Here is a 134525-nt window from a genome sequence, read left to right on the forward strand (position 1 = left end):
AAGCATAGATGATGGTTGGAGAGAGCAGCAAGGTGATTGATGGTTAAATTGGCATCATCACCATTTTAGAGTCAAGGTGGAGAATTGTTGAAAAGTGACTCAAAAATGTGCATCCTGTCTGTCAAAATCGGTGGCCGATTTGTACCACACGGTGGCCGATTTTGACCTGTTTTTTGGAGACTTTTGTTTCTGGAAAAATCGGTGGCCGATTTTGCAACCTCGGTGGCCGATTTCGCGCAGGAGGAGAAAAATAAAACAGCTTGTGGGCCTGTTTTGTTCCAATTTTTGAGGGATGCTTTCCACTATAAATATAAGCCTTGTATCAGATGATTATGAAGTGTAGAAACAAAACACTCTGTGTGTAGAAAAACAAGGTTTAGAAGCCAACATACAAACTAGGGTTTATAGAGAATTTCTCTTGGCAACAAACACTAGGGTTGGGATTGTTTTGATTCACCTTGAACAAAGCACTATTAAGATTGAGTCTCTTGGTCACAGGAAGAGGCTGGGACTTGGGTAGAATTAGGTTTGAAGACTGATTCTTGTAACTCAATACCTCTTTGTAAAGAAACTCATATCATTATAGTGGAACGGAGAGCTGCTCTCTCCCCTAGAGTAGGTCATCATTAGACCGAACTGGGTAAACAGATTCTTGTGTTTTCCTTCTTCCTTTATCTCTTGCTGTTTATTTTTGTTTGAATTATTTGTCACCCGCTTGATTGATTGCTTGGTATTAATTTGCTTCACGCATCAAGTTTTATTGGTGTGGTTTTCACAACGAATTCACAACAGGCTTATAATTTATAATTATGTCGAACCTTTGGATTACATCAAGGTCATGCAAAGTAAAGAGCTTCCCAACAGTTATGAATATGATGAATCTCTTATATTCCCTCTCAAGCCATTGTTAAGAAAATTGAGCCTAATGCAAGAATATGAAAGAAAGTGTACAATTAGAATTAGTACCAGAGACAAATTACAAGTAGTACCAAAGGTAGTACTAACCATACACCAAAAATCCCAGCACAGGAATTTTTTACCACATGAGAAAGCCTCACTAACTCTTGTACAGAAAAGCCAATTATACAACCTACAGAATATTGCAGGTTTAGACTTGACAACAAACATCATTCAAAGGTATTCTAATTTCTCACCAAAGCTGCCTCTTGCTAAGAAGTGCTTCAATATTTCGGTTACGCACCTTTACCACCTAGCGTCACGCAAAAATCACCTGCTTCATAGGCAGTGCCCTCCTACACTCTCTATTCTTCTTCTATTCATGGAGAAGTTAGATGTTAGAATGGTCGTAACACCATCTTTGAGTGGTTGAAGTACCATATTGATATTTAGAGAAGTTAAAAATTAGAATGGTGGTAACACCATATTTGAGTGGTCTCAGCTCCATAGTAGAGTGGTCAAAATACCATAAAAAGTGGTTTTAGTACCATATTAGAGTGTGTTATTTCTCGAACAATTATTTACGGTGCAGTACTTAATTGTACAAGTGAACTGAGTTGTTTTATCCTGGAGGCGCACAGTTGTTAGTCTACCTTGCACAAACTCGGGTAGTGTGCCGTGAAACTTCTTAAAGAAAGCGATTTGATCGTGACTCAACCCGATAGGACGTCAAGCAGACTCAAATTTTGTAACTATTTGTAAATTTCACGTGTTAGTCGTCTATATGCACAAGTTTATACACTGACACGTGTGATTATATATAATTAATTTATTTTCACAATTTATTACCGGTGTTGACCTGTTTGTCATTTCTAGTGTATATGTCACTGTTCATTGGTTATGCCATTGGCCGGTGTCGCTCAAGTCATACAAAACTATATTTGGTCTACATGAATGTCTCACTTAGATTAAAAATCAAATTTACAACTAACAATTTAATGAAGATTGATCACTAACATCTCTGAAATATTCATTTGATAGCTGCGGTCAGTCGTTTATCTCAAAATTATTGGATTGATGATCAAAGTTTCTTATTGATACAGAAAGCTACTTGTAATCGACCAATTTTTTGTTTGTTTTTGAAAAGCTCTAAAGACCAATTGAAGAGCTCCTTCTTTCAAAGGGTTGATAACACTTGTAGTTAACAACGTGCACAAATCTTCAATCTATTATCTTAAATGAGGAGATGCTGATGAGAAGAGTGGTGATCAATATCATATAAATGGAACAAATGCAATATTGTAACTCCAAATTATATCATTCGGGTTGCTTTAGAATTGACACTGTATAGTGTAGCTCATAATAATATCTTAAAGATAAGAGGTACACCTCCTAATCATTATCCTGGAACGTTATGGTTACTTGCATCAAATCATTATATCATAAACTAATTAGGACAGGTTTATTGCTATATTAAAATTGTTAAGAATGGGTGCAGGACACCAAACAACGTTGTATCCAAAATAAGACGAAGTTGCGGTGTACTTCATATACATGAAGTGTCATTCAATCTTTTAAATTAAGCATGGAAAATTGTTCAAAATTTGATTAAAATGGATTGAAATTATAATGAAAAATGAAAAGGCACATGGATAAGAAATCAAACCTCAGATCAGTTGTAGTAGCTTCACTCAAACAAAGCCCATAAGAGAAGAATGAAAACACTAGCGTACACCGTTCTTGAGTTAAGCTATCCCACATCGAATTGTGTAAATAACTGACGGAAAAATTTAGCTATAAATGTAATACTAGTGTGTTACCCAATCTTATCGATTTGTGATTGTTCCCTTCAAATCTTAATCGTATTGGGTATATCACTAGACATTATGCCCGTGAAGTTGGTGGGAGTTATAAGTGAGTTGTAATTAGTTTCTCATCACTTGCAACTTCCACCAGCATTCCTGGCATAATGGAAGGATATACTCCTTCCTTTAAAAAATTAATTTTTTATATTAACTTAATTAAAAATCTAATATTTTTTGGAGCTTATATTGTATCTTTTTTTTTTTTTTGGTAGAAGCTTATATTGTTTATCAAAAAAAATTGATTGAATAGTTACAGTAGATTTGTTTTTTAAGTTATGGGAAATGTTAATCAATGTCTATGAGTATACTTTAAGAAATTTAAATGGTACTTTTTCAAGGATATATGTACATTCAATGCACTAGAAATTGTAGCATTTGACTTTTTTAAGTGATAATTTCTTAATTTATTCTAAATTGAGAATTAAATATGTTTACATTTAAATTAATCAATTTAATTTACTACAAACAAAATTTAAACAAAATATGACAATTACTCCATCCGTTTCAAAATGCATGTCCAAGTCAATCTCTTCACATATGCCAATGCACAATTCTGACCGTTAATATCTTTAATTATCTAAAGTAAAAAATTATAAAAATTTAATATTTTGAAAATATTTGTCGAGACAAATCAAACAACATCTTACATGCTAATATTTGTATTTATACATTAGTAAAAAAGTATAGTCAAAGTAAGTCAAGTGAATAGTGCACAATACAAAAATTGGACATGTATTTTGAAACGGATGGAGTATTAATCTTATTCATCAATCTACTATATTGAAAAATTAAAAATGATGTTTTCGTATTCAATATCTTTAACCCTTTTGTTGATCATCACTATTTCGACACATCTTTAACCCTCATTAAAGTGTATGTACAAAAGTTGCTTGAATGTCGAACACCCATGTCTGTCAAACATTAAGACACGTTTAGTTTTCGAGGTGTTCGTGCTTCAAAGGCGCACAGTTATAAAATGAGAAAACTAACATGTCTAATTGCATGCTTAGACTCGATAGATTTAGACTCAACATATTTGAACTAGTCCATTGGTGTAGATTGTTTTGCCTATGATGAAAATCAAGTGATTCTTTAGTGGTTGCTAGTGATGAAAATTGAAGATGGTGAGGGAGATTTTGTAGTTCAGCAAAATCATCTTCAAAGTGCAGTAGTTGCGAAAACTATTTGAGAAGTTAGATTTTGCAATATGTTTTGTTGATTTTGAGTAGATGTTGAATGGTTCCTTCAAGATCGTTTTAAGAGAGTGAGTGAGTGTTTCCTTCCTTAATTTGGAGTGACTGTAGTGTAGTGTTGGGCTTCAATTTCGAAGAAGCTTTCATGAAGTTTCTTAGAGACATATATTAGTTTAGGTTCAGTATGGAAAGTATGTTTTCAGTAGAATTCTGTGTAATTTTATTAATCTCTACATTTTGATTTCAATAATTCTATCAAAAAAACATGTAGGTTCAAGGATATGCTACATATATGATTTATATTTAAATTTAGTTTCTAGGATTATCCATGAAAAGAGGCAACAACCCTAACTTCGTTGATTTCATACAAAAAGCGGATTGTTATTTATCAACAAATGTTCAATGCAGCTAAAGCTGAAGGGCCAAACCAATATCCACTTGATTCCAGTTGTAATTTGCTTGTATGAGATCTTCTGCAACCATCCAATTGATGCAAAGATACCACGAGATAAAAAAAAAAAAAAAAAACATAACCTGAACTAGGGAAAAGGAGGAGGTGTGTGTAGTTTAGAAGTCCCACATCATAAGTGTGGAAACAACACAAAAGAATTTTTTTTGACAAAAACAAAACGATATTCATTCATTCAAATCGATAGAGTACATCAGATACAAATACTTCATTATGGAATAAGTGGGAAGAAAGTTTAGAGAGAAGTTGAAGTTTCTATCACTAGAAAACTAGGGCCGGCTGCTTGATGAATTGATCAAACAACACAAAAGAATATTTACCTATAAAACTGCAGGGTAGACCGCTCGTTTATACATGAAGTTGGGCAACCCACATTCTAGTAGCAAATCATTAGCTATTGTTATGTTTATGAACTTGAAAATTTTAAGTTATTTAAATTGATGCATTTTTTTAATGCCTTTGATTTTAGTCATTTAAAATTTCCCAAGTTTCATAGGGATAATAATAACTTGGATGGTTGAATTTATAGTTATTTAGCCAAATTTGGTATAATGTATTTTCTTTTCTTTTCTTTTTTTCAATTATTTCATTTTGATAATTTAGCCAAAAGAAAAGTAATATCCTAAAAAATCCCTTTTTGTTTTGATCCAAACTATTAATAAGCCTTCCTATAATACCGTCAATCCTATCACATTTACAACGCTAACCCCTCAAAACCAAAGGGTCTTTGGTGATTGTTTACCCTAAATAATTAGATTACTTTAATTTCTAACTGTAATCTATATATAATCTAAAAAATTAGACCTATTCTCTAAATTCAGCCTATAATTAACCCTTCTTTTTTTGGTATAAAAAACAAAATAAAAATAACCTTTCTGTGTTGAGCATTTTCCACTTAATCCTTTTTTGATTCACATTTACCATTCTAAACAAATAATATTTGGAGAGAAAATTGGGTAGCTAAGCTGAATGGATTTTTCAAATTATAACCAAAAAAGTTAATGGTAATATTGATTTTGACACTCACAGTTGGAACAAAGATCTGATTAATGTGATGATTTTGTATAATTTGAATGCTGAACAAATAACCAACTTACCCATTGATTCTTCAAAATCAATGTAGATATATAGATGCTGCATGAGTGAGTGAGTGTTCATTGATTGATTCCTTTCTTAATTTTGGTGTGAGTTTTGTATAGTGTTGCGCTTTAATTCCGAAGAAGCTTTCATCAAGTTTCATTAAGACATAGTAATTAAATTTTTGATAAAGACATTGTGATTTGTGTTTTGAAGCTTAGTTGATTTGTAAATGAAAAATGTTAGAGATCCCGATAAAAAACATCCCGACTTTTCTCGATGGTGTAAATTAATATGTGGGCACCACTTCCTTTTTTCAAGCACCCATGTATTCCTATAAAAAATACCAATCCAACGGCTGCTAGTTGTTCGGGAAGCTTTCGGGATTAATTGTGTCGGGATGTATAGCACAGCTGTTTGTAAATTTGTGTTTAAAAATTAATTCAAGAGTTAAAATCAATTCTACTCAAACATCAACCAAACATCTCGAGGCAATTCTATACATCCAAAATTTAGAAGTGAACTCAAATATACACTTAATGAAAATTTGTACACTCTTAGGAAAAAAAATGGTAAACTAAAATTTGGAAAATGGCCATTGTTGAAAGGGGACACGTTCAAAATCTATATTTTTTAAAATAAAAAAATTTAAAAATTCTGATATCAAACTTCTGATCTCCCAATAAAACAATTTCTTCTCATTGAATAAAAAAACTTTGTTAATTTTATATGACATAGCTATGCGCTCAACTGAACCTAATTAAGTATTTACTTACCTTTATACTTACTATTTACAGCAACAACTAATCAATTGATGCAAACAAGCTTTGGAACATTCATAATGTAACCTTTGATTTAGCTTTACATATTGATTTCAATAATTCTATCAAAACATGTATGATTTATATTTCAATTCAATATGTAGGTTGATCCACTGAAGGAGCCAACAACCACAACTTCCAATTCCAACAAATTTGATTCAACGCTAAAACTGGATCAACAAATGTTCAACCAATTGATGCAAAGATAACACTAGATAGATTTAATTTTGAATTGATTTAAGTCATGCATTTTTTGAATGCCTCTCATTTTGTAATCGTTTTTGAATTTTCAGGTTTGCTAATCACGAATAATATCATGATGCAAAGTTAACACATGATCATTTCTACTTCCTCATATTTGCTACCAAGAACTTACTTCCAAGCAGTCTTCTTCACATCACTAAAATAGGGGGGTTATTTCTAAAGAGAGGTACCGAACATACTAGAGAGAACATGTGAGACAGTTATGACTTGAAACTTTGGTTTTCTCTTCAAACATGTAGTATACCACAACAAGTCCGACATCGAGTATGTGTTAAAACATGACAGAAGGTTTACCTATAAAATAAGAGTGTATATCACCAATTAAGTCATACTTAGGGACTCCTATCTCATACATTTATGTTTTACAACATGTCATTTTTTGGTTGTTGTTAAATAAATATGATTGTGTTTTAAAATAAATACTTTGTAATCACCTGCATCAACAGCGTGCATAATGACGGTGTATAATTAAACTAGCTTAAACTTTTCAAAATACTATCTTTTTCACTTTTATTGTTGATAAAAATCTTATGGTCCTTCCTTTCGTAAATATAATTTCATTTTTATGGTCCTTTGTTCTTGTTTATGTCACTAAACCATGTTGAACCCTTTATTTTGAACTCCAAACTTTGTGTTTACATTGCATCCAATCATTGATATCATATCATATCATATTAAAGTTGTTAAGTATGTGTGCGGGAAACGAAACAATGTTGTATCTAATCTACACTAATCCAAAACAAGACCTCATCTAAAGTAAAAAATTGATGCAGGATATCAAACAAAACTATATCCACTCTACATGAATCCCAAATAAAGGTCTCACTTACATTACAAGTAAAATTTACATCTAACAAATTAATGAAGAGGAAGTTGAGGTATTGCAACACAGGTTGTGTTACTTAGTCCAATGCCATTTCTGATTTGTTACTTACAAGAGTGTGGCCTCCATCTAATATCTTCTTTGATTTGGTTAACAACAGCGAGCTGAATTGCGTCTCGAAGACATAAAAAGAGGATTGATGTTCAATTTCCTATCAGACAGCTTGTTCTAAATCCAAAATTGAACATGTTCAAAGGTCTAAACAATATCATAATGTGGTGAAAATAACTACATTCAGTCCAAGTTACAATATATCATCACACAACTGAAAAAGGATGACAAACCTTAACTCATGTGCAAAAGCATCAAACATTTAGATTCAGTTTTACCATCCCAAAATAATTCATACGGGCTGCAACAATAGAGTACTTTTACCAAATTGGGATCACCAACAACTAAAGTTAATAAGCCTTAAATTCCACATCCTACATAGACAAAGTTAAGCTTATAATCACGTTTAGAATCCAGTACCAAAGGATAAACAACTTATGCTTAAAATATAACTTTGCCATAGCTAATCTATTAACACGTTCGTTTTGGAATTAATTTAAAGAAATTAGTTCGCTTGCCAGTGCATAATACATTATTATGTTGTTCTACCTTGGCCAAACAAGTAATGTTTGCTAGGAGGGAATGAATGAATGAATGAAGAAGCATAGAAAATTGTAAATTGTTCAAAATTTGATAAAAATAGATTCAAATAGACTCAAACATACACTAAATCAAAATGGTACACTATAACTGGAAAATGGTCATTGTTGAGAGGGGATCTCCCAATAACTTTTTTATTTTGAAAAACTGATTAAATATTTCTGAAATGAAACTTATGATCTCCCAATAAAACTCTTTCTTCTTATTTAATAAAAACTTTAATGTTAATATCCGATGGCTGCAACAACTATAATTTTGTGTGATTTAATTATTCTCTACATATTGATTTCAATAATTCTATCAAAGCATGTAAGAGATCGTTCAAGGATATACTACATGTATGATTTATATTGTAGCTCATAATATCATTGATAAGCCGTAGTTTTTGGTGCTTTAGAATTTAAATTCAATAAAATTTATGTCATTAATCCTTCAAGTAAAGAAAGAGATAATACAGTATGGCAAATTTTGGATAACCGAGAATCGGAACTATTTTCAACCTCTAGATTTTAACTAACATCATTTTGAAGAAGTTGACAGAATACTTCCATTTCATGCAGTCTTTCATCAAGCTTTTGTAGTTTATTTTACAGAAAACTAGATCAGATATATATATTTTACAGATAAAGAATTTATCCTTGTTTGGATGGGAGAAACACAGTGAAACATTTCCAACCACCATCATTTTCGCGTATGAAATTTTAAAGCGAGCAGTTTTTTTTTTTTGTTTTCCTTTCTATGCATACTTCCCCAGGTTTGGAGAATTTCTTAGTTTTTCTGGTAGATGCTTACCTTGCCAAAATGTCAGAACATTAGTCATATCGTTGGCCTAGCTTTTATGTTTTCACTCAATTCAACATATCGCAACAGAAAACAATTCTTAAATTTAAGTTTTGAATAGTACTTTTAGGACAAATTGTTCTGATGAACTACCATACAGAACAAAAGAAGGAGAGTAGCAAAGCAGCTAGCAGCACCTTCTGGAACTGTGTGAATTGTAAAAGGAGACAAAAGTAAAGTAATACATGAACAAGAGATTATAAACTCTACGGAGCAGAATGTAACGGGAACAAAAGAAGTATATGACAACCAGAAGAATTATATACTAAATGTGTAAATATTCTCTTCGTGAAATCAACATTTAGTTCTTTTCTGTGCTATTGATTAAAGGAAATGGAAGGTTATTGGAGTTCATTTAATTGTTGTTTATATCTGGCACGCGCATAAGCCCATTTTTTTGTCTGACTTCGATATGATTTTGGTGTCGAAATTGGATTTGTTATGTATCATATTAAAGGTTTGGCTTAGGGTGTGGACTAACTTGTAATGGTATATGACTATATCAGGTGTGCCTTTTTTGAATATTTAGAAGTGGTATGGCTAAATCAAATGGGAATCAATGTATTTAAATTGAACAGTGTGCTATAAGGGAGTTAATTTGGCCAAAGATCCACAACTTGTTTGTGTGATTTATGTATTTGGTTGTATCAAAGGGACGTGCCATTTAGATAAATTTTCATAACATAATGAAGGGTTCAAAACAAATATTGAAAAACTAAAAGGGAATATACAAACATGTGAAGCCTACTCAATTAAACATCTTACATGGTCACTTTCTAAAAATAATTCACCGAAAAGTTCAAAAATGACATTGATAAACAAAAAGGAAAGAAAAGAAATAGTAGAAGAAACACAATCATAGTGGACATTCAATATCATGTCCTGCTAGTATTTGCATATGGACAAATAATCCTTTAATTAATATTAATTTATCGGGAGATAAATTTTACGGTACTTCATTTAAGCTTCTCTAACAATTACATTGCCAAAATAAAAGTCCCACATCGTGTGTTTGTTCACGGCAAATAGGAAGATATACATATAAAGTCCACAATTTAAGATATTGTACCACCGAAATATAGGAGATTTTCAATAATTTTAGTGATATATCACTAGCCATTGTTCCGCGTTGTTCTTGTTGGAGATTATAAGTTAAGTTGATGCATTTTCAATGCTTTTCATTTCTTGTAATCTCCAATGACTCTCACCGTGCAATAATGACAATATATTAAAATATAACTTAAAATTATTAAAAACAAAAACTTAACTTAAAAATATTAAAACATAATTTAAAATTATTAAAAATAAAACCTTAACTTAAAAATACTCTTCTGCAATCTCTTTTTATAGTATTATTTTACAAAAATTTACAACTATTAAATTGTCTTGTTAACTGTTTATTTAGGAAGTCTTATTAACTCGGTATTACCTGGATCAGCTCAATACTTCATTATGGAATTAATCTGTATCAACATTGTTGCCAGAAAAGACAGTAGTGAACACCATTTTCGCATCGGCGTCGCAATACTTGGTACCTGTCTTCGATGGTGGTGGACCTCATGATTTCAAGGAGGAATTGGGATCAAGGGGATGTTATGATCCAAGCTCACTCAAATCACCATACTTTTCTCGTTTCGATATATTTTATGGCATATGTGGAAGGGACATGATTCCAAAGTTCAATGTTCATAAGGTGTTTGTTGAAATGCCGAGTCCACTCTATAGTTTCATTAAATTACAAGTTATCGCACCATTGGCGACGTATGGTCCCATTAAAGGGAGGACTTTGATTATTCAGAGGTCACATGTTGATGCTTGTAACATTTTCACAAGAGTTCCAATTTTCTTTGGTCACTCTCAATATGGTTTTTATGACATATTGTAAATCTGGTTAACCTTGGTTTTCTTATTGTTGAGACAATGTTAGGTGAGCTTGAACTGCATATTGGGGAACAATTTGGTGGGATGAAATTAATACTATCGATCTTAGGTACCATTGGATTTGCAACACATATTGTCTTCAATTTATGTGATGACTGTTCAACCTCATATTAGTTGAATTTTGTGATAACCCACACTTTAGTGGAGTATCATAAGGCTATTATTGCTTGTCCTGCACATTACACTTCTATTTTCCATAAGAAACTAGTACTATATGCATCTGTTATTGTTGCTTGCTTGTATTGGAAGAAAAATTCTCTTACGTGCCAGAGTTATAAGCAAATTTGTGAATTGATATGTAAGGGGTGCCCACCTGTTAGCCTTTTGCGGGATCAGTGGTTTTGTTGGTTGAGAAGCATTACAAGTCATTCTTGTGGGAGGGCTTTGATTCTTGGAATTGAGATTAACATTACTAGGGGCTCAACAAGTATCTCATTCAATGTTTTTTCTCTAGAGTTTCTTGATTACATCTCAACATACAATTCTTATCAACATTTATCACAAGTGACAAGTAGTAATATAGTTACATGCAATCTCATTCTAGATGTTATATGTACAAAGTAATTACGGGTTAGATTCACAATTATTTAGAGATATAGTGATGATTAATAGACTTAGACTCCTGGCATTGGAAAACATAATTGTTAGTGTTGAGATTAGCACAAGAGCTGGACAATTTATGTTCCACTATGCACAGTTCTACAAGTCCTCTTTGGGTATGGTCATCGATAAGTGCTCAAAAGTAACATATTTCATGTGCTAATTTCGGCATTTTAGTGACTTGTTTTACAAGTTATCTAAGGAAAAGCTACTAATTGTTGTACTTTTACCATTTATGCTTTACATGCCTGATTCTACTCAACTTATGCAGGAAATGACAAGCAAGGACCAAGAAAGAAGCTTCTGAGCCAAGTCCTATGCAGAATTCGACAAGTCCTCTTTGGGTATGGTATCATTATTGAAGTCAAACATGTTGGCTCTAGTATCTTCAATTTTTGCAATTTTGATTCCAAACACTGTGTGCATTTATGCAACTTCGAGGAACACACCTCTTGGAGCAATGTATCTTCACCAAATAGTTTTTGCGGTTGTTACATATATAAGGTTTGTAGAGAAAATTTCTGCTACTTGTTTGCTGCCCGATGTTGCATCCTTACATTTCAAACAATGAGATCTTGGGGGTTGTATTCTTGAGAAAAGGATCGTCTCACAACTGGTTTCATCCTTTATGAGAAGATTAGTTTTCTCGTACAATAGATAAGGTGTTTCTCTTGATGAGGTTTACATTGGAGGATTGAGAGCAGTTACAAACTTTTTTTTCTTCATCATTTAACCTTGAGGACAAAGTGAGTTTGAAGGGGTAGGGAATGATACACTCCCGTTAAGTGAAAGTCCAACAAGACGAGCCAAAATAGTGATAAGGTGTCAGATAGCCCAACACTTGAGAAGAGACAAACCAATTAATGCTTTGATCTTTCTATTATTTTTCAGTTCAACAAATTAAGCAAGTTTGTTATGCTACACTTAGCATTATATAATATGGGAGATTTTATTTCTCTCCCAAATTTTCTACTAGTTCGCTTATTCATATCTTAATGGAACAAATGCAATATTGTAGCTCATAATTATATCACACACCATCTTAAAGATATAAGAGCCCCCTTATTAAGAGGTATTGATGTCTGCATCAGAATTGTTTCAATCTAAGTTAATTAATAGCTAAAAATGAAAGCATGGTAAAAGGTTCAAGAAAGAGAAGAGGACAAATAATACACCAAAATCATTAATGTGCAATAGTCAGGACTTAACTTTGGGCGTAATCAGGCTTCATTTTTTGGTTCATTGATCAGACTTCATTATTGGACACATACGACGCTGATTTTGATTTTGATTTTGATTTTAATTTTTTTTTGGTTTTGATTTTACATACGACGCTGATAGAAAATGAAAGTTGAGAGAATAATTGCTAACACTTTCATTGGCTGAACTAAAGAAACGAATTGGGAAAAGGAACAAAATTAATACTAAAATTGCTAAAACAAAAGCCCCACATCAAATGTTTGGACACCACAGACAGGAAGATATGCCTATAAAACATTGGCCAAAAGTATACTATCTTTTCATTTCATCTGAGCACACAAATTCTGTAATGGAGTTTTTGTAATTTTGTGATATATCACTAGTTATTGTTCGGTTGTGGTTCTTGCAGATCATAAGTGGTGTATTTAATGGCTTTCATTTGTTAGTCACTAATGTGATGTGCAAGGAACATGACCGGAATAATATCAGGATATTAAGACATATATTAAAACTTATTAAATAAATATTTTTTAAGAGAAAATATATACTACTTCATAGCCCCATAGTTCACTTATTGTCCGTGGATATTATTGTGTTGGATTTATCTTTACGGACACAATGTTTGTACGCAATATTGCTTTAGGAACAATATTCCCGTTCTTTTCCTTTAAAAAATTATTTCCGTTTCCTTTTTATTTGTTTAATAAATTTGGTTACTTTTCCTCTAAAAAAATTGTTATTCTGATATTGTTGTTTCTCTTTTTTCTATAATAACTTTAATTATTCACAATCTCATTATGTAGGTTCATACTTTTGCTTTTATTGGTAAGAAATGGTAAAATGGTAAAAATGAATTAAGGATAAAAAATTTCTATATTTTGACCTTATAGAAAAAAATATCATGCGTTCCGTAAGTGTAGCTCAGTTGGTAGCTACCGGGGATAATTTGTGCAGGGGCCGGGGTTTGAACCCCAGATTCCCCACTTCTCCACACATAATGTGTGTGAATCTAGCCACTAGGCTACCTGACAAAAAAAAAAATATCATGCTTCAATGTAATTTTTTTTTCTTTCAAATTTTTTTTTTACATCGAAGCATGATATTTTTTTTTATAAGGTCAAAATATAGAAATTTTTTATTGTTTTCAATATTGTTTCTATTGTTGTGGATTTTTCTTATTTTAATATGATTTAATCGATTTTATAATAGTTTAAATGAAAAATTAAAATAGAAGAAAAACAAAATCCAACTCTAAGGGTGTATCCTCTTTTTTATATATCGTTATTATAGATTATGTCTCATTTGCTAGATAATAATTTGTTCATAAAAATAAAATATAAGGACCTTGTCAAAACAATGTCAGGAAAAAAAAAAGATCCTATAAAAAATATAAATTATAAGGTAGTTGATAACTAAAAAACTAATATAACCATACTTCTTAATTGATTTTTTTTACTCACTTACGGTATTGAAGCTAAATGCAATAGAGGTCATTTGTTCGGGTAGTGCAGATCTCTTTAATTCTGATCAGCAGGGGTCGAGTCGTACAACCTCGCATCGGGTGGGCAAAATCGGCCCTAAAAGGTATAAATGCAATATAGATACATCATTTTCTACGTCACTTAATAAGACAGGTCTTGGTACGTGTCTTAGAAATATAGATGGTAATTTTGTGCTTGCGAATACTACATGATTCTCCATGCTTTGTCTAGAGGTGAATTGATGGAGGCCAAAATTCAACACGGATTATCCGTCATCACAAAATCCGTCACTAAATAATATAGTGATTGAAGTTTAGTTGTTTAGTGACGGATTTCTACCCTCTCTAAAACTGTTTTTTTAGCAGATGGATAATGATCAACGGTAGCTCCTTATTTTGGTATGTTCCTTGGCTAGATAATGATCCCCTTTGTCATGAGCTTGATTATGTAGCTATTTAGGATACCCATTTTAGAATCAAAGATGTCTATCCTGCTCATGGTTGGCAGCATAAAAATGAATTGAACCAGGTCTGGCTGAGCCCTTCTGTCCATCCATACAAATCATACACTTCGTTCCAGCCTCATCAAAGTGATAATATTAAAAGGTTTGATCTGGTTGTAATCGACTCTGTTGCTGATTGTTTTATTTGTAAATAAAATACTGATGGTAACTACACTGAGGTTATAAATGGTTGTTGGATAAAAGAATAACCCTTAATCATCACCAAAGTTCTTGGATGTGGATTTTGAAAATATTCACTGAGACAAATCTTCCACCATTAAGTGATAGTTTTTTTTTTTTTTTAAGAAGCCAAATTAGCCGATTAAAGTTGGCGTCAGAGAGAATCAAACTTGAGAGTCTAAAACTAGCATTATACATTATTTTGCAAGCATTAGGTGCAAGACATTACTAGCATTATACATTATTTTGCTATAGCTTCACTTGAATGATGCCTCTTCTATGTCGCAATCAACAAATAAAGACATTAGCAAGCTAGGAAACACAACTTGAGAGTCTAAAACTCCAATAGTTATGTACATATATATTCGTGCAGAAAAATCAAGGTATAATCATCCATTTTATATCATGCAGTACCTCGTTTAACATATATATGTACAATCATTTCACATCGATTGTATACCTTGATTTTTCTGCAGAAAAATATCTTTACAAGGTATTATAACTGCAGAAAAATCATCCTTGTCAGTCGTGGTATTTGTTCATTCGCATACCGGACATTATCAGTTGCGAGTTCACGGACAAACATTTTAAATCAAAAACCTCAAAGTATAGTGTTTCAGAAATTTGACTCAGTGTCCTTTCATGGCCCAATCTACTCAAACAAGTAAGGTTTTTCTCAGAAATAATCTAGAAGCAAATTCATCCAAGATTAATGCATTAATGTTTACTGAGTTGGGAACAACATGCACCTGCATGATGATTGATGATACAAGGTCTAAAGGAATGAAAATATTCCAGGAAATACATAAAGTGTGATTCATACTTCCAAATACAAGGAGAGAATCAATGGGTGAAGCATATTCTTAAGGGTATCTAATGCCCAACATTAATACATGTAGTTACACTCAATATATAAGAGTCTACTTGTCGGTGTCGTGTTTGGTGTTTGTGTATGATAGGTTGGTTGCATGTAAAATCGCGATTTATAACAAATACCTGCAAAGATGCAAATGAAGGCTTAGGATATAAATAATAAGTGATATAGAGGTCAAAGAATAATTTTAAATTGCAAAGCAATTCTACACATTCAATATTTTTCAGTAAAAGGGTGAATCTAGTATTACATAAATCAACATTGATGAAGCACATTGATTTTTAAGCATCCTAAGATGCTCAAATTCAAACTCACGTGCTTCAATTCCTTTAATCACATCCACTTGAGTTTTCTATTAATTTTATGAAACACAAAGAAAAATACAAACTGTGCATTAAAGAACATTACAGCATATCCCATAACAAATTTCAAAACTTCTCCACCCACAAAAAAATGTACATGATGGCCTTAAGGACTTATGAGAAATATGCACTATACTTTATAGTTGTTCAGAAGTACCACATCGGATGTTTGTAAAATCAGGAACAGAGATTTATCTATAAATTAAGAGTGTATATTACAGCGGTTGTTCCTAAAATTTAACTCTTTTAGTTTGGAAGTGGTTTGCTGTCAAGAGATTTTGGGATTTGTTTTTAGCTTCATTATTGGAAGCATTGGTTTTGGCCTATGGTTTGAATGCATCAACATGGATTTGTTTTCTATGGTTTGAAGACACATCACATGGCTATGCATCTCTATTGGCTTGCTTTTGGTTTTTCTTGTCTCGACTCAGCATTGGAGGGCATCTCTTTTTTATCTTTGGAACCTTGGTTTTGTTGCTTCATGATACCTTTGGTGTGAAGTTTGTTCAACATATGACATCCTTCCATTGTAGACTTTGGCCCTTCCTTGCACTTCCTTTTTGGATATCATCATTGATTTTGGATATCCTTGTATTTCTTGTCTTGTGCTTCTGTTCATGATGGTTAAGACATGTTGATATGCTTCCGTCATGAATGGTTAAGCGTCGTTTTCTTCTTCTTCTTGTGCTTCTGTCTTGATTTATTGAGAACTCTTGATGGTTAAGCGTTGTGCCTTAATTGCCTTTGTCGATATTGACTTCTACCGGATGGTGGTTAAGCGTTACTTTGATGCTTCTTCCTTCAATTGGTTCAACCTTGAGTTGTGGTTACTTTTTGTTGGATAAGCACTTGTTTGATGTTTTTTAGCCGATGTATTTCCGTCATATTTCCTTGTATTTTCTCATTTCAAGTTGGAAGTGTTTTGAACACCTTCCAACTTGATGAGGACTATTAGAGATACTAGTTTGTAGTAGTATATATACTTGTAATAACCCCATTAGTGGGATAACTTTCACTCATTGTAATATTTCATTTTCTTCAATACAAAGAGTTTGTTAAACTTTTCTCTCCTTCATCCAAGGATGCCATGTTTACTAACAATGGGGGTGGGAAACTATGCACATAGTAACATTTGTTATTTAAAAAATTTGTTTGAAATATGTATGCATGACTATTATTAAATTAATTTTTGTGTATAGTTGTATTCAACGTTAACATTTCATGTTGTGTGCAAGTCTGAGTTATATGTCCCACATCGGATAGAAAAGTAAAGGTTGAACACCTAATAAGTAAGAGGACCCATAACCCATTTCCTTAAGGTTTTGGGTAAGATTGTGGCGTCTCTCACGTGTGCGGTTGTTCTAGCCTCGATGTGGACGGTCCTCCAGGTACCACTGAGACAGTCAGTCAGTTTGCGCTGGCGGTACAGTATCGGGGTCCGTTGCGGAGAAACCAACAACGACGATACAAGAAAGCAAGAGCTTCCGCTTGAGGGGGAGCATGATGGACTCACACAATGTTGTGTGTAAGTGTGAGTTGTCGGGGTCCGTTGCGGAGAAACCAACAACAGCGATACAAGCAAGTAGGAGCTTTCGCTTGAGGGGGGCATGGTGTTGTGTGCGAGTGTGAGTTATATGTCCCACATCGGATAGACAAGTAAAGGTTGAATACCTTATAAGTAAGAGGACCCATAACCCATTGCATTAAGGTTTTGGGTAAGAGTGTGGCGTCTATCTCACTTGTGTGGTTGTTCTAACCTCGATGTGGACGGTCCTCCAGGCTCCCATGTGACCCAATAACCTCAATGTGGACGGTCCTCCAGGCTCCCACGTGACCCAACATTTCATATATTTTAAAATAAATTGGTAAAAATAATAAGAGATACATTAAGTGTGGTGGAAAACTTCCAAGAATGTGGACGGTCCTCCAGGCTCCCATGTGACCCAATAACCTCAATGTGGACGGTCCTCCAGGCTCCCACGTGACCCAACATTTCATATATTTTAAAATAAATTGGTAAAAATAATAAGAGATACATTAAGTGTGGTGGAAAACTTCCAAGAATTACTCAAAACCGTCTATTTGATTAAGTTTTTAAAATAGTACTCCCTCATATGCAGGTCCGGCCCTGAGGGGGTGCAAACAGCTCAACAGAGCTGGGCCTTCCTCAGCCGTGGGCCTCAAAAAAAATAATAATACCCACTAGTATTACTGCCCTCCAATTTTTTTTTAATACCCCCAGCCATTTTCTGTCCCCTTGGTTTAGCCTTTTAGGCCTATTAGAATTAGGTCCTCTTGCTTTTGGTGTTAGGTGGGGGATCCTTGTGTATACGGTAGTCATTTTCACCTTTGGGTGTACCGCATATATACGACACCTTATATTTATCTTTTAAAAAATATAAATAGAACATTGCTCTTTTAAAAAAAAAATACGTTTTGATTTTATCACTGGCCTCTTTTTATTCCCAGAGCCGGGCCTCCGAATTCTTTGGGACGGCCCTGCTCATATGCTTAGAATTCATGAGTGGTGGTGAGAAACTTCTAAAAAGGCACATGTAAATAAAAGGAAAAGACGGAGGATAGAAAATGTTGAATTTCAAATGTGAGTGATTAAGTCTTACATCGTAATAGTAAAATGTTGAATTTATAAAGAGAGTTGATTCGTATGCCTACGTTAAATAATTTGACTCATTCCCCTACAAAAAGAAGAAAGGAAAATGAAAGATAAAAATAAATCAAAAAGAAAGGCTCATACAAAAGAAATAGAAAACGTTAGAAAGGTTCATTATACCATGATTTTGAATAGTTCAACCCTTGCCTGTCACTCATTCAAAAATATTGATTGACTTTGCAAGGAATTCGTAATTTTTTTTTTTGATATTGTACATTACTTGTTTCGAATTTCAAGAGAAATGCTCTATTTGGTAAATAAAACTTGTTTCGAATTTCAAGAGAAATGCTCTATTTGGTAAATAAAACAACTAATAATAGTTGGTAAACTAATTTACAATGACTTATAATGTAGTTTAGAATAGTTGACTAAATTTTGGTGTTTGACAAAACCAAAATTAACGGTCGAAGTGGTTTATAAAAATGAAATGAAATAAAGGTCCAAGTCTGTGTTGGTATCAGGCATGGATACAAGTACATCTAATCGGGGGCACTTGACCCCACATGCTCTATTATTTTTACATAAATTTGATAATTAATTTTACTTTTTTACCCTTAAAAATAAGTTTTGCCCCCACAAAATATTACTAAATAATTTTTTTGTGAAGAAATTAACATATGCACCAGTGTGAAAGATAATATTATTGAATAATTGATTGTTGACGTACATATAAAATATATTCGACGATACTCAAAATGATGAAATAAAAATAGTTTAAAAATATAAAGTCAATAGAAAAAATATTTCATAGATATTAAGTTCTTGTCAACCAAAAATAATACAATTTGTCAAAAAAAAAAAAAAACCAAAAATAATACAAGTTCTTGCATCTCATATCTCAACCACATGCTCCAAGAAGCTCTTGTCAACTAATATGAGTGGTGACAGTTTATTAGAGAAAACAAAAAAGAAATGCAAAGTCAGATTTAGAAACCCGAATTTAAAAGAGAGGATTTTTCATCAAACACTGTCGATTATTAAAAAAGCATGTTACAACATCAGAAGAGATAGGAAAAAAAGTCATTAGAAATAAGGTCATGTTAACCAGTGCCCCGAATTTTTAAGAGAGGATTTTTCATCAAACACTGTCGATTATTAAAAAAGCATGTTACAACATCAGAAGAGATAGGAAAAAAAGTCATTAAAATCTATTAAAACCAGAACATCAGGCCTGTAAAGATATTTTTTTTAATAATTTTAACTAGATTTGAATATCCAGTAATTGTGCTGTCGGCCTTAGAAGACAGTTATAAGAGATTTGGCATTAAAGAGACAAATTCACTTATAACTTTCAACTAGGACGACTGAACAATGACCAGCAATATAACAAAGAGTTTGGTTAGTTGTTTGTGAAAAGATTATAGATTTGTTGTTTTATAGTTATATCTTTTCTTATGTTATGTACAAATATACGATGTGGGCCTTTTTGCCAATGATAGTGTTAGTTTTGCTCTCATTCTCGTGTTCCTTTTAGTTTCTTTAAATTATTCCAAAATGAACATGTTAATAGATTAGCTATGTCAAGTTATATTTTAAGAATAAGTTGTTTATCCTTTGGTAATGGATTTAGAACATCATTCGAAGGTTAATTTTCGATGTTGAACCTGCAAACAAACAACATGGTGCTGCGAATATCATATGTGGGAGTATGCATTCACATTATTCTCCTATTATATATATATATATATATATATATATATATATATATATATATATATATATAGGAATAACTCTAATCACCAATCAGGACTTCTTAGTCTTTGGCTAAATTTGAAAGATATGAATATCAATTTTATTTGTTCCCTTGCTTGAACATTCTATTCTTTCTGATGAACTACTATAACATATTTGAAAGAAGTTTCAAATTCCGTTCCGGTTCTGGTTGTTATTACCATACGTGACTCGGACTTCTTGAGCATTTCTCCACCCTGTTAACAGTGTCGGCCCTTTTGTTGGAATCATGTTTTTCTTTTTGAAAGTTAACACCAATGCCAATTACATATTCGAGTATTTATCCAAACAAACATAACATATAGTAAGGCAAGAAATTCACTGAGTTGGTAGTCTAGTCTCTAGAGTTTTCTCTGAAGATTTTTTTTTCCACCCACCTTATAGCACTCTTAAGTCCCACATTGATAAAAACTTAAACATCACACACCAAGTTTAGCTATAAAATAATATCCGTCTACATTGCAATTCAGCATAACTGTTTGGAGCCAAATACTTTGTGTTGTCCACTTGGTATATTGATATTTGGTATAGAGTTGTTGCAAAATAACGATTTTAATTTAATTTAATTAAACTAATCAATTTTGGGATTTCATTATTCCAAGAATCAATACACCATACAATAATAAGAATCTACGAATCCTTTTCAAGTGGTCAATGTTAGCTAGGTTGACAAGCTGGAAGTATCCTTGAAATCCAATTCACATAAATAATTTTTTATTAAAGAAAAAATATTTTTCTGGTGGTTAAAATTGCCAAGTCCTAAGAAAAAACACTTCTCTAGATTCAAAAAATGTAAACCTGAATTTATTGTTACTAATATTAATTGCATTTAGATATTAACATCATTGTTACATTTAGATAACAAACTTGTGGAGTTCTTTGAAATGTTGAAATTCAATTCAGATTGTTGCAAACACATGTTTCAAGTCATACCACCCACTACATTGTGCAATAAATCTGCCCCAGGCCCTCCACAACAAAACGAGAATCAGGTTCTCCTACTCTCCCGATCGAGCAGACTAAGCAACTGACTGATTACACAAGAACCACACACCAATACTAAACTCATTGTTTGCTCCACAGAAGCAAAGTACAACAGATATGCTGACATCAAGTTCTCCCTAAAAACTGAATTTCTTCTCCTAATTCTTCAAATGGCACGCCAATCATCCAAAACCTTCAAAACATTGCATTACCTGACTCCCACTTTAAAAGTGATGATTTTAACCATCCTTGACTAGAATGCCAGCCGGAACCAGATATGAGATATCTCCATCTGACCTCTTCTGAAATTCTGACTCAGCGCCAGATCCCGATAATTTTGATATCATCCAGTTCCAGAAAGCATTTTAACAATTTAACCTAGTCTGAAATAGTATCAGTCGAAACCCTTATATCGTAAAATTTGTTCGCATTCCTAGCTTTCCAAATACACCATAAAGTCAAATCATTCTTATACCCAATTTTGTCTCTTTCTTACCTTGTAAAATCCGAATAGTTGCCTACATGTTCTAATTGAAGAGAACCTATCTAAATTGTTTGCTTTGATACTTATTTATATAGATTATTAATCAATGTACTTGAGACCCATCAAGATTAAGGTCTTATGCGCTTCTGTTGAACACGCAATTAAGGTCAAGTAAAATGACAATTCCATTGTATCAAAGTTTTTCCTTTCGCATTAACACTAACAATAGTATTACAAATTTACATCAAACATATGTAAATTTCCATTGTATCATCTTCATATTCAATCTTCATCATCCTCTTTTTTTTCAAACCCATAAAAATCAAAATCTCAAATCTCCATATTGTATTGGCTCAAATAAAAATCCAGAAAACACCAATATGGAATTTATTTCAACTTACCTATGGAATCACAACTATTTTGAATTGACATAGGTAGCTAAAAATGTTGCATGGAAAGAATAAAATGTTGTTTTAGTGTTTTATTGAGCTCAATTCAAATTTGTTTAATTTATGCTTAAACTCTAGAGTTTTTGAACAATTTTTTGCAGACGTGTTAAGAACATTACTAAAAGTTCCTCTGCAAAAATATTGTCGCAAAATTTGATTTATACGTCCAGATTTTGTTAATTTTATCTTTAACTTTTGCCATTTTAAAAAAAAAATTATATTTAATTCGTTTCATGTTAAAAAATTTTAAATTTTAGTAAATGAACCTTTGATAGTGTTCTAAACTTGTCTTAAAAAAATCGTTCAAAAATTTAAGAGTTTAAGGATAATTAAACAAACTTTGTTGTAACAGGGACTAAAATTAGAAGTAATTATTTTTTTGTAGGGACTAAAAGACCTATTAAAATTAAGTAAGGACAAAACTTAAAAGTTTCCAATTTTATAGGGATCAAAAACATATTTAACCCAAGTAATAAAGTACCCAAAAGATTTTTGGATCAACATCAAAGATAATAGAAGATGAGGGAAAGGAAGAAAAGGCGGCCGAATTATTATTCGCAACATATACTTTCCAGAATGCAAGACTTTTGCAGGTTATGACCATTTGACATGCTTTTTACCCAAAACAAACATAGAGAGCCCATTTTTTTAGAAGATTTATCCTCTTGTTCAAGGATCTCTCCCGTTTGTAAGCTGTCAGTTTTTGAATCTCTCTCGTACCTATATGTATACCCTTATATTTGATGGTTTGAACAATATATAGTGTTGGTCTCCTTATACAAATCAGCGGTTCACTAATTATAGGGTGCACTTGATAACTATGCAGTGTGTGATTCAATAGATATTATACAGAAATCAAAACAGACAACATCATATGAAATTTATGATCAAAAAGAAAAGAAAATAAAGCAAGTAGTAAGTAACAGACAACAACTCCTGATGAAGTCCTCTGATTGAAAACAGATGAAGATTATCAGATTCTGCATACTATCATGTATTGGGGCCGACGTGTAGTGCATTTTATAAGTTGACATTTTCCCATCATTTATTAGTTTTTCTCCGCATCTCTTTTATTTCTCTTTTTTTGTTTGTTAGTTAGTTGTTAGGTTAGTCGATTCTATTTTAAGTTAGTTATTCAGTTTGCGACTGATCTCTATAGTAAAAATAGTTAAGAAGAATTTCTCTGTAATTTTTTGTTTTCAATCAATATATGAGGTATTTCAGTTACAAAGCCTTGTTCTGCACTCATTTGGGAATCCAGATTTTTACCTTTTACACATTTGTTTGAAGCCTTAATATCGGTATTCTTTGATGGAATGTAATGTACGAGAATGGTGGGTATTCCATGTTTCTTCAATCTTATATTATTAACAAAGATGGGTGAGGTTTGGGAGTGGATTAGCAGAGTCTTTGTTTTGTCTGTGGTGTTTTACTCTACTAATATATCAGCTAGTTTATTTGGAAGTTTTAACCTGCAATCAACATTTAGTTCTGTTTTGTGCTAACGATTAAAGGCAATGGAAGGTTAAGGGAGTTCATTTAATTGTTATTTATATCTGGCACGCTCATAAGCCCATTTTTTTGTCTACTTCGATATGCTTTTGGTGTCAAAGCTATGATTCGATTGGTTAAGTGTCATATTAAAGGTTCTGTAATATGCTTTCAAATGCATATTGTATGTCTTGTATTTTGTTTAGAGTTATTAATATATTTGGTCTTTAAAAGGTAGATAGGAATCTTCATAATACACGTTGGACTAAACTCAAAATTTGGAATTAGCGTAGAACCTTGATGTCATTGCAAGGGTATGAGTAACATGGTTTGAAATAAATGTAACTTGGTTATACATTTGCCTAAAATAGTGTGAAATTCAGCTAAAATGGTAAGGTTACCGATGACTCAGTCCACCACAAGTTTGTAATCAAGTTCGACGGTAACTTTCTTGATGCCTAACTCACCCCAGCCACAATAAAGTGTCATACAGTGCCAATGCTTTGGCCTCTTGAAGTGAAACAAATGCCTCTCTCCAAAGTAGCTTTCACAAAGTTGTCATTCTGAATACACTTCCCCAAACCATAACATCATTGTAGGTCGAAAACTGTTGGATCGACATTGTTTTTCATTGCCTAAAATAGTGTGAAATTCAGCTAAAATGGTAAGGTTACCGATCGACAATGTATTTCATCATCTGGTTTGATCTGAACTGCCTACATCCCATCAGAACTGCAGACATATGCCATATCCTACCACATATCACACACTCTTCCAAGCTTTCAAAAAATCCATTGCTATATTAACTGAAAAATAATGATATATCACAAAACGTGCAGGATGCCAAATATATAATTAGCATGACTCCGGAACTAGTCCAAAGATCCACAACTCCTTTGTGTAATTTTTGCCTTTGGTTGTATCAAAGAGACGTGCCAAAACATAATGAAGGGTTCAAAACAATATCGAAAAAATAAAAAAAAAATAGACAAAACATGTAAAACCTACTCACTCAATTAAACTTCATACATGGACACTTTCAGGAAAATTTCACAGAAAAGTTCAAAAATGACTTTCACAAACAAAAGGGACATCGACATTATGTTAATCACGAACAAAAAGGAAAGAAGAGAAATAGTAGATGACACAATCATATTGGGCATTCGAATATGTCCTATTAGTATTTGCATATGGACAAATAATCCATTTACTCATATTAATTTATTGAGAGATAAACTTAACGGTGTTTCATTTAAACTTCTGTAAAACTTACCTTGGCTGAACTGAAGAAAGAAATTGGAAAAGAAAGCAAAAATAATACTAACATTGCCAAAACAAAAGTCCCACATCGAGTGTTTGTACACGACATATAGGAAGATATACATATAAAACAATAGTCCACCAAAAAGATACCTTACCATTTCCCAAATTTTAGTGATATATCACTAGCCATTGTTCGGCTTTGCTGTTTTTGGGGATTATAAGTTAAGTTGATGCATTTTTAATGCTTTTCATTTCATGTAATCTCCAAAAACAGTTAGCATGGAATAATGGCAGTATATTAAAACATTACTTAAAATGATTACAAACAAAACCTTTACTTAAAATAATCTTGTGCCCTCTCTTTTTGTAGTATCATTTTACAAAAATCATAAAATTAACATTAATAAGGGGTATACTTAGAAAGAAAAAAAAAATTTGTAGGTGATTTTATATTGAGAAATGATATTTGTACAACCATTTTATAACAACTTTTGTGACAACTTTTTCTCTCATACTCACATTATATTTTTACTTTCTCTCTCTATTATTTTAATTTTTGTGCCAATATATACCTTTCTTTGTAAAAACATGGTTGTTCATTTGGTTTGTCAAATAAATGGATGTTCAAATAACACTACTCTTTTTATATTTAGATATAAAAACTGTTTTTGTAAATGGTACGAACGAAGTATTACTTTCTCTGTTGTTTGAGTAATAAATTTATCTCAAATGTTTATGATTATTAAATGATCATTTGTTATATCCCTCATTCTTTATTATTAGCTTCTTTGACTAATTTTACACATTAAGGAAAAATGCGTATTATTGTTATTGTTTCAAGTTTTTGTATAAAATTTACAAATGTTACACATATTTGATTTTTTGAGTGATAATTTTGATTTAGAATCCTTACGGAACTCCTTGGGCCACTCGTTAGAAGAACGTTAAGTTAATTATGAATCATACTAAAGTTCTAAATTTCATAGAATGAAGCTTAATGCTCTTAGTTTTCTTGTCACTTGAAACTCCCATGGGTATCAATATTTTTGTATTCAATATCTTTAACCATTTTGTTGATCATCACTACTTTGACACATCTTTAACCCTCATAGAAGTTTGTACAAATGTTTCCTGGACGTCGAACACTGACACGTGTAAGACATTAAGACATGCTAGTGTCTAAGGTGTAGTACTTCAAAGGCACATAGTTATAAAATGAGAAAACTAGCTAACATATGGGATTGGTACTTAACATGCTTAGACTCGGTGGATTTAGACTCAGAATATTTGAACTACTCCATAGGTGTAGATTGTTTTTCGTCTGATGAAAATCAAGTGATTCTTTAGTTGCTGCTGGCGATGAAAAATTGAAGATGGTGAGGACTGTTCTAAGTTGGAGTTGAAAGGAACCATGAAACCCTCCCTCATCATGTTTCATATTTCAGTGCATATTAGTTACACTCTTGGATAATAAACTCATAATGAACATACTGTGAAGAAGAAGCAGCTCAGAACCTTCAAATTTCAAAGGAGTGTAGAAGTATTTAAGTTATAGATCTCAAAGGAGTGTATCTACTTCCCTCTTGCAAATTAAGGATCATGTCCAATGAAAATATTCATGATCTTGGAGAAAAACTCATCTTCATAAGTCATAACCATGCATGAGTTCCACCAAACTCTTTCTTACTAGTCCTACTCTACTCCACCTTATATAACCATCATGAACTCAAGATTTCATTGATCTTAGCCACAACATCAGCCGGCGAATAATAACTCAGCGGCCAAAGCAACGGAGAATACGAATAACCCAAGCTTTTGATAACAAGTACCAACCATAATAATAGTAATATCCTAAAAAAACTAGCCCTTCTGTGTTGAGCATTTTCTACTTAATCCTTTTTTGATTCACATTTACCATTCTAAACACATAAGATTTGGAGAGAAATTTGGGTAGCTAAGCTGAATGGTTTAGTTTTTTCAGATTATAACCAAAAAAGTTAATGGTAACATATTTATTTTGACACTCACAGTTGGAACAAAGATATATGTGATGATTTTGTATAGTTTTAAAGTCGAGCAGATAAGATGCTGCATGTGTGTGTGAGTGTTCGCTGACTGATTCCTTCCTTAATTTTGGAGCGAGTATTGTATAGTGTTGCGCTTTAATTCCGAAGAAGCTTTCATCAATTTTCTTAAAGACAGTGATTTGTGTTTTGATGCTTAGTTGATTAAATAATGTGATTAAACTTTGGTATCGAGGTACTTACTAGAGAGAACATGTGAGACACTTATGCCTATATATAAGTGAAATAAATGTGTGTGAGATAGGCCTTCCTGAAACTTGTTGGATTTGGAATTGGATTAGTACTTCCTTTAGATGTTGGAGCTTCTTTTCCTCTTGTAACCTTCTTTGGTTTGGTTTTTCTCTTCAGGCATGTAGTATAACGCAACAAGTCCCACATCGGATATGTGTTAAAACAGGCATGAAGGTTTACCTATAAATTAAGAGTGTATATCACTTATTAAATCAAAATTGGGGACCCAATTTCATTGTGTTGTTGTCCCTGAGATTTGACTGATTTATAACATTATAACATGTCATTGTTGTAGATGATGTTGGGGATTACAAGTGATTGCATTTTTAAACAAATGTCTTGTATTGTAATCCCTAACTAGGTCTCACAATAATGACTGTATATAATTAAAACTAACTTAAATTTTTTGTATACAATTAAAACAACTTAAAATTTTCAAAATAGTATCTTTTGTACTTTAAGTGTTGATAAAAAATTTATTTTCAAAATGTCCTTCCTATCAGAAATATATATTTTTTAATTCATATTACACTCCTTAGTCTATTAATTCTTGCCATAATTCTGTTAAAAATTTTGTACAAAACTTTTTATAATGTTGTGATCCTATAATGACTGTATATAATGTTTGCAAAAAAATTATTTAAAAGTTTTAGGACACTTAATTAGATTTGAATTTTTTATTTTTTATTTTTACAAATATTTGAATTTGAATTTAAAAGTCACTAGATATACACTGATAAACAATTGAAGAGGGTGAGGGAGATTATTAGTTCAGCAAAATCAGCCTGCCACTGATAAACAATTGAAGAGGGTGAGGGAGACTATTAGTTCAGAAATATCTGATTTGAAACATACCCTAGTGCAGTAGTTGCAAAAATTATTTGAGAAGTTAAAGATTATGATTGAAAAGCTTTTGTCACTCAAATTGGAGCAGTTGTTTGGTTCTTATCAATTGAATGCTTCCATGAAAATATTGAAATGGTGGACTTGGACAAATTTACATGCAATTGCTATAAGAAGTATCATTCTATGCCATTAGCATTAGTTAAAGAAACGGTAGTGTCAGTATCTAACGAGCATTATAACTAATAAGTCTATTGCATAGGACAAATATTCATGCAATTAAAACTAATAATTGAGTAATATTCCTGCTGCCTGTGTATATCAAGTCATAACTACATAATTGAGCTACATATTATGATGTAGCTCATAATATCACACAAACCATCTTAAAGATAAGAGGTATTTATCCTTGCATCAAAATAATTTCATTGTGATTTGGAAGAAGAGCGAATTTGAAGCTCATACATGATTTTATCATTTGGAGAAAGGGGAATAATGTAAGCTTCGGCTTTTCATCTTCATCTGCTTATCTACAATTTTAACAATGGGAGATAGTGCTTAGAATCTATGTCATATATAGAGAAGAAAAAACACCAAACTGACATAGGTTCTATGAAGGAGTATAGTATTCCTGGGAATACGATTTATGATTATGCTAGAACCACTAATACTATGAATGAAAGCTAACAAATCTACTGCAAACTAAATACTTTCTTGAACATACTTTTAATGCCTCATACATTCATCGATCTAGTACATATATAGCACCAAGGTTGTGTGCTCAGGATAGAAGGAATCTAATAAGACTGAGGCTGGTAAAACAGAAACACAAATAACGGAAGGAAAAGGAAGTATTGAATGGGGATTTGGGTGGGATTCCATTAGAGATATCCTTCTAATCAGAAGGATAAATCAGAAGTGAATTAACTTCTGCGGAATTTGGCAGGTGCAGGGCTGTTGTATCTGGGTTACCGTGATATGGTTTCAAATGATACTTCACCTATCCGTCTGTCCGGCTTATAGAGACCATAGAAACACTTGGCAAGCTTCTGAATCGGATGCCAAAATTCAATACGGGCGCAGCAAGACAAAAACAGAAGTAAAAATTCAATTTCAATGATGTTATCCGGTTAATCCTTTTGACTCTCTAATTCATGAAAAAAAGTCATTGTTTAACTATCCATTAACTTTAAAAATCCAAACAAAAATGTCAATAAAATTAAAAAGAATGAAAAATATTTAACCATTCATTATCTATATGGACATAGGCTAAAATTTCGAAAAATGCTTCATATCATGGACCAACCTTTAAGTAAGCCTGACTGGTCGTTTTTGTTCTTTTAAGGTTTATGAGGCCGTAACATGTCTTCAAATTTTATTTGCAGTTTATGCAACATTTTTATTGTATTATAAGCCTTCAGTTTAGATCCTTACTGCGAAAAAGCAATACAATAGTGATTCACATTGCTGAGATATAATATACCTCAGTGAAACGATAACTCGGAAAAATCAAAAGCTCAATCAGCACGAACAGGCATGGGTAAACATGAATCATGTTACCAACAATGGAGAAGCAGATGAAATCTCAGCAAGATCACTGTGAATGCAGAATGAATTAAGAAAATACTACTCGTTTTGCTTTCAAAATAAATATTACTGACATGAATTATAAGCAAAGAGCTCAGATTAAGACCATAAACAAAGTCTGACATGAATCATCACATGCAAGGTGTATGTAAAGGAAAAGTTTCTAGAAGAAAAATGTTGCTCTTCTCTTAAAGCCACACCAAACGAAGCTTGCAGCAGAGATATGTAAATAACATTAGAAGATATATAACAGGTCTTCATCTTCACATTAAAAACATTTTGTATATGTAAATTAAGTTCAAAATTTAAACTCATGCAAACATGCTCATATAATCCTCTCTCTCTCTGAAATTCCATTGAATTATTAGTACATATTTTATCCGTATCCAATTGTCACACACATACATTTAATTAAACTCTACACTTCTACAGCTTCATCTGTCCTCTCCACACTCTAAAATTTATGGATTGGTACACACTTCTACTCTTAGAATTACCGCAAAAGATATGAATTTCTACCAACAAAGGCCTACAACAGAGGACCGAGACACACTTAACTATTTGAACCAAAATTTTCTGATTTATATATGAATATTTTGACAATTCATATGAATTGCTTTAAATTTGCATCGGGGACTCATAGTTGATAGTAGAATATATGAGTATCTAGTTTTTAGTCTGATGGCATTGTTAATCACTTTACGAATTGCCCACACAACTCACTCCATCACCCAAATGGTCAAAGTGTATGAAATAAATGTGTGTGAGAGAGATAATCCTTTCTGCAGCTTGTTGGATTTGGAATTCCTTTAGATATTGAAGCTTCTCTTCTCTTGTAACCTTCACATGAGACTTTGGTTTTTCTCTTCAGACATAACAAGTCCCACATCGAGTATATGTTAAAACAGGCATGAAAGTTTACCTATAAAATAAGAGTGTATATCACTTACTAACTCATAGTTGGGGACCCAATCTCATACGGTTGTTATATAACGGTCATTGTTGGGGTTGTTGTTACGGACTACAAGTGATTGCATTTTGTAAATGCTTGTATTGTTATGCGTGACATCAGCCCCAATAATAATTGTATATAATTAAACCGATTTAAAATTTCAAACCTTCATTGTTGAGAAGAAATTACCCTAGAGGTTCTAATTTTTTTGGCTAAATTAAATATTTGTTCCCTTCTGGACCAAAAAAAAATAAATATTTGTTCCCATAAATTATTTATGAATTTTATTTTGGTTTTTAATCAATAATAGTTTTGTTTTGGTCTCTTATATATGTTTTATTTGATCAATTTAGTCTTATTTTGTAACAAAATTGTAGGTGGTCTCGTAAATTTATTTAATTTTAAACTTTGATCAAGTTGAAAACTAATTTGTATATTTCACTGGTTTGTTCACACACTAACATAATGTTGTGAATGAATTTGATTTGTCTCTTCCTAACGGTTTGTTTACTCATTTTCTTAAGAATTGTATTTGTGAAGGAATTGAAAAATGAAACAAGTGAAGTGAAACAAGCTGAGCTGCGATAAAGTTGGATTATGTGACATTAAGGTTTGGTCAAGTTTCTTAAAGCTTGTGTGGTACTTTAGTTGAAAACATTACTTCTTAAATATAACAATACTTGACAATATCTCTTTTCTTAATGTTTTTTTTTTAAATAAACAAAATAAAAAAATACATGTTACCATGTTTTCAATGTTAGCTACTAAACTACATTGAAATTATTGTGATGCAAGCAATGGTACCTCTTATCTTTGAGTTGATGTCTGTGATATTCTAAAGCAAACCGAATGGTATAATTACGAGCGACCATATTACATTTGTTCCATTTAAATATGAAGCTTAAGCGAAGTATGATAAAATTCATCTCAATTGCATTTGACCATATGCAATTACAAGCATGACATATGATATTATATTGACCACCACTTTAGTCAGCAACACCCCCTCATTGGTGATAATATATTGACTCTTGGAATTTTTTTTCCATAATAATTTTTTTCAAGAGAGTGAGTGAGTGCTAAATGGTTCCTTCAATATTGTTTCAAGAGAGTGAGTGAGTGCTTCCTTCCTTAATTTTGGTTCCTGAATCTCAGTAATTTCATGAGTGAGTGTTCCCTGTTTCCTTCCTTAATTTTGGAATGAGTGTAGTGTAGTGTTGGGCTTTAATTCCAAAGAAGCTTTCATGAAGTTTCTTAGAGACAATAGTAACTAAATTCCTCCATCATCCATGAAAAAAAAGGAATTTATTAAGTCCGATCTAAAATTTGATAACAAGTTAGTTTATGTTTAGTTTTGTGGTGATAAAAATTTATTTTTAATGAATTTATTTTGTAAAATTTGTTTAGATTACGAGTCAAAGTCCAGTGATGTAAAAATGAGTTGATCTATGAATTTGCGTGTAAAAATAAATTATAGAATCAAAAGTTACAAATCCTAATTTTAAGTAGAATCAATTCACAAAAGATACACTCTAAGAAAATGATACACTCTAAGAAATAAAATGAAAATGGTAAACTAAAGCTGGAAAATGGCCATTGTCGAAATGGGTACGAGTTTAAAATCTAACTCTTATTTTTAAAAAATAGTTTAAAAATTTCTGAAATGAAACTTATCTCCCAATAAAATTATTTATTCTCATTTAATAAAAACTTTAATGTTAACTTCCGAGGGCTGCAACAATTATGATTCACATGAAAATAACTAACCTTACCATCTATAAATCAACAATTTTAAAGGGAACCTTTCTTATATGTGCTCAACTACACCTAATCAAGTACTAATTATTACTATTTACAACTACAACTAATCAATTTATGCAAAGAAGCATTGAAACATTCATAATGTATGTAACCTTTGGTTTAGGTTTAGTATGGACGTTTTCAGTATAATTCTGTTTGATTTTATTATTCTCTGCATATTGATTTCAATAATTATATCAAAAAACATGTATGATTGTTCAAGGATACTGGATATGTTAGATATATGATTTATATTTAAATTTAGTTTCTAGGCTGAACCATGGAAAGAGGCAACAACCCCAACTTCGTTTATTCCATGCAAATGTTCAATGCAGCTAAACCTGAAGGGAAAAACCAATACACTTGATTCCAGCAGTAATTTGATTGTATGAGATCTTCGGCAACCATACAATTGATGCAAAGATACCATGAGATAGAAAATATAAACAGAACTAGGGAGAAGGAGGAGGCGTGTGTGTAGTTTAGAAGTCCCACATCGTAAGTGTGGAAATAACACAAGAATTTCTACCTATAAAACTGCATGTAGACCATATGAAGTTGTGCACCCAACATTCTAGTAGCAAATCATTAGCTATTGTTGTGTTTATGAACTTGGGAATTTTAAGTTGATTTAAACTAATGCATTTTTTTAATGCCTTTGATTTTATAGTCATTTAAAATTGACAGGTTTCATAGCATTAATAATAACATGGATGAAGTCCCTCCCCAAGCTTCATGGGTGGTGAAAAAAGTCTTTGAAGCGGCAAAGAATTTTGTAAATGCTTATGGGAATGTTCTTCAACAACCAAAATTTTCTATTAAGAAAATGTATCATGTCTTGAGAGGAGATTTTACAAAAGTTTGTTGGAGGAAAATGATTTGCAATAACCCTGCCCCGCCAAACTGTTTGTTTGGTACTTGGTTAGCTATTCATGCTAGATTGCCAACTTGTGACAGGTTAAACAAAGTTGGTATTCATTGTGACCAATTGTGTATTTTGTGTAAAAAGGAGAATGAAACTCATCCTCACCTTTTCTTCGAGTGTGAATATGCTGAAGCTGTTTTGACTAGTATCTTGCAATGGAGTAAGGTAAGCATTAATACTAGCAACTGGCAGTTAGTGATACAAAGTATCCTAAGGCAATACAATGGGAATAGTGGTATGCATCAGTTAAGCAGAATGGTTGTGAGTGTGACTCAGAATTTGATTTGGAAAGAGAGAAATTGCAGAAAATTTCAGAACTTGTATCAGTCGGTGCAGGAGCTCCTTTGCCGGATCAAAATGATTGTCTACATTAGAGGGCTGCAATTTAAGAAACTTAAGAGTCTAGTGTTAAGTTTGTAAGGTTGTAGGCATTTCTTGCTCTCTTTTTTGTTTGTTCTGTTAGAGCTTAGAATAGAGTTTTTTTTTTGTTTTGGGCTTCTAGTTTCCATGAAGTTTGTAATATCTGTTTTGGTTAATGAAATATATCTCTATTTACCAAAAAAATAATAACATGGATGATTGATTTCCTAGTTATTTAGCCAAATTTGGTATAATATTTTTTGAATTAGTTCCTTTAGTAGTTAGGGGCGTTGAGATAAGTGGTGATGGCTTGGATTTCACTATGTTGAACCTTTCAACTGTATTAAGATCGTGAAAAGTGAAGAGCTTCACCAACTGCTCCGATGAAAAATTAGTTTTCTGTTATGACTATGATGAACCTCTATGTTCTTTCTCAAAAAATTAGTTTTCTGTTATGACTATGATGAACCTCTATGTTCTTTCTCAAGCCATTGTTAAGCAAGTTGAGCCTAATGTTAGTAATTCATACCACCACCACTCCAAAACCTTCAAAACATTGCATTACCTTACTCCCACTTTAGAAGTAATGATTTTAACCATCCCTGACTAGAATGCCAGCCTGAACCAGATATGATATCTCCATCAGACGTCTCCTGAAATTCTGACTTAGCGCCAACTCCTAAACAAGCTAGAGGGTTAGAACACTTATATTGTTAAAAAATATCATTCTTATACCTAATTTTGTGTCTTTAATTCTTACCTTGGATTATTCAAGAGAAAGAACAAGATGAGAACTACTATTGTTATGCTATACTACTGTAATCCCCATCCAATTGGTCAAATCGAACCACACCTTACAAAAAACAGAACACTCAAAAATGTGCTTTTGTATAGCTCGCCAAGCAAAAACCGCTACTTTCGACGGAATGAAACCATGACATACATCTTGAGTAATAATTTTTAGCATAATATTGGACAAAACCTGTTGGCTGCAACAACTGTGCTTGTACAAAAAAGCTTATATAAGAGACCTGCATATGAAGTCAAATGATATAGTTAACCTTGGAATCATGTTCTAAATCCACTACCAAAGATAAACAACTTATGCTTAAAATATATACAAAACCATCAATAGAGACATATTGGGGTTAATGAGATAAATTGACCTAGATATTCATGTGTGAAATTTTTGGGTAGTTTGTCAAAGTATTAACCTGATCACAATTCACCATCATGATTGGACCTATATTATTTTTTTTGAAACAATGATTGGACCTATATTGATCTCTACAAGAGTATAAAAACAACGGTTAAATATGTTTTTGGTGCCTATAAATATGTCAACTTTTCGTTTTAGTCCCTCAAAAATTTTCCTTCAACTTTTAGTCCCTATAAATTTTTCAATCACTACTATTGGTCCCTATTTTTAATATAATTTTTGTATTTTTTGATGAAATTATGCAAAAATGTGTAAAATATTCTAAAAATAATTCCTAAAAAAAATTAGAATTTTTTAACAAAACACAAATTAAATATGAATTTTTAATCATAAAAAATATAAAAATTCATATTAAATTCATATTTTGTTAAAAAATTCTAAATTTTTTTTGGAGTGATTTTTTTTTTGAAAAAGATTTTTTGGAGTGATTCTTATAATATTTTGAATTTTTCTGGAAAATTTTATTAAAAAATATGAATTATACATATGAGTTTACTTTAAAAGAGTGACCAAAAATGAAGATTGTAAATTTTATAGGGACTAAAAGTTGAAGGAAAATTTTAGAGGGACTAAAACGAAAAGTTGACATATTTATAGGGACCAAAAATATATTTAATCCTAAAAACAATAATTTTTTTAATAGAGAAAATATGAAATAAAGATAAGAAGTATATTGGAGTAATAGCCACCCATCACTAGCATTACACATTGTTAATCAAGGTTTAATCAACAAACTTGAATTGTAAAATCCGAATAGTTGCCTACATGTTCTAATCAAACATAATCTATCTAAATTGTTTGCTTTGATACTTATTTATATAGATTATTAATCAACGTACTTGAGACCCATGAAGTTTAAGGTCTTGTGCGTTTTTGTTGAACTCGCAATTAAGGTAAAGTAAAATGACAATTCCATTGTATGGAAGTTTTTCCTTTCGCATTAACACTAACAGTAGTATTACAAATTTACATCAAACATATGTAAAATGTATAAATTCTGTTGTTTAAAATAACTTACGTACTCTAATCGGAATCATCATCCATAGAAGTGGTGGTAGTTTCTCCAATCCCACTAGGTCTTTGATCTTTACTTAATGCAAGCCATAAATTGCTTGTTCAGAACAACCAATTTATTTGTGTTAAAGATTCAACAAAAACCAATGAATGAAGCATAGAAAATTCTAAATTCCTCAAAATTGTCTATGAATGATGAAAGATTTCTTTCCAAAACTTGGTAAATTTGCAAAAGAATACTTTGCCAAAGTATTCTTTATTGTTTGGAGTCAAAGCTTGGGGGATGTTGTAAAATATTTTGAATACGATTTATGCTAGAACCACTATATGAATGAAAGCTAATAAATCAACTGCAAACTAAATACTTACTTGAACATACTTTTCATGCCTCATACATTCATCAAGCTAGTACATACATAGCACCAGGTTGTGTGCTAAGGAATCTAAGACTGAGGCCGTTACAACAGAAATGCAAATAACGGAAGGAAAAGGAATTATTGAAAGGGTGCATCACCAAGTTTCAAATATAGCACTTCATAAAAGATCTTTTAATTTCCTAAAAATACCTTCCCATTGAATCGGGATTTGAGGGGGGTGATCCATTAGAAATGTCCATCTAATCAAGAGCTTCTAAAGGCTGAATCACAAGTAAATTTGCTTCTGCAGAATTTGGCAGGCGCAGGGCTATTGTATCTGGGTCACCGTCTGAACAGCTTATAAAGGGCAACCCGGTGCACTGAAGCTCCCGCATATGCAGGGTCCGGGAAGGGGTCCCCACCATTTGGTGTATTGTACGCAGCCTTACCCTGTTTTTACACAAGAGGCTGTTTCCAGGACTTGAACCCGTGGAAACAGTCTCTTGTGTAAATAGAGACCATAAAAATGCTTGGCAAACTTCTGAATCGGATGCCAAAATTCAATACGGGCACAACAAGACAAAAACAGAAGTATAAATTCAATTTCAATGATGTTATCTAGTAATTCCTTTTGACTCTCCAATTCATAATATGCCAAAACTCATAAAAAAAAGGTCTAATTGAAATCGTTTAACGATCCATTATCTCTAATAATCAAAGTCAAAATGTCAATGAAATTAAAAAGAATGAGAAATATTTAACCATTCATTATCTATATGGATATCGTAGCAAACCTTTATGTAAGCTTGATTGATCTTTTTTGTTCTATTAAGTTTTATGCTGCTCTAACATGTCTTCAATTTTTCTTTGCAGTTTATGCAACATTTTTATTGTATATTACGGATTTAGTTTCGATCCTTACAGCGAAAAAAGCAACACAATAGTGATGGTGAATCACATTGCTGACATATACATCAGCAAAATCCGAAGCTCAGTCAGCATGAATTCGAATAAGCATGGATGAACACATATCACATTTCAACAATATAGAAACAGATGAAATCTCAGCAAAATCACAATGAACGCAGAATGAATTGAGAAAAGATTCATGTTTTAAAACCCATTACCCTCTCAGATAAATATTATGGACATGAATTGAGAAAAGATTCATCATCACAGTGATGGTGTATATAAAGTGTAATATCCAGCGAAATTTTAAATAGACTAATGGATCAGTTGAACGTGTCAGACAGAAATAATTTTTGAAGGGTAAATTATTTATTGAGAAATGCGAAGATATTCGGTAAATATCTCACATTTTCCCAATGGATTTGAGGAATTAAATGGTTACGAGTTAACGAATGGTAGTTGTATTTTTTTTTTTCCTTCTTGAAGGGCATTTTGGTAACTTGGGACTTGGTATTTTTAAACTAGGGGCAAAATGGTAATTTTGTCATTTAAAATTTTTTAAGTAGAAAATCCACAAGCTTCCACATTGTTCTTCTCCTCCTCTCTCAAACCAATTTCGGTTCTTTCTCCCTCAAACCCTCATCCTTACAAAAATTTTCCATTTTCTCCAAAATCTTATTAAATTTAAGTATCACTTAAGCCCCTAGTGGAGTTATTAGCAAGAATCAAGGTTTAACATTCATCTTTTCTCCATTTTTGTGCAAAACCGCCTCCCTTTTACCCTTCATCCTCTTTATTGTTCATCCAAGTGTCATGGGGATTGGCTTACAAGCTTGATTTTGGAGTACCCATGATGGAGTAATCACTAGGTTGTGGGTGATGTCTTGTTTTGATGCATGAGGAGCTTAGGAATTATCATAGAGAATCAAGGTGAGTTTCCCCTTCCCTCATTCCTCATTCATGGGTTAATTGTTCTAATTGGGGGTTATGGGACCTTAAATTAGTTAAGATTGTAAAGTAATCATAAAACATGCATAGCATTTTAGAAAATAATGTTGTTGCATGTTACATTTTGAATATTGAATTTGATTGAATTGTATGTTGAGTTAAAAAGATTGTGTTCCTATATGATTTAGGGGTTTAGAGTTTGAAAAGAGGAAGATTTTGAATTTCTGCTGAAAGTGATTATGACATAGCCGAATGTAAATTCATATAACTTGAGCTACGAAACTCATTTTCAAGTGAAACCAATTGGATTTGAAAACTAACATATATTATTTTGATACTGAAAAGTTTTGTAATTTTACACTACTTTTATATTTTTCCACAATTTTATGAAAATGGCTGTAGTGTTTTATAAAATTTTCTGCATCAACAAGCTTAGATCATTTATATCTTTAGCTAGAAAACTCGTATTTAAATGGGACCAGTTGCATTTGAAAGAAGACATCTTTTATTTTCATCACAATAAATTTCGTAATTTTAGCATGCTGGAGCATGTCGCAGCAACTCGGTCAACACAGACGCGCTGTGACAGAATTTTATGGTAGCACTGTGATTTTAGAAAACTTCAACTTAAGTTAGAAATGAATATGTTGTAGTGAAACTAATTGTGATTGATGTTAGTATGTGATGTTAATATAAATGTTGGAGGTAAATTAACAACGCAATTGATGTATATATGCTTATAGAAATGATGAGACAAATTGAAATGAGTAATATGCTCATAGAAAAAGAAAGAAAAAATAATAATAATAAAATTGTGAAAATCCGTTTGCTGCAACGAAGAGATAATGCAGCCTATGAGTAACAAGCTCATAGATATTTTATGAAATTTCCGTTCACCACAACGAAGAGATAATGTGGTATATTTCCGTTCGCCACAACGAAGAGATAATGTGGTATATTTCCGTTCGCCACAACGAAGAGATAATGTGGTATATTTCCGTTCGCCACAACGAAGAGATAATGTGGTATATTTCCGTTCGCCACAACGAAGAGATAATGTGGTATATTTCCGTTCGCCACAACGAAGAGATAATGTGGTATATTTCCGTTCGCCACAACGAAGAGATAATGTGGTATATTTCCGTTCGCCACAACGAAGAGATAATGTGGTATATTTCCGTTCGCCACAACGAAGAGATAATGTGGTATATTTCCGTTTGCTACAACGAAGAGATAATGTAGCCTATGACGTACGGGTCATAGTAACGAATATGAAAACTCCGTTTGCTACAACGAAGAGATAATGTAGCCTATGACGTACGGGTCATAGTAACGAATATGAAAACTCCGTTTGCTACAACGAAGAGATAATGTAGCCTATGACGTACGGGTCATAGTAACGATTGAAATGTATAATTAATGATATGAACTTGTAAGTCAAGAATTATTCGAATAATATTTGAAAGAGAACAAAAAATAAAATTATGGAACCAAGGAAAAATTCTAAGGACCCTCCAACATGAATACTAATATAGCATACGCATATTAACATGTAAGTTACGTTTAGAATGAATTAGCTACGAAGCAATAGTTCATGGGCACTTCTACCCATAGTTGGAAATATGAGGAACGTTAGTTATGGAACTCCGGCTTAGTTAGCCGAAATTAGTTATTATTGGAAGAGGATCAGAGACATACTCAGATAAGTATGTCAAAGTATAAGTTATATCAGAATACGATATTTTGGGTATTTGATTGTGTTTATTGACATGATTATGGTGACTATGTTTATGATTAAAGTTACGAGTATGATTATGTTTATTATATAATCAAAGTAGTGTTTTAGACAGCGATTCTAGTTACCCCTTAATCGCTCAGTTACGCGAAATGATATAGTATAAATCCAAAACGGGATAAGTTTAGATAGATGGCGATCCTAGGTTCCCGAGGTTGCCTACAACCTAGGATAAGAGGAACTCACTGAGACACCTTGTCTCACCCCAATCCCTTTTATTTATTTCAGATATACGAGTTATTATACAACAAGATTGTTCTTGATGAAGAAGCAGAAGTAGCTGAACCATATAAAGTACACGTCAGTGGTACTATTTCGGAGTTAACAGGTGAGAAATTCTATGCATTGTTCAGAGAGTTTTTATTTATTGTAATTTTAATGTACCCGATGCCGAGTTTAACACTCATGCTAGATATCCTAGGTAATTTTCTAGTAGGGGTGTTTCAATTTGGTATCAGAGCAGGTCGATTCAGATCGTGCCTTGGGTCAATGGAATTCAATAAGATGTAGTGTGACTATTGGGTTCCAAATATTTATTCCAAATGTCATGTCTGGCTGAGTCTGATCAACTCAGACTAGTATATGACAGTTAGAACAAATGTCTGAGAGATGAATGAAACCTTAACAGAAGACGCAGTATAAGGAGTATGATGTAAGGTGTGAAGAAATAAATCAGAGTGGCGCGGCGGAAGCGTGGTGGCTGGTACCTATACAGTTTAAATTAGTCAATCAGAAAGAATCAGTTCGTAATGGACGTATGTTGGAATTTAAAGTTGAAATTATGGAGAAATTGTTTATGCTTATTAGCAATTAAATTTCTAAAATTTCGAGGACGAAATTTCTTTAAGGGGGGTAGAATGTAATATCCAGCGAAATTTTAAATAGACTAATGGATCAGTTGAACGTGTCAGACAGAAATAATTTTTGAAGGGTAAATTATTTATTGAGAAATGCGAAGATATTCGGTAAATATCTCACATTTTCCCAATGGATTTGAGGAATTAAATGGTTACGAGTTAACGAATGGTAGTTGTATTTTTTTTTTTTCCTTCTTGAAGGGCATTTTGGTAACTTGGGACTTGGTATTTTTAAACTAGGGGCAAAATGGTAATTTTGTCATTTAAAATTTTTTAAGTAGAAAATCCACAAGCTTCCACATTGTTCTTCTCCTCCTCTCTCAAACCAATTTCGGTTCTTTCTCCCTCAAACCCTCATCCTTACAAAAATTTTCCATTTTCTCCAAAATCTTATTAAATTTAAGTATCACTTAAGCCCCTAGTGGAGTTATTAGCAAGAATCAAGGTTTAACATTCATCTTTTCTCCATTTTTGTGCAAAATCGCCTCCCTTTTACCCTTCATCCTCTTTATTGTTCATCCAAGTGTCATGGGGATTGGCTTACAAGCTTGATTTTGGAGTACCCATGATGGAGTAATCACTAGGTTGTGGGTGATGTCTTGTTTTGATGCATGAGGAGCTTAGGAATTATCATAGAGAATCAAGGTGAGTTTCCCCTTCCCTCATTCCTCATTCATGGGTTAATTGTTCTAATTGGGGGTTATGGGACCTTAAATTAGTTAAGATTGTAAAGTAATCATAAAACATGCATAGCATTTTAGAAAATAATGTTGTTGCATGTTACATTTTGAATATTGAATTTGATTGAATTGTATGTTGAGTTAAAAAGATTGTGTTCCTATATGATTTAGGGGTTTAGAGTTTGAAAAGAGGAAGATTTTGAATTTCTGCTGAAAGTGATTATGACATAGCCGAATGTAAATTCATATAACTTGAGCTACGAAACTCATTTTCAAGTGAAACCAATTGGATTTGAAAACTAACATATATTATTTTGATACTGAAAAGTTTTGTAATTTTACACTACTTTTATATTTTTCCACAATTTTATGAAAATGGCTGTAGTGTTTTATAAAATTTTCTGCATCAACAAGCTTAGATCATTTATATCTTTAGCTAGAAAACTCGTATTTAAATGGGACCAGTTGCATTTGAAAGAAGACATCTTTTATTTTCATCACAATAAATTTCGTAATTTTAGCATGCTGGAGCATGTCGCAGCAACTCGGTCAACACAGACGCGCTGTGACAGAATTTTATGGTAGCACTGTGATTTTAGAAAACTTCAACTTAAGTTAGAAATGAATATGTTGTAGTGAAACTAATTGTGATTGATGTTAGTATGTGATGTTAATATAAATGTTGGAGGTAAATTAACAACGCAATTGATGTATATATGCTTATAGAAATGATGAGACAAATTGAAATGAGTAATATGCTCATAGAAAAAGAAAGAAAAAATAATAATAATAAAATTGTGAAAATCCGTTTGCTGCAACGAAGAGATAATGCAGCCTATGAGTAACAAGCTCATAGATATTTTATGAAATTTCCGTTCACCACAACGAAGAGATAATGTGGTATATTTCCGTTCGCCACAACGAAGAGATAATGTGGTATATTTCCGTTCGCCACAACGAAGAGATAATGTGGTATATTTCCGTTCGCCACAACGAAGAGATAATGTGGTATATTTCCGTTCGCCACAACGAAGAGATAATGTGGTATATTTCCGTTCGCCACAACGAAGAGATAATGTGGTATATTTCCGTTCGCCACAACGAAGAGATAATGTGGTATATTTCCGTTCGCCACAACGAAGAGATAATGTGGTATATTTCCGTTCGCCACAACGAAGAGATAATGTGGTATATTTCCGTTTGCTACAACGAAGAGATAATGTAGCCTATGACGTACGGGTCATAGTAACGAATATGAAAACTCCGTTTGCTACAACGAAGAGATAATGTAGCCTATGACGTACGGGTCATAGTAACGAATATGAAAACTCCGTTTGCTACAACGAAGAGATAATGTAGCCTATGACGTACGGGTCATAGTAACGATTGAAATGTATAATTAATGATATGAACTTGTAAGTCAAGAATTATTCGAATAATATTTGAAAGAGAACAATAAATAAAATTATGGAACCAAGGAAAAATTCTAAGGACCCTCCAACATGAATACTAATATAGCATACGCATATTAACATGTAAGTTACGTTTAGAATGAATTAGCTACGAAGCAATAGTTCATGGGCACTTCTACCCATAGTTGGAAATATGAGGAACGTTAGTTATGGAACTCCGGCTTAGTTAGCCGAAATTAGTTATTATTGGAAAAGGATCAGAGACATACTCAGATAAGTATGTCAAAGTATAAGTTATATCAGAATACGATATTTTGGGTATTTGATTGTGTTTATTGACATGATTATGGTGACTATGTTTATGATTAAAGTTACGAGTATGATTATGTTTATTATATAATCAAAGTAGTGTTTTAGACAGCGATTCTAGTTACCCCTTAATCGCTCAGTTACGCGAAATGATATAGTATAAATCCAAAACGGGATAAGTTTAGATAGATGGCGATCCTAGGTTCCCGAGGTTGCCTACAACCTAGGATAAGAGGAACTCACTGAGACACCTTGTCTCACCCCAATCCCTTTTATTTATTTCAGATATACGAGTTATTATACAACAAGATTGTTCTTGATGAAGAAGCAGAAGTAGCTGAACCATATAAAGTACACGTCAGTGGTACTATTTCGGAGTTAACAGGTGAGAAATTCTATGCATTGTTCAGAGAGTTTTTATTTATTGTAATTTTAATGTACCCGATGCCGAGTTTAACACTCATGCTAGATATCCTAGGTAATTTTCTAGTAGGGGTGTTTCATAAAGGAAAAGTTGATGAAAGAAAAATGGAATGCCACTTCAGATTTGAAAACGTGTATGAAATAAATGTGTGTGAGAGAGATAGACCTTCCTGTAGCTTGTTGGATTAATATTTGCTTCAAATATTGGAGTTTCTCCTTCTCTTGTAACCTTCACATGAGTTTAGACTTGATATTTTGGTTTTTCTCTTCACGCATAACAAGTCCCACATCGAGTATGTATTAAAATATGAACAAAGGTTTATCTATAAAATAAGAGTGTATATCACTTATTATATTGAAGTATAGTTGGGGACCAAATCTCATACGATCATTGTCCCCAAGATTTATCTGTTTTATAACAGATCATTGGTGAGGTTGTTGTTGAGAATTATGGTGAGGTTGTTGTTGGGAATTACAATGTTTGCATTTTTAAATACTTGTATTGTAAGACTCAACAGTGACCACAATAATGATTGTTTATAATTAAACTAACTTAAATTTTTTTAAATAGTATATTTTGCACTTTATGTGTTGAAAAAAATATCTTATGGTCCTTCCTTTGAGAATTTTCATTTTTTTTTTTGACAAATGAATTTTCTTTTTTGTTTACAGTCCTTGGTCTAAATTTTCATCACATTCATCTTCATATTCAATCCTCATCAACCTCTCTATTTTCAAACCCATATTGTATTGGCTCAAATAAAAATCAAGAAAAACACCAACATAACATTTCTTCATCAATTTCCCTCTTAACATTCATCTTCGCACCTTAATATGACATTTTCAGAAAAGTTGGGCCGATATCATGTATCGCTAGTAATTGCATATGGAGAAATAATCTTTAGATAATATTAATTTATGGGTTAAATGTTATTTTGGTCGTGAATATGTAACGAGTAACCACAATAGTGTTTGTATCGAAATTATAAAATAGTCTTTCATTGTGCACTTTCTTAATCAAAATTGTCCTTCGGTTAAAATATTTTGTTAATATTGTCATATCAGTCATTATAATTAATTCTTTAATGTTACATCAGTCCCTATAGAAAAAATGTTATTGTCAATATTGAAGGACTATTTTAACACTAGAGACTACTTTATCTAACACAGTGTACATTCAAATATTATTTTAAATTTTTTTTGAGAGAATATTATTATTTTAAAATTAAAAGACTATTGTGACTACTCTTTCTGCATACCAAAATGATTATTACCCCATTAATTTATTGACAAATAAATTTTATAGTTCTTCGCTTAAGTTTCACATCTAAATGAAACAACTGTCCTTAGACAAAAAAATGAAACAAATGCAACAGTGTAGCTCATAATTAAACCATATATGAGGTACTAATGCTTAGATCAGAATTATTTCAACGTAGGTTAGCAGCAAAAAATGAAAATATGGTAAAAGGTTCAAGAAAAAGGACAAATAGTACAGTAGCGCGCTTGTGTGTACATGTAAGGCTTCACTCGTGGGTTCATTATGAACATCATCCAAATTTTGATTAATGTAAGCTTGTGTTACATTAATCAGGCTTCATGCATTATTGAGTACATACGACGCTGATGGAAAACAACAAAAATTGAGAGAAATTTGGATGACGAAAGGAATTGGGAAATAGAGCAACATTAATTCCAATGAAAAAACAAAAGTCCCACATCAAATGTTTTTAAAACAAGAGTCTGCTGTTTTTTCATATATGATCACTCAAATTCTACAATGGAGATTTTATTCAATTTTAGGGATATATCACTAGTCAAAGTTCGACCGTTGATTTTGGAGATTCAAAGTGGCTGCATTTTTCAGTGCCTTTTATCCTAGTCGCTTGTAATCTTTGATATCAGGAGAGCGAATAATGACGATTCATTAAAGAGTTAAATATCTTTAATTTTTTAGCCATTTTAAATATCAAATTGTAACCATAAATTAAAAGCCACATATTTATGAAATTAAAGTGAGTAAAATACTAAAAAGCTAGCAAACAAATTTGCGTTAATAAGAGTTGATGTATATGATTTTTTTTTTTTGAGCAAAGGCAGAATCACTGCATTTCATTCATAATTAATGAGTACAAAGTAGAGGGTACATCATAAAAGACATGGGGGCTAGGGTGAGATAAGGCGGCTCTAGCTATACTATGAGCAGTCTTATTTGCTTGCCTCCGAACAAACGACACTACAAAATCGGAATTGTTTAGCAATAAATTTTTACATTGAAGCAAAAGGTCCCCATATTCATTGAGAGGAGTATTGGAGGTGTTGAGTGCATTAACAAGTGACATGCTATCAGTTTCAAACAAAACATGTTGCAAACCGTTACTTGTGGCTGTTTTGATAGCTTCCAACAGTCCCATGGATTCCGCTTCAAGGACAGTAGCAGAAATTTGTGAGTATCCCGACATACCAATCAGCAGCTTCCCCGTCGAATCTCTGAAGCACATACCGTAACCCATTACGGTGTTATTGTTGAAAGTAGCAGCGTCTACATTGCACTTTATCGAGCCGGGTGGGGGTTTTGCCCAAGAGGAGTTGTAGTTTGGTGTGTGCTGTTGTGGTCGAGAGTTTTGAATGCAACTCCATTCATGTAAAACATCCTGTGCGTGTGTAACAATTGCAAGGGGAGTAGTATCAGTTGATTCCCATAGCTTAGTGTTACGACTCTTCCATATGCTCCATAGTGTCATTGCTGTTTGAAGCCTCAGCTGGTCATGTAACCTGTCAAATAAAGAAATTAACAGAGTAGTGCAGTCATTTGCATCTTGCAACAATTCATGTATCTTGTTTCCAATACCAATCCTGTCCCAACATTCAGCCGCCTTGGGGCATACAAAGAAAGTATGTATATGAGATTCCGCTAAAAGATCACACGAAACACAGGAATCATCACATGGTATGCCGCGACTACAAAGGTTTGATCTGGTGGGCAGACACTGATGCGCTAAGCGCCATAAAAAGGATCGGATTCGAGGCGGAACCTTCAAGTTCCAAATGAGCTTCCAGAATGAATTGTTTTGCACTTGTGTAGTATCATGAATAAGATCAATACAGATGCGGTATGCAGACTTTACCGTGTAGGAGCCATCCACGGTTGCTTTCCATATACGAGAATCTGTGTTTGGCCGGCTATAGAGAGGTATGCTGAGAATTGCATTCGCGTCCGCTTGATTGAAAAGAGATTGCACTATGTTATGATTCCACGAAGTGAGCTCCGGATTTATCAAGTAATTAACTGTGAGATCTGCGTAGTGAGGCATAGGTGGGGTGGAAGGCTTGAGAGATGGGAGATTTCGAATCCAAGGCATGTTCCACACGTTAATTTTAGAGCCATCTCCAATTTTCCATCTATAACCCAAGGTAAGTAAATGTTGAGTACTCCAAAGACTTCTCCAAGTGTAGCTTGGATTATGGCCAATAGGTGCATCCAAGAAGTCCCTTCGTGGGAAATATTTAGCTTTGAGAACACGAGTAAGAAGTGAAGAAGAGTCGGTTAAGAGTTTCCAACTTTGCTTACCAAGCATAGACAAATTGAAGGCTTCCATATCACGAAAGCCAAGACCTCCAAAATTTTTATGAAGAGTGAGTTTGTCCCATCGCAGCCAATTTATTCCACGGCGACCATTTTTTTTAGAACCCCAATAGAAAGAGTTCATAATTCTTTCAATTTCTTCACAAAGGGAGGTGGGAAGGAGGAAAGCACCCATACAATATGAGGGGATGACTTGAGCAATTGATTTTATTAAAACCTCCTTGCCGGCGCGAGAAAGAGAACGAGCACTCCAAGATTGGCATTTTTTCCAGATTCTGTCCTTTAGGTATGAGAAAATAGCCTTCTTGCTTCGACCCACCATGGAGGGGAGTCCGAGATACTTACCGCTGCCGACAGTATTTGTAACACCAAGAGTGGCTGAAATCGCGGCAATGGTATCGTGAGGAGTGTTTGCACTAAAAGCAATGGCAGATTTACAGTAATTTATGGCTTGGCCTGAAGCATTCTCATAGTGAGTAAGGATATCCTTGATGTTTTGAGCTTCTGCAGAAGTTGCCTTGAAAAAGAGGAAGCTATCATCCGCAAATAGGAGGTGGCTGATAGTTGGAGCTGTGCGGCAAACTCGAGTACCGTGAAGTTTTCCTCTTAATTCGTGATTCTTGATGATAGATGAAAGACCTTCAGAACATAAGATATAGAGGTAGGGAGATAGGGGGCAGCCTTGTCGGAGACCTCTTGCCGGGGTAATAGGGCCAATTCGGTCGCCGTTGAAAATAACGTGATATTCAACAGATGTGACGCACATCAACATCCAAGAGACCCATTGTGAACAAAAGCCCATCTTAGTAAGAATAGCTTCGAGGTATGACCAACATATGCTATCAAAAGCTTTTGATATATCAAGTTTCAGAGCGACTTCACCTAATTTCCCTTTGCGCTTGCATCGCATATGATGAAGGATTTCAAATGCTGTTAAAGCATTATCCATGATGGAACGAGAATGGACGAAAGCTGCTTGCTCGAGGGAAATCCACTTATTAATAACAGGTTTTAGACGGTTAGCAAGAACCTTAGAAATGATCTTGTACAAAACATTGCATAAAGAAATAGGACGGAGGTCTTTCATAGATTCCGGATTATCCCCTTTAGGTGCAAGTACAATATTGGTAGCGTTCAAATCTGGAGGGAGGGTACCGGCTGCAAGCCAAGAAGAGGCCGAGGAAAATATATCACCTCCAATTTCATCCCAGAATTGATGGTAAAAAGCCGGATTAAGACCGTCGGGCCCCGGAGATTTATCTGGATGCATACTGAAGATGGCTTCCTTGAATTCCAGTTCAGAAAAAGGTTTAGTGAGAAAGAGATTATCCTCATCAGAAACTCTTGGGTGAACACAGGAAATAATAGGCATGTGCTCACTATGTCGTGCAGCAAAGATGGTTGTGAAGTAGTCCCGAACTAGTACACAAAGATCCTCATGATCCACCACCCAATTCCCCTGAGTATCCTTCAATTTGTATATTGTATTTTTCTTTTTTCTGGCTGAAGCGGATGCATGGAAAAATTTGCTATTTGTGTCTCCATCGGAAAGCCAGAAAACTTTTGAGCGTTGCCTCCAATAAGTTTCTTCCTGTAACAATAATGAAGCAAGGTTCTTCTGCATACCTGCGATGGATGGGTCGCTGCCATCTGACATTGAATTACGCGCCTCGTCAATTTGGATACGCTGCTTATTAATGAGCTGTCTATAATTCGGGAGAGCGTCTCGGCTCCAGGATGAAATGTCTTCTGTATATGATTTAAAATGTGGATTATATATAACTTTTATTGACTTATTAAAATCTAATACTTTCCAGGACCTATATTGTCTATTAAAAAATTGATTGAAAGTTTTTAAGTACATTTATTTTTATGAAAAGATAAATATGATGTTATCAAATTTAATATCTTCAACGCTTTCATTGATCATCACTACTTCGATATAACTTTAACCCTCATAGAAGGGTTTGAGAAGTGTAAAAATGTGTCAAGCAAAGATAAAAGTGTTATTTTGGAACACACAAATTGGAGCAGCTTGTTTGGTTCTTATCAATTGACTCCTTCCGTGAAATGAGTGAGTGAGTGTTCAATGACTCCCCCCTTCCTTAATTTTGGAGCGAGTGTAATGTAGTGTTGGGCTTTAATTCCAAAGAAGCTTTTACGAAGTTTCTTAAAGACATATGGTTGAAGTAGCTAAATTCATCATCATCTTTACAAAACCATCATACCTTTCAAATATGGTTGAAGCATCAAATATTACAATGGTCGACACATTAGAAAATGGATTTTTTTTTAAGTAGGATCTAAAATTTTGATGATTAGATAGTTTGTATTTGGTTCTACGGCGATAAGAACTCATTGTGATACAATGAATTGATTTTGTAAAATTTATTCAAATTAAAAGTGAGTTAAGGTATATTGATGTAAAAGTGACTTTAGCTATAAATTTGTGTGTAAAACTCAATTCTAGAATTCAAACGTTGGAAATCTTAACATCAATTAGAATCAATTTTTAAGTCAAAATTAGTTCTACTCAAAATCAAACAAACTTGTCACAAGTAATTCTACACCTCAACAATCAATTTTGACCCTTGGATTCAAACATACACTTAATCAAAACGGTACATTATAAACAAACAAACAAAAATGATACACTAAAACTGGAAAATGGTCATTAATGTTCAAAGGGGACAAGTTTAAAATCTAATTTTTTTATTTTCAAAAACTAGTTTAAAAATTTCTGAAATGAAACTTATGATCTCCCAATAAAACTCTTTCTTCCCATTTAAAGTGTAGTCTTTGATTTACCTTTTGTATGTTTTCAGTATAATTCTGTGTGATTTTATAATTCTTTGCATATTGATTTAAATAATTCGATCAAAACATGTATGATTGTTCAATGATATACTACATGTATGATTTATATTTCAATTTAGTTTCTAAGCTGATCAATCGAAAGAGGCAACAACCCCAACTTCCTACCCCAACAAATTTGATTCCATGCAAAAACTGGATTGTTATTTATCAACAAATGCTTCATTCCAACTGTTATTTGCTTGTATGAGATCTTCTGCTGCCATCCAATTGATGCCAAGATACCACCAGATGGAAAATATAAACTGAACTAAGAAGAAGGAAGAGGTGTGTTCATCAGTCCCACATCAAAAAATGTGAAAACAACACACATGAATATCTACGTCTGTTAGTAATAAGTTGTGCACCCACCATTCTAGTAGTAAATCATTAGCTATTATTCGGCTGAATGAACTTGGAAATTTTAAGTTGATTTAAATTGATGCATTTTTTAATGCCGCTATTTTATGATCATTTAAAATTTTTGGGTTTTGGGTTTTTTTGGCAGAATAATAACATGGATGATTGATTTTCTTGTATTTAGCCAAATTTGGTATAATATAGTTTTTTTACTTTTTTTTCTTTCAATTATTTCATTTTGATAGTATTTTTCTATTATTCCCATAATTTAATTGACCGATTTAAAAAGCTCACATGATCAACTTTAATTTAGGTAAAGCTTGAAATAATTTACCAAATTAAGCTCTCATGTCGTCAAACAATTTGACCAATAAACATGAAATCTTGAACTATGCCAACATGAATTCCGAATTAGAAATTGATACTCAAAATTCAATTCAAGTAAAGAATCTAATAGTCTAACCATAATCAATTGACAATTAACTCAAGTTAAATATTTCAGTACCTCTTTAAGTTCTTAACAGTTGAGATTGGTGAATAGTTGAATGGGTTCTGATGTCTAATGTAAATCAACTTTTGCTCATCAATTGTTGACACAATAATTCAGTGTACAAAGGAGAATCTGAGTGCAATAATTCATTTTGAACATGCCAACATTCTTTAAAATAAGATCAATTTGAATATACAACTTGATACTTGATACAACCTATTATATTGTAGGAGAAATGCTATCAACACTCTCTTTTGAGCACTCTCTCTAGCACTCACTTTTATTGGGTGAAATCAATGTGGGATCTACACTTTGGAAATGGAACCCACATAAAGTGGTGGGACATACATTGATTTTACCCAATATAATAGTGACTGCTAGAGAGAGTGCTCAAAAGAGAGTTTTGCTAACATTCCTCATAATGTAGTTTAGCAGTCCCACATCAAAGGTGTCGAAAAAGACATAGGATCAATTTCAATGTGTCAAGAGAAATAAGAATTCAAAAGTGATAAACTTTTGACTTATTTACAAGAGTTCCTTACTCAAATTATTATTGGTGTTGTCGTGTCCGTTGTCCGTGAAACACCCCTACTAGAAAATTACCTAGGATATCTAGCATGAGTGTTAAATTCGGCATCGGGTACATTAAAATTACAATAAATAAAAACTCTCTGAAAAATTCATAGAATTTATCACCTGTTAACTCAGAAATAGTACAACTGACGTGTACTTTATATGGTCCAGCTACTTCTGCTTCTTTGTCAAGAACCATCCTGTCGTATAATAACTCGTATATCTGAAATAAATAAAAGGGATTGGGGTGAGACAAGATGTCTCAGTGAGTTCCATCTATCCTAGGCCGTAGGCAATCTCGGGGAACCTAGGATCGCCATTTGTTTCTAAACTTAACCCATTTCGGGTTAATACAATTTCATTATGCATAACTGAGCGATCAGGGATAACTAAAATCGCTGTCAGAATTATTATTTTGTTTATACAATAAATATAGTCATACTCATAACTTTAATCATAAACATAATCACCATAATCATAATAATAATCATAAACATATATCTAATATATCGTATCCGATGTAGCTTATACTTTGGCATATTTATTTGAGTATGTCTCTGATCCTTTTCCGATAGTAACTAATTTCGGCTAACTAAGCCGGAGTTCCATAACTAACATTCCTCATCTCCAACTATTGATAAAATACCCATGAAACATTGCTCCGTAGCTAATTCATTCTAAACATAACTTTTATGTTAATATATATATATGCTATGTTAGTATTCATGTTGGAGGGTCCTTAAAATTTTTCCTTGGCTCCATAATTGAGTATATTTTTATATTTTCTTTCAATTATTAACATAATACTTCTTGACTTAACATTTCATATCATTAATTATACATTTCACTCGTTACTATGAGTTGTACCTCATAGGCTACATTATCTCTTCGTTGTAGCAAACGGAGTTTTCATATTCGTTACTATGACCCGTACGTCATAGGCTACATTATCTCTTCGTTGTAGCAAACGGAGTATACCACATTATCTCTTCGTTGTGGCGAACGGAAATATACCACATTATCTCTTCGTTGTGGCGAACGGAAATATACCACATTATCTCTTCGTTGTGGCGAACGGAAATATAAATATAATTACTATGAGTGCGTTACTCATAGGCTGCATTCTCTCTTCGTTGCAGCGAACGGATATAAATTTTAAAATACTATGAGCACTCAACTCATAGGCTGCATTATCTCTTCGTTGCAGCAAACGGAGTTTTTGTCTTAATATCCTCATATCTTCTTTCTTTCTTTCTTTCTTTCTTTCTTTTTCTATGAGCATGTTACTCATTTCAATTTTCTCCTCATTTCCATTTTTCTGCAATTTTCTATAATTCACTGTGAGCATATTACTCATAGGATGCATTTCAAATTTTCTTTCAATTCTTTACTATAATTATATACATCAATTGTCTTGATAGAATTTCCCTCCAACATTTATACTAACATCAACATACTTATTAACATAAAATATATTTTATACATAACAAATATATCATAGAAAGATAAAATAAAAGTCCTAACATAAAACAACAAAGAGGTAATAGACGCTTTGGTCTTTGAATGTGCAAGAACTATACTTGGATTTATCCTCTCCTTTTGATATATAAACTATCATTCCTACATCACTAACCACTACAGAATTGTTGAAATAAAGTAGAAACCATACCTGACATTGGTATAATGTCCAAGAAGTTCATATGTGATATGCACTATATAGCTAGTGGCAACTATTAGTTTTTATAACTCAAATTCAAGAAACATAATCCGAGGTCACTATAGAGAGCAAACATCATTCATTATCTCATGACTTATTCATATTTATGAAACTTTCACATTAAGTCAATCAAATCAATATGCCATCTCAATGACACAGATAAATCCTTCACATTATTAAGTAAGGTTTATATGGGAAAGACTAATCTAGCAATGAGATATCTTACACTTACAAAGACCTAACCCCGAATAACCTTGACAATCACAACTTATGTTCTAAGAATACCACACCAACATCATTTGTTATACTTATTTGCAAGTCAGTAGCAAAATAATAGAGGGAATCAATACCTTAATAACTTAAGCTAATCAAAATTTAAAATTCTACTCATACAACTTGACATCAACTAGGTTTGATGATCTAGTTCATAATTTCAAAATTAAATCCTCGTGAAATTCATTTAATACTTCAATTCCAGCATCAATACAAAATTCAAACTTGATAAATAACTCACCAAAGATTTATGGATTATGCCAAAACTTCAGCTCCAAATACAACTCATATTCAAGTTTAACCTCAAAATCCTTGCAGCCAAAACAAGTTTTGCTTTCCTTCACCTTCTTGCGTCTACACATCACAAGGTAATCTTAAGCAAGGCTTCAATTACACATGCAAAAACCACATGAATCCATCCTTGTAAAACTTCCAAAGAACAAAGGAAAGGGAAGAGCTCGGCTAGGAGTGAGAAGAGGGTAAATTGAACTTGTTTAATGAGCTTGATTGTGACAATACACAAGATAGTACCATTACTTGTGGAGTACATGAGATAGAAAGGATGAATTGGTGAAAATTAAGTGAGATGATGGTGAGGTCGAGAGTTGCAAAGGGAGAAGTGGAGAGAAGACAAATCTAGAAATTGTTAGAAAAGAAGGTGAAAGAATGAGTGGGTAAGGTTCCACCTTTTTCTAAAAAAAATCTTAATCCCCAAATGACCAAAATGCCCTTTCTACACTCTTCCTCAACTAAAATATACGATAAAATACCGTAAAAGTTTTAAGCGGCAAATTTCATTCTCAATAGTCAGTTGGAATAATATGATTCGGTTCAAAAAAAATCTTATGCACAATTACCATTTTGTCCTTCTCTTAAATTTTCCAATGATAAAATAACTGATACTGAATTTTTTTCATACGGGGTATTACACTCTACCCCCCTTAAAAAAAAATTTCGTCCTCGAAATTTTAGAAATTTAATTGCTAACAAGCATAAACAATTTCAACTTTAGATTCCAACATACGTCCACTACGAACTGATTCTTTCTGGCTGACTAATTTAAACTGTATAGGTACCAGCCACCACGCTTCCGCTGCGCCTCTGATTTATTTCTTCACACCTTACATCATACTCCTTATACTGCGTCTTCTGTTAAGGTTTCATTCATCTCTCAGACATTTGTTCTAACTGTCATACACTAGTCTGAGTTGATCAGGCTCAGCCAGACACGACATTTGGAATAAATATCTGAAACCCAATAGTCACACTACATCTTATTGAATTCTAATGACCAAAAAGGCACGATCTGAATCGACCTGCTCTGATACCAAATTGAAACACCCCTACTAGAAAATTACCTAGGATATCTAGCATGAGTGTTAAATTCGGCATCGGGTACATTAAAATTACAATAAATAAAAACTCTCTGAAAAATTCATAGAATTTATCACCTGTTAACTCAGAAATAGTACAACTGACGTGTACTTTATATGGTCCAGCTACTTCTGCTTCTTTGTCAAGAACCATCCTGTCGTATAATAACTCGTATATCTGAAATAAATAAAAGGGATTGGGGTGAGACAAGATGTCTCAGTGAGTTCCATCTATCCTAGGCCGTAGGCAATCTCGGGGAACCTAGGATCGCCATTTGTTTCTAAACTTAACCCATTTCGGGTTAATACAATTTCATTATGCATAACTGAGCGATCAGGGATAACTAAAATCGCTGTCAGAATTATTATTTTGTTTATACAATAAATATAGTCATACTCATAACTTTAATCATAAACATAATCACCATAATCATAATAATAATCATAAACATATATCTAATATATCGTATCCGATGTAGCTTATACTTTGGCATATTTATTTGAGTATGTCTCTGATCCTTTTCCGATAGTAACTAATTTCGGCTAACTAAGCCGGAGTTCCATAACTAACATTCCTCATCTCCAACTATTGATAAAATACCCATGAAACATTGCTCCGTAGCTAATTCATTCTAAACATAACTTTTATGTTAATATATATATATGCTATGTTAGTATTCATGTTGGAGGGTCCTTAAAATTTTTCCTTGGCTCCATAATTGAGTATATTTTTATATTTTCTTTCAATTATTAACATAATACTTCTTGACTTAACATTTCATATCATTAATTATACATTTCACTCGTTACTATGAGTTGTACCTCATAGGCTACATTATCTCTTCGTTGTAGCAAACGGAGTTTTCATATTCGTTACTATGACCCGTACGTCATAGGCTACATTATCTCTTCGTTGTAGCAAACGGAGTATACCACATTATCTCTTCGTTGTGGCGAACGGAAATATACCACATTATCTCTTCGTTGTGGCGAACGGAAATATACCACATTATCTCTTCGTTGTGGCGAACGGAAATATAAATATAATTACTATGAGTGCGTTACTCATAGGCTGCATTCTCTCTTCGTTGCAGCGAACGGATATAAATTTTAAAATACTATGAGCACTCAACTCATAGGCTGCATTATCTCTTCGTTGCAGCAAACAGAGTTTTTGTCTTAATATCCTCATATCTTCTTTCTTTCTTTCTTTCTTTCTTTCTTTTTCTATGAGCATGTTACTCATTTCAATTTTCTCCTCATTTCCATTTTTCTGCAATTTTCTATAATTCACTGTGAGCATATTACTCATAGGATGCATTTCAAATTTTCTTTCAATTCTTTACTATAATTATATACATCAATTGTCTTGATAGAATTTCCCTCCAACATTTATACTAACATCAACATACTTATTAACATAAAATATATTTTATACATAACAAATATATCATAGAAAGATAAAATAAAAGTCCTAACATAAAACAACAAAGAGGTAATAGACGCTTTGGTCTTTGAATGTGCAAGAACTATACCTGGATTTATCCTCTCCTTTTGATATATAAACTATCATTCCTACATCACTAACCACTACAGAATTGTTGAAATAAAGTAGAAACCATACCTGACATTGGTATAATGTCCAAGAAGTTCATATGTGATATGCACTATATAGCTAGTGGCAACTATTAGTTTTTATAACTCAAATTCAAGAAACATAATCCGAGGTCACTATAGAGAGCAAACATCATTCATTATCTCATGACTTATTCATATTTATGAAACTTTCACATTAAGTCAATCAAATCAATATGCCATCTCAATGACACAGATAAATCCTTCACATTATTAAGTAAGGTTTATATGGGAAAGACTAATCTAGCAATGAGATATCTTACACTTACAAAGACCTAACCCCGAATAACCTTGACAATCACAACTTATGTTCTAAGAATACCACACCAACATCATTTGTTATACTTATTTGCAAGTCAGTAGCAAAATAATAGAGGGAATCAATACCTTAATAACTTAAGCTAATCAAAATTTAAAATTCTACTCATACAACTTGACATCAACTAGGTTTGATGATCTAGTTCATAATTTCAAAATTAAATCCTCGTGAAATTCATTTAATACTTCAATTCCAGCATCAATACAAAATTCAAACTTGATAAATAACTCACCAAAGATTTATGGATTATGCCAAAACTTCAGCTCCAAATACAACTCATATTCAAGTTTAACCTCAAAATCCTTGCAGCCAAAACAAGTTTTGCTTTCCTTCACCTTCTTGCGTCTACACATCACAAGGTAATCTTAAGCAAGGCTTCAATTACACATGCAAAAACCACATGAATCCATCCTTGTAAAACTTCCAAAGAACAAAGGAAAGGGAAGAGCTCGGCTAGGAGTGAGAAGAGGGTAAATTGAACTTGTTTAATGAGCTTGATTGTGACAATACACAAGATAGTACCATTACTTGTGGAGTACATGAGATAGAAAGGATGAATTGGTGAAAATTAAGTGAGATGATGGTGAGGTCGAGAGTTGCAAAGGGAGAAGTGGAGAGAAGACAAATCTAGAAATTGTTAGAAAAGAAGGTGAAAGAATGAGTGGGTAAGGTTCCACCTTTTTCTAAAAAAAATCTTAATCCCCAAATGACCAAAATGCCCTTTCTACACTCTTCCTCAACTAAAATATACGATAAAATACCGTAAAAGTTTTAAGCGGCAAATTTCATTCTCAATAGTCAGTTGGAATAATATGATTCGGTTCAAAAAAAATCTTATGCACAATTACCATTTTGTCCTTCTCTTAAATTTTCCAATGATAAAATAACTGATACTGAATTTTTTTCATACGGGGTATTACAGTCCGTGCATGTGTACATACTTCTTAGACTGGGATCACTGCCAACTAATTTCAATAAGCCTTTAAATCACATATCTATCCTACATAACTAAAGTTAACTTTCGAATCATTTTTGAAATCCATTACCAAAGGAGAAACAACTTATGCTTAAATTAAAATTGATCATTGCTAATCTATTACTGAGGAAACTTGTTAACTTGCATGTGCATTATTTATGATTATGGTTACTCATATTGAAAAACTCATGAAAGCTGCAAAATCTGCTTCTGATTTACAACCCGCGGCAAGTTTTTCTTGAAGTGTTTTTAATTCAAGTTTCACACATTTAGTTTCTTTGTTCATATTTGAGTTTCTTTAATATTAATTTACCTTTAAACCAGCAGTTGAGGTTGTTGAATGCAGCGCTGACTGCGTTGGATGAACTTAAAAAGTTGAAAGGGACGAAGTTGATATTAATAAGTTGAGAGCTCAACTTCAAGAGAGGATAGATAAAGCTACAGCCAAGGCAGCTGAAGTTCCAAACCGACAGAAGAACGAAGCTTAAGATGAAAGACATCCAAGATGAAAGAATACTTATAAGAAAGGGGCAAATGAAATGAAGTTGTGTGTAGAGTAAGAAAGGGAAACTGAACTATGTGTGTCTAGTTATTCTGTACCATTTCCTATATAACTATTGTAATGTGTATGTGTAATATTCTGGTTTCGAATCATTCTTCAGAATCATTGCAATCAATAAAGTATTCGTATTGTGCAAACTGTCTGTCTATCTTTAGATTCTATCAGTATTACATTTGAATCTAGCAAGGGTTATGGATTGGTTTTTTTTACTTTGTTCAGATTCTATCAGCATGAATGAAAGATAATAAATCTACTGCAAACTAAATACTTCCTTGAATATTCATTTCATGCCTCATACATACATTCATCAATCTAGTGCATAGATAGCACCAAGGCTGTGCTTAGGACAGAAGGAATCTAAGGCTCTGAGGCCATTACAACAGAAACACAAATTACGGAAGGAAAATGAATTATTGAAAGGGTTAATCACCAAGTTTCATATATAGTACTTCATAAAAGATCCTCCAATGTTCTAAATATATATTCAGCAGATGTTGGCAGGCACAGGGCTGTTGTATTTGGGTCACCGTGATATGGTTTCAGCTGAGACACTTGAGATACATGATGGATTCTACTGCCCAGAGGTAGTCCCAATTCAAATGATACTTCACCCATCCGTCTGACCCGATTAAAGGGCCCATAGAAACACATGGCAAGCTTCTGAAACGGATGCCAAAAATTCAATACCGGCGCAGCAAGACAAAAACAGAAGTACAAATTCAATTTCAATGAGTTTATCTAGTTAATCCTATTGACTCTCTAACTCAAAATATCCCATAATTCATAAAAATAAAGGTCTAATTGAAATTGTTTAACTTTCCACTATCTTTAAAAATTGAAGTCAAAATGTCTGAAACTAAAAAGAATGAGAAATATTTAACCATTAATTATCTACATGGCTAAAATGTCGAAAAATGCTTGATATGATGGACAAACCTTTAAGTAAGCTTGACTGATCGTTTTTGATCTTTTAAGTTTTATGTGGCCCTTACCACGAAAAAGCAACATTTTTATTGTATTGTATGGCTTCAGTTTATGCAACATTTTTTAATGTATTGTATGGCTTCAGTTTAGATCCTTACCACGAAAAAGCAACACAATCGTGAATCACATTGCTGAGATATAGCTCAGAGAAACGAAACCTCAGAAAAATCGAAAGCTCAATCAGCACGAACAAGCATGGGTAAACATGAATCACATTACCAATAATGGAGAAGCAGATGAAATCTCAGCAAGATCACTTTGAATGCAGAATGATTTGAGAAAATACTCGTGATATTACAAACCCTTAGGTAAGAGTATGAAACCTACTCGTTTTGCTTTTAAAATAAATATTACTGACATGAACTATAAGCAAAGAGCTCAGATAAAGTCTAAAGACCATAAACAAAGTCTGACATGAATCATCACATGCAAGGTGTATGTAAAGGAAAAGTTGCTCTTCTCCTAAAGCGTCACCAAACGAAGCTTGCGGTAGACCAATCAAATAACATTAGCAAATAACATGTCATATAAATTAAGATTTTAAATTTAAACTCCTGCAATCATCTTCACATTAAAAACATTTTGTATATGTAAATTAAGATTTTAAATTTAAACTCATGCAAACATGTTCATATAACTCTCTCTTTCTCTGAAATTACTTTGAATTATTAGTACATATTTTATCCGTATCCAATTGTCACAACTTATAATTAATTAAACTAAACACTTCTAAAGCTTCATTTGTCCTCTCCACACTCTCTAAAATTCATGGATTGGTACACACTTCTACAGTTTATCGAATTACCGCAAAAGATATGAATTGCTACCAGCAAAGGCATATAACAGAGGACCGAGGTGAATCGCATTACTAGAGAGAACATGTGAGACACTTATGTCTATATGTAAGATAAATAAATGTGTGTGAGATATTGGAGTTTCTTCTTCCGTTGTAACCTTGTGCATGATTTTAGACTTGAAACTTTGGTTTTTCTCTTCAGCATGTAGTACACCACAACAAGTCCCACATCGAGTATGTGTCAAAACAGGCATGATGGTTTTCCTATAAAATAAAAGTGTATATCACTTGCAACTAATAGTTTGGGACCCAATCTCATTTGTTGTTGTCTCCAAAATTTGACTGTTTTATAACATGTCATTGTTTTGGTTCTTGTTGGGGATTACAAGTGATTGCATTTTTAAATAAATGTCTTGTATTGTCATGGCCAACACGAGTCACAATAATGACCGTATATAATTAACCTAATTTAAAAAAATTCTTTGAAATATATATTTTTTCTTTGAGAGATTGATATATATATATATATATATATATATATATATATATATATATATATATATATATATATAATTCTCATAAGTCAACTTGTTATTTGTTTATGTTTAATTAATTCTATGAAAAAAATACTCTAGAGGTTCTTTATTGTCCTTTGTCTTAAATCCTTTATCTTCTTAATCATTAAAAGGTTGGTCCTTTTTTAAATGTTTTTTTCTTAAAAAACTACCAGGTGACATGCCATATCAGATTATTATTATTACTAATTCAATTTTTAAATAAATATTTTCGTTGAAGAAAAATACAACCCAAAAAAAGTAGATCATTTTATTCAAATCTTCGTCATATTCATATTAAATATTCACCATCTCAAATCTACGAATTATATAGGCTCAAATAAAGATGGAGAAAACACCAACATTACATATATTCACCAACTTATGTGTACATATTGATCATTGTTATGAATTAGAGGATTCCATGGTTCTAGATCAAATGCAATGGAGAGATAGATTGTATAGTTCTCTCTAGGAGTCATCACAAAGATGCAAATGAATAAAAGATGTGAAATAGTACATAGGTGAAGCTTATTTATAGTGGTTTGGAGTAACTAACTCCCTAACTAACTTGCTTGCTCTCCAAGCTATCTAGATAACTTGCTCTCCAAGTTATCTTCTCACAATACTCTAATAGTCCCCCTCAAACTCAGTGGGAAAATTCACCAATTTGAGTTTGAAATACAATGAAATTACAATGATTATTCAAACTGAAGTAACTAAGTAAAATGGGGGGTAAAACTAGTAAATGACACAAATGAAAGGAAAACAGAGAAAGCCCAATTTGTAGCCCAACAAAGCTGATGATAGTCTGAGTTGAGTGAGACTATGTGTAACAAAACCGCACAACACCTCTTTGTAGTTTCCAAAAACATGTTTCTCCAGAAACTGTTTCTGCAACGTGCTTTTCTAAACCAATGCAACTTATTGCAAACGTGCTTTTGCAATGATTAAGCAAACATGACAGAAAGAAAACACATCTGAACCAAATGCTTTTCCAAAAGAATTCTTGTGTGAAAACGTTTCTGATAAGTGATTTTCCGTAAACGCGATGATGTGAACATGACAAAAGAACGTGTATGAACCAAAACAGCTTACGCAGAACGCGATTCTCCAAAAACAGATTATTGAAAATTAAACAATTATGGAATCAGCTTTCAGCAAACGCTTTTGTGTTCTTGATTTATAGAGAAGTTGAATTGGAACGCAGAAAGAAGCCAGGAACTGAGTTTCTGTAATACGTGTGGTGGAACGAACAGAGACAACGCTTTTCTTTCCTCTATCCCAAGGTGGACCGTCATGATATTCCTAAAAAGACTTAAGAGACCTCTAGAAAGTCCACTCCTTTGTCATCATCACTTCGCCTTGTCCCAAGACTTGTGCTTGAGGGGCTGTGGACCGTCATAATATTCCTAGGGTCCTAGAAGACCTCCAGAAGGACTCCAAAACCTCCTTAAGGGGCGTAGAGCCTCCAGAAGGGCATGGGCACCCTCCAGAAGGACCCCCCCGGGCCTGGCGCGCTCTGCTAAGGGCGTTGGCCCATTGGCCTTCTAGAAACCGCCTAAAACTCACATAAATACATAAATACCCCTGTTACTTGGAAACCAAGTAACCAAAGCCCAAGCCCACGGCAGGCTATAAATACCACTCTTGGGAGCATTCCCAGGGCATCTAATCATCAGTCTAAACCCTAGAATCCTAGTATTCCTTACCGTACTTTTCTGCAAGTACAGTTGGCGCCGTCTGTGGGGAGAGGTAAAACTAGCCTTGACCACGTTTCTAAATCGCAAATCGTGATTTGGAAAACCTAAAACTAGACCTCCGAATCGTAAAACCCCCTTACGATTTGGAAACCCCAAACCCTTTTTCCTTTACAAACCTAAATCGCACCTCACGTACGATTTAGAGAAAAGCCTTTTCATCATGGCAACAGCCGAAGAGTTAGAATCCATGCGAACTCAACTCGCTCAATTACAAGATCGCAACGACGCCTTGCAGGCCTCGATGGAGAACATACAACAGAAACAACTGGAGGAGAAAGAGGAGTCACACCACGGCGAGATGGACGATCCAGAACCGCAGCATCTGTCCGCCGAGATCTGGGGAGCGCCGGTTCCAGAGAACTTCAAACCACCCCATCTCACCGTCTTCGACGGGAAGAGCGACCCTATGGAGCACGTTACAGCTTTTAACACTCGCATGTCGGTAGTCGGAGCCCCAGACTCCCTCAAGTGCAAACTACTGGCGGGCACTTTTTCTGAGGCCGCCTTACGATGGTACATGAACCTCCCCCGTTTCTCTGTCACCAGCTACCCAGACATGACAAGGAAACCCATCCAACAATTCTCTGCCAGTCGCCATCGCAAAGTACCCGCAACCAGCCTTTTCAACGTTCGCCAAGGACACAATGAGTCCCTACGAGACTATCTAGCGAGATTCAACGACACGACCATAAAAGTCATCAATCCCAACCAAGAAGTATTTGTGGGCGCCTTCCAGAACGGTTTGAAGGCAGGACAATTCAATGAATCCCTCGCTCAAAAGCCCGCCGATTCCATGGAGGAGATAATCGCCAGGGCAGATTGTTACATAAAGGGAGAAGAGAGCAACGCTGAGAAGAGGGCGAGAGACGCCAAGGAACGAACGTCTAATTCGGAGCGGCGATCTTATCAACCATCATCTAGTAGGGATCGCGCTCCTTACCGAAGACCTAATTATAGGCCCTACTCGCGTCCGGAGGAATTCACCCCCCTCAACACAAAACCAGAACACATTTTGAGGGAAGTCTATGAAGCCAAATTAATCCCAGACCCGCCTCCACCACGATACGAGATCATGGGAAAAGACAAAAACAAATGGTGCAAGTATCACCGAATACGGGGACATGACACTGACTCATGCATACACCTACGACAGGAAATAGAAAAGCTGATACAGAATGGGAAATTAAGAGGATACGCTCAGGACAGGAAGGGCGAGAGCGAACACAAGATGGAAAAGAAGAAGGATGAAGGGAGCGAAGGAAAGAGACACATGCTCAACACCATTTCGGGCGGTTTCTCTGGTGGCGGAGAGTCCAATTCATCACGAAAGAAATACGTCAGGCAGGTGATGTTGTGCCAAGAATACGAAACCCCAAACTATGGGCGTGAACCCGACATCTCTTTCACTGCCAAAGATTTCCAAGACGTCATACCACACGACGACGACCCCATGGTCATTACTTTGCAGATATTCAAGTGGGATGTGAAGAGAGTGTTGATTGACCCAGGAAGTTCGGCGGACATCCTATATTACGATACATTCGATCGAATGGGATTGGACCCGGAACTGCTACAACCTTTCAAGGGAACCCTGGCGGGTTTTACAGGTGAACAGGTACACGTAAGAGGCTACATCACACTCAAAACAACGTTCGGGAGCGGCTCTCATTCAAAAACCATTCGAGTAAGGTACCTCGTCGTGAACTCGCCCAGCTCTTACAACATTATCATTGGTCGCCCCGCCTTCAACCTTTTGGGGGGTTTCTTGTCTACAAAGTTCTTGGTCATGAAGTATCCCCTGGATAACGGAAAGATCGGGACCATTCGAGGCGACCAGAAAACCGCCATGGAATGCTACCACAATAGCCTGAGACTACAGAAGACAAGGAAGAAGTCTAGTAATGAAGAAACTCATGAGGTCAACATGATAGACCTCGATCCTAGAGAAGACTTCCAACAAGAGCGCCTCGAGCCCATCGAAGACTTGAAGGAAGTATCCATTGGTCCAGAAGCACATCAGACAACTAAGATCGGCACGTCTTTAAACCAGAAGGAAGAGATCGCCCTCGTCGATCTACTACGGAGAAACCTGGATCTTTTTGCCTGGCACCCATCTGAAATGCCAGGAATGGACCCTGACATCGCCTGTCACCATTTGTCAGTCAAGCCTGGAGTGAAACCGGTAGTGCAGCGGAAGAGGAAGATGGGCGAGGAAAGAAGGAAAGCCGTGGACGACGAAGTGCGGAAATTAGTAGACGCCCGCTTCATTAGCGAAATAAAGTACCCAACATGGCTGGCCAATACCGTCCTGGTAAAGAAGGCGAACGGGAAATGGAGGATGTGCGTGGATTATACAGATCTAAACTCGGCATGCCCAAAAGATCCTTACCCGCTCCCAAACATTGACCATCTGATTGACAGTGCCTCAGGATACAACACCTTGAGCTTCATGGACGCCTACTCTGGTTACAACCAAATACGAATGGACCCTTTAGACGCCCCCAAAACAGCCTTCATGACCAACACCAAGAACTACCACTATGAAGTCATGTCTTTCGGTCTGAAAAACGCTGGAGCCACTTTCCAAAGGTCTATGGACACCGCTTTCACACACCAGATAGGACGTAACCTGGAAGTGTACATCGACGATCTGGTAGCAAAAACAAAGGAAGGAGGAAGCCACACAGAAGATTTGGAAGAAATCTTAGGGCATGTAAGGAAGTACAGGATACGATTAAACCCAACAAAGTGTTCTTTCGGAGTGCAAGCTGGGAAATTCCTAGGTTTTCTCTTAACTAGGCGAGGTATCGAAGCAAATCCAAATAAGTGTCAGGCGATCATCAACATGAGAAGCCCGTCCAACATAAAGGAAGTCCAACAGTTGACAGGAAGGCTGGCTGCCCTGTCCCGCTTCTTATCCTGCGCCGGCGACAAAGCTTTCTCCTTCTTCGCTTCAATTAGAAGGAAGGAAAAATTTGAGTGGACACCAGAGTGTGAGGATGCCTTTCAACAGGTAAAAAAGTTTTTATCTAGCCCGCCAATCCTTCAGCGACCAAACCCAGGTTCCATCCTTTTTCTATACTTGGCGATCTCCATAAATGCTATGAGTACGGTATTGGTCGAAGACTCAGAAGAAGGAGAAAGGCCGATCTACTTCGTCAGCAGAGTGTTCAAAGGCGCCGAGCTACGCTACCAGAAGTTAGAGCGCCTGGCTCTGGCCGTAGTCGTCACAGCAAGGAAACTGCGTCCGTATTTCCAAAGCCACAGAATAGTCGTAAAAACAGACTATCCCATCAGACAAGTGCTTGGGAAACCAGACCTGGCAGGAAGGATGGTCGCCTGGTCCGTAGAACTATCAGAGTACGACATCCAGTTCGTACCAAGAGGAAGCATAAAGTCCCAGGTCCTAGCAGATTTCGTGGTAGAACTCACCTCCCCGTCCCCAGAGGAGGTTCCATTTGTGTGGCTTTTATCTGTTGACGGCTCCTCCAACTTGAAGGGAAGTGGCGCGGGCGTTATCCTGGAAGGTCCCGAAGATATCATCATAGAACAATCCCTCAGGTTTGAATTCAAAGCAAGCAACAACCAGGCAGAATATGAGGCTCTAATCGCCGGCATGACATTGGCACAGGAAATGGGGGCTGAAAACTTACGAGCAAAAAGTGATTCTCAGCTCATAACAAGCCAAATTACGGGCGAGTACCAGACGAAGGACCCTCAACTCACCAAATATCTGGGGAAGGTACGAGCCCTAGCCAAAAGATTCGTTTTCTTTGAAGCTATCTACGTGCCACGAGAACAGAACTCCAGAGCAGATATACTGGCGAAGCTCGCCAGCACCAAACGGCCGGGCAACAACAGAACCGTCATCCAAGAGGTAATCTCAGAGCCCAATACCAACGTTGAAACGGTTCACCACATCGTCGAAGAAAACGCCGGCTGGATGGAGCCGTTACTCAGGTACCTAACCGGCTCTTTTACACCCAAGAACAAAGATGAAGAGCAGATAGTCAGAAAGAGGGCTTCGAAATTCACTATCATCTCATGCAAACTCTACAAGCGTGGTCGAACAAGCCCCCTGTTGCGTTGTTTAGCGGAGAGCGAGACCCACCTAGTGCTTCTTGAAGTTCATGAAGGCGTGTGCGGCAGCCACATAGGAGGGCGAGCTCTAGCTGCAAAGCTCCTCCGCGCAGGATATTACTGGCCCACTATGCTCCAAGACAGCTCAGACTTCGTCAAAAAATGTGACAAATGCCAAAGATTCTCTGATAAAAAGCACGCCCCAGCAGTAGAACTTACTTCAGTATACTCCCCCTGGCCTTTCCATAAATGGGCGGTTGACATTGTAGGACCCTTTCCTCTCGCCCCAGGACAACTGAAGTTCCTCATAGTAGGAGTCGATTACTTTACTAAGTGGATTGAAGCAGAAGCCGTCGCCAAAATAACAGCTGAGAGAGTCAAAAAATTTTACTGGAAGAAAATCATCTGCCGTTTCGGTCTACCCAAATTCATAGTATCTGATAATGGGACCCAATTCGCGAGCTCATCCGTGGTAGAATTCTGTAAACACCTGGGAATACAGACAAAGTTCGTCTCAGTAATACACCCGCAAGCTAATGGGCAGGCCGAGTCAGCCAACAAGGTCATCCTCAACGGCATCTAGAAGAAGTTGGAGGCCGCCAAGAGTCTCTGGGCAGAACAACTCCACGAGGTAAGGACATTGTCAATTTAATTTCTATTTTCAATTCAATTTCTCCACACTTCCAATACAATGTGCCACACGTATGAACGTCGCCCTGGTCAAAATAAGCACAGGTACTATGGTCTTACCACACTACACCACACTCTTCGACAATGGAGACGCCGTTTACGATGGTTTACGGCACAGACGCCATGCTCCCAGTAGAAATTGATACCCCCACTTGGCGGAGAGATACCTTTTCTGAAGAAGGTATCAAGTCTTATATTTATGCATCTAACTTGTTGTTTCGCAGGCAAACATATTTCCTTTTTACATTTTTACTTCTTACAACTCCACCGTATAAATTCATGGGTTATTTCTTTGAAAAGCTAATGAGACAGGTCTCGCTGTTAGCATGGATGTGATCGACGAGGTGAGAAAGCAAGCTCACATAAGAGAATTCGCCGCCAAACAAAGAGCAGCCCGCCGCTACAACTCAAAGGTGGCGCACAGAGAAATGAAAGAAGGCGACCTCGTGTTAAAGCAAGTGGTAGCCCCTACAAGGATAGGAAAATTGTTCCCCAATTGGGAAGGCCCGTATCGAGTTCGAGAGAAATGTTCCCATGGAGCTTACAAGTTGGAAGAACTGAGTGGAGAAGCTATCCCCCACACTTGGAATATAGCTAATCTACGCCATTATTACAATTGATTTTTCGCTTTTCCTTTCTTTTTTCGTAGTTTGTCATCTTTTTGAATAAGGCTGGCCTAAAGACCACCACTATGACTTATGATTCCATTGAATAAATTGAATAAACAGAGGGTTAGGGTAGCACTCTTTTCCCCTGCAAGGGCAGGGGTTTTTAACGAGGCGCCCTCTCCTTTTTTCAAAAGTTACTAGCTCCTACTATTGCATGAAATGTTATTGTCAAAAATTTATATGCAGGCTCGCCAGTTCCGTCAACCCTGGAAGGGCTCTGACGTAGATAATTAACTTCAACCCTGTAAGGGCTCTGATGCTCGCCCAAAACGCCAACCCTGTAAGGGCTCTGGCGGGGTTCGACTGAAAGTTCCGTCAACCCTGGAAGGGCTCTGACGTAGATAATTAACTTCAACCCTGTAAGGGCTCTGATGCTCGCCCAAAACGCCAACCCTGTAAGGGCTCTGGCGGGGTTCGACTGAAAGTTCCGTCAACCCTGGAAGGGCTCTGACGTAGATAATTAACTTCAACCCTGTAAGGGCTCTGATGTTCGCCCAAAACGCCAACCCTGTAAGGGCTCTGGCGGGGTTCGACTGAAAGTTCCGTCAACCCTGGAAGGGCTCTGACGTAGATAATTAACTTCAACCCTGTAAGGGCTCTGATGCTCGCCCAAAACGCCAACCCTGTAAGGGCTCTGGCGGGGTTCGACTGAAAGTTCCGTCAACCCTGGAAGGGCTCTGACGTAGATAATTAACTTCAACCCTGTAAGGGCTCTGATGCTCGCCCAAAATGTCAACCCTGTAAGGGCTCTGGCGGGGTTCGACTGAAAGTTCCGTCAACCCTGGAAGGGCTCTGACGTAGATAATTAACTTCAACCCTGTAAGGGCTCTGATGCTCGCCCAAAACGCCAACCCTGTAAGGGCTCTGGCGGGGTTCGACTGAAAGTTCCGTCAACCCTGGAAGGGCTCTGACGTAGATAATTAACATCAATCCTGAAAGGGCTCTGATAGTCGCCCAAAATAAGGGCTCGCATAATTTTGATCAATGTAACGTTAACCTTAGAAAGGTTCTAATCAAATTTGACAATCTCAAAACCTCGAAAAAGCTAGAACGCATCGTCATCCAGAGGGAAATCACGCAACATAAAGACAATAAAGTAAAAACAAACGGCAGGCTCATACAAGTGCGATAATGTGATCAAAATGCATCATGATTTAAAACTAAAAAGTTTCCATACAGAATCCAAAAACAAGCGTTAAAATTGTTCACGAAGGCGCTGTAGTGCGTCGCCATGACTTAAGTTACAAAACCACAAGATTATCAGAATTGACATAAAATCATTCATCGTCGACGAGCTCGCCGTCAACAATCACCTTAAAGGGATCAAGCTCTTCCAATTTGGCGTCAGGGTTGAAAAAGAGCACTTGCTCCTTAGCACGCCTGAAGCCGTCTTCGAAATAGATCGCCAGAGCTCGCCTACCTTCATCCACCGCCGCTTCCGACTTCTCCAAAGCAGACTTAGCCTCATCCCTCGCCGCCTCTGCTGCCTCTTTGGCCGTTTTCATCTCTTCCAGAGCATCTTCGGCGGCCTTCTTGTCCTTCAACGCCTCCTTCAGGCGGCCATCTAGCCCGCTGGATTTATGTTTCCACTTCTCAACGTCCTCAGCAGCGTCTTTATATTTCTTCTCCACTAGATCCTGCTTAACCTCCAGACAATGGGTCAGCAACAGAGTCCTCAAAGCAGCAGTACCAATATCAGCCACCAGATCACTGCACTTAGCTTTCACCCCGGCCTCGACATCGACCTTCGCAAAAGGCACTTGTTCTTTCATGTACCTGCAAGACGCCAGGTCACAATATCATAATAAGTCACCTCTCGTTCAAAACAAATAAAGAGAATCAACTAGAAGGCAGCCAAAAAGACCTACCGACGAATGTCGAACTCCGAGTGCCAGAAGGACTCCATAACCTCATCGTTCAGCGACGCCCCACCGACCTCTTTCCCAGACGGAGGGCGGCCTCCAGCACCCTTAGCGCCTCGGGCGGTCCTAGACTTTTTTGATGAGGGAGATTCAATGGCAACAGGGTTGTGCGCCCCACCAGCACCCTCTGGATCGTCCACCTCTATAACCCCAGCCTCGCCCTTTCCAGAAGGCTCTTTACGTTTCAGCTTCCGTAAGGAGACGCCAGCCGAGCTACTGGACACATAACCGTCAGGATTCTTGTTCCTCTCAAGCTCGGCGAGATACTTCCTCATCTCCGCTCCAGTAAGGGGCAACATCTCCTCTGAAAATAAAACCAAATTCATCCAGTCAGTAAAACACATATGATAATCCACAAGCGAAACCCAACATAAGTAATCAAGAGAACACTCACGTAAATAAGCATTCAGACGAACCAAGTCGCCCTCCCTATTTAGCAGCTCGTGAAGATTGGTTAATGGGGCTTCCTCCAAGAAATCCACAAGTGCACGCTCATAGGGCGACATGGCGTCACGAGCATAACCTTTCACAGCCAAAGGAGCGCTAGTCCACCTAAGAGGAAACTTGGGTACTCCATTCACCAGCACGGAAGATGTAGAACATTCCGGTGCACCCTGTACCCTAACAAATGTGTCTCGCCATTCTTTCTTAAAATTACAGGCATAAGTAGGAAAAAGCCTTTTTCCAGAATGGGCCGAAATAGAGATCCATGTGCCCTTGTTAACATCTTTGGTCCCATAGAAGTGGAAGAACACGCCAACCGAAGGCTCGAGACCCAGGGATTTGCACAGAAGCTCGAAGCCGCGAATGAACGCCCAACTGTTAGGGCGTATTTGAGTAGGCGCCATATTGAGGAGCCTCAAGACGTCCATCTCGAAGGGCGTGAAAGGAATTTTCACGCCAAACTCCTCCAAAACCGCGGTATAGACGAAGTAGGATTCGTCGCCCTCGCCCATCATCTCTTGGTCACAAGCGCGCTCATCAGGATCACAGGACAATAAAACTACGTCCTCCTCTCGCCCAGTTGCAGAGATATTAAACTTGCTCCTAAAGCAGTCAAGAGCAGAAACATCAACGTACAATGACTCTTCCAACCGCACTTCCTCAGAAAATGGGGCCATTTCTGCTAACCTAGAAGCGTTTTCGTCTCCAACCAACCCTAAGGGAGCCTGAAACGGACGAATCTCCTGGCACTCGTCCTCCTTGTGATTCGTCCCTGAAGTGGCAGACAAGAACACACAGTCACTATCACTACCCGAATTAGCGCTAGATTCGCTAGACAAATCACTAAACAACTCCTCCCCGAATAAACCGTCATAATAAGTATCCCAATTTATCATCCCATCAGGACCGGTGGCATGTTTCAAGCATTCCTTCCTCAAACGATTTTTCTCAACTGGATCAATGGGTTGAACCAATCTCCCTTTCTCATCGCACTCCCTAATCAACACCATACCTAATTTCGAACTCTCACGAAGCGTAACAATAAAGTAAAATTTGAGAGAGGTTAAGGAGTTGAGAAATACCTGTGAAGGAAAAATAGAAAAATCTGCTGAAGCCGCTTAAGCCGGAGGGAGTTAGAAGAAAGAAGCTTGAACACAGCAAACGGAAGCGAAGAAATGAAAATGAATGAAAAGGCCAAACACGTCCTTTAAAAAGGTAAGATCGCCTCGGGAAGCGTGACTGAAACGATTGAGTGGGACAACATCATTAGATCTTGACACGTGGCGATCATCGGGGACGAGGAGAATACGAAACGTTCAGAAGGCGAGCTATCGATGTCAAGATCGCCACACGAAAAACGTCGCCAAAACTCCAAGCGAGGCGCCAGCGTAAATCAGTGATCGCCCAAACTGACGTCAGGCGTACTCATCACTTCGCCTTGTCCCAAGACTTGTGCTTGGGGGGCTGTGGACCGTCATGATATTCCTAAAAAGACTTAAGAGACCTCCAGAAAGTCCACTCCTTTGTCATCATCACTTCGCCTTGTCCCAAGATTTGTGCTTGGGGGGCTGTGGACCGTCATAATATTCCTAGGGTCCTAGAAGACCTCCAGAAGGACTCCAAAACCTCCTTAAGGGGCGTAGAGCCTCCAGAAGGGCATGGGCGCCCTCCAGAAGGACCCCCCCGGGCCTGGAGCGCTCTGCTAAGGGCGTTGGCCCATTGGCCTTCTAGAAACCGCCTAAAACTCACATAAATACATAAATACCCCTGTTACTTGGAAACCAAGTAACCAAAGCCCAAGCCCACGGCAGGCTATAAATACCACTCTTGGGAGCATTCCCAGGGCATCTAATCATCAGTCTAAACCCTAGAATCCTAGTATTCCTTACCGTACTTTTCTGCAAGTACACAAGGTATCCACCATAAACGGAATTGAATTTGTCGAAGAACTTTTAAAACGAAGAGCATCAAACACGAACTAATTCTTCCGCCGGGATCGAAATCGACGATTGATTCATCATGTAACTTGAGAAACTGAATCTTGTTGTTGTCTACAGAAGTGATTGGTTCCTGTTTTCGGCGAAGCAGCATACGCCGTAAACAAGTCCAAAGCATGTGATAACAGTATCGATGATGAGATGCTTCGATTGCTTGAACGCTTCTTCAGAAACTATTAACTCAGAATCGCGATTGTTCGAATTAGTTGATATGGCAGAAACGATCAACTCCGAATGAAGAATAAGTGTTTTCTGGTTTTCTTCCGAAGCGTCAAAAGCAGAGTTGCGATCGCTGCAACGTGAATAAACGAGAAAACAAGGAACGTCACCGATCTTGATGGTGAATCCATCAGTGTCTGGTGCGATCCATGGTGAAGAAACAGGAGTGGAAACGGAACTGCCAAAGCTACCGAAAACAACTGAAACTTGCGAAGCGGAAGAACACAAGGTTGCTGATGCGGAAGCTTCAAGATCTTCTTCTTCATCACCATTGGAATCTTCTTCTTCATCAGAAACTGGATCAAAATCGCTAACTCCATTGCGCTCTGATACCATGTGATGAATTAGAGGATTCCATGGTTCTAGATCAAATGCAATGGAGAGATAGATTGTATAGTTCTCTCTAGGAGTCATCACAAAGATGCAAATGAATAAAAGATGTGAAATAGTACATAGGTGAAGCTTATTTATAGTGGTTTAGAGTAACTAACTCCCTAACTAACTTGCTTGCTCTCCAAGCTATCTAGATAACTTGTTCTCCAAGTTATCTTCTCACTATACTCTAATAATCATTGTCTATGTGGAAGTGTTTATACTAACTCAGATACCATAATTTATGATTTAAGGTGTATGTGAATTACAGTGATGAAAATTGTGTCGGATTGATGCTAATTTTTAAATACTTCCTAATTGTAATTAGAAAAGATCATGTCAGATGATAATATGATATTTACAATGACTTGGAAGATCTTTATTTCACTTGAATTTTTTGTTTGGTACAATATTTTCCTAGAATTTAATTGACCAAATTGTGAAATTATTTATCAAATTAAGCTCACATGATCTACTACAATTTAAATGCCGAAGTGTAAGGGAGAGAAACAACATAAATCCTGAACTATGCCAACAGGGAAAAACAAATTGATAGTTTATACTCCTAATTTTTTTTTTTTAAGAAGCTAAATTAGCCCACCTAAATTGGCATCAGAGAGAATCAAACCTGAGACATGAAGAAGGAGCACACTCCCAGATCTCAAGTCAATACCACCAGGCCAATCCAAGTGGGTTAATTCAAGAAAATAATCAATTGGAAATTAACTCAAGCGAAATGTTTCAGTGCTTCTTCAATTTCTTGACAGTTGACATGGATAGATAGTCTAATGGGTTCTGATGACTAACTTCCAGCGTCATAATAATTGATCAATCTGAACTTGGCCCAAAATTGCAAAATGACTGCATTCATTTAACATACAATATACCACATAGACAATAGTAGCATCTCAAATATTACAAAGTTACTTCTTATAAGTTCTCCTACAAGATATTTTGTATCTTCATGTTGGAGAAATAGTAGCATCTCAAATAATTTGGGACCAGGACTCTATCAAATGCGCTGGATGGCAAGGTTTTGGTGTATGGAAAGGATTGTATATAGAGAAGGTTGTATTGTGTAAAAGTATATAGAGAATCCGAGACAAAGTTGGATTATGTGACATTAAGGTTTGGTCAGGCTTCTTAAAGCTTTTTTGGTACCTTAGTTAGAACACCTGCTGAAATTCACAAAACATCATAGAACGGACGTATTTCGAGCACTAATATTGAAATTGAATTAAGTTTCTTTTGAGCATACATCATTTGGTGGTAGAGACATACATAGTATAGGTACATTCTGATATAGAGAAATAGGAAACTTTTATTCCTTTTTGAACATTCTCTCTAGATCTATTTTCTTTCTTCTTAAAGATAACAATACTTGACAATATCTCTTTTCACGTCACATGCTAGTGTTGAAACAGCTGCTCCAAGATCATTCTGTTCCAAATAGTTACAAAACATAAAAACCGACATAACGATATGGTACTTAACATGATTAGACTCAACAAATTTGAACAAATCTATAGTTGTGGATGAACAATTGAAGAGTGTTAGGGAGGCTGTTACTGCAGCAAAATCTAATTTGAAACATTCCCAATGGCAGTAGTTGCAAAAATTATTTGATAAGTTAGAGTTTGTGAATGTAAAGCTTTTGTCACTCAAATTGGAGCAGCTGTTGGTTCTTATCCATTGATCAGAACCATATTCTGTAGCAGTCGTAGTTATTTCGAGTCGATTTTCTTAGAATATTTCAGGGTCCTTAGCTCCTGTCTTTCAGTTGGTGAAGCTATTTCGAGCAGTTCGCTTCAGTAGCAGTGGCGGTATAGTAGCATCTCAATGAAGTAGTTGTTAAGTCAGTATAAACTATGTATACAAATTTGCTTGCACAAAGAAACTATGAATTAAAACTAGCAAATTATTTATATAGAATTAAAACTAATAAAAGCATGACATACATATTGAGTAATGAAATTTAACATAGCATAATATAGGACAAACCAGTCAAATGATATAGATAACCTTCGAAAATGTTTTAAACCAAAGGACAAACAACTTATGCTTTGCACTTGTATACCATGACTCTAGTTTAGAAGTCCCACATAGGAGGTGTGAAATCAGAGAGGGTTATTTTCTTATAAAAGAGGAGTGTAGTTCTAACTTTACACATATTGAAGGAAGGGACCCATATTATGGTGAAATTGTCCCTATGAGTTTAGTGTTATATCACTAGTCATTGCTTCAGCGTTTTTACTTTTGGAGATTATAAGTCAAAGCATTTTTTAAATGTTATTCATTTACAATAATCACCTTGAGGTAAAAAGCTGAAATAATGACAATATATTAAAACATATTTAAAATTATTAAAAAGATAAGGAGAACATTTATTTGTTTTCTTATTGTAGAAATAAATTTATCTCAAATGTATAAATTGTTAATATTAAGAGTAGTATTAATAATTGACATGTTTAACAAAAGGATAATAACTTGGACCAATTTGCTAACATAGACATACTTTTCCATTTTTGTTATGAACATATTTATGTTACAGTTATAAACATTAAACAAAGGAATTGAAGTTAAATACGACTCTATAAGATACACTGAATACCGAATTATTAAAAGATATTATTCCGTATATAGAAAATCATTTTCCTAATTTCATTTAAAGAAATTGTTAAATTTTAAGTAGTTTTGTAATTTTGTCTCAAAAAAAAAAAAAGTAGTTTTGTATTTCTTTTTGCACGGAGAAACCAACAACAAACTTTTATGAGTAAATTATAATCCTCTTTTCTAAGAGAAGCTTGAATTACACTATCTCCCCTCTTAATTTAAAATATCTACTGGTCTTAATTAGTGGAGATGATTCCTCATATTTAAAATATATGATATGATATACTGATTGTTCCGAAGAAATGGAAAAAAAATAAAATGATACTTTTGTTTTTAATGATGACTCTAACTCTAAGTTGATGATTTTTAAGAAAAATTAGGTTAGGGATTTTGTGGTGATCCAACGTCACTACAAAAGTCCTCGCGTCAATAAAAAAATGTATATAAAAATGTTCTTTTTCTTTTAATCACCATTTAATTCCATTTTCAAAAGCAAGCAGTTATAGCCAAAAATTAAAAAAATTCAAGAGGTTTTCGTAGAGTACTACAAATATTTAGGGTGTTAACACCTTCCCTAAATATAACTAACCCCCGAACCCTAAATCTTTCAAAATGGTTTATTTGAACTTTTTCCCTTTTATTTAAAAAATTAAAAGTTCAAGTCGTGAAATAAAATTAGTGAGTGAAATGCTAATCAAATAGCTATGATCTCCAAAAAATGACGCGGCAACCTATACCCTTTACTTTTTATATATTTCTGCTCCTTCTTCACTCAAGATGATTCATGTCAAACTTTGTTATGGTCTTTATCTGAGTTCTTTGCTTATACTTCATGTCAAAAAGATTTATCTGATAGGGTTATGGGTTTTAAAAACATGAATCTTTACTCAATTCATTATGCGTTCACTGTGATTTTGCTGAGATTTCATCTAATTCTATATTGTTGAAATGTGATATATCTTCATCCATGCTTATTCATGCTAATTGAGCTTCGGATTTTGCTGATATATATGTCAGCAATGTGATTCACCATCAACATTGTGTTTCCTTTTCTCTGTAAGGATCTAAACTGAATCCATATAATACAATAAAAGCTGCAGAGAAAAATTGAAAATGTAATATTCCTCTAAATTTTAAATAAATTGTCGTATCAGTTGGACATGTCAAAACAGAATTATTTCTAAAGGGTTAATTATTTATTGAGAAAATCGAAGATATTCGGTAAATATCTTGCATATTAATCGTACGAACTTGAGGAATTAAAAGGTTACGAATTAACGGAGGACAATCACGTCTTTTCCCTTGAAGGGCATTTTGGTCATTTGGGACTTGAGATTTTTTTTAAAGTTAAATTCTCCTTTTTCTCTCATTCTTTTCATTAATGATCTATCTAGAATTTTCCCCTCCATTCTTTCTTCTTCTCTCACGGCCTCCCTCCATTTTCATCAATCATCCCTAAACCTTACCAAATCAACATACAATTCAAGAACTAGGTTCCATGTAACCTCAAGTATCTTACTACAGCTTGAAATAACTATTCCTCCCTTCATCTTCTCTTTACCGAACCCACACCATCAGCCTTGGATGTTGAATGAAGCAAGTTTCAAGAGGGTTGTGTGTAGAAATTAAGAAGTTTGTGTGAAGTTATGGATGCTAGAAGCAAGAAGTAGAGAGGTTAAGCACAAACTGATCTATGATAATGGACTCTATGTGTGTTATTAAGCTGTTCATGAATGGAGCTATAACTGAAGTGTATGTTTGGAATTGTGGGAATCATGGTTGAATTCCATGAAATGGTGGTAGGCACAGGTTCTGCTATTTTGATCCGTATCTTTTGCTGTGTAGTTTGGAATTGAATTATTATTGCAGAATTGGATTCCTCATTCAATTCCCTTCAAATCGGGTATAGATTTCATGTGATTCCGATTAGTAATGAACTCGGAAAGTGCGTTTGAAGTTGGATAATCCTGCTGAAAAACAGGTTACGGGTTTTGGCAAGTTTTTGAAGAATGAGTTGTTTTGCGAAGACGAATGCAGAAGTGATTACGGGGATTAAGCTGAAGCATCAATGAGGATTAAAGATTCCAAAAATGATCATTAGAGATATGACGCCGGATGCTTCACATGCTTCTTCAGGAGTGGTTAGAGAGCAAACTTTGTTGATTCGTCGTAACTGTGAGTTGATAACAATCATTCCCGTAACTGTGAGTTGATAACAATCATTCCCGCTTATTTTAATTATTATTATTATTATTATTATTATTGGTATTTTGATTATTTTCTATGTCAGTATTTACTAAAATGGGGGAACACAATCTTTTAATATCTTCCTCATTATCGTTATATAAGTTCAAGGTCACCAAATTTAATTACACTCGGCTTGTGTCTACTTGTGATTTATAAAGTAGGGGAATTGAAATGGAGAATTTGATTGTGTGAAGTTTTTGGTACAAAATTTAGCTATGTTGTGGAACATGGTTTTGAAGTAATTGTTTTTGAATTTATCTACTCTGTTTGAATTTGAATTTGCTTATGATTTATAAAGTATTAAATTTTCAATTGAGTTTTGACGGTAAATATTTTGGCGTAAGTTTCGATTTGTTGTGAAAGATGGTTTTCGATGTATGTTTTTGAAAAATGATTATTATTGCGACGACCTAGGTGCACCTAGTATTGGTTTCGGTTAGGGAGAGTTACTCCATTAGATGGAGCCGCCCCTATGGAAAGGCCACCATTAGGAGGAGAGGGCTATCAATGAGAGGTAAACTCCCTAATTGAAAATGTTTTACATTTTGTTTTGAATCGAGAGAAAAGAGCTATCCGTTAGATGGAGCCGCCCCTATGGAAAGACCACCATTAGGAGGAGAGGGCTATCAACGAGATGGAGCTAGTTCTCGATTCACCCATTTTGATTATTTTCATTAAACGGAGTTTTCTATATTTTTACACTTTGTTTTGAGTCGAGAGAAAAGAGCTATCCGTTAGATGGAGCCGCCCCTATGGAAAGGCCACCATTAGGAGGAGAGGGCTATCAACGAGATGGAGCTAGTTCTCGATTCACCCATTTTGTTTATTTTCACTAAATGGAGTTTTCCATATTATCTTTAAATACTTTTATCAAGATTTTCGACAATATATTTTTAAAGGCTTTTATTTTAATTTTCGGATATTTATTATAAAGGCTTGTAATGTTATCTTCATGTCTTTACGATGTTGGACTTTTCGTTGAAGTATACCTATTTGATTGGAAGTATATACAATGTGTGGATTTTCATGCGTATAAAGGTTTGCGGATTATTAGAATTTTAGACGGTTACTATTTTTGTAATTGACAATAGATTTGATAAAGTAAATAATCGTGCCCTGTGTGTTTCCCTTCTAGTTGGTGGTGGTTGTTATCTCTCACTAAGTCCTTGTGGCTTACTGTTTCATTTTTTTATTCTTTTTCAGATTTCCAAGCAGCTAAGTAGAAAGATGCTAGTAGACTTGAAGTTCATCTGTGTCACTCCTGGTGGTAGGTTTCCTTGATGAATGTCTCTTTTGTTTATGTATATGTTGAATCAGAGTATCTGCAGCTATATGGAGTTTAGGAATGTTTTATTCTGAGATGTATAAAGATGTAAATATGTCATTTGAAACTCTGAATGAGAATACATGTTCTTAAATAGGATTAAAATCTTGGAAATGTTAAAATTACAGAGGCTACTCTGTCGAAATTTCAATAGCTATTATTTTGAAGTGAAAGTCAATTTGAGAATTGTTTAAATTATAGTTTGTCAAGTGTTGTCAATAGGCTTGCCGGATTAGGTTGTTCTAGTTCGTGCGCCGGTCACGATAAGTGTTTTTGGGTCGTGACAAAGTTGGTATCAGAGCTCCGGTTGTAGGTCCTAATAGCTGCAGACATAGAGTAGTAATAGATTTTTGCTAATGAATTGTGAACCGCGGCACAATTTATTTGCAAAAAGCTATTAGCACTCTATGGTAGTGTCACTGGTTGTCTAATCTTCTGATTTCTTTTGTTGTCTCACTTTGTTTGTCGTCTCGTCCCATTTTTGGTCAATTTTCTTACATTTTGTGTTGATGCCACACAACACTAGAAGGGAAATTAGTTCGTTCTGGGTCTACTGCCTAACTTTAAGACTCTCGTCAAAGAGGTCGAGGTTTTATTCAAGATCGACGTGGAGTGAATGTCAAAGAACGAATAATTAACGTTATATGACTTTTCTTGGATATAGAAGTAGAAAATATTGAGGTCGTTATAGGAAAGCAAGGATAGCCATGTTAATGCAACAATTTTCTACGGTCGTTGTTTGATAGTATCAGGGTAATGAATGATAGAGAAATCTCGTTGTCCATCAAGAAGTTAGATTGGGTGAGCATCAAGCGACTACTCTTAATAGAGGGGTTGGGATTACTTTTGCAAAATTCATTAAGTTTAAATCTCATACGCTTCTGGTTTAGTTTAAGTGAAAACTCTTAATGGTTCATTAATGGTCTAGAGAGGTTGTAGAGGAAATTAAGATGCTCAAATATAAGGGAGGTGAAGTTGACATATTTTCAGTTGGAGTGCGTGGCATATTTCTAGTTGGATATGTTGACACATGAAAGGAAAATAAGATCACCTCTATTGAAATGAAGTGAGACCTCTTGATTGTTCACGGCTCACTTTCTTGTAGAAAGTGTTGTAGATAGATTAACTCACAAGTATCAAAGATTAGAAAGAAAAAAAAAATGAAATGAGCCCATGTCAGTTTCAGAGTACAAAATCAGTTTCATCGAGCTTTCACTGAACGCCCTCACCCTTTCATAGAAGAGATGCATTTCAAGTGGTTCAATAGAAGACTAAGGAAATACTTAATTGGATTTGCCGTTAGATCTATTTGTGTTACTTTGCGGAGGTTTCGAACTTCACAATTCAGATTAGGGAACAAAATCTTTAAGGGAGGTAGTAAACCATATTCTCGCAAGAAACGAGTTGAATGATTATACAATGATTATTTTAATCGTGGTGGTGAAAATATATTTGGTCATTAGGGATAAACCAATATCAATACCATAGAAGGAGGGTTCCAGTAGACAAACTTTTGAGTAGAGTTGTAGATTAGATCAAGGGGCATATAGATAATCCACTTTTCCTTAGTAATTTTGATTTTACATTGGTTAAGTATGTCATGTCAGGAGGGATTGTCCTTGGCAGCTACAACACAACCATTATCTAATCATTTATTAACACAATAGCATTAGTATAGATTTTGATAGGATTTGAGCATAAATTGGTTATCCTTCCATCATGCCACGTTCACCTATTATAACTAGGCATTGAAAGTTGAGATATTGGATAATCGCTTTTATCCTTTTTCAAGGAGAATGTGATTTTGTACCATATAATTTGATCTCAAGTTTAGGATCTAACAAGTTATTGAAAAGGAATTGTCATGGATAATTGGTTTTGCTTATGGATATACAAAGTGAGTTCAGAAGAATTATAAGAAGTTCCAAAAGTGTGTAGGTTTCCTAATGTTTTTCCAGAAGAATTTTCTAGATTGCCTCATGATAAGAAGGTTAAGCTTTCTATAGATTTGGTTCATAACACTCAACGACATCTATACCTTTTGTTCAAATAGTTAGCAGAACTTTAGGTGTTAGGAGAGAAGCTCATGATTTTTTTTCAATAAGAGATTTATTCGCCCAAATTCTTTTCCTTGGGAAGTCCTAATATTGTTTAAGTAAGAAAGAAGGACCCAAATTATCTTACACAAGATTTAAATATGGCAGTAGTAATTTGTCTCTTAAGATTTGGATGTATATCAACATGACAAGACTTGTTAGATTTATACCGATCAAGAGAGTCGTAAGTATACCTTTCAACAACGAGGTTTAAATTTAAGACAAATAAGGTGGATGGAGTTCTTTTGAAATTTTTGATTGCACGGACTTGTATCACCTTGGGAAGACAAATGTTATTGTAGATGCTTTGAATAGGAAGTACATGGGTAGGTTTACTCATTTAGCCGAAATGAAGAGGCCTATAAATAAAGGATTATAATAACTTGTTGGAAGTGGAATTCAATTTGAGCTTGATCGTTCAAGGATATTATTGATCATGTGTAAATTTGTTCCATCATTGTTTATGATATCCGGAAGATAAATCTAGTTTTAGACGCGCTAAAACTGGTTGATAATGTGAGGAACGGTAAGACTCCTTAGGTGATTTAGATAGTGTTTTTGTGGTTAAAGTCTGAGTTATGAATTCCGAATGTTGGTAATCTATGGAGAAAGATACTAGAGAAGGCTTATCATTCTTGTTATAGCATTAACCAATGTTCTAGTAAGATGTACTAATACTTGAGATAATCATACCGTTGAGAATGGACGAAGAGGGATGTAACATATTTTGTCTTTAAGTGTATAGTGAGCTAGTAAGTAAAGGTTGAGCACCAAAAGCCTTTAAGTTGACGTCAACTTGTTGAAGTAGGTGAACTAAAGTGAGAATACAAATTTCTACGGATTTCATTATTGGTTTACCACTAACTCAAAAAGGTTAAGACTCGATGTGGGTGATTATAGACCGGTTGACCAATTCTTCACATTTATTATATGTTAAGACTACCTATAATGTATCCTAGTATGCTATGCATTATTTAGAGGAAATGGTCTCTTTGCAAGGTGTGCTGAAATCTATTTTTTATCTGATTGTAGAGCTCAGTTACTGCTCAGTTTTGGAAGTCTATCAAGCTACATTAGAAACCTGTTTGGATCTTAAATCAGTTTTATTTTTTTTACTATTTTCATCGTCAAACCGATGGGTAATCTTAAACGACTATACAAATCCTGAAGTATATGTTCGGGCTTGTATTCTTGATCTGGGAGGTAGTTGGACAAATGTTTGCCCATAATAGTTATCAATCTATTATTAAAGTTGTTTGAGGCATTGTATATAGACGATGTATGTGTTTGATAGGATGGGTTGAAGTTGGAGATGTCGGGCCTGTAGTTAATTATAGGTATCATTGAAAAGATTGAGTTTATCGGATTGTTTAGTGACAACTCAAAATAGGAAAAATCATATTCTAACAAGAGACGATGTCTCTTAGAGTTCACTGTGGGAGAGCTTGTATTCTTACGTGTTTCACTGTGGAAGGGTGTTTTATGGTTTGGCAAAAGGGGCAAGTTAACTCAAGGTTCATTAGGCACTCTGGGATTTGGTTAAGATTCAAATTTCTAGCATATCGTTTGGTACTTCCATTAAATCCCTTAAGAGTTCATCATGTCTTTCATATTTATATGCTTAAGAAGTACCCTTATACTCTACTCATGTAATTAGTCATGAAGATGTGCAATTGGTAAGAATTTGTCATACACCGAACATCCGATAGGTATAGTAGATAAGGAAGTGAGACGTTTACACTTAAAAGATATTGTTTCGGTGAAGGATTTTTGGAAAGGACCGTCCGGCGAAGAAACCACTTGGGAACCCGAAGAAGTAATGCGTGAAAAAGTACCCACATTTATTTGAATCAAGATTAGTAGTATTCATGTGATAATAAAAAATTCGAGGACGAATTTTCTTAAGGAGGGTGGATTGTAATATTCCTCTAAATTTTAAATAAATTGTCGTATCAGTTGGACATGTCAAAACAGAATTATTTCTAAAGGGTTAATTATTTATTGAGAAAATCGAAGATATTCGGTAAATATCTTGCATATTAATCGTACGAACTTGAGGAATTAAAAGGTTACGAATTAACGGAGGACAATCACGTCTTTTCCCTTGAAGGGCATTTTGGTCATTTGGGACTTGAGATTTTTTTTAAAGTTAAATTCTCCTTTTTCTCTCATTCTTTTCATTAATGATCTATCTAGAATTTTCCCCTCCATTCTTTCTTCTTCTCTCACGGCCTCCCTCCATTTTCATCAATCATCCCTAAACCTTACCAAATCAACATACAATTCAAGAACTAGGTTCCATGTAACCTCAAGTATCTTACTACAGCTTGAAATAACTATTCCTCCCTTCATCTTCTCTTTACCGAACCCACACCATCAGCCTTGGATGTTGAATGAAGCAAGTTTCAAGAGGGTTGTGTGTAGAAATTAAGAAGTTTGTGTGAAGTTATGGATGCTAGAAGCAAGAAGTAGAGAGGTTAAGCACAAACTGATCTATGATAATGGACTCTATGTGTGTTATTAAGCTGTTCATGAATGGAGCTATAACTGAAGTGTATGTTTGGAATTGTGGGAATCATGGTTGAATTCCATGAAATGGTGGTAGGCACAGGTTCTGCTATTTTGATCCGTATCTTTTGCTGTGTAGTTTGGAATTGAATTATTATTGCAGAATTGGATTCCTCATTCAATTCCCTTCAAATCGGGTATAGATTTCATGTGATTCCGATTAGTAATGAACTCGGAAAGTGCGTTTGAAGTTGGATAATCCTGCTGAAAAACAGGTTACGGGTTTTGGCAAGTTTTTGAAGAATGAGTTGTTTTGCGAAGACGAATGCAGAAGTGATTACGGGGATTAAGCTGAAGCATCAATGAGGATTAAAGATTCCAAAAATGATCATTAGAGATATGACGCCGGATGCTTCACATGCTTCTTCAGGAGTGGTTAGAGAGCAAACTTTGTTGATTCGTCGTAACTGTGAGTTGATAACAATCATTCCCGTAACTGTGAGTTGATAACAATCATTCCCGCTTATTTTAATTATTATTATTATTATTATTATTATTGGTATTTTGATTATTTTCTATGTCAGTATTTACTAAAATGGGGGAACACAATCTTTTAATATCTTCCTCATTATCGTTATATAAGTTCAAGGTCACCAAATTTAATTACACTCGGCTTGTGTCTACTTGTGATTTATAAAGTAGGGGAATTGAAATGGAGAATTTGATTGTGTGAAGTTTTTGGTACAAAATTTAGCTATGTTGTGGAACATGGTTTTGAAGTAATTGTTTTTGAATTTATCTACTCTGTTTGAATTTGAATTTGCTTATGATTTATAAAGTATTAAATTTTCAATTGAGTTTTGACGGTAAATATTTTGGCGTAAGTTTCGATTTGTTGTGAAAGATGGTTTTCGATGTATGTTTTTGAAAAATGATTATTATTGCGACGACCTAGGTGCACCTAGTATTGGTTTCGGTTAGGGAGAGTTACTCCATTAGATGGAGCCGCCCCTATGGAAAGGCCACCATTAGGAGGAGAGGGCTATCAATGAGAGGTAAACTCCCTAATTGAAAATGTTTTACATTTTGTTTTGAATCGAGAGAAAAGAGCTATCCGTTAGATGGAGCCGCCCCTATGGAAAGACCACCATTAGGAGGAGAGGGCTATCAACGAGATGGAGCTAGTTCTCGATTCACCCATTTTGATTATTTTCATTAAACGGAGTTTTCTATATTTTTACACTTTGTTTTGAGTCGAGAGAAAAGAGCTATCCGTTAGATGGAGCCGCCCCTATGGAAAGGCCACCATTAGGAGGAGAGGGCTATCAACGAGATGGAGCTAGTTCTCGATTCACCCATTTTGTTTATTTTCACTAAATGGAGTTTTCCATATTATCTTTAAATACTTTTATCAAGATTTTCGACAATATATTTTTAAAGGCTTTTATTTTAATTTTCGGATATTTATTATAAAGGCTTGTAATGTTATCTTCATGTCTTTACGATGTTGGACTTTTCGTTGAAGTATACCTATTTGATTGGAAGTATATACAATGTGTGGATTTTCATGCGTATAAAGGTTTGCGGATTATTAGAATTTTAGACGGTTACTATTTTTGTAATTGACAATAGATTTGATAAAGTAAATAATCGTGCCCTGTGTGTTTCCCTTCTAGTTGGTGGTGGTTGTTATCTCTCACTAAGTCCTTGTGGCTTACTGTTTCATTTTTTTATTCTTTTTCAGATTTCCAAGCAGCTAAGTAGAAAGATGCTAGTAGACTTGAAGTTCATCTGTGTCACTCCTGGTGGTAGGTTTCCTTGATGAATGTCTCTTTTGTTTATGTATATGTTGAATCAGAGTATCTGCAGCTATATGGAGTTTAGGAATGTTTTATTCTGAGATGTATAAAGATGTAAATATGTCATTTGAAACTCTGAATGAGAATACATGTTCTTAAATAGGATTAAAATCTTGGAAATGTTAAAATTACAGAGGCTACTCTGTCGAAATTTCAATAGCTATTATTTTGAAGTGAAAGTCAATTTGAGAATTGTTTAAATTATAGTTTGTCAAGTGTTGTCAATAGGCTTGCCGGATTAGGTTGTTCTAGTTCGTGCGCCGGTCACGATAAGTGTTTTTGGGTCGTGACAGAAAACATGTTAGGGTTGCATAAAACTTAAACGAACAAAAGAGATCAGTCAAGCTTACTTAAAGGTTTGCCATGATATCAAGCATTTTTCAACATATTAGCCTATGTTGGCTAGGTTGTCAAACTTTAAGTATCCTTGAAATAGCCAAGTGCTAAGAAAAAACATTATTCAGATTCGAAAAATTTAAAACCAATGGAGATCATGAAACATTATTCAGATTCAAAAAATTTAAAAACATTTTTCAACATACGTGATTTAACTATGTATTAAGATCATGAAAAGTGAAAAGCTTCACCAACTGCTCGAATAAAAAATTGGTGTTATGTTATGACTATGATGTTCCCGAATGCACTTCATCTAATCTAACATCATGTAAATTTATAGACTATAAAGTTTTCCAAGCAGATTTTCGATTCACACCATATATTTTGTAGAATGCAACACTTTTGTAGGTTATGACCATTTTCCATACTTTTGACTTAAAACCAATGGAGAGCCCCCATGATCTCTCCCGTTTGTAAGCTGACAGTTTTTCAACTCTCTCGTTCCTAGATGTATAGCCGTAGATTTAATGGTTTGAACAATATAGAATTGGTCTACCTATAAAATCAACGGTCCACCAATTTTAAGGTGCACGTGCGATTCAGAAGATATTATACAGAAATCAAAAGGTACAACATCATATGATTTTTTTTATAAAAAGTATTAAGGAAGGGAAGCAAGTAGTAAGTAGCAGCCAATAACTCCAGATGAAGGAAGAAGTTGGGGCCAATGTGCAGTGCATTTTATAAATTGATATTATCTCATCCTTTATTAGTTTTTCTTCGCATCTCTTCTACTTCTTTTTTCTATTTTTCTGTTAGTTAGTTGTTAGGTTAGACAATTCTATTTTAAGTTGGTTATTCAATTTGTTGGTGACCTCTCTAGTATAAATAGTTAAGAACAATTTCTCTGTAATTTTTCATTTGCAATCGATATATGAGGTATTTCAGTTACAAATTTTTGTTCTGAAATCATTTCAGAATCCTTATTTTTACCTTTTACGAATTTGTTTGAAGGCTAAATATTGTTATTCTTTGACGAAACATGATGCACGAGAATGGTGGGTATTCCAAGTTTCTTCAATCTTATACTATTAGCAAAAGAAGGGTGAGGTTTGGAAGTAGATTAGCAGAGTCTAGTTTGTTTGGTCTGCTATCAATTTCATCTTTTTTAGACAGAGTCTAGTTCTTTTCTCTGCTATTGATTATAGGAAATGGAAGCTTATTGGAGTTCATTTAATTGTTGTTTATACTTGGCACGCGCATAAGCCCATTTTTTTTTGTCTGACCTTCGATATGATTTTGGTGTCGAAACTATAATTGGATTTGTTATGTGTCATATTAAAGGTGTGTACTAGCTTGTAATGGTATGAATATATCAGGTGTGCCTTTTGCATATATAGAAGTGGTATGGCCAAATCAAAGGGGAATCAATGTATTTAAATTGAGCAGAATTTGGCCAAAGATCCACAAATCATTTGTGGGATTTATGTCTTTGGTTGTATCAAAGGGACGTGCCATTTTGATAAAGGCTAAAATATGGTTTTAGTCCCTGCAAATATGTCTCGTTTTGGTTTTAGTCCCTGTCAATTTTTTTTGTAGTTTTTAGTCCCTGCAAAATATTTTGTTTTTGAAAATAGTCCCTGACCCCACTTTTGTTATTTTGTTTTTGAAAATAGTCCCTGACCCCACTTTTGTGATGATTTGCATACGTGACACATAATAACTAAACCAATTTTGTAGTTTTTGGTCCCTGCAAAATATTTTGTTTTTAAAAAAGGTCCCTGCAAATTTTTTTGTTTTTGAAAATAGTCCCTCCAGGGACTATTTTCAAAAACAAAAAATTTTGCAGGGACTAAAAACAACAATTTTTTTTACAGGGACTAAAACCAAAACGAGGCATATTTGCAGGGGCTAAAACCATATTTTAGCCTTTGATAAATTGTCAGAAAATAATGAAGGGCTCAAAACAATATCGAAAAAATATTTCACAAAAAAGTTCAAAAAATAACATTCACAAACAAAACGAAATAGTAGAAACACAATCATAGTGGGCATTCAATATCATGTCCTGCTAGTATTTGCATATGGACAAATAATCCTTTAATTAATATTAGTTTACCAGGAGATAAATTTTGCAGTACTTCATTTAAGCTTCTCTAACATTGCCAAAACAAAACTCCCACATCGTGTGTTTGTACACGGCAAATAGGAAGATATACATATAAAACAAGAGTCCACCATTTAAGTTATTGTACCACCGAAATATAGGAGATTTTCAATAATTTTAGTGATATTTTTTTTGAAGGAATAATTTTAGTGATATATCACTAGCCATTGTTCGGCGTTGTTGTTGTTGGAGATTATAAGTTAAGTTGATGCATTTTCAATGCTTTTCATTTCTTGTAATCTCCAATGACTTCAAATGTTGAATAATGACAATATATTAAAACATAACTTAAAATTATTAAAAACAAAAACTTATCTTAAAAATACTCTTCTGCAATCTCTTTTTATGGTATTATTTTACAAAAATTTATAACTATTAAATTGTCTTGTTAACTGTTTATTTAGGAAGTCTTGTTAACTCAGTATTACCTGGATCAGCTCAATACTTCATTATGGAATTAATCTGTATCAACATTGTTGCCAGAAAAGACAGTAGTGAACACCGTTTTCGCATCGGCGTCGCAATACTTGGTACCTGTCTTCGATCCTGGTGGACCTCATGATTTCAAGGAGGGATTGGGATCAAGGGATGTTATGATCCAAGCTCACTCAAATCACCATACTTTTCTCGTTTCGATCTATTTTATGGCATATGTGGAAGGGACATGATTCCAAAGTTCAATGTTTGTAAGGTGTTTGATGAAATGCCGAGTCCACTCTATAGTTTCATTAAATTACAAGTTATCGCACCATTGGCGACGTATGGTGCCATTAAAGGGAGGACTTTGATTATTCAGAGGTCATATGTTGATGCTTGTAACATTTTCACAAGAGTTCCAATTTTCTTTGGTCACTCTCAATATGGTTTTTATGACGATGCAAAATCGCAAAGAGTGGATATTGTAAACCAGGTTAACCTTGGTTTTCTTATTGATGAGACAGTGTTAGGTGAGCTTGAACTGCATATTGGGGAACAATTTGGTGAGATGAAATTAATACTATCGATCTTAGGTACCACTGGATTTGCAACACATATTGTCTTCACAATTTATGTGATGACTGTTCAACCTCATATTAGTGGATTTTTGTGATAACCCACACTTTAGTGGAGTATCATAAGGCTATTATTGCTTGTCCTGCACATTACGCTTCCATTTTCCATAAGAAACTAGTACCATAACATTACTAGGGGCTCAACAAGTATCTCATTCAATGCTTTTTCCTCTAGAGTTTCTTGATTACATCTCAACATACAATTCTTATCAATATTTATTACAAGTGACAAGTTGTAATATCGGTACATGCAATCTCATTCTAGATGTTAATGTGCAAGGTAATTACGGGTTGGATTCACAATTATTTAGAGCTATAGTGATGGACAATTTATGTTCCACTATGCAGAGTTCTACAAGTCCTCTTTGGGTATGGTCATCATTATTGAAGTCAAACATGTTGGCTTTAGTATCTTCAATTTTTTCAAGTTTGATTCCAAATACAGTGTGCATTTATGGGACTGCAAGGAACACACCTCTTGGAGCAAAGTATCTTCACCAATTAGTTTGATTCCAAGTCCCACATCGGAAGTGTGAAATAACATAGAGGAATATTTTCTTATAAAATAAGAGTGTGGATCTAACAATTTACACATTGAAGAAAGGGACCCATATTATATGATGAAGTTATCCCTTTGTTCTTAGTTTTATATTGCTCATTGTTGCGGTTTTGTTGGATATTACAAGTTATTACATTTTTAAATAATTGTTTTGTATTGTAATGGCCAACAAATATTGCAATAATGATTGTATATAATTAAAAAAACTAAAAATTTTCAAAATTGTATCTTTTGCATTTAAGTGTTGCTGAAAAATCTGTCCTTAGTTTAATATTTAATTCTCTTAATTCAACTTGTTATTTGTCATTTAAAAAAATTATGTATAATTAATTTTAAACAAAATTACTTTATCTTTTTTTTTTCTTACTTGGGTTCATTATCTTCTTATCCTTTTAATAAAAAATTTCGTTGAAAAAAATCTATCCAAAAAAAACTAAATTATTTTCTTCAAAAGTTCATTACATTCCTCTTGATATTCATCTCCATCATCCTCTTTTTCATCAAACCTAATAAAATTCTTCAAATTGTATTGGCTCTAATAAAAATGCAGGAAACACCAATATTACATATCTTCATCAATTTTCCTTTTAAAATTCATCTTCAACCCATAATTTAAAGAAAGAATACATAGATCTAGAAACCACAAAAAAAAAAAAAAAAACTTGGTACATTATCTCTTTCCACTTAAATCAAAGTCATATTAATAAACCAAAAATTCTTCTTCATCAGAAAAACATGGGTATGATGATGAGAAAACTCTAATCCTTGGCACAAAATTGTAGCAGATGAACAGCCACAATAGGAAAAGAAATGATAGTTCATCATTTCTATTAATCTGAGTAATTAATTTTTATGGGTTTCAACGAGAAGATCAAGAGTCAAGATGATGATTTGAAGAAGATTGTATTTATTTGTTTTTGGTTTCATTTTTATAATTGAAAAAATCATTTAAAAATAAAATTTAGAATATTAATTTGATGTGGTAAGCCAGTTTATTGTTCTTTTAATTATAAAGAACTAAATAGTCAGTGTCTTAAAAGATAAAGGACCTAAACGGAAAAATGAAAAGATAAATGACTCAAGTGTTATATGTAATAAGAAAAAGGATTTATTTATGGAATAATTTTTCCTTAATAGTGTTAATTTTTTTTAAAATTTGTAAAAAAATCTTTTTATAATGTTGTAAACATAGTACCATATATAATGTTTGCCTAACTTAATGAAAATAAGTCCTAGAACTATGTCAAGAAAATAAAAAACTTGTTGAACCTTTAGTAAAAATAAAATAAAAACTTGAACCTTTTGAACTATATCAGAGTCATGCGAAATAAAGTGTTGTAACAATAGGTGGAGGACTTTGCAGGCTTTTTGGCCGAACTTTCAACGACAATTTCTCTTCCCATGTCTGGTAGCAAATCATGCATTTGAAGCTTGTTATTCTTTTCAACTTTTACGAGGCTGCGCTCTATGAACATGTATTCTAATATCAGCATGAAGTCCATAGCCATTTAGGTTTCTCTGTAACATCAGCTCTGTTATTCCTAATGAAGAAACAACATATGTTAAGAAATATATCCTTTGACGTATAATCTTCTAAACCATCGAAGCTGATTATCAGTTTCTGTTGCACTTGATCGTTAGAAATTTTCTCTAGCTTCGATAATGCACTTCTCCATTCTTGTTTTGTCCTCTAAGATAAGTAACAACCAAGGACTTTCCGCAATAAGCATAATTTTTTTTAGAGAGTTCACTAAAATCGTCTCTAGGACTTGGTTGACCAAAGCAGGCCAACTGAAAAGTTCAAGTGAGTGGTTTTCGGCCATTTCTCCCATTGTGAAAACATGGTCAGCACTAAGTGATTTGAGAAGGCATTCATCTCTAGTTCTAATAATTAATACAGTTCGCATTGTAGTCTTCACTCGAGTACGGTGAAAGCCCGTTGTCCCTGTTCAATGTTATGTATCTTATCCTTTATTTTCAGTGGATCTGAAGTTGGTGTTGTAATTGAATAATTGCTTTACTGTTATTATTTATTATCACAAACTTCTCGAATACTTTCAATGAAACTTGCTCTACCCTTAAATTTACTACGGATTTAATCGTATATAGCTTTTGCTGTTGTTGTTTTCCTGGAGCCACACATTCCCCATATCCCTATCCTATCATACAAATTTTTCTTGATTCATCATCAATAAATTCAGTAGTTTGTTGCACACGGGATTCCAATCCAATCAAATATTCAGTAATAGACAATGAGCATAAAGTAATAGTTTTGTCAAAATGTTCTGAACAAGTTTCTCTATCGGTTCACTTTCACTCCTTCGGTAATAATAGTTATAAAAACAAACAACAAGCATAAATTATGAAATACTCTCGTCAGTATTAGTCCCTAGTTAGTTCAAATTTGTTTAATTTATGATTAAACTCTTAAGTTTTTGAACAATTTTTTACAGATGTGTTAAGAACATTACTAAAACTTCATCTGCAAAAAATTATCGTAAAATTTGATTTCTATATCCAGATTTTGTTACTTTTATCTTTAACATTTGATGTTTTAAAAAATTCATATTTAATTTGTTTCACATTATAAAATTCTAAATTTTAGTATGTAAACCTTTCCTAGTGTTCTTAACTTGTCTCAAAAAAAATCTTTCAAAAATTTATGAGTTTAAGGATAATTAAACAAACTTTCTTTTTGAAAGGACTAAAATTATTAGTAATTTATTTTTGTATGGACTAAAAAGACAATTAAAATTATGTAAGAACTAAACTTAAAAGTTCCCAATTTTATAGGGACCAAAAACATAAGTCACGCTGGGTGAGTTAACTCGCGCTCCGTGACTTAAGTCAGAAACACAGAAACACAAAAAACACATTTCCAACTTATGCTCTTGCGATTTTTCCCCCTCCAAGTGTGATTTTCATCATTCTTGCGCCATTCAAAGTCAATTTCTCCTACAATATCAACTAAGTGTTGATTATCTTACTGCATTGCATTTTTTTGGTTGAAACATAAGATTTTTTTTGAAGAAATTTAACATTTTTAAAAAGGGTTTCTTATTCACTTTTGAGAGTTTATATTGCCTTATAAAAAAATATAAAAAAGGGTTTCTTATTCACTTTTTAGAGCTTATTCACTTTTGAGAGCTTACTCTAACAAAAATCAAGTGATTCTTTAGTTGATTTGAAAATGATCTGAGAAGTTAGAGATTGTAATATAATTGGTTTCTTCAATATCGTTTGAAGAGAGTGAGTGCGTGTTCACAATTTCCTTCCTTAATTTTTGGAGTGAGTGTAGTGCAGGGGCGGACCTGAACAGGTCCTGGTGTGGCAAGTGCCACACCAGCCCAGCTGATTTTTTTCATTTTTTCCCCCTCCATACATGAAACATTGAACTGAGATAATAAATTTAATGTAAACACATCAATCACAAACAGAGTACCAGTATAAAAGAAGAAGAAATCTTATGTAGAAACCATGGTAAGAAAGGAAAAAGATGAAGAAACCATGGAACCTTAAGAAGAAAGAAGCAGAAAAGAGAAGATGTATGGCAGCGGCTGCAATAATGTGACTATGTAGGGTTATGTGTGTTTGTTGTTATGGGCTTGGGCCTTATATTTACATATGTTATTTAAAATCACTCTTCTCATTTTTAAAATTGCTCATTTACACCCAAAATTCCCTCGCTACATACGGCAATTAACTCACGTTTGCTACTTATGTGTACATTTTATTTAATAATTTAACCGCAAAAAAATTGTGCCTCACCAATATTTTTAGTCCAGGTCCGCCCCTGGTGTAGTGTAGTGTTGGGCTTGAATTCCGAAGAAGCTTTCATTAGGTTTCTTAGAGACAACAATAACTAAATTCCTTATCATCTATGCAAAACCATCACAATAGTCATAATTGATACAAAATAAAAAATGGAATTTATTAAATGCAACAACTCCAACTTTGTTGATTCCATGCAAAAACTGGATTGTTATTTATGAACAAATGTTCAGTGCAGCTAAAGTTGAAAGGCAAAACCAATATCCACTTGATTCTAGCTGTAATTTGCTTGTATGAGATCTTCTGCTGCCATTCAATTGATGCAAAGATACCACCGGATAAAAAATATAAACTGAACCAGGGAAAAGGCTATTGTTATGTTATTATTATCCGTATGAACTTGGAAATTTTAAGTTGATTTAAATTGATGCATTTTTTTTAATGCCTTTGATTTTATAGTCCTTTAAATTTCCCAAGTTTCATATTGGATAATAATAACATGGATGATTGATTTTCTAGTCCTATAACCAAATTTGGTATAATGTATTTTTATACTTTTTTTCAATTATTCTCTTTAATTTAATTGACCAATTTAATAATCACATGATCAACTTTAGTTTAAGTACCAAAGCTCGAAATAATTTACCAAATTAAGCTCTCATGTCATCAAGCAATTTGGCCAATAAACATGAATCTTGATGAACTATGCCAACATGAATTTTGAATTGATAATTGATACTCCTAAAATTCAATTTGTGCAAAGAATCTAATTGGTCAAATCAAGTCATAAAAGGTTAGTACACTTCACCTATCACTTCTTTCCAACCTTTTCAAAAAGATAGAGAGAAGAAGAAGAAATGTCAATTCTCAAAAAACTCCACAATCTTCCAACCATGGATAACATTGTTTCATCTTTCAACCACAGTGAAGAAATAAAGCTCTAGTCAAAAAATAAAATTATGAAACTCAAACGCTATAATGCGGATAATTGGCTATGTTCTAAGTTGGAGTTGAAAGGAACCATCAAACCCTCCCTCGTCATGTTTCATATTTCAGTGCATATTAGTTACACTCTTAGATAATAAACTCATAATGCTCCACCTTATATATAACCATCATGGACCCTCAACTTGTTCTCATTTTCATCTTTTCCTGAACTCAAGACTTCATTCATCTTAGCCACAACATCAGCCGGCGAATAATAACTCAGCGGCCAAAGCAACGGAGAATACGAATAACCCAAGCTTTTGATAACAAGTACCAACCATAATAATAGTAATATCCTAAAAAAACTAGCCCTTCTGTGTTGAGCATTTTCTACTTAATCCTTTTTTGATTCACATTTACCATTCTAAACAAATAAGATTTGGAGAGAAATTTGGGTAGCTAAGCTGAATGGTTTTTTTTTTCAGATTATAACCAAAAAAGTTAATGGTAACATATTGATTTTGACACTCACAGTTGGAACAAAGATATAATTAATGTGATGATTTTGTATAATTTTAAAGTCGAACAAATAAGATGCTGCATGTGTGAGTGAGTGTTCACTCACTGATTCCTTCCTTAATTTTGGAGTGAGTATTGTATAGTGTTGCGCTTTAATTCCGAAGAAGCTTTCATCAAGTTTCTTAAAGACAGTGATTTGTGTTTTGATGCTTAGTTGATTAAATAATGTGATTAAACTTTGGTATCGAGGTACTTACTAGAGAGAACATGTGAGACACTTATTATGCCTATATATAAGTGAAATAAATGTGTGTGTGAGAGAGACCTTCCTGAAACTTGTTGGATTTGGAATTGGATTAGTATTTCCTTTAGAAGTTGGAGCTTCTTTTCCTCTTGTAATCTTCTGCATGAGTTTAGACTTGAAACTTTGGTTTGGTTTTTCTCTTCAGGCATGTAGTATAACACAACAAGTCCCACATCAGATATGTGTTAAAACAGGCATGAAGGTTTACCCATAAATTAAGAGTGTATATCACTTGTTAAATCAAAATTGGGGACCCAATTTCATTGTGTTTTTTGTCCCTGAGTTTTGACTGATTTATAACATGTCATTGTTGTAGATGATGTTGGGGATTACAAGTGATTGCATTTTTAAATAAATGTCTTGTATTGTAATCCCTAACTAGGTCTCACAACAATGACTGTATATAATTAAAACTAACTTAAATTTTTTATATATAATTAAAACAACTTAAAATTTTCAAAATAGTATCTTTTATACTTTAAGTGTTGATAAAAAATTTATTTTCAAAATTGTCCTTCCTTTCAGAAATATATATTTTTTAATTCTTAGAAATATTATGCTCCTTAGTCTATTAATTCTTGGCATAATTCTGTTAAAAATTTTGTACCAAAAACTTTTTATAATGTTGTGATCATATAATGACTGTATATAATGTTTGCAAAAAGATTATTTAAAAGTTTTAGGACACTTAATTAGATTTGAATTTTTTTTTTTTTTTTTTTACAAATATTTGAATTTGAATTTAAAAGTCGCTAGAATTGTGTGCACAAACATACCACTCATCATTATTCAAAAAAAAAAAAAACATACCACTCATCTTTTGAGGACAGAAATAAGAATTTCTATAAGGACAAAAAATAAGTCCTAGATAACATGACTTAAATGGAGATGAGTTTTCTAAATGAAAATAGGTCCTAGAACTATATCAAGAAAATGAAAAACTTGTTGAACCTCTAGCAAAAAATAAAAATAAAAATTGTTAAACTATATCAAGATAACGCTAAAGTAAGTGTTATAACTATGTTGAAACTTTAAAGTGCATCCAGTTCATGCAAAGTGAAAGTAAGCATTAATAATAATAATCTGATGCAAAGTATTATGTTGCTTTTATATTTTATTTTTAATTCAAAAATTACATATGTGACGTCCAACTCCACTTAAGGTGATCTTATGCGCTGTTGTTGAACGCTGTTGTTGAATTCGCAATTAAGGTCAAATAAAATGACAATTCCGTTATATCAAAGTTTTTCCTTTAGCATTAACACTAAACATATGTAAAATGTAGAAATTGAGCATAGAAAATAACTTACGTACTCTGATGGTACTGCTTCCTGTACTTGTGTTAAAGATTCAACAAAAACCAATGAATGGAGCATAGAAAATTATAAATTCTTCAAATTTGTCTAGTAGGGAACCATACAATTTAGAATTTTGTCAAGTCCTAAATTGCGAATTATATATTCTTCAAATTAGAATTTTGTCAAGTCCAATCTCATAGTGTTGTTTGGCCCAAATAAAATATATTTGTTGTGTTCGATTCCCTCTGCCGATGTGAGGGCAGTGTTGGTGGGTGATCTGTAAGTACCTCTATAAGTGCCCTTTGGGCCCGGAGGCGTGCCCTGACCCTGGTGGTGACCGGAGCCAAACCCACCTAAACTTTTTGTAACCAAAAAAAATATATATATATATTTGGCTTGGCAATAATGGAAACTATCTAAAAGAATCCATATAAGACATGCTGTCTGAAATTATTCGTTCAAAAAAGATACTTGGTTTTTGAATATGCTTCAAATAAAGTTAGAGAGGTATTTAACAATATAGTCCCACATTGAAAGTGTGGAAACAATATAGAAGAAAGCTTACCTATTAAACCATAGTGTAGACCAATTTAAAACTTATCCTGAGACATTATCTAGCCTTTCACGTGATTTGTTTACTAGTTTAATCACTTGTTATTGTTCGGAGTGCTTTCTCTTCAAGATTATAGTGGATTTCAGTAATCTTGATGTAGAAAGGTTCCGAAGAATGACATTGGTTTAATTCATTATCTTAAGATTTATGATTCATATGTGTCTTAAGTTATGGATCGTTGGTTCCTTCTAATGGCACATACCTCTTGCTTAATTCCATTTCTACCATAAATAAATAAACCAAGGCTAAAATTTGTATTTTTTAACAACAATGATGTTTATTTTATCAAAACTGGTTAAAAGACTCATAATATGTAGCATTAACAATTGAGGTTTGTATTTGACCTTCCAGACCCTTATTTATGTGATTTGGGAGCAGCATGCAATAAACTGACAACTATGGTTTGTAAAATCAAATTAACTGCATAAAGTTTCACATAATCAATGTATTGTAGTCTATACTATCAGATTATTTGTCGTCAAAAAGAAGATAACTCCAAATAAGAGGAAGGCACTATAGTTCCTTCCTCTCCCCTTGAGAGGAGATGAAAAACACAGACAAAAGGATCACACATACAAACAACTTACAAACTATTAAAACTAACATAAACCCTGCAATTGAGGCTTGAATCACTTTAAAAACATCCCATGTTCTAGCTTTATGATAGCACACCAATATAGCCGAAGCATTCATTCATTCATTCATTCCTTCCGTGTTTCAAAATGTCGATGTCGACGATGGAAATGCGCGCAACCAAATACTGCGAAGAAAGTGTGAAATCAGATCCGGAACAGGAACAGGAAAAGAAACACGATGAAGATTCATATGAGGAGAATAAGCGGGACTTCACGAAGGAGGTGGAGGATAAGCGGGACTTTACGAAGGAGGAGGATAAGCAGGACTTCTCGGAGGAGGAGGATAACTGGGAGAAGGAGGAGAAATCGGAAGAAGAAGATTCTGAGTATAGTGATTATGAGGATTACTGGTACAAGTATGAGAACGACAGTCAACCATTTATGTATAAGCGGCGTTCTGATGGTTATGTGTTTAAGAACAAGGCTTGGTTGGATCGTGAGGCTAAAATTCGTGAGTATAAAGAGCTCACTCGCGATCTAAGTGTAGTCATCTATCAATTTCAATTTCAATTCATGTTGTTTGTTTCACTTATAAACAATCTCTTTAATTTTGATTGATTCTGGACAACACAAAGCAGGAATACGATGTTATCCCCAATCCACCTGGTTTAGCTCAATTTAAGCCGTCGTCAAGATGTGCTCCCTACTCTCGAAAAACTCTGCAAGGTTGCTTTGAATAAGCAGGTTGGTTCAATACTTAATAATATTGTAGTATGTTTGTTTGTTCATTAACTAAACTAAACTAATTCTTCTTCTTACTTATTTATTAATAATTAGGGTCCAACTTTTGTGTTTCATAATGTTGTCAAGTGTACCCATCCTGCTGGTATTTCTTTAACTGCTGGTAGGGAGTATTACATTACTTTTCAAGCAACAGGGAAAGGAAAACCTGATCTAACAGCTTTCCAGACTCATGTAGTTCAACATGGTGATGATGTTGATGTCAAAGAGTTTGTCATTAAAACCTAATACACTCCGCCATGGTTATGGTTAGTAATCATAACAACATATCCATCTTTTCATTTTACCATACATATACTTTGCTGCTGCTGCATTATATGTAATCACACCGGTATGCCCCTAACCCTTGATTATGTATTCCTTTTGCAGGAATCTACCTGCCATGGATATGCTTGTTTTGGTTGCGTTGGAAAGACTTGTAGGTGTAGTTAATTAAATAAATAAATATAAATATGATCGGTGTTTATGACTTTATGTACCATGGTATTTATGTCACTCATGTTTGTTATCTATCTATCTATCTGTGTAATTGGGATGATATCTCACTGTTTCATATGAACATATCTATGTCTTGAATCCTTTAGAGTTTCATTTCTTTCTTAATTTGATCCGCGAACCATTATGTCTGTCTGTATTTTCTACCATTGAATAACTAGAAGTTGTTATGTCACTCATAATTCATGATTGTGGAATGCTGAAACCTTGTATTAGATCTTAACCTGATCTGAAATTAAGTTAATGTGATCTTCTTGCCTTTATGGTTTGATATTTGGGCACTCTCTCTCTCCTCTTTTCATGTTTTGGATTTTGGTGTTATCAATCACATATGGAGGTTAACAAAAAAACCTGCCCTGCTGCCACTATCCTTCACAAATTGGCCACACGGCTGTAAAAACAAATCTGCCACTGCAATCGTCCATGGCACTAGTTGAAAATACTCCTAGCTGGTGGTAAATTAGGGAAATTGTGTTTTTGTTAGGGACCATGAGGAAATAGACCCCATTTTTGGAATGTATGTTTATCATAGCAAACGTTTCAAGGGGCACTGTTAAGCCGGGAAATGAAGGAGAGTAGTGGCATTAGGTGTGAGGGTAATGTGTGACTAGTTCTGTTAAGTCGTTAGAGTATTGTATTTCTCTCTGGTTTAGGAGTTCACAGAACTCTGGTTTACATTCTGTTTTTCCTGCATTTCCACCATTGTAACAGTACATAATACACAATTGTTACCTCACTTTTCTGATTTCTATCAGTATACTTCTGTTTGTAAATCGATGGTATTGTTGTATCATGTTGGCTACCCATCTTTTCATGCAAATTTTAAAAATTTAGTAGTTTGATATTGCCTTTTGTAGTTTGATATTAGAGTTGAGCTCTCTCGTATCTTCCATATCTGAATTAGATATTTTCCTTCACTTTTCATATATGAATATTGCAGCATCCAATTGTTGATTTGTCGTAACTCACCTTCCAAATTTCTCCCCAGCTTTATTTTAAGAGTAAATGCCCATATGGTCCTTGACATTGTAGGACTGTTTCAATCTAGTTCCTTACATGTTTAATGTTCCAACATGGTAACAGATTAAATCAGAGTGACGAATTTGATTAACATTTTGCAATTTCAAAGATTATTTTGAAATATTGGTAATATGGGGTACTAGATTGTTACAACCCTACTATTAAACGAATCTTTATAATTTTGTGCCTATTGTCAATCATGCAGATTGGCTTTGGTTTTGATTAATTTCTCTCTCGGTTCATTCCATAGTCCGTACTGATGAGTTTTTGTAACTTGCTCTACTAGCAGATTACTGCTACTTTTATTAGCTTCTTTGAGCAGTGTATGAGAATATATAAAGCATTAGGAATGGTGTAATTGTCAATAATGTATAATAATTTGATTCCTTTTCACACACATATTTTGTGCCAGATATGGATATTAAACCCAAATAATTCAACTATGCATCCTAAAAGTATCCATGACTATCCGGGAACTTCACTTTAAACGACGTGTCAGTGTAAAATGCTCATGCTTGTGTTGGTGTTTCATAGCTAGAAGTCATACACATATTAATTGCACAGGTCCAGCAACCTAAGCACATTTATAACGAACATGAGAATGCAAATCATGCATCCAAATAATTTCGATCGACAATTATGGAGAGCAAAACTAGTCCAGAAACAAACGAAGAATCTCATGAACTTGATAAGATTATAGAGGATGCTCAAAATTTCTTAAAGTTAATTTTGACAAAACATTCAGCACATTGTCATGAAACCAAAATCAACTATGCTTTGAAGGCTCTTTGGCTGAACCTTCACCAACGATTCCTCTTCCCATGTCTCGTAGCAAATCATGCATTTGAAGCTAGTTATTCTTTTCAACTATTACGAGGTTGTGCTCTATGAGAACACCTATTCTATATCAGCATGAAGTCCACAACCATTATGTATCGCTGTAACATCAGCTCTGTTCATTCTAATGAAGAAACAACATATATCAAGAAATATATCCTTTGACGTATTATCTTCTAAGCCATCGAAGCTGATTCTCAGTTTCTGTTGCACTTGATCAATTGGAATTTTCTCTAACTTCCATAGTGCACTTCTCTATTCTTGTTTTGTCCTCTCAGATAAGTACCAACCAAGGACTTTCCGCAATAAGCATCAACAGTTTGCAAACTGAAAAGTTCAAGTGACTGGTTTTTGTTCATTTCTGCCATTGTGAAAACATGGTCAGCACTAAGTGATTTGAGAAGGCGTTCATCTCTAATTGTAATAATCAATACAGTTCGCAATGTAGTCTTCACTCGAGTACGGCAAAAGCCTGTTGTCCCTGTAGTCTTCACAAACTTCTCGAATACTTTCTATGAAACTTGTTCTACCCTTAAATTTACTATGGATTTGATCGTATATGGCTTTTGCTGTTGTTGTTTTCCTGGAGCCACACATTCCACATATCCCTATCCTATCATACAAACTTTGCTTGATTGATCATCAATAAATTCAGTAGTTTGATGCACACGGGATTCCAATCCAATCAGATATTCAGTAATAGACACAAGAATGAGATATCTAGTTTTGTCAAAATGTTAAGAACAAGTTTATCTATCAGTTATAAAAACAAACAATGAGCATAAATTATGATATACTCTTGTCATAATTTCAAAAAATTGATTTTATTCTCGAATAAGTGTTGATTACCTGAAACTGCGAGTATCCAAGCCAGCTAGTCCTGCAACTTCTGTGAGTGTGCTCCTCATTTTGGACAACAGAACTTTCAATCAACATAATGTAACTGTTTTGTCAAAAGTCAGATTGCTGCAATGACAACCTAGTTAACTGACACCTGCAACATAAAACTAATCAGAAAAATCTTCATTAAGAATACGACAGAAATCAATCTCGGCTCTAAACTTATTTCAAAACATATAAAAGTAGTTCAGAAAGTAAATCCACTAGTAGTACAATTCTTAATCTCTTTTGGCCTTTTATAAAATTCAATTAAATCATCAGCAATTTCCTTATCATGGCATTGGACAAATAAGTTTCAAAACCTCTCCTCTGACATAAAAAATGCTTCAAGTATTGAGTGTGTTTTCAACTTAAAATCCATATCTTGTATCTTCATTGCTGGAAGCACTCGTCGTGGCTTCAAAACAGTCTCCATATCTGCAAACCTATTATCTTAGCTTCAAGCTTCATTGTGTCTAAAATGAAAGTAATGTTCCACTGAACCTTATCAGTTGACAATGTCATAATATTAGGAGACTTACCAAAAAGACCAACTATCTCATCATCCGATAAACCAAACTTTGTAAGATTTAACACCTTTGCGTGATTTGTACAATTTTGCATCCTTAAAAACCCCAGTCCTGCTTATATATACCATCTTCTCATCATCAAAGGAAGTCCTTGTAATGATCGCCAGTGGCAAAATCAGTATTTGAACCAAGTCCCTTTTCGATACGCCTAACTCTTCATATTGTGCAACAATGCCTTCAATGTCTTAGCCATTTTCACATAGCAATGAAGGGTTTCTTGCAATGGTCTTATGAAGCATTTCCTTTTGCTCAATTGAAGAGCGTTAGGGAGACTATTACTGCAGCAAAATCTAATTTTAAACATTGCTAATTGCAGTAGTTGCAAATTTATTTGACTAGTTAGATTTTGTGAATGTAAATTTCAGTAGTTGTTGGTTCTTATCCATTGATTGTTTTTGCAATTTCTGCAAAGTTCTAATATATTGTTATAATAAATATCATGAATGCCATTTGCATTAGTTAAAGCAACGACAATGTTAATTAGTATATCACATGCATTATAGTTGACCAATTTTTGTAGAATTGAATCCAGTACCAAAGGATAAACAATTTATGATTTGCACTTTTAATAGCTGATGGAGAGAAACTGAGAAGGAAGAGGCGCGTATGCCATAACCCTGGTTCATAAGTTCCACATCAGAAATGTGAAGTAATATACATGAATATTTTCCTATAAAGTAGGAGTCTAGATTTAAATCAACACACATTGAAGGAGGGGACCCATGTTATATGTTGAAGTTGTCCCTTTCATTTTTAGTGTTATATATCACTAGCCATTGTTCGGCATTGCTTTTACCGGAGATTGTAAGTTAAGATAAAAAAGCACCAAATTTGATGACTTATTAAGGGAAAGACGAAGTAAGAACATGCTATTGAAGACGTTGCAACATATGTCGGGGAGGCCTCCGTTGATTGTGTACAAACAAAATACGAGTCAAAAGACAGGGTAAGAAAGGGTTTAGCTAATGGAGATATTAACTCTTCCGGGAACCAGTAACGCGTAAACCATGTCAAACCAAGACCGATCAATATCCAAACGGAACGGATTCGAACTTCTCCTAGAATAGTTTCCGGTGCGAAATGAAATTAATACATAGGATATATATGAGTAATTCAAAGGATAAATATAAATATTTGATAGGATTAAGGTAGCGGTAGTATATTGGAAGAGGAACTAGCTTTTACTTTCACTATCTGATTTGAAGTGCGAAAGCTCTTTCAAAGAATAGCTGTTAGAGAAGAGATAGATCTTACGTAAGCCAAAGGCTATTTAAAGAGCTTCTATTTCACCAACTGCGTCTACGCATTCACCAAAAAGAACTGGGACCGGGTAGACATGCATTTATAATGCTTATCATTTGTAATCTCTGGTGAAAGTTTTGCAGAACAATGACTGTAATATCTCCTCCAAGATTTTTTTAAGCCAAGGGCAATTTAGACATTTTGGTGGCCAAATATTTTTTTTTATATAGGAAAAGTATGGAATTTTCCACACAATTCCAATTTCCTTCCTCACTAAAATATCACAACATTTTTCCTTTTCCTCTTGAGAAGAAAAAAAACCATCGGCCCTCTCCCCTTCACTATTCATCATCCTCTTCAAATTTTCAACACTTCCAAAATCACTCCAAAAATCATGATTCAAGCTTAGTAGTGATGTTATTACAAGTGTATAGCAAGAATCACAAGAAAAATTCATCTCTCCCTCTCACTAGAAGCAAGCCGTCCCATTTCCATAAAAAATTTTCAAAATCACCATTTTCTTACCAATCCATTGGAAGTTGCTTAAAAGCTTGATTTTAGGTGTACCCATGAAGCTTTGAGCCGTTGGTAAGTCACAAAGAAGTCTTTCCTTTGCTCCATGGTTGTGTGGACCGAACCACACCTTTCATTTTTTGGGGAAAGATTAGTTTTGTGAAATTCTCCATTTGTGTGCTTTAAGTGTGTTTAAAATGTTATGGGTATTGTGGTTTTAACATGTTTGATGATTGTAAGAGCAATTGGAGAAGGAAAGAGTTTAGCTAGTGGCTTGGAGTTGGAGGTTTTGCCACAAAGTTCATCAAAGGAACCAACACAAGAGTGTGAGTTCCCTTAGATAGTAAAAATTTTCCTTTGGGTAGTTATATTATGCCATTAGAATGATAATATATGATTTTTATACATTAGGACATAATTAAAGATGTTATAACATTAGGTTAATTTCCCTTGCTAGTACACCCTAAAAATAGCTTTTATGATGTTAGATATGGTTATGGTAGTGTTGAAATTGGAGGAAGGATAAATTGATAAATTTTAATGTATGTCTGCACAATTTCGGCTAGAACTCTGGAAAGTAAATTTGTTAGATTTTATAGCTTTGACACAATTCTTTGATAGTGTAAATGAAGCTTTTATGGAAATAAATGGATTTAACTTGGTTAAGAATTTTAACACTCATTTTGTCGAAAGTTGTAGCCGAAATGTGTATAATGTCCTATGTGAGTATTAATGGGTAGATTAGATGATTTATTAGAGTTTATTAGTAATGATATCGTTACTTGTGTTTTGACATTGATAGTTCGTGGATTTAAAGAAGTATATGGAGGATTAGTAATAAAAAGAACATATAAAGTTATACGATATGTGTATAGATAATTTAAGAACTTGTTTGGAATTGGATTAAGATGGTGATTGACGAAATGTCTATGAATTATTAGAATAAGTTGGCATAATTATGGCATGACTATTATGCCATATGAATGGTACATTTGAAACAGAATAAATATGAGATAGTAGAATGATTATTTCTGTATTAGTGTATCCTAAAATCTCTTTTATGTTAATAAGTATGTTTATGCTAGTATAAATGTTGGAGGGAAATTCTATCAAGACAATTGATGTATAAAAATTATAGAAATGATTTGGAAGAAAATTTGAAAGGAAATCTATGAGTAATATGCTCACAGTGAATTATAGAAAATCACAGAAAATGGAAATGATGAGAAAAATTGAAATGAGTAACATGCTCATAGAAAAAAAAAAAAAAAAGAAAGAAAGAAAGAAATGAGACTATTGAGAAAAACTCCGTTTGCTGCAACGAAGAGATAATGCAGCCTATGAGTAACAAGCTCATAGATATTTTATGAAATTTCCGTTCGCCACAACGAAGAGATAATGTGGTATATTTCCGTTCGCCACAACGAAGAGATAATGTGGTATATTCTGTTCGCCACAACGAAGAGATAATGTGGTATATTTCCGTTCGCCACAACGAAGAGATAATGTGGTATATTCCGTTCGCCACAACGAAGAGATAATGTGGTATATTCCGTTTGCTACAACGAAGAGATAATGTAGCCTATGACGTACGGGTCATAGTAAAGAATATGAAAATTCCGTTTGCTACAACGAAGAGATAATGTAGCCTATGAGGTACGGCTCATAGTAACGAATGAAATGTATAATTAATGATATGAAATTTTAAGTCAAGAATTATTATGTTAATAATTGAAAGAAAAATATACAATATATTCAGTTATGGAACCAAGGAAAAACTCTAAAGACCCTCCAACATGAATACTAACATAGCATACGCATATTAACATAAGAGTTATGTTTAGAACGAATTAGCTACGGAGCAATGTTTCATGGGCATTTTATCAATAGCTGGAAATGAGGAATGTTAGTTATGGAACTAGGGCTTAGTTAGCCGAAATTAGTTATTATCGGAAAAGGATCAGAGACATACTCAGATAAGTATGTTAAAGTATAGGTTATATCAAAATACGACATATTGGATATATGATTGTGATTGATATAATTGTGGCGATTATGATTATATTTGATTTGTTATATGATTTGTTTATTGTTGCTGAAATGAATTTTAGGATTAGTGCCGAGCAGAGCATTGTTTCCTCTGATGCTGTGGGGAGGAAGGACTCACTTTATCCTTGCCATCGTTAATGGAATTCATGAGGTTCCATTCTATTATATGAATATTGCCATTAGTTTATACATAGGAAATGATTATAGATTAATGTCAAACTTTATATATATGAAGTATATGATAGTAATTTTGAATCAGAAGTATTTATCTGATAGGACGTTTTATTTTGAATTGTACAATTAGTATGAAAACAAAGATGTTATTTGGAGACTCTGGCAGATAGAATAGGTTTTTTTTAAAACAGGATTTACATCTTGGAAATGTTGAAAATACAGAGGAAACTCTGTCGAAATTTCAATGAATATTTTTTTAAATGAAATTCAAATTGGAATTTTTATTTATTTATTATAGTTGTCAAGTTTGATTAATAGGCTTGCCGGGCTAGAATGATCTAGTTCGTGCGCCGGTCACGATGATTGTTTTTGGGTCGTGACAAAGTTGGTATCAGAGCAGGTCGATTCAGATCGTGCCTTGGGTCAATGGAATTCAATAAGATGTAGTGTGACTATTGGGTTCCAAATATTTATTCCAAATGTCATGTCTGGCTGAGTCTGATCAACTCAGACTAGTATATGACAGTTAGAACAAATGTCTGAGAGATGAATGAAACCTTAACAGAAGACGCAGTATAAGGAGTATGATGTAAGGTGTGAAGAAATAAATCAGAGTGGCGCGGCGGAAGCGTGGTGGCTGGTACCTATACAGTTTAAATTAGTCAGTCAGAAAGAATCAGTTCGTAATGGACGTATGTTGGAATTTAAAGTTGAAATTATGGAGAAATTGTTTATGCTTATTAGCAATTAAATTTCAAAAATTTCGAGGACGAAATTTCTTTAAGGGGGGTAGAATGTAATATCTCCTCCAAGATTTTTTTAAGCCAAGGGCAATTTAGACATTTTGGTGGCCAAATATTTTTTTTTATATAGGAAAAGTATGGAATTTTCCACACAATTCCAATTTCCTTCCTCACTAAAATATCACAACATTTTTCCTTTTCCTCTTGAGAAGAAAAAAAACCATCGGCCCTCTCCCCTTCACTATTCATCATCCTCTTCAAATTTTCAACACTTCCAAAATCACTCCAAAAATCATGATTCAAGCTTAGTAGTGATGTTATTACAAGTGTATAGCAAGAATCACAAGAAAAATTCATCTCTCCCTCTCACTAGAAGCAAGCCGTCCCATTTCCATAAAAAATTTTCAAAATCACCATTTTCTTACCAATCCATTGGAAGTTGCTTAAAAGCTTGATTTTAGGTGTACCCATGAAGTTTTGAGCCGTTGGTAAGTCACAAAGAAGTCTTTCCTTTACTCCATGGTTGTGTGGACCGAACCACACCTTTCATTTTTTGGGGAAAGATTAGTTTTGTGAAATTCTCCATTTGTGTGCTTTAAGTGTGTTTAAAATGTTATGGGTATTGTGGTTTTAACATGTTTGATGATTGTAAGAGCAATTGGAGAAGGAAAGAGTTTAGCTAGTGGCTTGGAGTTGGAGGTTTTGCCACAAAGTTCATCAAAGGAACCAACACAAGAGTGTGAGTTCCCTTAGATAGTAAAAATTTTCCTTTGGGTAGTTATATTATGCCATTAGAATGATAATATATGATTTTTATACATTAGGACATAATTAAAGATGTTATAACATTAGGTTAATTTCCCTTGCTAGTACACCCTAAAAATAGCTTTTATGATGTTAGATATGGTTATGGTAGTGTTGAAATTGGAGGAAGGATAAATTGATAAATTTTAATGTATGTCTGCACAATTTCGGCTAGAACTCTGGAAAGTAAATTTGTTAGATTTTATAGCTTTGACACAATTCTTTGATAGTGTAAATGAAGCTTTTATGGAAATAAATGGATTTAACTTGGTTAAGAATTTTAACACTCATTTTGTCGAAAGTTGTAGCCGAAATGTGTATAATGTCCTATGTGAGTATTAATGGGTAGATTAGATGATTTATTAGAGTTTATTAGTAATGATATCGTTACTTGTGTTTTGACATTGATAGTTCGTGGATTTAAAGAAGTATATGGAGGATTAGTAATAAAAAGAACATATAAAGTTATACGATATGTGTATAGATAATTTAAGAACTTGTTTGGAATTGGATTAAGATGGTGATTGACGAAATGTCTATGAATTATTAGAATAAGTTGGCATAATTATGGCATGACTATTATGCCATATGAATGGTACATTTGAAACAGAATAAATATGAGATAGTAGAATGATTATTTCTGTATTAGTGTATCCTAAAATCTCTTTTATGTTAATAAGTATGTTTATGCTAGTATAAATGTTGGAGGGAAATTCTATCAAGACAATTGATGTATAAAAATTATAGAAATGATTTGGAAGAAAATTTGAAAGGAAATCTATGAGTAATATGCTCACAGTGAATTATAGAAAATCACAGAAAATGGAAATGATGAGAAAAATTGAAATGAGTAACATGCTCATAGAAAAAAAAAAAAGAAAGAAAGAAAGAAAGAAATGAGACTATTGAGAAAAACTCCGTTTGCTGCAACGAAGAGATAATGCAGCCTATGAGTAACAAGCTCATAGATATTTTATGAAATTTCCGTTCGCCACAACGAAGAGATAATGTGGTATATTTCCGTTCGCCACAACGAAGAGATAATGTGGTATATTCTGTTCGCCACAACGAAGAGATAATGTGGTATATTTCCGTTCGCCACAACGAAGAGATAATGTGGTATATTCCGTTCGCCACAACGAAGAGATAATGTGGTATATTCCGTTTGCTACAACGAAGAGATAATGTAGCCTATGACGTACGGGTCATAGTAAAGAATATGAAAATTCCGTTTGCTACAACGAAGAGATAATGTAGCCTATGAGGTACGGCTCATAGTAACGAATGAAATGTATAATTAATGATATGAAATTTTAAGTCAAGAATTATTATGTTAATAATTGAAAGAAAAATATACAATATATTCAGTTATGGAACCAAGGAAAAACTCTAAAGACCCTCCAACATGAATACTAACATAGCATACGCATATTAACATAAGAGTTATGTTTAGAACGAATTAGCTACGGAGCAATGTTTCATGGGCATTTTATCAATAGCTGGAAATGAGGAATGTTAGTTATGGAACTAGGGCTTAGTTAGCCGAAATTAGTTATTATCGGAAAAGGATCAGAGACATACTCAGATAAGTATGTTAAAGTATAGGTTATATCAAAATACGACATATTGGATATATGATTGTGATTGATATAATTGTGGCGATTATGATTATATTTGATTTGTTATATGATTTGTTTATTGTTGCTGAAATGAATTTTAGGATTAGTGCCGAGCAGAGCATTGTTTCCTCTGATGCTGTGGGGAGGAAGGACTCACTTTATCCTTGCCATCGTTAATGGAATTCATGAGGTTCCATTCTATTATATGAATATTGCCATTAGTTTATACATAGGAAATGATTATAGATTAATGTCAAACTTTATATATATGAAGTATATGATAGTAATTTTGAATCAGAAGTATTTATCTGATAGGACGTTTTATTTTGAATTGTACAATTAGTATGAAAACAAAGATGTTATTTGGAGACTCTGGCAGATAGAATAGGTTTTTTTTAAAACAGGATTTACATCTTGGAAATGTTGAAAATACAGAGGAAACTCTGTCGAAATTTCAATGAATATTTTTTTAAATGAAATTCAAATTGGAATTTTTATTTATTTATTATAGTTGTCAAGTTTGATTAATAGGCTTGCCGGGCTAGAATGATCTAGTTCGTGCGCCGGTCACGATGATTGTTTTTGGGTCGTGACAATGACAATATTTTAAAACATTACTAAAAATTATTGACAAAACCTGTATTTATATATACTTTCTGCACTCTCTTTTTGCAATACCATTTTTACAAAAATCATAAATTTTGATAAAAGTTGTTGAGTAATAAATTTGTATGTGACCATTGTTAAATTGCCTTGTTAACCTTATATTGATAAAATGTGGTTTATATACAACAACTTTTATTGACTTGATTGAAAATTTAATACTTTTGGGAGCTTATATTCTCTATTAAAAAATAGTTTTTTTTGATGATGTGTAAATTTGCATATGTTAAAAGGTTTATAATAGTATTTTTGTATTAGAACTTGTGCATGTTATATTAAATGTTAGACAAACCCATTAAAATATGTGTACATCGAGTTGATCAATTTAATTCTAAATAGAGAATTAAAATATGTGTACATCTAGTAGATCAATTTAATTCACTCCAAAAAAGTTTTTATACAAAATACAACTATTATTCACCTTATTCATCCACATATGAATGAGCCAATCGTTTGTGTCTTTGCTTAGTTTAGCACATATTTCCATAGGATTTATTGCAGAGTTGCAATTGCTCATTCTGAATTTCCTTAGAAAGTCTACTACATATTTCTTGTTATGCAAGAAAAATCCAGCTATTGTATTCACAAATTCCATTCCCAAGAAGTATGACAAGTTAAACTCCAGTGTTATATTGCTTAAACCTTGTGTTTATCTTCATTCTTATAGTCTTCTCTTGCTGCAAAGCCTGCAACATTATTTTTCCATATAATAATAATAATAATAATAATAATAATAATAATAATAATAATAATAATAATAATAATAATAATAATAATAATAATAATAATAATGATCACACTCTCCTTATCCCTTGTGATTGGTGATACTCCTTAATACATATTTATTTATATATAAAAAAACATTTGACACAAACAATAGTACGATCTACTTTAACGATAATCCTACGACATATTTATCTTTGTTTGTTGTACAAAACATGAATAAGTTGATTTCTTTTTTGTGTGTGCATGTGTGACACAAACAATAGTACGATCTACCTTGAAGTTTGATGAAACTATGACAAGCAAGTTGGAAGAGCACTTAGGTTTATGAATGAAATATAATGTGCTGCTCATTAATGTCAAACAATGAAATTGAAAACCTATTCTTAGTTAACTTGTTAAATTTGATGAACCTATGTGATCTTCCTCTATTCTTAGTAACCTTATCGCTAATGTCGGACAATGAAATGTGCTTTGTGATCTATCAATGGTGGCACTGAGCGCCGTTCAGCCATGACAAGCAAGTTGGAACTCTGAAGCTTAAGTAGAAGAGTCCAATGTTTTAGACTCTAAATCACGAACAAATAACGTTCTAATCTATGTCTTTATATGAAAAATGTTGTATTAAAATGATGTTGCTTAACTTGAATACACTTGATAAGATATACTAGAGCATTTGACATTTAGCTTAGAACATATCCAATGGCCTTTACCAATAAAAGATCAAAAATGTCACTATGGCAAACATGTTGAAAAAGACGGCTATAAAAAGGTTCTTTTAAGCTTTATATATTTTTTTCCTAGTGTTAAGATTGGATCTACATTTGTTAATGATGACACCAAATTCATTGATGAACTCACACTCCAATTGTACACTATGAACTACAAGTTGACATTCCATTTCTATTAACACTGGTTGCTCTGATAGGTCACAGTCAGTCAACCATTATAATGCTTGCCATAGTGCTATACATTCAGCTTCATGAGGAAGAGACTTTCCATAATGCCATAATGTTTTTGCTCCCAAACTGCACGTGCCCTTTTGAATCCGAAAAAGCAATGCCAGTCATCCTCCATCAAAACGTCGCAGTATTAACAGCATGATAGTGATGAATCTATGAGACTCCATAGTGAATCTATAGGCCGACCGAACTGTATATTTGCCATCCTTGCTGAATTTCTACACCAGTGCATATTCAATATTAATCAGCATGATAGGCATTCTTGTCACACTATATATGTCCTGCTGGTTCATCACATTCCAATTTCCGAATCAAGTCCATCCACGACACTCCTCTGTTATGGTCCATACCAATCTATGGCGGGCTATGAACATACGGGTCATATATGTCAATAATGTTTTTTTTTTTAAATAAAAATAAAATACATGTTTTCAATGTTAGCTACTAAGTTACATTGAAATGATTCTGACGCAATCAATAGTAACTCTTATCTTTAAGATGTTGTCTGTGACATTATGAGCTGCAAGATGCTTAATCAATTCTAAAACAAAACCGAATGATATAATTATGAACTATTGCGTTTGTTCCATTCATCTCAATTGCATTGGACCATATGCAATTACAAGCAGGAGTCAGGAGTCCTGACTCAGGACATATGATATTGACCGCCACTTTACTCCGTAACATCCCCTCATTGGTCACAATATATTGAAAATTTGTATCATTTTCTTTCTTGGTAAATTCGTTCTCAAAAGAGTTTTAGTCTATATCAGAAAGTCGTCGTGTACCTCTACTATTTATGTCTCTCACTAAAGAATAGTTGAAGTGCTCTCTCATTCAAAAGGGGTTGGATTGAAAATGGTGTTACTCTTATACCAATAGTAGATAGCAAAATCGTAGTTGGAATTCAATACATGTCTTATAGACTTATACCAGTGAGGAGGGGAATGACACAGAATTTACCATGAAAGAAACTGATGCAAATCTTGCCACAAATGAGGGGATATGTCGCTGAGAAAAGTGGTTGCCAATATCATGTCCTGCTAGTATGATATCTAAATGGAACAAATGCAATTTTGTAGCTCATAATTAATCATCCGGTTTGGCTTGTTTTAGAATTTATATTACATGTTGTAGCTCACAAGATATGAGGTTCTAATGTTTGAATGAAAATTATTTTCAACAAATTATTTTCATAAAAATAATACTGCAATGTCAAGAAGGAGAAGAGGACAAATTATACTGCAATGTCACTTATATGTACCTATCAGACTTTATTCTTGGGTTCATTATGAACATCATCCAAATTTTGATTATTTAATACATATGTATGCAATGCAATTCCTTTATATGGTAGCCAACGAACAACCAATCTAGTTGTGTTAAAGATTCAACAATATCTAATGAATGAAGCATATGAAATTAACTAATGTTAAACGATGCAGAATGAAAATGAAGAATGAGAGAAAATACATCGTTGGAAGAAAGGTGAATTGTCCCTTCTAGTATCGCCAAACATTGGCCAAAACAAAAGCACCACATCGAATCTTTTTGTACATGACATCTTATCACCACTGTATATATTAAAACATTGGCCAAATGTCTACCATATATTCAAGACATCTTATCACAACTCAAATTAGAGTTCCTTAGTTTTGGTGATACATATTGATATATCACTAGTCATTATTCGGGATCTTGTTTTTTGGGAGATTATAAGTGAAAGCATTTTTTTAAATGCTTTTCATTTACAGGAATCACCCAAGAAAAAAGGTTTGAATAATGACAATATATCAAAACATAATTAAAATAATTAAAAAGAAGAGGAGACATTTATTTGTCTTTTTATTTGAGTAATAAATCTATCTTGAATATACAAATTGGTAATATTAATAGTAGTATTAATAAATCATATATTTAGCAAAAGAATAAATACATTTAAAATTTTGTAGAGCGTCTTATATTAAAGGCCCCCTCCTACACTCAGGAGCAGACTAAGCAACTAACTGACTACACATGGACCACACACCAACATTAAACTAGTCGTTTACTCCGCAAAAGCAAAATACACTAAATATGATGATTGATCATAGCACAACCATTAGAAAGGGGGAAAGATGGGGACGGTAAAGGTAAAACCCGTCTCCACCCCGCCCCATTGTCATGCCTATATTAAATGAGTTAATAAAGGTCTCACATAGATTAAAAATTAGATTTACATTTAACAATTTAATAAAGATTGTTCACTAACAACTCTAAAATACTTTATTGGTTCAGTCATCATATGGTTTAGTATGACATGAATATAATTTCTATTATGGTTGTTTATTAGCAATGTGGAATTTACGAAGGGCTCATATAATATGCTAAATATGACAACGTTAGTGTTTATTAATTACCCTAGTTTTTTATGTTTGTTAAGTAGTCTAATAACTATATATATATATATATATATATATATATATATATATATATATATTGTCACGACCCAAAATTCACAATCGTGACCGGCGCACGAACTAGAACATCCTAGTCCGGCAAGCCTATTGATGACACTTGACAACTATAATTTACAATTTATAAATTGATATCCACTGAAATTTCGACAGAGTATCATCTGTATTTTGAACATTCGCCAAGATTTTAATTCTGTTTATGAACCTGTATTCTCATCCAGAGTTTCAAATGACATATTTACATCTTTGTACATCTCAGAATAAAACATTCCTAAACTCCAAATAGCTGCAGATACTCGATTCAACATATACATAAACAAAAGAGACATTCATCAAGGAAACCTACCAGCAAGAGTGACACAGATGAACTTCAAATCTACTAGCAGCTTCCTACTTGGCTGCTTGGAAATCTGAAAAAAAATAGAAAATGAAAGAGTAAGTCACAAGGACTTAGTGAGAGACAACAACCACCACCAACTAGAAGGGAAACACACAAGGGCACGATTATTTACTTTTCTCATACCAAATTGTAATTTACAAAGTTACTAACCATATAAAAATGTAATAAACTTTCAATCAAGTGTACCATGAAAATTTGAAAATCTTTGTGAGTTTATCAAACTAAATAAGACTATATCAAAATTCCAATGGCGTAGAGAAGTGAACCCAAATCCACAACTTTAAAGAAAATATATAAATCGCGTATAATGAAAAAGAAATCGAAATAATCAAATCCAAATAGAATATAAAATCAAATTCCATTTAATAATACCAAAATAATAAACTTTAAAGAAAGTATAAAAATCCAACTTTCGTGAAAATAATCAAATGGGTGAATCGAGAACTAGCTCCATCTCGTTGATAGCCCTCTCCTCCTAATGGTGGCCTTTCCATAGGGGCGGCTCCATCTAACGGATAGCTCTTTTCTCTCGACTCAAAACAAAAATGTTTTAAAGTATAGTAAACTCAATTTAGTGAAAATAATCAAAATGGGTGAATCGAGAACTAGCTCCATCTCGTTGATAGCCCTCTCCTCCTAATGGTGGCCTTTCCATAGGGGCGGCTCCATCTAACGGATAGCTCTTTTTTCTCGACTCAAAACAAATATAAAACATTTTCAATTAGGTAGTTTACCTCTCGTTGATAGCCCTCTCCTTCTAATGGTGGCCATTCCATAGGGGCGGCTCCATCTAACGGGGTAACTCTACCTAATTGAAATCACATAATACTAGGTGCACCTAGGTCGTCGTCATTATAACCGTAATTTTCAAAACACCATTCTTAAAACACAATTCCAAAACCATATTTCACAATATAATGAAACTTCTTTCAAGATATTTATCATTAAAACTCAACCAAAATCTACTACTTATAATCATAAGTAAACCCAAATTCAAATCCAATTCAAAATCCAAATCGCGTACAAATTAATATCAAACCTTTTCGAAAACGCATATTTCAAAACCACGTTTCACAAGATCTCAACACAACTACGAAAATACATACAATCAAATTCTCCGTTTCAATTTCTTTACTTTATAAATCACAAGTAAAATCCAAATCGAAATGGATCGCATATTAATATCAAAAATCCCAAGAACATATATCTCAAAACCATATTTCCTCATTTCTCAAAACTCATGCAATAGTATAGGCAACCAAACCTCAATTTCAAATCTTTTTCTTAATAAGTCATAGGTAAATCCAAATAGAGTACAATTAAATTTGATGACTTTGAAATTATATAACAATGACGAGAAAAATGTTCAAAGGGTGTGTTCCCGAATTTGATAAATACTTTAACACATAAAATCAACAAAATATCGATAATAACAATAATTAAAATAAGTGATAATGATCGTTATCAACTCACAGTTATAACGAATCAACTAGTGTGTTCTCCTACCATCCCTGGAGAAGCATTCGAAGCGTCCAGCGTCATATCTGAGCATCAATAATATTTTCTCATTAATTAGAAACCCATTCTACGACTTTAGTAACCATAGATAACCATAAAATTCCTCTAACACACACTCTTATCTTAAAAATTAATTTCTAACTCACTAATCATACCTAAATATGCACTAATTGAAATGTAAGTTGATAAATATACCTCAAAGAGTCTCAATGAGCAACTCTGACAATATGGGTACTCTCCTCCTACTTCAAAGCACAAACCCTAACCCCCCAAAATTCTACCAATAGAGCTTGAATATGAAGTTGCTTTACTTAGATGATCAATTATTCTTAAGGATGATTGATTTGGTGATGAAAATGGTTGATTTTGGAAAGGAAGGAGAAAAAAAAATGGAAGAAGATGAATGAGGGACAGAGAGCTAACGAGAGTTAAGAGGAGAAAGGAATGGGAAAGTTAGGTGTTATGTTTTTTTTTTTCTCCCACGTGTGGGTCTAGTACATTCTACATATATCTATTTTTATTAATACTTCTCAAACTTAATTTAATTTTTTTTTTTTTCCAATTACTAAAACGGTGTGTTTCATTCTTCCCCCCTTAAGAAAATTCGTCCTCGAATTTTTTTTTTTTTTTTTGATTATCACATACATACTACTAACCTTGATTTTCAAATAAATGTGGGTACTTTTACGCATTACTTCTTCGGGTTCCCAAGTGATTTCTTCGCCGGACGGTCTTTTCCAAAGAACCTTCACCGAAACAATATCTTTTGAGCGTAAACGTCTCACTTCCTTATCTACTATAGAGGCACTTCTTGTCTAACTGCACATCTTCATAATACCCACATGAGAAAGGTATAAAGGTACTTCTAAAGCATAGATATATGAAAGACACGACAAACACTTGAGAGATCCGGTGGAAGTACCCCACTATAAGCTACAATCTTAAACGTCCCAGAGAACTTTGATCTTATCTTGTCGTTCTACTACACCGCAAACTCCTTTCAATAATGATGCTTGTAAAAATAAATGTTCTCCAACTGTGAATAGAAAGGAAGCACCTCTTGTCGACCTAAGTCCTTTGCCTGCTCTAAGTTATTACTTAACTATCTTTGATCAATTTAACCTTTGAAATAACATCTTAAATCAATTTCTTCAAGCTTCTAACCAGCCTATATAATAATTACACTGCCTACAATACAAAGCCTCCATGGTAACATCTGAGCACTAGATTGGTAACTATTGTTATATCCAAATTCCATCTTAGATAAATATCAATCCTAAATTCCTCAAAATTCAAGAACAAAGTACGAAGAATATCCTCTAGGATGTGTATAACTTTCACTAATTTAGAATCATTCTTAGGATGAAGGTTCTACTGAGAGTCAAACGGGCTTCCAATTCAAATTTGAAAGACTTCCAAAACAGAGCAGTAAACTAAGTCTTGCTCACAAAACGTCATCAAAATCAACTAAGAATTTTATAAATTTACTTTTTATCACATTACCTATCATATTCACCAAGTTCGACCTTTAACCTTAAGCCTTTTTGACATCCTCCACTAAGGTGGAACTAATTTGAAAGTGGATAATAATGTTTTTGAATGGTCAAACTTAATTTTAATTCCATTTTCCTCGGTTCTTGAAATCCTTTAACTATAAGCCTCTTCATTTATGCTATCTAGACTGTTCATGAATTTCTTATTCAAAGTTTCTACAACAACAATAGCCTTTCTGGGGGAGATTTAAGATCGCGTAATCACAATCTGAGCTTCGTCCAATTTCTTTCTCCTAAAATGTAAATCACGTTGCCGAAAAGTATACTTAAGACTAATATGGTCGGGTATAACTCTCACAAGTCTCTCTATATAGGTAATACCTCCAAATCTTATGAGCTAAAATCATTGTTGCTGCATTCTAATCATATGTAGGATAGTGTGGGTTGTGTCTTTCTTTACTCTTAGAATAACTAAGAATGTCATCAGTGAACAATATCACAAATTGATCCAAGAACAGTTTAAAACCCAATTCATCAAAACCATAAAAGATGTTGGAGTATTAGTAAACCCAAAAGGAATAACCAAAATTTCATAATGGTCGCAGCATGCGTAAAGAGTTGTCACTGGCATAAGATCCCTCTTAATTTTCAACTGGTGGCACCTAGACAGCAAATCAATCTAGGAAAAACTCAGAGGTCCTTGCAGTCGGTCAAACAACTCGTCAATGCAGAGTAAATGACATTTATTTCTAACTATCACTCTATTCACTTGTTTGTAAACTACACATAATCACATGTATCTATCTTTCTTCCTTACAAACAATATCAGGGTTCCCTACGGAAAAAAAAAAATATTTGAGCGAATAAATCTCTTACTGAGAAAATCATGTAGCTTCTCCCTTAACACCTAAAGTTTTGCTAACTATTTGATCAAAAAGTATGGATGTCATTGAGTGTTGGGAACCAAGTCTATAAAAAACTTAATTTTCTTATCATGAGAGAATCTAGAAAATTCTTCAGGAAAAATATTAGGAACTCACACTCTTGAACAATTATTGTTCTTCATTACTCACTTATATATCCATAATCGAAACCAATTATCCTTGACCACCTCTTTTCATTACCTTGTTAGCTCCTAAACCTGAGGTTAAATAATATGGTACCTAACCAGGTTTTTCCTTAAAAGGATAAAAGTGATTACCCAATATCTCAACTTTCACTACCTAGTACTAGGCTAAGGTGGCTCACTGGACAGACAACCGATTCATACTCAAATCCTATCAAAAATCTATGCTAAAGCAATCAGTGTTCATACAAGACTAGCTAATGGATGTGTCGTAACTGCCAAGAACGATCCCCTTTTTTTTTTTTTTTGACCTACTTGACCATATTAAAACAATACTTTACCATCTTTAAAACAATTTTCAGATTCAAATCAACCAATGTAGAACCAAAATTACTCTAAGGAAAAGTTGATTATCTACATGCCCCATAATCGAATCTACGAAGGTTTGTTCACTACAACCATCCCTTACTTCCACTTCACTTTCACCTTCCTGATTTGATGAAACCACCAGGTTTCTTACTTTCTTATCTTCTTTTTCACCAAACAAACTAACAAAATTTAAATGATATTTATGTATTCTTGTGTCTGTGACTGTGAGTTAACTAAAGGTTGTATATCTCCTACAAATGCCCCTATGCCCAACGTGTATGGATTACCCGTAACAATAAGGTTATTCTTCATTCTTTTATAAGCTCCTCCGTATATTGGTTTAGTGTCATAAACAATTTTCAGTTTATGCCGGGTTTACATTGTTCCCTCTCGTACTTTAAAAACAATATATATGTGAACTCCCTATTCCTTATATTTGAGCATCCTAATGCCCTTCATAACCTCTCGACATCGTCAATGACTTGCAGCGGATCCTCACACACCAAGCTTAGAAAAGGTAATGGTTTAAGTCCATGTGGGTGGATTTGTCGGCTGCTTCTCAACCAACTTCTTACAACTGTCATGATGTATTTGTCTTAGATTAACCTATTGCTTTCCAACAGCAACCCCCAAACAAGTTGTTGTAATACCTATAGCAATCTTCGCCTTCCTATTGACACTTCAACACTAGCTACTCCTATAACTAAGCCACGTTCGTCGACATGAACACAAATTCTCCATCATTTGATTTACGTCGACCATGAGTATGTCCCAAAAGACGACCTCTTTAACTAAGGTTTTAAGGTTGGGCAATAAACCCATAAGGAATTAATTTCCCTTCTAGTGGAGATCTTGGTAATGGGTGACACCCTCACTAAATGAAGGAAAATTGACCGAATATATAACAAGATGAGAAAAGAGTGAGAACGATCAAAGACCAAAAGAAATCACAGGATTGGACAACAAGTGACACTACCATAGAATGCTAATAGATTTTTGCAAGTAAATGGTGCCGCGGTTCACGATTTACACGCAAAAATCCATTTTCATTCTACGTCTGCAGCTATTAGGACCTACAACCGGAGCTCTGATACCAACTTTGTCACGACCCAAAATTCACAATCGTGACCGGCGCACGAACTAGAACATCCTAGTCCGGCAAGCCTATTGATGACACTTGACAACTATAATTTACAATTTATAAATTGATATCCACTGAAATTTCGACAGAGTATCATCTGTATTTTGAACATTCGCCAAGATTTTAATTCTGTTTATGAACCTGTATTCTCATCCAGAGTTTCAAATGACATATTTACATCTTTGTACATCTCAGAATAAAACATTCCTAAACTCCAAATAGCTGCAGATACTCGATTCAACATATACATAAACAAAAGAGACATTCATCAAGGAAACCTACCAGCAAGAGTGACACAGATGAACTTCAAATCTACTAGCAGCTTCCTACTTGGCTGCTTGGAAATCTGAAAAAAAATAGAAAATGAAAGAGTAAGTCACAAGGACTTAGTGAGAGACAACAACCACCACCAACTAGAAGGGAAACACACAAGGGCACGATTATTTACTTTTCTCATACCAAATTGTAATTTACAAAGTTACTAACCATATAAAAATGTAATAAACTTTCAATCAAGTGTACCATGAAAATTTGAAAATCTTTGTGAGTTTATCAAACTAAATAAGACTATATCAAAATTCCAATGGCGTAGAGAAGTGAACCCAAATCCACAACTTTAAAGAAAATATATAAATCGCGTATAATGAAAAAGAAATCGAAATAATCAAATCCAAATAGAATATAAAATCAAATTCCATTTAATAATACCAAAATAATAAACTTTAAAGAAAGTATAAAAATCCAACTTTCGTGAAAATAATCAAATGGGTGAATCGAGAACTAGCTCCATCTCGTTGATAGCCCTCTCCTCCTAATGGTGGCCTTTCCATAGGGGCGGCTCCATCTAACGGATAGCTCTTTTCTCTCGACTCAAAACAAAAATGTTTTAAAGTATAGTAAACTCAATTTAGTGAAAATAATCAAAATGGGTGAATCGAGAACTAGCTCCATCTCGTTGATAGCCCTCTCCTCCTAATGGTGGCCTTTCCATAGGGGCGGCTCCATCTAACGGATAGCTCTTTTTTCTCGACTCAAAACAAATATAAAACATTTTCAATTAGGTAGTTTACCTCTCGTTGATAGCCCTCTCCTCCTAATGGTGGCCATTCCATAGGGGCGGCTCCATCTAACGGGGTAACTCTACCTAATTGAAATCACATAATACTAGGTGCACCTAGGTCGTCGTCATTATAACCGTAATTTTCAAAACACCATTCTTAAAACACAATTCCAAAACCATATTTCACAATATAATGAAACTTCTTTCAAGATATTTATCATTAAAACTCAACCAAAATCTACTACTTATAATCATAAGTAAACCCAAATTCAAATCCAATTCAAAATCCAAATCGCGTACAAATTAATATCAAACCTTTTCGAAAACGCATATTTCAAAACCACGTTTCACAAGATCTCAACACAACTACGAAAATACATACAATCAAATTCTCCGTTTCAATTTCTTTACTTTATAAATCACAAGTAAAATCCAAATCGAAATGGATCGCATATTAATATCAAAAATCCCAAGAACATATATCTCAAAACCATATTTCCTCATTTCTCAAAACTCATGCAATAGTATAGGCAACCAAACCTCAATTTCAAATCTTTTTCTTAATAAGTCATAGGTAAATCCAAATAGAGTACAATTAAATTTGATGACTTTGAAATTATATAACAATGACGAGAAAAATGTTCAAAGGGTGTGTTCCCGAATTTGATAAATACTTTAACACATAAAATCAACAAAATATCGATAATAACAATAATTAAAATAAGTGATAATGATCGTTATCAACTCACAGTTATAACGAATCAACTAGTGTGTTCTCCTACCATCCCTGGAGAAGCATTCGAAGCGTCCAGCGTCATATCTGAGCATCAATAATATTTTCTCATTAATTAGAAACCCATTCTACGACTTTAGTAACCATAGATAACCATAAAATTCCTCTAACACACACTCTTATCTTAAAAATTAATTTCTAACTCACTAATCATACCTAAATATGCACTAATTGAAATGTAAGTTGATAAATATACCTCAAAGAGTCTCAATGAGCAACTCTGACAATATGGGTACTCTCCTCCTACTTCAAAGCACAAACCCTAACCCCCCAAAATTCTACCAATAGAGCTTGAATATGAAGTTGCTTTACTTAGATGATCAATTATTCTTAAGGATGATTGATTTGGTGATGAAAATGGTTGATTTTGGAAAGGAAGGAGAAAAAAAAATGGAAGAAGATGAATGAGGGACAGAGAGCTAACGAGAGTTAAGAGGAGAAAGGAATGGGAAAGTTAGGTGTTATGTTTTTTTTTTTCTCCCACGTGTGGGTCTAGTACATTCTACATATATCTATTTTTATTAATACTTCTCAAACTTAATTTAATTTTTTTTTTTTTTCCAATTACTAAAACGGTGTGTTTCATATATATATATATATATATATATATATATATATATATATATATATATATATATATATATATTCATCCCGTACGATGAATAAGTGAAGAATTTGAAGTTCGAACCCAGCTTCTTCATACTCTATCGTCTCTGCAAACTGAGCTAGACTCAAAGGAACGTTAATTACTTTAGGGAATAAGTGAGGAATAATCCCGGGTTTGAAGTCCCACTTGTGCATACTGTAATGTCTTTATCAACTGCGATATGATCACGAGGACCTTAATTAATTACTCTAGCTTTAATTAGTTTTCATTGTTAAACATGCACTAAATATATGGATCTTATGTGAAAGCTCTTGACAATTGAGGAGCTTGGTGCAGAAGAAGTGTTTGTTGGAGCAAACTCATGTGGATGCATCTTTCCATCCTCTCGGGTATAGTGTTTGATTATAGCTTTGAAATAATAAGTGTCGACACAAATAGAATAAAAGATTAATCCTTTATTCATGGACAATTGATTGAATAGAATAAAAGATTAATCCTTTATTCATGGACAATTGATTGACAATGTCAATATAATTTTTCGCTTTCATCGCATCATATACCCTTATATGTCAATATAACTATAACTATGTATATTATTTTCTTCAAAAAAAACTATGTATGTTATTATAGTGTATGTTTTGAATATTATTTTCAGGACAAATTTTGCAACGATCGGTATTTTCGATGAGGAGAGTAGTTGATTAAAATGAGAAGGAGAGTATCAAAACAGAAGCCTCTTGTATTTTTGGTTTGAGGGGTTTAGCTATAAAATAGTAACCTATGAATTGATATGTTTGATATTCTTTAACCTATGAATTGCCTTACATTTGGCTTGAGTTAATTGTCAAAAAGCTCATGATTTGGCCAATTAGATTCTTTGCTTGAATAGAAGTTGGGGAGTTTCAAATATTAATTTGGATTTCATTCTGGCATAGGTAAGATTAATGGTTAGTAATTACTATTTTTAGTTTTAGATAAAGTAATTACTATTTTTTTTTTTTTTACAAATGTTAGTAATTAATTATTTTACAGGGTTATACAAACTAAAGTACTACAACTACGAATCCTTTGAATTATCAAAAATAAAAAATAATGAATCCTTTGAACATTGGCTTCCCTATAACCCATCAGAGATTAGAGTATCTGAAATTAAAGTTGATTAGTCGCATAACCATCAGAGTTAAGGACCATTTTGCCTACATTAGGATGACTATAAAGATTTTTCCAAAGCTTGTGATTGTCCTCCAAATTAGCACTGCATTGTTCTATTTAACAGATCAGTATTGGACATGTTATTGTCGAACTAATGATCATACAACTCCACCACCATATGTGATCAAGCAAGACATCACTTATGTGTACCCTAGCTAGTAGCTAAAAGGTTCAAGAAAGAGAGGAGGATAAAAAATACAGCAACATCACTTTTGTGTACCTGTCAGGCTTCATTCTTGGGTTCATTATCAACATCATCCAAATATTGATTAATGTAAGCTTGGGTTACATTATTCAGGCTTCATCATTGAGTACATAGGTATGCATGTCCTATATATTTAATATGGTAGTCAATGAACAACTTGTGTTAAAGATTCAGCAACCAATGTATGAAGAATAGGAAATTCTAAATTCTTAAAATTTGATTAAAATTTATTCAAACAGAAAAGACACATTGGTTCAGGGATATAAGAAATCAATCTAAAAAAATGGATTTAGGGATGAAATATTATTGTAATATCATCAACCATTCCCCACATCGAACATTTGTACATGATAGATAGGAAGATATACCTATATAACATTGGCAAAGACCTCTTATCACCACACAAATTAGATTTCTCATACTTTTAGTGATATTTATATATCACTAGTCATTATTCGGGCTTCTTGCTTTTGGAGGTTACAAGTGAATGCATTTTTTTAATGATTTTCATTTATCGTAATTCCGTGGGCAAGAAATTCCAATAATGATTATAAATAAAAACATACTTAAAATTATTAAAAACAAAAACTTTCACTTGTCTTTTTGTTGGAGTTATCTATCTCAAATGTATCCTTTCATATAGATATTTATAGATATAAGACAAATTGATAGTATTAATAAATCATATATTTAACAAAAGAGTAATAAATACATTCAAAAATTTGTAGAAGATACTCGTGCGATAGAGGACCGGTACGGTGGAGATGTTCTGATCAGTTTCCTTGTGATAGTTAAAGCGAGCTGCAATGGTACCCACAAAACAAACACGCGCTCCGACACTCAAGTCAAAAGTAAATTATCTTCTGCACATGTTGTCAGGTGCAGGGCTATTGTATTTGGCTCACCGTGATATGGTTTCAGCTGAGACATGTGAAATACATGATGGATTCTACTGCCCGGAAGTAGCTCCAATTCAAATGATACTTTATTTTTTGTCTGACTAGGGACCATAGAAACACTTGACAAGCTTCAGAATCGGATGCCCTGTGAGTGTGACTGAGGTTTGTCTATACGGGCGCAGCTTGACAAAAACATAAGTAAAAATTCAATTTCAATGAGGTTATTCAGTTAATCCTTTTGTCTCTCTGATTCATAATATGCTAAAATTTATAAAAAGGTCCCATTGAAATTGTTTAACTATCCATTATCTTTAAACATAGAAGCAAAAATGTCAAAGAGACTAAAGAGAATGAAAAATATTTAACCAGAAAACATGTGTCTGAATAATAAGGATCCTACATAAAGGTGGCTGCTTACATGTAGGAAATGGAAAGAAATGAACATATGTACAGATAATTGGGTTCTAATTTGGAACAACCTTCACAAAAAAGAGACTCAACACCCTTTACTTTGCCTTAGATGTGAACAAAATATTGAAAACTTACAGGAATGTGATTGGACTAAAAAAAAATATTTTGTCCCGTGGATTCATATGCTCCGTACTATGTCTTGGAGAATGTACTATGTTTTGAGAAAGACATCAATGAATTCATTATGTTTGTTCTTAAACTTCAAAATCAATGTAGATGTTGCTTCCTCTGAGACCAACCACTTTGGGAAGAAAGATTGCGGTTGTTCCAGATCCGTCGATTGCATCCTCTTTGTTTGGTTAGGGACACTAGAAGCAACTAATCAATTGATGCAAAGAAGCATTGAAACATTCATAGTGTAACCTTTGATTTAGCTTATGTATGATTTTATTATTATCTGCATATTGATTTCAATAATTATATGAAAACATGTATGATTGTTCAAGGATATACTACATGTATGATTTAATATTTCAATTTAGTTTCCAAGCTGATCCATCGAAAGAGGAAACAATCCCAACTTCCTACCACCGACAAATTTGATTCCATGCAAAAACTGGATTGTTATTTATGAACAAATGTTCAATGCAGCTAAAGCTTCATTCCAGCTGTTAAGAAAGAGATAATGAAGTATGGCAAATTTTGGATAACCGAGAATTGGAACTATTTTCAAGAAGTTGACAGAATACTTCCATCTCATGCAGTCTTTCATCAAGCTTATTTACAGAAAACTAGATCCTTGTAAAAACTAGATCAGATATATACTTTACAGAAAAAGCTTGGATTATATTGCATTTTCGCGTAAGAAATTTTAAAGCAAACAGTTTTTTTTGGTTTTCTTTTCTGCTTACTTCCCCAGCTTTGGAGAATTTCTGAGTTTTTTCTTGGTGATGCTTACCTTGTCAAAATGTCAGAACATTAGTCATATCGTCGGCCTAGCCTTTATGTTTACACTCAGTTCAATAGGCGCATGACATATCACTAGTCCACACAAACTTCAACATATCGCAACAGAAAACAATTCTGAAATTTAAGTTTTGAATATTACTTTTAGGACAAATTTGCAATAACTTGTAATTCTAGCTATTTCAAATTGTTCTGATGAACTGCCATACAGAACAAGATAAGGAGAGTAACAAAGAGCTATATCAGCACCTTCTGGAACTGTGTGAATTGTAAAAGGGGTAATACATGAACAAGAGATTATAAAATCCGCAAAAACTTTACTGAGCAGAATGTAACTGGAACAAAAGAAGTATAGGACAAACAGAAGAAATATATACTAAATGTGTGCAATATTCTCTTTGTGAAGGTTCACCATTACTATGTTCCTATCCACAACCTTGAGTTGCAAAGAAACTTGTTACTGAGGAAACAACTTGAGAGTCCAAAATCACAATAGTTCCTTACAGATGCGTTCCCGCTGAAAAATCAAGGTACCATCCATTTTATAGCATGAGCATCAACAAAAACTACTTCTCAACCTGGTCTATTTGTTATAAGGACTGAACTAAATAGTGATTAGAAGGAATGATCACAATACCGACACTGCTATCTTAAAGTTGTTAAATTTTGGTGAGGACACCAAAGAAAACGGTATACAGTCTACATGAATTCCAAATAAAGGTTTCATTTAGATATAAAATCAGCTTTACAACCAACACTTTATTGAAGACTGTTCACTAACAACTATAAAATATTTATTTATAAAAAAAAAAAATTGATTGATGATCATAGTTTTTTTATTCCTACAGAAAGAGAATTATGTTTCTAAGTAGTCCTAAGAGTTACATCCTGGAACAAAAGAGACTTCACGATTATTTATGTCTCTCACTAGAATAGTTGAAGAGCTCTCTCATTCGAAAGGGGTTGGATTGAAAATGGTGTTATTCGTAACAATAGTAGAGAGAAAAATCATAATTCGCATTCAAGACATGTCTTATACTTATACTATACCTGTGAGACAGTCCTGTTAGTAATTGCAAATGGACAATTAATCCTTAAATTGTTTTGAAGAGTTTTTTATTTTTTGATGAGAATTAATCCTTTAATTAATATCTAGATGGAACAAATGCAATACTGTAGCTCATAAGATATGAAAGTACTAATGCTTGCAAATGAAAGCATGGTAAAAGGCTCAAGAAACGGAAGAGGAGAAATAATACAGCAACATCACTTATGTGTACCTGTCAGGCTTCATTCTTGAGTTCATTATCAACATCATCCAAATATTGGGTTAATGTAAGTTTGGGTTACATTATTCAAGTTTCATTATTGAATACATACGACACTAATAGAAAACAAAAATTGAGAGAAAATCCATCGATGGTAAAAGAGGTGAGTGGTTTCTAATACTTACATTGGTTGATGAAAGGAATTAGGAAAGAAAGCAAAACTGATAACATCGGAAAAACAAAAGCCCCATATCAAATGTTTGTACAAAATAGACATGAAGATATGCCTATATATAAAACAAAAGTCCACTTCTTGATACCTGAACACTCAAATTCCGTATGAGTTTTTACAGTCTTTTTGTGAAAATTTAGTGATATATTAGTAGTTGTTGTTTGGTTGTCGTTCTTGCAAATATATTACCAGTTATTGTTCGGGTGCTGTTCTTGCAGATTATAAGTGGATGCATTTAATGGCTTTCATTTTCAAGTCACTTGTAATCTGGTGAGATCAGTGCTTTAACAATAATGGGATATTAAATCATACTTAAAAATATTAAATAAATCCTTCCTTTTCATTAGGAAAAACAAATCCATATAAGCCCAAAGTCCCCTTATGGGTATTGATGTTGGATTTTTGGTTTGTTTGTTTGTCAAGTAGTCAACTAGTAGTTAGAAATTTATCTTTTTGGAGTGTTCTGGTTCGAAGAACCCCAACCTCTACATATATTATGCAATGTGTTTGAAAACTTAACCAAACTTCAACCATATTGGTTTCCTGATATTCTTCATGACTCGGGTGAGGTCCTGAAAATGCTACCAAGTTGTCTCAAACTTAAAAGTCTTGAAATTAAGGTTTGTTTGTCAAATCAATGCATAGTTACTAGTTTTTACTTGTCCTTCTCTTCTCTTCTTGTATTTTTAACAATCTTATTTTATCTCAGATTGACAGGCAATTACGTCAATATCTATGGAGGAAGTGAAATACCCATATGATCTTCCCGAATACACTTCATCTAATCTAACAACGTGTAAATTTATAGACAATAAAGTTTTCGAAGCAGATTTTTGATTCGCAACATATATTTTGTAGAAAGACTTTGTAGGTTATGACCATTTTCCATACTTTTGACTTAAAACCAATGGAGAGCTCCGATCTCTCCCGTTCATAAGCTGTCAGTTCTTCAACTTTCTCGTTCCTAGATGCATAGCCTTAGATTTAATTGTTTGAACAATGTAGCATTGGTCTACTTATAAAAATCAACGGTCCACCAATTCTAGGGTGGACTTGATAACTATGCAGTGTGCGATCAAGTAGATATTATACAGAAATCAAAAAGGACAACATCATATGAAATCTTTTATAAAAGATAAAAGGAAAGGAAGCAAGTAGTAAGTAGCAGCTAATAACTCTTGAAGTCCTCCGATTCAAAACAAGTGCAAATTATCAGATGCTGCATACTACAAGGAGCTGGGGCCAATGTGTGGTGCATTGTATAAATTGATATTTTCCCATCCTTAATTAATTTTTCTTCTCATCTCTTCTACTTCTCTTTTCTGTTTTTCTGTTAGTTAGTGGTTAGGTTAGTCAATTCTATTTTAAGTTGGTTATTCAGTTTGTGCATGACATCTCTATTAAATATAGTTAAGAACAATTTCTCTGTAGTTTTTCATTTTCAATCAATATGAGGTATTTCAGTTACAAAGTCTTGTTCTGTAATCAATTGAGAATCCAGATATTTACCTATTACACATTTGTTTGAAGCTTAATATTGTTATTATTTGTTTGAAGCCTTAATATTGTTATTCTTTGACGAAATGTAATGTACCTGAATGGTGGGTATTCCAAGTTTCTTCCATCATACACTATTAACGAAAAAAGGGTGAGGTTTGGAAGTGGATTAGCAGAGTCTTTGTTGTTTCTTTGGTGTCTTACTCTACTAATATATCAGCTAGTTTGTTTGGTCTGATGTCAATTTCACCTTTTTCAGAGTGTCAGACCAGGGATTTGTGTTTGGAAATTTTAACTTGCAATCAACATTTAGGTCTTTTTTGTGCTAATGATTAAAGGCAGTGGAAGGTTAAAGGATTTCATTTAATTGTTGTTTATATCTAGAATGCGCATAAGCCCATTTTTTTTGTCTGACTTCGATGGATCAGTCTTGACGTTGAATTGAAATAGTGATGAAGTATAGAAGTGTAGAAGTATAAAAGTATTCATCTAGTTATAGAAGTCAATATTCTCAAAGGAGTGTATCTTCTTCCCTCTTGCAAATTGAGGACCATATCCAATGAAAATATTCATGATCATGGAGAAAAACTCATCTTCATAAATAACTACGCATGAGTTCCACCAAACTCTTCCTTACTAGTCCTAATCTGCTCCACCTTATATAACCAAAGAGATTAACAAAAGGGTCTTTGATGATTGTTTACCGTAAATAATTAAATTACTTCCTAATTGTAATCTATATATATGAGACCTATTCTCTAAATGCAGCCTCTAATTAATCCTTCTTTTTTTGGTTTTTTAAAAAAAAAAAAAAAAACCCTTCTGTGCTGAGCATTTTTTACTTAATCCTTTTTTGATTCACATTTACCATTCTAAACAAATAAGATTTGGAGAGAAAATTGGGTAGCTAAGCTGAATGGTTTTTTCAGATTATAACCAAAAAAGTTAATGGTAACATATTGATTTTGACACTCACAGTTAGAACAAAGATTTTATTATTGTGATGATTTTTTTTTTTAAAGCTGAACAAATAATCAATTTACCCGTCCCTTCTTCAATATCAATGTAGATAGATAGATGCTGCATGAGTGAGTGTTCACTTCACTGATTGATTCCTTCCTCAATTTTGTAGTGAGTGTTGGGCTTTAATTCCGGAGAAGCTTGATGGATTTGGAATTGGATTAGTATTTCCTTTAGATATTGGAGTTTCTTCTTCTCTTGTAACCTTTTGCATGAGTTTAGACTTGAAACTTTGGTTTTCTCTTCAGGCATGTAATATACTACAACAAGTCCCACATCGAGTATATGCTAAAACAAGCATGAAGATTTACCTATAAATTAAGAGTGTATATCACTTATTAACTCATAGTTGGGGACCCAATCTTGTATTGTTGTTGTCCCCAAGATTTAACTGTTTTATAACATGTCATTATTGTGGTTGATGTTGGGTTTTACAAGTGATTGCATTTTATCACTTATTTTTTTTTTTTAATTTTATATCCTTTGCACCTTTTTAAAGGGGGAAAGATAGGGATGGGGAGGTAAAATCCATCCCCACCTCCATCCATTGCTATGCCTATATTAAATTAGATTTTATTTTTTAAGAAAGGTCACACTTAGATTAAAAATTCTACGGTCTTAGAAAATTGTTCACTAAACAACTCTAAAATACCCAATGGGTTCAATCATTTATATAAAAAAAGATTTGATTGATTATCAAAGATTTTATTCCTACAGAAAGTGAATTAAGTTTCCATATAGCCCTAAGAGCTACATCCTGCCACAAAAGAGACATCACCATTAGATTTCTCACTAAAGAACAATTGAAGAGCTCTCTCGTTCAAAGCGATAGTAGATAACACAATCATAGTGAACATTCATGACATGTCGTATACTACTGAGAAGAGGAATGAAAAAGAATTGGCCAAGAAAAACAATAATTATACGAATCTTCAATTTATTATTCCAAATGAGGTGGCATCATGTGGTGGCATCATGCCCTATTAGTACTTGCATATGGACAAATAATCGTCTGAATAACATTAATTTATTGACAAATGAATTTTATAGTACTTCGCTTAAGCTTCATACCTAAATGGAAAAAAATGCAGAATTAGCTCATAATTGTATCAGTTGGTTTAATTTGCTTTAGAATTCATACAAATGGTTGCCTCAGAATCATTTCATTGTAGGAGTTGAAGTTGTAGATCCTATATGATTTGGATCAACCTGATACATGATGTATCACCTTATTGAATTGTATCGTATGATATCGAGAATTGTAGTAGCTAACTAATCCTCTTGCTGGAATAAAGTCTAATGATATTTTCTTAAGCAAGAGAAGGCAATCATACTTCAATTTTTTTTATCTGGTCATGGCGCGCCCTTGGCCTTGTAGCCTATGAAATTTTCTTACCGTCGGATGCTTGGATTCACCCGGTCTTTCACATCACGAAGCTCAAGCTGTATCATGGAACTGCGCCTACTCAGATTCCTCCGCTCTTTTCTTCAGCAGACGAGGATCAATCTTGAACCCCGACTGTTCTAGGTAACCGTGTTCTGTGTTCCAAGCAAGGAAGACGATATCATTTGCTGATCCAGTGGAGTGGGTTGTCAGCAGCAGATCACTGTGAGACGAGATCTGCTTTCATACGAGAAGGTAAGTCTACACACAAAAAGTGTCCATCCCACGAATGGTCTCAAACCTCAATATGGGTCTCATTATCGCATCAGTAAGAACCCCAACACTATTTATGGACAGCTCTCCTAATCGTATCAGCAGTAGCTTTGCTAAGATTAAACAAATTTCAAATTCTATCAAAGAGAGTATAAAAGATGCCACAAAACGTATGTATGTATTAACAGGTAGAATGCCCCTATCAGAGAAGCTGATGATGTTAACAATTCAAAAGGGACAAGTGAGATGGATAATTTTTATTGGAACCACAAGGTCTGATCTTTGGTGTAGGACTTACATTCATGCCACAAAACCATAACATAAATAAACAACATCATAAACTGAATTATTTGACTCAATAAACACGAAATAATTAAATTACTTGCCAATTGTAATCTATATATACTATAATCTATACATGGTTGTCTGGTCCAGAGAACAAAGATTATGTTGAGATTATTAATTAAATTACCTGTTATATATTGTGACTGTTTGAGAAAGCGATCGATGAATTGATTGAGCAGCTACCAAGAGGATTCCGATTTTCAACTGTGTCGTCTTCTTCTTCTGGTCTGAGTGGAAGCAAGCGAACTTGTTCAAAGAATTCATCAGCAAAGAAGTTTGCATAATTGACAGAAGCTATTACAAGTTCAATTTCGTTCTTCTTAGCTTCTGTCCTTCAAATTTTTGTCTCCTCCAGAAGGAATGACTACAAGCCATGCTTGCATATAAATTAATATTATCACTACTTATCGACAATTTTAATATTCAATTGAGTGTTTGTCACCATGAACACCACGATCTCTTACAGTATTAGATTGTAATAAGTAAACAGTGCAAGTTATTGGAGTACATAATGAAGAAGAAACAAAAAGAAGAAATGTCAATTCTCAAAAAACTTTAAGAAACACCTTCAACTTGTTCTCATTTTCAAGTTTTCCTGAACTCAACCCTTCATTATTCATCTTGGCCACAAACAACATCAACCGGAGATTACAAATAAATACACCTAATCATGTGGAATATAAATCAAGGGAACCAAATCATGTAAAAAAACAAGTAGCAACCATAATAATAATAATAATAGTAACATCCTCAAAAACGCGTTTTTGTTCCATTCTAAGCCATTAGTAAACCTCCCTATAATACCATCAATCCTAACACCACCCCTTTTTGCTTTTTGTTGCAATATAGTATATTTGAAAAGCTAGAACCACTATAAACACTAGTATGCAATACACACCTACAATGCTAAGCCGTCCAAACCAAAGAGATTAACCAAAGGGTCTTTAATAATTGTTTACCCTAAATAATTAAGTTACTTCATAAGTGTAATCTATATGCAATCTAAAAAATGAGACATATTCTACTTACAAAATAGAATAAAAAAGACACACTCAAACTGTTCCTTTGTTCTAGCTGCTCGTTCCTTGTAATGAGATATTCTTTTCTCCAACCAATTGATGCAATGATGGAAACTTGAAAGTGAAGTTTTGCACATGGACGGACTGATTTGCACATATAAAATCCGAGTAAGTAGAACTGGGACGGAAGAGACTTGTTTACCAATACTGTTATTTAGCAGTCCCACATCGAAAGTTTAGAAACAATACCGAGGCATATCTTCTTATAAATTAAACTGCAGTGTACACCACCAAACATATATATAATAAAATAAACAATTAGCCAACCAACATTAGTGGTGGTCACTAGTTATTGTTCAGGTGGTAAATGTGGAAAAGAGATGCATTTTTTTATAAATTAAGTAGTCACTAGTTATAAAATAAACAATACCGAGGCATATCTTCTTATAAATTAAGTTGATGCATTTTTTTATGCCTCGTTTGCAGTCGATTAGAATTTCCTCAATTGCTAGTGTGAACAATAACATGATGATTTGTCAAAAAAAAAAGAAAAAGATGATTTTGTAGTCAAATAGTCTGATTTGGTCTAGATATATCTCTAGAGTATTTTTATTTCATTTTATTTACTGTGTAATATATATTTTTGGGTTGATTGTTGAAATTGACTTTGTAATATTCGGAAAATCTGAAAAATGATTTTGTAAAGAGAAATGATATTTGTACAACCACTTTATGATAACTTTCTGACAATTTTCTCTCTCATACTCAAATTATCCTCTTATTCTCTCTCTTCATTTTTCTCTCTCCATTGTTTTTAACCAATGAAAAGAGAAAAATAAGTTGTCACCAAAAGTTGTATGAAATGGTTGTTCAAATATCACTAATCTTTTGCAAAAAGAAAACACATTCTAAATGTGTAATTTTAG

General features: G+C 34.0%; 2 protein-coding genes, 7 long non-coding RNA genes and 1 pseudogene across 11 annotated transcripts; 7 read left to right on the plus strand and 3 right to left on the minus strand.

Moving 5' to 3' along the window:
• Positions 1-37743: 37743 nt before the first annotated feature.
• On the plus strand, positions 37744-43955 carry LOC146918169 (uncharacterized). 2 transcript variants are annotated; one of them, XR_015016036.1, is made up of 3 exons: positions 37744-38383; positions 40425-41698; positions 43740-43955. It is a non-coding gene; the product is annotated as an uncharacterized LOC146918169 (long non-coding RNA). The 2 variants fall into 2 exon arrangements; XR_015016037.1 differs by lacking the exon at positions 43740-43955 and adding an exon at positions 42255-43574.
• Positions 43956-62851: 18896 nt separating this feature from the next.
• LOC146918170 (uncharacterized) lies at positions 62852-67354 on the plus strand. Its single transcript, XM_085722009.1, has one exon. The coding sequence runs from the start codon at positions 62852-62854 to the stop codon at positions 67352-67354; it is 4503 nt and encodes a 1500-aa protein (XP_085578135.1).
• Positions 67355-67545: 191 nt separating this feature from the next.
• On the plus strand, positions 67546-68081 carry LOC146918171 (uncharacterized). The gene is made up of 2 exons (XM_085722010.1): positions 67546-67642; positions 67774-68081. Exons 1-2 carry the CDS (start codon positions 67546-67548, stop codon positions 68079-68081), a joined length of 405 nt encoding a protein of 134 aa, XP_085578136.1.
• Positions 68082-76828: 8747 nt separating this feature from the next.
• Positions 76829-79462, plus strand: LOC146918172 (uncharacterized). The gene is made up of 2 exons (XR_015016039.1): positions 76829-77871; positions 79147-79462. It is a non-coding gene; the product is annotated as an uncharacterized LOC146918172 (long non-coding RNA).
• A 2405-nt stretch (positions 79463-81867) lies between these two features.
• Positions 81868-85931, plus strand: LOC146918173 (uncharacterized). The gene is made up of 2 exons (XR_015016040.1): positions 81868-84340; positions 85616-85931. It is a non-coding gene; the product is annotated as an uncharacterized LOC146918173 (long non-coding RNA).
• A 12592-nt stretch (positions 85932-98523) lies between these two features.
• LOC146918174 (uncharacterized) lies at positions 98524-99281 on the plus strand. The gene is made up of 3 exons (XR_015014263.1): positions 98524-98595; positions 98689-98900; positions 99022-99281. It is a non-coding gene; the product is annotated as an uncharacterized LOC146918174 (long non-coding RNA).
• Positions 99282-102091: 2810 nt separating this feature from the next.
• On the minus strand, positions 102092-102712 carry LOC146918175 (uncharacterized; annotated as a pseudogene).
• Positions 102713-104371: 1659 nt separating this feature from the next.
• Positions 104372-110118, plus strand: LOC146918176 (uncharacterized). Of its 2 annotated transcripts, none has more exons than XR_015016042.1 (3): positions 104372-104554; positions 106340-107682; positions 107848-108057. It is a non-coding gene; the product is annotated as an uncharacterized LOC146918176 (long non-coding RNA). The 2 variants fall into 2 exon arrangements; XR_015016041.1 differs by lacking the exon at positions 104372-104554 and adding an exon at positions 109719-110118 and having other exon boundaries at positions 104698-107682; positions 107848-107933.
• Positions 110119-114534: 4416 nt separating this feature from the next.
• Positions 114535-116845, minus strand: LOC146918177 (uncharacterized). Its single transcript, XR_015014264.1, has 3 exons — positions 116535-116845; positions 116295-116365; positions 114535-114831 (listed from the first exon to the last, which is right to left on the minus strand). It is a non-coding gene; the product is annotated as an uncharacterized LOC146918177 (long non-coding RNA).
• A 3612-nt stretch (positions 116846-120457) lies between these two features.
• Positions 120458-122768, minus strand: LOC146918178 (uncharacterized). Its single transcript, XR_015016043.1, has 3 exons — positions 122458-122768; positions 122218-122288; positions 120458-120754 (listed from the first exon to the last, which is right to left on the minus strand). It is a non-coding gene; the product is annotated as an uncharacterized LOC146918178 (long non-coding RNA).
• Between the last annotated feature and the right edge of the window lie 11757 nt (positions 122769-134525).

Source organism: Medicago sativa, chromosome 6 (genome assembly GCF_051527215.1).
Source record: "Medicago sativa cultivar Bolivia chromosome 6, Bolivia_mono, whole genome shotgun sequence".
NCBI classification, from domain to species: domain Eukaryota; kingdom Viridiplantae; phylum Streptophyta; class Magnoliopsida; order Fabales; family Fabaceae; genus Medicago; species Medicago sativa.

Coding starts and splice junctions, on each gene's coding strand:
- LOC146918171 (XM_085722010.1), top strand. CDS start 67,546: ATGGAGACGCCGTTTACGATGGTTTACGGCACAGACGCCATGCTCCCA. Junction 67,643..67,773: donor AGATACCTTTTCTGAAGAAG/GTATCAAGTCTT, acceptor CTAATGAGACAG/GTCTCGCTGTTAGCATGGAT.
- LOC146918170 (XM_085722009.1), top strand. CDS start 62,852: ATGGCAACAGCCGAAGAGTTAGAATCCATGCGAACTCAACTCGCTCAA.